This window comes from Cinclus cinclus, chromosome 3 (assembly GCF_963662255.1).
Source record: "Cinclus cinclus chromosome 3, bCinCin1.1, whole genome shotgun sequence".
Lineage (NCBI taxonomy): Eukaryota > Metazoa > Chordata > Aves > Passeriformes > Cinclidae > Cinclus > Cinclus cinclus.
In genome coordinates, this window is record NC_085048.1 from 71,273,766 (window position 1) to 71,417,160 (window position 143,395).

Genomic DNA, 143,395 nt, shown 5'->3' on the forward strand with positions numbered 1-143,395 from the left:
ACCGTGCAGGGAATTAATGGTAAAATACATTATGATAGCGTTCTAACTGTAAAATTGAGTGTTGTTAATGTAAGAAATTCATAATTTCGATAAACTTCAAAAATTCAAACCTTTTAACTTTTAGAGTACAAGAGCCTTATACTTACTTGCTCACTTCTGTCAAGGAATGTTGAGAGATTACAAGTGCATGCCGTGGTTACTGAGCCATTCAGCAGTAGCCAAGGGCTCAGTGAGTATCTCTTGATGCATCTTGCATAACAGTCATTAATAACACAGTAGGAGCCTGAAGCTGCACCAGTCACATGCTCTCAGATCACAAACCCAGCATCACTCCCAGTTCCTTCTCCCCGCTTCACTAGGTAACTAATAACCACAGAAAGAATGTGGCAACATTGCATTTCTTTGCTAGCGACTGATGTTTATTCTGTTTTTTTTCATAGTCTGAAAGCTTCTTCCTTTATAAAAATTTTTTTGTTGGTGATAGTGATACCAAGGGAGAGAAAGAACAAAGTAAGCTTAAATAAGGGTTTAAATTATCTTAATTCACAGCGCTAAGCATTCAATGCTTCAGCATCTGGTAGTTAACATAGTGCTGATACAGAGCAGAATTAAAGCTATTACTCCTGGACAAGTTTCAGTTATGAAACAAATTGGAGATCCCTAGACATGCTAAGTGCAGCCCCCGCAGGCACTGCTGCCTATCTGTGCTCCAAAAAGCCAGGTGGCCCGTGGGGCTGCCCTCCCAACACAGAGGAGGGATGTGAGGCAGAAATGCTTCAGGTGTGGTGACTCTAGAGTACTGTCAGGCATCAAAAATGTGCATGGCTGTGACACTAAATCATGAAGAATGGTTTTCCTTTGCCCAGCTCTTAGGTGCTAATTTGTCTTTTTACAGCTTCAGAATAGTTAAAATTTAGTATAAAATGTGACCAGGATTGGTTGAGAGCTTGTGTGCCCTTGTGTATGGTACACAGGGGCAGTGGAGAAGGGTCTGTTATCTTCAGGATCTTTGTGTGTTGAACTGGAAACATTGCCAGGATGAGTAAGTTACCTCAAATGGCATCTACCTTTACACTTCAATTCCCCACACACACCTGTGTAAGCTGCACAGCAAGAAATAAAACTCAGAGGAGGCTGAGAGGATGTGTAAGGACAGGGTATTAGTTATGCTGTGCTCTGGCTCCTCAGCATTTAAGCTAAATAAGTTTCGTTCTATTATCCATCAGGAGCAGAAGCAAAATAGGGGTGCTGTAACAATTTCAATTTAACTAATTTTACTTTGCAAAGGGAACATGGGCCTGGGGCATGTGCCAGGTGAGTTGCCACAGCTGGAGAGGGTGAGCACAGAAACATGGCCTCTGTGTAGGGTATCTGTGTTCAAACTTCTTTTCTTGGTGGCTGGTTTTTACTGCCTCTCCCGCCAGTATTTTACAGTAGCTTGGACGAAGTGTAGCACAGTGCATGAGAGTAATTGCAGGGACAAATAATCTACATCTTCTGATTTACAATGTGTTAGAGTTTAATCTTTAGTAATGAGAGTAGAGAAGGTTTTATCATTACTTTGATATGCATATATCTGCATAAATGCATGTTTGTAGCACCATGAGCTAATATGAGCACCTTCAGCTAATAGCAGTTCAGTTTGTAGCACTAATCTGTAAATCTCCCACTGCAATCAGTGAGCTACATGGATCTGCACCAGGTGAATATCTGACTTTCTACATAAGTGAAGTGCTCCAAAATTCAGAAAGACATTTAGTGATTTTGTTTGGCAATCTTTTTTAATTACAAGTTGAAACTGTCCTTTATCAAAATTTTAGAACAATTTGAAGAAGGTCCTCTCCTCTCCTCTCCTCTCCTCTCCTCTCCTCTCCTCTCCTCTCCTCTCCTCTCCTCTCCTCTCCTCTCCTCTCCTCTCCTCTCCTCTCCTCTCCTCTCCTCTCCTCTCTGTCTGGGAAAGTCAGACATAAGAATTGAAGAATGAAAAAAACCCAGCCCAAAAAAGGAAAGACAAACAGGTTTTACCAATGTCAAATGAGTCTACGGTCTACAGGAGGAAGTAAGAAAGAAATATTCCTAGCATGAACAGCCACAGACAACCAGTATGACAGGTTGGGACCAGGCAGAGAAATGTAATCACAGAAACCACTTAAACAATCTCACTCTCAGCATGTTTCAGGTCTCTATGCACCCCCTCTACCAGTGTGAGACAGGCAGAGGGATGCAGTTTGCTTCCTTTTGGGTTTAAAGAAACATAGCTTTTATGCAGCACCAGGGCAGTCATGGGTAACTGTTTCATCTCCTTGAAGACTGAATCCTCCTACTTCTAGGCAATATCCTTAAAGTGAATCTTTAAATTACTGCATGCTGTGTGTGAATACTGGGTTTTGTCCTTTAACATGCTGAAAGTCCTGATACATTATTATACGATCTGAAAGTCCTTTTAATTCTTTTTTTTTTTGCAACACCCACTCAAAAACTGTAGCGTGTTTTCTTTTGTGCAGCAGAGAATGTGGCACAAGTCCAGTCAACATCCTTTCAATTCCTTTTTAATGATTTTTTTAAAAGTTATTTTTGATTACTTTAGACATAGGAGGTTGAACACATTTTCCTATATGTGAGTTACAGAGATGTGTAATAAACAATGAGTCATGAATCAAACCCATGTCAGTGGAAAGGTTTTTTATCTTGTCCCTAGCTAACAGACAGGGCTTCTTGGTAACAGCTAAATGCAATGAAAATCACCTCTCCTGAGAGCAATGGTGCTAAAACTAATTGTGTTGTTGAGGATCAGCTACTTTATCAGCCATTTCTATATCAATGTCTAAAGGCAATTAGCTGTGGTTTTATTGTCCATGCCCAGTCCCAACAAGACTGAGTGTATTTAACAAGCAGGCGGGCCAGGTAAGGAGGAGCTGCTGTTTGATTTCCCTTTGCTCCACACTCTGGGAATATGATGCTCTGCGCTACCTCCTCCCCAGGGCACCTGTGGCTGAGGCACAACCTGGTCACCACCTCCTCCCCAGCAAAGGCAAACAAAAATATGCAAACCAGCTTCCTCCTGAATATAGCGCTGCAGGGGGAGCTCCGCAGCAGCTGTGCTGGCTCACTGAGGAGAGTGCCCTGGCTCCAGCAGCGGCCCGCAGCAGGTGCTTCAGCAATAAGTGCAGGAAGATGAACAAAACTATTAGTATTCTGCCCTATTGTCTGAGAAAATGCAGTGATAGGAACACAGAGCAACTAAATTTAATCTAGGCAAATACAGGGATTAAATGACTGACTGTGCTCTTCTATTTCCCCCATCCTCCCCATTAATTTGTTTCATTTGCCACTTAGGCAGAAGGATCTGCTTCATGCCACAGGGTCTGCAATAATGTATCAGGACAGACTGATTAACTACAGGCATATTCCTCCACTAATATATTAGATATTTTCCTCTCCCCTTTTCCATTCAGTTTAATCAATTACATTCAATATACAGTTCATGGCAGAATTCCTGACACATTTATTGGTTTATCACTGCAGTTTTTCTATCCAGCCACGGTACTAGTAATTGAACTAAGCCAGTCTAATGAATGCTTGAGAACTGCTGTAATGCCATCATTCCCTCTGACCACCCAGGGTGGGTAGTGTTTGACTCCTCCTAAAAATTAACAGGAATGAAGCTGTCTTTGCTGTTTGCTTTTTTGAGGAGGAAATTGTCTCGTGGTTGTCAGACACTGTGTGTTCCAGGCATTACATGCAAGTAAATAAATAAATAAATAAAGGTTCACTAGTTCAGTTAAAAGTAAACTGCCAATTTTATTTGTTTCAGCCATTGGAGGAAAGCAAGCAAACAAAAAACCCTGCTGACCGGGGCTGCCGCCTTACGTCAATCTTCTGGATGAGTTTGTGCTATGATATTTTAACAATTGCCTGCAGATGAGTAAAGAATGCCAGCCTTTCATTAGCAGCCAACTAATTATGAAAAAAATGAGGATAGTTGATTCTTTAAATGCTCTACACTGTAATTAATTAGCAAGGATTCCCCATCTTGCTCTTTTTGGTGGCAACACTGCTGCAGGACAATACAACTTGTGTGGCACACAGGGTTTGTTTGTTGCAAGTCTGGTTCAGAGCAATGGTGATATTTTCCTGGCACGTTGTAAGTAATTTATCTGTCTTACTGTTTCAGGACATTGTCAAAGACCCCAAGTTTATCCTTGGAGGAGCCACCAGAACTGACATTTGTCAAGGGGATCTTGGTGAGTTGTTCCCATGGGTGGGTGTGTTCATGTCTACACACCGTGAGGGGCAGCAGCAGTGTTCTCACACAGGAGGGGAGGTTGTCCCTCCTGCACTGGTGGGAGCAGAGGTCCTGCCCAGCCTCACCTGGCCCACAGCTGCCTCTTGGATAGCTCCCTCCCATGCCAGGGACCATCTTGGTGCAGTGGGATTCAGGATCAGGGAAGGATCTTCACTCAAGGGTGCTGTGAGCCCAAGGGAATATTCTGTCTACCAGCACCTCCAGACTGAAGCACAGTCTGCCCTGGCCAGGCAGGGACATCCTCTCTGGGGACACACAGGGTGTCTTTTGGATTTAGGGGGAAGTGGCAGCTAACTGTCATATTATCTCCTCTGGCCCCTTTTTCTCCTTTTTTCCCCTTCTCAATCCACAGGTGACTGCTGGCTACTAGCAGCCATAGCTTCTCTCACACTGAATGAAAGAACACTAGCAAGAGTGGTGCCACTGGATCAAAATTTTGGGCCAGATTATGCTGGAATATTTCACTTCCAGGTAAGGTGAATGTCTGTCACAGAATGAACACATGTCTGTCATTACATTTCATGGTCTATTTTGCAATGAGGTTGCCAGAGGAGACACTGAAAAAAGTAAGATTGCTGACCTTACATAGTTCATGTTTTAACAAACAAACTAGAGGGTTATGTCAGCCTCATACAGGCATAAACACAGCCACTCCTGTTTTGTGAACATATACATGGCATTAGAAATCATTTCACGTTTTCCTGTTCACACACACCTCACTTAGGATATAAGTCCTTAAAAGAGTTGAACTGGGATCTGTAACACATGTGTGTCCTAAAGGAGTCTTGAATTATGTGGTGAACACTTGTATAGCTACATGAGTGATATTTTCCAGACAAGGAGCTACAGTACAGGACTACACATTCAGTCTTGGTGTTTCCTTAAGACAGATCACCCTTCCTAGTGAGCAGTCTCGCATGGCAGAGTGGGAACAGATGATTTACATGTCTTCTAATCAAGCCTATGTTTGTCACTAACTTAAAATTAGAAATGCTGTGACACCAGAATCCTGCTCTCAGGAAATGCTGTGCTGTCAGCAAACTCATGCACCATCCTTTCTAACCAGTTTTGGCAGCACAATGAGTGGCTGGATGTTGTGATTGATGACCGATTACCCACCTTCAAGGGCCGGCTGGTTTTCCTGCACTCAGCTGAACTCAATGAATTTTGGAGTGCCTTACTAGAGAAAGCCTATGCCAAGTAAGTCCCACTGCACATACATACTTTGCTACTTGTGCATACATTATTCACAGTTTGTTCATATGGTATTCACAATTCTAGTGAGCAGCTCCTAGCATTTGCTGCTGCCCTTGGCAGCCTGACAACTGGCACTAAAGAAAGAACACCCTCAGGCTTTAGAGATACGGAGAAAAGGATGAATTAAAAATGCAATTTAAAAGGGAAGCAGAATGACCATGATGCTATTGCTTGGGTACACTCTGGGGTACTAATTTTGACTTCAGTGCTATTGCTGCAATTCCACACATGTGCGAGAAAGTTCTCAGGTATGGATATCTTGAAAGCAATTCTCACAGCCAGCATGTGTTTTCCAGGTTGAATGGCAGCTACGAGTCTCTGAAAGGTGGTAGTACAATAGAGGCCATGGAGGATTTCACCGGGGGTATAGGAGAAATGTACGATGTTAAGGCGGCCCCTGACAATTTCTATGAAATACTAGAAAAAGCCCTGAAAAGATGCTCAATGGTGGGCTGCTCTATTGATGTAAGTAAGAAATGGGGTCTCAAGTTCTCGGTGCCCTCAGCTTTGTGGTTCAATGTTTTCTGGTTTGAGTTTCACTTTTTCTCCTGATGAAGTTTGCTGCCAGCAAAGACGAGTTTAATTTTTATTGAACTAGGCAGCGTGATACTCAGCTGGCTGATGGGACCCTTCACCACCATCACTGTCCATCAAAGCCTTTTTACTAGAAATGAGACCATGTGAACACCTGATCTCAGTCTGAGAGTTAATACTGAGATCCCAGAAATGTAGATGGTGCTGAAAAACACCCATAGGGGCAGAGGAGGAATTCCATCCTGGAATCACCTCATTTTTGCTCTGAGTGAGCAACATGTAAACCCCCCCCATATTTTTTCCCAAACAGGGACCATTGCACCATGGATGAGCAGAAAGACAAGTTCCCTGTTTGTAGTATGGGTTAGCCACTGGTTAGCCTGGTGCTTGGAAGGGACCAGGTGGCACCACTTGTGATCTCACCCTGAAGAGAAAGGTTCATTCACATTTTTTTCTCCTATTGCAGACCAGCAGTGCTGCCGAGTCAGAAGCCCGAACCCCATTTGGCCTTGTGAAAGGCCATGCGTACTCTGTGACTGGCATTGAGCAGGTATGTCCAGCAGCATGGGGCAAGGAGACACTTGGGGAAAGGATAAGGGAGTGTCTCCTCAGCCTCAGGTGAGAGAAGTTATCCTGGGGTAGCTGTCCAAATTCCCTTCCAACTTCCCCTCCCGCGTCTGTGGCGCTCTGCACCTTTTGCCCAGCCTTTAACAGCAGCCTCTGCACGCTGCAGAAACCTTGCTCCCTAGATCCTGGCACTTGATATTTTCTCTATTTCCTTCTTCTCCAGGTGAGCTACAGGGGCCGGCAAGTGCAGCTGATAAGGATAAGGAACCCATGGGGACAGGTGGAGTGGAATGGCCCTTGGAGTGACAAGTGGGTGCACTGTCCCTTACACACCGGCCTCGCAAAGGCCAAATCCCAGCCTCTGCTCCACAGCTGGCTTACTGCAGCCCCAGCTGCTCCAGGGGGAAGTTAAACCAAGAGTTTGCATGTGCCTAACAGTATTACTGCCCTACAGCATCTCCCCCACAGCTTATTCAAAGCAGCACAATGCAGGGATACTGTCCAAGTTGTTTAGTGCCCAGAACCTAACATCAGCAGTAATCATGCATTAATATAAATTACATAAGTTAGTTTTAATACATTCCCAAAGTTAATTTTAGTACATTCCCAATTGTAAAAGTTATACGCTTGGAGTGATATTTTTGGTTAAATATTTACAAGACTGTTGCTGTAGTACTTGCAGCACAATATCCATACTATGTCCTACAACAGATAAGCTGAAAATGATAGTAAATGATAGTGTATTACCCTCTCTAAACAGCTTGCATCTCTCTATGTTTATTCATTGAGGTTTCTGAACACATCAGAAGTAATATCTTAATATATGGCCATTAAATGAGACCCACTCCATGCCAAAATTGTGGAAGGACTCCAAAACACAACAGAATTGGCCGAAAATCAGTCAGGGTTTGCTACTAATGGTAAACAAAGTGCAAACAATACAAAATGGAAAAAATACACAGTAAAAAATTAATACTACATTCCTCTCCAACACACACTTTTCAGTATATTTTTGCCCCTAGGCATTGTTTCATTTTTGTTTCACTTTTTCTACTGAGGCTTTTTTTATTCACACAGATGTAGAGGAGAGGAAGCACAACTTGCCTGGCCCTTTAATATTGCTGAAACATGTAATCATTTGTAGGACTACTTTAAATTTCCCTGTCCTTATCATGGCTCAGAAGTAAATTAAATGTATCCACATCAGCTCAGATCCTTTATCTTGAATAAAAACATGGATAATTGACATGTATAATGTGTTTTTAAATCTGAAAACGATGGAGGGGTTATGATCAGGACAGACATCTGGCAGTTTATGCTGTTCATGAAAAAGGCTGTCTCTGCAAAGCAGAGCTCTGACTGCACTTCAGAGGTTTTCAATACAGGAGCCTGTATTAACATTTTGCAGTGTTTGCTGGAATTAAAAACCACAACACAAGGTGCCTTCTACTCCATAAGTTTATTATGTCAGACTGGAAATAGAGTAGTGCACTTCTAGGTTTCCTGAAAAGCTTTAGCAGGTTTTTGTTTGGTTTTGATGTGCCACAGCTGGAGTTGAAGGAGTGAGTGAAAAGGAGGCAAAGACTTATCCTGGGGCCCTAGTTACTCCCCCAAATCTCTCTGTGTAGGGAAAGGAACCTATTCAGTTCCCACTGACTCAATTTTGAAGAAAACTTCTGGCCCTAAATTAGCAACAAGAGTGAAAAAGATGGTGCCACTGATGGAATACAGATTTAAGAAGAGTGTTTACTTGCCATCATCCTGAGGTTTACCAATAGCCCTATTATCTCTAACCCAAACACCTAAGAGCAGTCTCAATAACTCACATTGAGACCACTCTGGAACAGCTTTGGGATCTTTGGCCTGGTGCTGCTTTTGGCTGCATTAACTGGGTCTCTGTGACCATGACTGCCAGCAGGATCAGAAAACCTCTTAAATGCAACTGTGTTTGTGTAAGCTGCACAAATAAAACACATGTGAGAGAAGAACAGCCTACTGTTATGTCCAGCCTGTCATTCTGAGCCAGGGAAAATTAATTGCCACATACCTGTAATACAGCTTGGTTTTGTTTTTCTGTAGCTCAGCAGAGTGGCAATCTGTCAGTCCATCGGAGCAGAGACGCCTGTCACAGGCAGCACGGGATGATGGAGAGTTCTGGTAAGCCACAGGTTCTTAAAGTGTGTGACTAACCAGAAATCAAGGTGCAAGTGACCAAAATATACAACAAGGAAGAAGCCTTTGAGTGATGAAAATCTCAGTTTCTGCCTAAGAGAGGACAGGTAGAAGGTTTTCTGTGTTTCATGTGTGCCTATATCTGTTTTAATACAAAAGCCCTCAAAAATCAGTTTAGTTAATGGCTTTGGTATTTCAAATACTGTCTATTTCCCATGAATGTAACACCTTTTAAATCCTTCCCATGAACAAAGGCAGGATATACAGAAGACAGCATTGTATGGCAATGTATCAGCTATGAAATGCCTTCAAGATTCATTCTGGGCATGCACTGGAAGAGAATGAGTCTTGAGAAGCAGTACTACTAGTTGCATAAAATAAAAGAGCACTAAGATAAAAAATTGTTGAAAATTTGAAGAAAAGATAAGATGAAAATAAACAAAATGAAACTAAATAAATTAAATTAAATGAGAAGAAAAAAGAAACCAACATGGTGGAAATTGCTTTAGAAGTGTGAAGTGTTCTTCATGCCAAATTCATGATCTCAGACTGAGCAGATGGCTGACTTGCACATGATCCCCCCCTGTATTGATTGTGCTATGACAATGTGTTGGGTCATATTTTTTAGGGCCAGATGCTTAATTCTTCTACACTGAGGTAAATCTAGAGAGTTATACAATGGAGCTATTCCAGATTTTGCCTACAAGTTAAACCAAAGTTCAACTTCAAGTCTGAGAAGTTATTTGAGATAGACAATGCAGCATGTTAAATCACACAAAATGATTTATAATAAATTTAAATAACTGGAGGGAAGTAGGTCCTATAGCTGTTTTGTTACTGTATTTTGACATAAGATATTTTGAGATATTTTGCTATTGATATAGCAGAAACATTAGGGCATTTGCAGTTTCTTCAAAAAGCTTTTGTGTTTGTTTGGGTTTGGTGGGTTGTTGTCTGTTTTTTGACCTGGCCACAGCTGTAGCTTATGTGGTGATTGTAAAGGAGACAAAGAGTTTACAGAACCCAAGTAACTCCAGCAAGTATCTCAATGCAGGGCAGAATTTAAAGCTTGACCATGTGATGGAGGTAAAAATGTTCAAGTGGGCATTAATTGAGCAGTGAAATTAAAGGGAAAAAAATCCCTTTTTAGACTCTTTTGTTCTTTGGACTTGTGAGAACTGAAGAAAATCTTCATGATGACATGCTGAGGACACTTAACCTCATTAACTACCCCAAAGACATTTTGGCTACGTATTAGCAGTTCAGATTGATCTTGTCCAGGTTCTTCTAATAGATGCAAACGGGCATCTTGTGTCTGGCTAAGAAATCATCTTCTCACTCATCCTAGTCCCTTGCCTTCCAAGGTCAGAGGATCAGAGCCTTTTTTTCCCTTCTTAAGTACAAACCCAGAGCGGCTCTAGGGAAATCAGAACAGACATTTTACCTCCTAGAAGTCTAGTCTATAAAGGGCAACCCCTTCCTCTGCTTTGCAGCACATTTCCAGAGAACCTGAAATTGCATAGTATGGCTGGGATACCAAGACATTTAGAGACAGATTTTGCTATGCTGCCCCTTCTTTAATGTCCTGAGCATCAGAATGAGAATTAGCAGTGCCTAGGGCTAGCAATATCTGATAATAGCTGACAAGAAAGGGCAGCAAAGCAAAACCTGCTGTTTCTTTCCACACCAAAGCCAAGAGTAAAAATGGCCCATAGCAAGTGTAAATTAATACCACGGCAGACATCTATTTGTTATGGGGAAGAAAAATGGAGCTGGCTGTGTTGGATGAGGCAGAGTGGGGGCTAGCTGGGTCCTATCTGCCACTGCTACAGATAAACTTGCATCTTGGAGAGCTTTTGCTCTCCTGATACTCCATTTTGTTGTAAGGTATCTGACACAGAGGAAAAATATAGTTATAAAACCTTGTGTTAGGGAGAAGATCCATTTCTATATGTTATTTCTATGGTCCAGGGAGAGAAGGGGCTCTTCCAGATAGCAATTCAGAGCAGATAACATGTCTAGATGCCAAATTGCCCTCACAAAGGTCTAATGCATCAGCTCTTTCACAGAGAGAAGTTCAGTGTACCAAGGCTGCCCTCAGGTTTAGAGTATGTCTGCCTCCCGTCCTTGTGGTGCACACCGTGCAAGCTGCTCTCTCTTAGACAGCTTCTGTGGACAGTTTCCTTTTGCTCAGGGCTGCACCCAATGCCCAGCAGTGCCTAGCTCTTGCTGTCCCTTCTCTTGGCTGTTTGTTCAGTCCTGAACTGACTGCTTGGCCAACGGGACTGTTGATATCTTTTTGCCTTTGTACCCAGTAGATAAAATCTCCTGGCGTATCTGCTTCTCCATGTGCTAAGCAGGCTAGTTTCAACCAGCCCAGCCTAGCAGCTCAAGACTGCCCATATTGTGACATTTGCTCCCTCATTCCCGTTGCCATGTAAATACCTCCACCTTGGATATAAAATACATGCAGCGCAATCTGTGAGGCACAGCAGCAGGCAGCAGTGTCTATGCTACCTTCAAGGGCAGGTTGGAGATATTTCTCACGTACAAACACATTTTATCTCACACATTTGATGTATATTTTTGCTATAACCAAGTCCCAGGCACCCATAAGGGAGGGAAGAGTGAGCAGCTTGAGCCTGGGAACCTTAGCAGAGACCCAAATGTTACTTTAATTGCAGTGCAGAGAGGTGATCATATCATGGCTTGACTAATCTATCACCATGTGTGACTGGTTGTGCTATCATTGTGCCTGTCACTGAACACACAGATGATTTGTGTGAAGGTTTAGCTCCTGCACATGCCAGACAATCCTTTGGTTTTGGTACTTGGCAATACAGATGTAGCCATTAAGGCCAGGATGGTGTTGGTGAAATAACTCAATTGTAGGTTTTGTGCCAGTGTCACTTCTATTTCATCTTAGGTGCAGTTGTAACTGAGTAAAAGAAAGGTATAAGAGATGCCAGAATGAGATGCAGACAAAAAGGATGCTTGTGCTTTACTCCACAGTGAGTGAAAGCTGGATGATCTCCTGGTGTGCACTGGCATATATCCATGGTCACTAAAACTACTCTACCTGAACTGGTGATCTGGCCCTGGGGTTCTGAGGGATAAATACTTCTGGGCATCCTTCACAAAAACAAATGTCTGCCTGTTCCTTATGATGTCTTTTGCTCAGGATGAAGTTTGAGGACTTCAAAGTGCATTTTGACAAAGTTGAGATCTGCAACCTGACTCCAGATGCCCTGGAAGACAGCACTGCTCACAAATGGGAAGTGACCATCCACCAGGGAAGCTGGGTCCGGGGAGCCACTGCAGGAGGATGTAGAAATTTCCTAGGTAAATACGTATCAGTTTGAAAATGGGAAGCAGACACTGATATCTTTACACACCCTCAGCTATAGCTCTTCAGAGAGGAACTCTGTAGCCAGACCTGTGGGTCCCAGACAGTTCAGCTGACAAGAACCAGCTAAAGGGACAAATGAGGAAACTCAAAAAATGAGATTTAAGGGTGCTGTACTTTAAAGATAAGACCTTCCTGTAACTGTCTTTTTGGAATGAAGAAACCAGCAATGAGCAAAGTGATAAATATTCACACATCCCACTTGAGACTCTGTGGTGAAAGAGCTGCCTTTTCTGCTCTCAGGTTCATTGGATATGATTTACCCCTTAATGACATTTGCATGAGCAGGACTAGGTTCAAATAAGACAATTAAACTGCAGCAGCAAGTGTAAAATGAGACAAAAAGCCCAGCTCAGCCTGCGTGTTTATGTGCCTCTGAAGCTGTGTCATGGATCCAAACAGTGTTAGTGTGCACTGGCACCAGCGCTGTGGGATCATTGTAGCTATGTAATTTTAACAAAATTTCATCTGACAACTTCATTTGGAACATGGTAACTTAATAAAGTCACCAGGCCTAAAGTCTTTCCTACATCTAGTTCCATGAAGGACTTTGGGATTTGGCTTGTTTTTTGCAAAGCTTAGTGGAAAGAAGCATAATGATTAATTGAAAAACTAAGTTTGAGTGAAACCTCAGCTTAATTACCTTTTTTTGGTTTGGTGGGGGTATTTTTATAGTAGTAGTGGTGGTTTATTATTCTGAGTCAAGAAATTCTCAGGTGTTCTTTACATTGGCAGAGACTTTCTGGACAAATCCACAAATCAAGCTGCATTTGACAGAGAAGGACAATGGACAAGATGAGTGCACATTCATAGCAGCACTCATGCAAAAGGGTCGCCGCAAACTCAAGAAGCTTGGAGCTGAAATGCTGACCATTGGCTACTCTATTTATGAGGTACTCCTTTGCTCCTACAGCACAGGAGCTGCACTGTTGGTATTTGGAACATTCTCTGGGTTTGTGTCCCTTCCCCATTTTTAGGGCCCTTGCTCTTAAAATAACCTTCTCAGTTACATCAAGCCCCGTGGAGGATGGAGTCCTCTCAGAGGAGGATTTAGGTGTCCCCATGGGGCCATAGGTTCCTAGGAAAAAAACCCTCAGTCCCATGATTCTGTCACCCCCTGCCTGGCTCAGCAAGAGGGAATATTGCTTGTTCTGAGCATCCTGAGCACATCACATCACTCACTGTCCCTGAGTGAGGTTGAGGTTGGTCAACCTGTTGTCACTGCTCAGTAACACCCTATCTGGGATGGTGGTTTTTAATGGCAGTGAATGTCCCAGAGTACTCTGATATTGCCTTCTGGGTGAGAAATGGCAGTGGTAATGGGTCCTTGCCATAAGGTGGGAGCTAAATTGCTGTAAGCACTTGGGAGAAGGAAGGAGAGTCAGGATCCCAGCCTGGGGCGATACCTGTGCCAGGAAGAATTTGGCTCTGTGATTAGGAAAGGTGTGGGTATGGCTTTCAGCACACCCTGGCCAGTGCAGCACTGCCTTTTTTTCCCCTCCTAGAGCCCTGGCAGAGATGGACACTTGGGCAAAGACTTCTTCAGGTTCCACCCCTCCAAGGCCAGGAGCAAAACCTATATCAATTTAAGGGAAGTATCCCACCGATTCAAGCTGCCACCAGGTGATTACATTCTTATTCCGACCACATTTGAGCCACACCAGGAGGCAGATTTCTGCCTGAGGATCTTCTCTGAGAAGAAGGCCATCATTCAGTAAGTCAACAACAGGCTTTGGGCCCTCTAGTGCTTCCCTGCACATGGGGTTTTTGGCTGCTGGGGAGAGTGTGGCTGCCAGGCACCCAGCCCTAAAGCAGAGACCCAGCATGGAAAGTTCTTATCCATCTGTTTTTTTGTTTTGTTTTGTTTTGGGTTTTTTTGGGTTTTTTTTATTTGCCCATTTTTGCTAAACCTGACTTTTTCTGGAGAGGAGTTGAGAAGGTTGGGAAAAAGGGCATGCCATGATGAATCTTCTGGAAGTTTGACAGGGAAGAGTTGCTAGCTGCCTGGCACTGTTTGGGTCTCTGTGAATACAGCAGTGTTTGCTACCTGTTTGTTTCCTCCCAAAGTTTGTCCAAAAGACAACTCTGTGTTTAAAAAAGCATTCTGAGGAAAAAATGAGTTCACAATGAATAATGAATAAAGGATGAGATTAATTCTTTAGCAGATGATATGCACAGCTGTGTCCTCCCTGAGTCCTGCCTAATGTCTGTTTTAAGTGCTTGTACCAAAATTTAAACAGTGCAAAAGTCTGATTGATGAATTTTAGCTAAACCAAACCTGTTAAATAAAAAACCTGTTTTATCATTCACTGGGGAAAGGGTAATAAGCAAACTTCAACCCCAAGTAGTTATTGAATACCTTCAGATACCAAATAAGGTTTTGTTTTCTCCAGGGATCTAGATGAAAATGTTGCCATTGATCTCCCTGAGGTAAGTCTACAGAGTTAAAATAGCAAGTGAATAGCTCAGCAGAAGCCAGCACACATTGCTTTTACTGTCTTCAGCTAAACCATATTCATTTCACAGGAATGTTTCACAATTGCCAGTTTTGTGTATGTCACTGAAATGCTAAGCTCTGCTGAATATGGCAAAAGAGTGACAATAATATGGTAAAATTTGTAACAATTGAAATCATAATCGTTGTGCTTCACATCCCCTTGAAGGCAGTCAGTGCCAGCCAGCACTAGAGGTGAGTGTCAGTCACCACGTGGGCAGTGGGTGAGCCACATAGCGGTTCACATCTTTTAAAATTTTATTTATTGTGAAAAATAAGAAGGAAGAGAATAGATCTAATAGACATACATTAATTTTGCATACAAATATCTTTATTTTACTTCTCAGTATCTGCAGGACTTGAGAGGGAATGCTTACACATGCACGTGCCTACTGAAATGATTGAATTCTTTTTGCTTGTGAATGGCTTGGTCTCCCTGCTGAGCACTAATTGTAGCTGAGTCTGAGTCAGCTCCTGTTTAAGTGTATCCCTACAAAATAAGCCATTAATTGTGATGTGCCTTTCCATAGAAACAAGCTAAGCCAAGATCTAATTTGTCCCTCTTTAGTAATACTCTTCCTTGGGGATCCAGCTAGCAATGACATCTTCATTTTTGGGATCTCAGGGCTATCTTCTGCAGCAAAACAAATCTGTGCTGGGGAATATGCTGAAGTGCAGCCACCTCTGTTTGATGCTCTCAAGAAGGGCCAGAGGTCCCAGGATTATGCTACAGAAGAGAGTTCAAGAGTGCTGTGGTTGTTGGAAGGCCAGGGAAAGAGAATGGTGCAGGGTAGGATGAAAGGGGAGAGAGGTGTTTTCCAGGATGGGCGCTCTTGGTTTTTACCAAGGCAGTGGCACACTATGCACTTGCCCAGGCGAAGGAAATGTGAGCATGAGACTCCCCTCGGGTAGAGAGGTGGCTGGGAGGCCTCAGATCTGGCAGAGTCCAGAAACATGTGTACCCTTATTTTAAGATGTACAGTGGTCCGGGGTGCACAGAGGGGCTGTTTGCAGCAGAAATATAATGTTTTACAATTCTTATAAGGACTTGTGTGGTTGATGTTGCAGCCTCTACACCCAGCCCCAAGCCCACAAGAAACTGAAGAAGAAAAGCAGTTCCGGGCACTGTTTGAGCAGATTTCAGGACAAGTGAGTGCAAAACACTTCGGATCAGAGCAAGCTGTAAAAAGAGGGGAAACACTTCTGCCCTTATCCAGGGCCACATGGAACAAGCCTAACGTATTTTGGGAGTATGCTTAGTTGTAGTGTGTTGTTTGGGCACCAGATGTCACCGTGTCTTATGGCTCCATGGGTAAGGGTGCAGTCCCTGGTGAGCAAGCAGGAGGACCAAAGCTAGAACTCGAGCTCTGAAGGAGCCTACCTGGTTTAATGTTCACTTGGAGTTGAGTTTTCTTTGAATCAACAGCTCCTGCTTGAGATCTCCTTCAGACAGATTACTCACAGCAGCGTAAATTTTTTAACTTTTTATCTTTTTTATCTTAAATTTTTATCTTCTTTCCGGGGTTTGTATGGTTCTCTTTTTTTCTGAGTTGCAGGAAAGTACAGATGAGTGATGTTGGTGTTTTCTGAGGTTTTTGGTATGACTGATTACAGAAACATTCAAGTAACAGATGCTTCATTTTTTTTATTTTTTTCCTGCAGGACATGGAGATATCCGCAGAAGAACTTGAATATGTTCTGAATTCTGTATTAAAAAAAAGTAAGTGCTGACAACTTCTAAGTTAAGGGTTGTATAGAGTGTTGTAAAAGCTGCCATTTCGTTCATTTACATATGGAAAATTAACGGCTGTCTTATGGTTCCCACCTGGTGTCCTTGAGCCAGAGAGGGAAGAGTCAGGAAAACATTTTGTCCATGATCTAACCACAAGCTTGCCCTGCCTCCAGCATGATCCATGTCAGCTCAGTGAGGCCAGATCTCTATTGCACTACCACTCTGCTGTGGGGACAGGCACTAGGCTGGGACTTTTAAGACCTGGATGTAGCTCCTGATCCTGCTACAGGGGAAAACCTGTCATTCCCTGAACCTCATCTCCTGATTTACAAATCAAGGACAGTATTTCCTGTCATGTCCCAGTAAATTAATCTTCTCTCTGGACTGAGACTTCTCTGTAGTGAGAGCTGCCTTCATCTTCCAGTTCACAGGCCCTCCCACAATGAGGACTATGAGTCATCTATCTCTGTTCATGAGTCCTATTTTCTCCTTTCTGATTATCAAAGACAGCTTTGCCCATAATTTCTTTCCTATTGTTGCTCTTTTTCAGCAAAGAACATAAAATTCAAGAACTTAAGTCTCATTTCATGCCGAAATATAATTTCTCTTATGGATGTATCCTTTCAAATATGTGCCTGGCAGGCTAAATGAAGAATTAATATAATTGTCCATTACATTATATGTCAAGGATGTCAGAAATGGATTTGGTAATATCATGGCAGATCACTACCCAAAGGAAACAAGCATACATGGCTGTTTTATCCTGATTTTTATTTTAGAAATTTAGGGTTAGGAGTTTCAGGACAAATTGTGTTTGTAGACTTAGAGGCAGATGTTTTAATGCTGACCACCTTTGGAAGTCAATCTCAAGCTACTTCTGTATGGAACAGTGCATTTTTCAAGGTGTGGTTTATTTGAAAGAGATGTAGAAGACTTAACTCAAGAAAAGTCTGTTGTCTGGGGAGCTAAATCCACCAGACAGAGTAGTACATGCAAATTATGGGTCAGAAATTAAGAATCAGCAGTGGTGAAAGTTGCTAATATCAAAGCTCTTTTTTGACAGCCAGTTTCAAAACCGGAAAATCTGGTCTTTCAGCTAGTTCCTGGGACTCCAGGAAACAGACACGTGGGTGAGAGTTGTCTATCCAAATTTAGGCATTTGTGGTGTAGGTGTCTACATCTAAGCCAGCTTTCTAGACCTCCTTTGTAGACAGCTAAAGGGGTGGTGTAATGAACTGTTCTGGATGTACCTAACTGAGGGGTGCTAAATGACTGCTCAGGCATCAGATGAGGCAAATCACAGCCCTGGTGCTTCCCCACCAGATTTGTCCTTTGCAGAGCTCTGGCTCCTGCTGAGTTTACTAAGCATGGTTTCTCCTCAGGTAAATCTGCTTTTGCAGTATGCTTTCCCAAAAAAACCAATTTTGTTACACATGAGACAAAACTGTCCTACCAAGGCATGTATCTAAAGTTTGGGTTATGTCTTGCTTGTTGAGCTGTCTTTTGCATTTGTTGTGTCAGTCCATGATAGAGGTAACATCCATTCAAACACTTCTAAGGGAGAAACCAAAACAGAAAAAAAAGATTATCCTGTTAAAGCTGGTTCATAATATTGAAATTCAATACAGATTAGTCACCCTACACATGCAGTGAGAAACAGGGGACCAGTCCTAAATTTCCTTGCTTAAAAACCAAGCCTCAGCAGGGAGCTGGTCCATGTTCACCTCTCATCCTTACATGGTATTGGCACAGAGCCAGGGCCTGTGCTTGACCCTGGAGCATGGCAGCAGTTTTAGGTTTACTATTTAGGATACAACTGAATAGTTTCCATCATTTGCAATGCTTCCAAGCAAATCTCTGCATAGTTTTGAATAAATGGGGACACATCTCTTCCTCTGCTTTGAGAGCACAAGGAACGCAGACACAATCATCCCACTCTGGACATGCTATTTGGAGCACAATGGAGGAGCAAAACCATAAAAATGCAAACCCAAGTCAATGCTGGCACAGTCTCCTCTGTGTCACATGCTTCTAAATTCCCTGGCAATGGTCACCACGTTGTGGTAAGGAGCAGGGACAGAGTTCTACATGATCCTGGGAAGGAGAATCTGGCTGGGTAAAAAAAACTTTTTGCAGAAGTGAAAATATCCTTGGGGTCTGTGGGTGCCCTCAATAATGTCACTAGTGCAGGTGTTCAAATAACAGCAGGTGTCAGGTGGACCCTGCTTGGCACATTTTGACCTTTGTGAATGCTTGCTGAGCCAGTGTCCATCTGAGCAAGGGCTTTGTCCTGGCAAGATGGAAAAAGGAAGGGGAATGAGACTATTCCTTATTTAGCATTGCAGAGCAGGTGCCTCATCCTGAAAGTGTTCAAATAACTGATGCTTGGGGGCATCAGTAACTTAGTGAAATAACTCACTTGAGGCAGAGGAAAGACCAGGCAGATTCCATCATTGCCTCCTAGAACTGCTATACAGGCATTTATTTCAGACCATATGGACCAGATTTTGCCAGTCTCACCCCACTACTCACATTAAGTTTTGGTTAAGCCATTGCACTTTCTAGATCTTGGTCTCCAGACAGAAATACTTCAAAGCACATTGGTTGACGAACTCCTTTGGGTACAGTAGCAATTTGTTTTAATCAAGTAATTTAATTCTCTGAAACATTTATATCCCTTTTGCATCCAAAACTTGCCTTAGAATAATCTGCCTTTCTTCCTCATGTAGTGCCTGAATTGCTCAGCTGTGTTTTTATATCATATAATGTTCCTGCAGTATCACAGCCACAGGCATAACTGTAACTGCTGGAGCTCCACCTCTTGAAAAATCCCAATGCCAGTTTCAGCAGCACCATAGGCTTTCTAGTCAACGTTTTCTGCTAAAAGGAGATACTCTGGTAAGTTCAGAATTAATTTGGGCTTTCATATAACAAGTTATTTTCCTTAGTTCACATTACCAGACCAGTGGCAACGGGAAACTGGAATTCAGTGAGTTCAGAGTTTTCTGGGAAAAAATGAAGAAATGGATAGTAAGTGACATTATCCACTGTAATTTTTCCTCCATTTAATTAGCTACTTCCTGAACAGTTTATTAGGTATATGCAGACAAAAATGGAGACAACAGTGTGTTGAAGCCATGAATTTTAACACAAAACAAATGTTTTTAAAGCAGAGGGTTTGTTTTGGATAGTCAAAGACATTCTTAGCTTTCCATGATGATAAACCATAATGGTTTTCTGGAAATAACTGAGATTTTTGTAAACTAATCAACTATGTTTGGGATAAAGAATGCAATGGACACTTATAAGCAAGCCAATCAAAAGGAAACTTAAGGATTTTCCATAACTGCTGTTGTACAGAAGAAGAAAGTGATGATTCATGACTAATAGGAAACAATCATTTCCTAAGTCACTGCATTTTCATTACTGATCTCTCAGAAGTCAACTGTACTGAAGTCTGGGAAAGCTATGATTCTAATTTTGAGCACTTTCCCCTGCCACTGAATATGGGAGTAAGAATAAGTAGGTTTGCAGAATCAATCTCTGAAGGAATATTCAAACAAAACACATTATAATTGTTTCCTTATGGCCTTTAATAGGTTTTTCTGAATTCGTACTTCACCAAAGTATTCAAAATATGCAGCACTTTTTTTCTTGTCTAACCCCTCAGAAAGGACCAGCACTTTTTCTGGGTACTAATGCCACATCTCTTTTAACAAAGGACACACTGTGTTTTAACAAGAGGCTTGAGAAATCCTTGTATCCTGTAGGAAGATTTGCACATATATTTGCTGGAAAATTTTAAGCTGAATGTGACGACAGCTCCAAATAATTCATATTCCAAAGGAGAGTTGCATTTGTTGTCTCAATAAAAGGATGGAATTTAACTCCAGATTGAAAATTGCTTAATATATGGGTCAAAATTCAAACTGTTTGACTAGTTTTCTTGGTTGTACCATGAATGTGTCTATTCAGATCTTTTATACTTAAAAGCAAATGAGTAAATTACAATATTAATATTGTGTTAAACAGTTTGTTTCTAGTGTTCAGAACTATGGAGAAAAACATAAAAGAAGATTAAAAGAATGTGTCAGTTAAGAGTTAAGAGACAGAGAACAATACATCTTTCCAGTTAAAATCACTTTTTAAAAAATCACATTTTCAATAAAGAGCAACTCATAATTTTTTAATGCTTGGATTTGGCAGTACTCGTTTAAGTCACAACAACCTGTTCATATGACAAAGGCAAGTGGGACCAAGATTTGCTCCTCCATTATAAAATCAGACTGGATCTAAACCAAAGTCTTGTCAGCTTTCTGAAATGCTTATACTATGCAGCTGGAGATAAACACCTTGCCTTTCTATGCCATATCTGTGCTCCCTTTCACATGCCAGTGCTGAGCTTTCTGTGTGCTCCTTTCATAACAGAGTATCTTTCTTCAATTTGACTTTGATAAATCTGGCTCCATGTCCTCTTATGAGCTTCGTGGTGCCCTTAAAGCTGCAGGTAAGACAAGCACTGCATTTTATCTGGTAAATCAGTTGGGCATATCAGTGTGGGTGAAGAGGACAATCACACAGGCCAGGTGCTCCTGAACAGGGAGGTCTAAACTCCAGAGAGAACCTAGGCACATTGAGTAGGGTAATTTTGCCCCAGGCCCTCCCAGACCCTGAGGGTAGGCAGTCAGAGCAATCTCTGTATTTTATTGAGCTCTGTTAAACTCAGCAGGGTTTAAACCTGTGCAGGGTTAGATCCTGAAACACACCACTTCAGAGTCCATCTACATCCAAGGGTTGAAGGAATAGTGAGTGAGCTGCTATGAAGAGCAATCATTGCATTAGTATTTCATCACAAATTATTTTTATGAAAGCAGATAATTTCAGAGAAATCCCCCCAAATTCAAGAAGACAGAATGGTCTCTCATGCATCCAGAGTGTGCATGGACCAGAAACTGCACTGCTTGAAAAATCTCTCATTCAGACTTTGCTGTTCATTGCAAACTTAAGGAACTTTGTGGTTAGATCTCTTTCTGGATGGATGTGTGTGCCACGGAGTATCCTCCCATTAAATGGTTTTCAAGTCAGTTAACAGAGATCTGTAGATTCCCCCTGATGTGTGAGGTTGCTCACTTTTTCTTTGTCTGTGTCATTGGGAAGGATACCAGCTCAACAATTACCTGCTGCAACTGATTGTCCTCCGGTATGCTGATGAGCAGTTCCAGATTGATTTTGATGATTTTCTGAACTGCCTAATACGCTTGGAGAATGCGAGTCGTGAGTATCTTCTCCTTCCTCTGGAATTTCATCCCCTTTGAAAAAGAAATTGTTCTGCTTTCAGCTGTTGAGCATGTTGTACACTATCTGAGATCAAGTATGAGGCAAACAGAAAGGAGCTATGTTTAGCATTTGCATTTGGGATGGCTCTTCTCCTGTAAGTGAAAAATGTTCTGCTGCTAATGGAAAATTTCCCATGTGAATAGAGCTTCCTACATAAATTCTGCAGCAATGTTGAAGGTATGTGAAGAATGCTGGTAAAGTCCATGTTGTAGCCCTTCTTGTGGCTCATCCAGGAGCTTAATTTGGAATCACACAAGTTCAAGGTTCAAATATTACTTGTGCCTCATGGAAAAGGAAAATTGGCATGAGCTTGGGCAGGTATCTCTTGTACCTTTTATATAACATGTTCCCTTCTGGATTCAGATGTAGTTCCCTGTACATCAAGGCATCCAAGTTCTCAGTTCACTGCTGGCACAGGGTCACTCTCGTGACAAAGGAGCAGCAGTACAGATAGGTTAGAAGGCTAGATAAATGGCTAGATAAAGTGATCATTAGTATGGCTCCAAATTCAAATAAAACCCAATTCACTCTATGAGAAGAAAAAATCATCTTTCTTCACTGATTTTTTTTTGTTTTGTTCTTTTCTTTACTTTCTCTCTTGACTGTAGCAATAGAACTATTTCTGAGAGATAGAATTTAAATAAGATATATAAAGAAATGCAAATTGCTTGGCTTGGTTTCAGAGTATCCTCCAAATCTGACTGTTTAGCACATTCAGGACACCTCTTCCAGACTAGTCCTGAAGTGAGCCTTGCATAAAGGCCTTAAGTCAGCAAGGACTTTTTCCTCTTGAAAAGACTTCGTTTTTTCAGACAAGCTACCACCACCAAGCAATTCTAAGCAATCTGCCTTTGCACCAGGGCTTCCCTCTCCTTGGCATGGCCACTGCCGCTGTGGGATGGAGAGTTCGTGTATGAATATGAATGAGGTGTATTTATAGCACTGGTGTCCTGCTTTTCATTTCAGGAGTATTCCAAGCACTCAGTGTGAAAAACAAGGAGTTCATTAACCTGAATATAGGCGAGGTATGAGCACAGATTCATAAACACTGACAAAATGATGGGGTTTCTCCAGAGCTTTGTCCTCTTAGAAGAGCTGGAGTATTTCTGCATGACACTTCAAGTGTCCATGAGAGTGCAGGGAGGTATCTGCCATAGGTTTCACTACGGCTGGAATTTTACAGCCCACTGATTCATTAAATCTTTTCCACACTATCTCTTTCCTTCCTTGGCCTGTGGCATATTGACAACTTCCCATGCCCCTTTCTAGTCTCTCTGCTTTTTTTTCCTTCCTTGGGTGCCAGGTTTCAGTGGGGGAAAGAGGAAGGAGCAGATGGGGATGGGGGGTGGTCTTTCACTCCCCCTGAATCCCCCAGGAATTCAGATTAGCCTTGCCTGTGCATGTCTATCATTTGCTTCTCACACTGCTCAGCACAGGTTTTCTTATTTTCTTTTGCTCTCCTTGTCTCCCTGTTGCTGTGAGCTGTCTCTTGTTTCACACTAAGCCAAAGCTTCCTGGGGTGAGGCACAATGAATTTCCAGGGAAATGTGGGAACCCACAGTGGATGGCTGGGGTGCAAATAAAGTAACTGCTGTTTCCAGCATCTAGGGCTTGGAGAGCTTTGCCTTATTCCTTCCCGCTGGCTGAGGTTTCTCCTTAATGATAGGATGTAAAAAAAGCCAAGTGAGCAAAGGTCGTTTTCCCTGCTTGGGGTCAATTCAGAACAAAGCACTGCTTTGGATTTTTTGCTCTCATTTGGGGAAAGACATGGAGAGGGAGAAGATCCTAAAATACTTTATTGTAAAGTTGATCTTTTTCTGATACTAGTTTATCAACCTGGCAATGAACATCTGAAGAAGTCTGATTTGGATGCCAGGAATTTCTTGCGACTTTGCTGCCAAGATTTTTGCCTCAAGAGCTGAGGTCCCCTTCACATGCGAACTTCACCAGGAGATTTCCTGCAGAGATACAAGCATGCTGACCCCTCTTTCTGTTCCCTGGCCCTGTGGATGAGTTCAAGTGTCAGATCGTGTGTGTTTGGTTGAGCCTGATACTGGATTTGGCACTGAGCATTTGGATGGGGCACACCTGCCTCTCAAGCAGGCTGAAACTCTTGTCCCTGAGTGACCACAGATTTTTACGAAATAGGATTGCTTAGTTTCAGTATAGCACAGACTACAGTGATTAAAAGTCTTTATTGCTGCTTGGCTACTGATTACTGTAAGGTACTTTCGAAAATACAAAGTTGCATAAAACTTGTTCAGTTTGGTATTTATTTCCCGGCATAATATGTGGCTACATGACAAGTACTCTGTCACAGCCACATGAATTGCAGTCTGGTGAGCTCTGGACAAAGAAAGACTAGGGACTGTACGGATGAAAATTAATTACTTAATAGCTGTGGTCCCAGGTCCAGGGTTCCATAGAAGGATGCTTAAGCTAAGGTTTGACATTCATCAGAGATACACTTTAGGGAAAAATTATTGCATCTCACCTTTTCTTAGTCCTTCCCCTGCTACCAACAAAGTCCCTCTGCTTCACATTATGCTGTGTAGCCAGAGAATGTCCCACAGGCCCATCTCTGCAGAGTTGCACAGAGTACAAACTCATCATCTTCAGAGAAACACGTGGCCTCTGAGACAGTGAACACTTGCATGGGGCCATTTCCCTCCAGGCAGTCTGAGACTGACCCACACCAACCATGCTACAGAAGAACAACTGTAATTATTTTAGATTAACTAAATGTATCCGTTGGTAAGGTCCTGATCTCTGCAGATGAAGTTTTACATCTGTGACTTATACAGTATTTTTTCTGTGGTGTGGGTAACCAGTGCTGACTTAAAAAATAACAGTAATAACAGATAGGGACTGAAGAGGTCTTCATAGGATTTGTTTCCATGATAATCTTCATAAATTATGTCTATTTTATAATGAATCAACGGTCTGGCTTTGTTTTCTAAGACCTTTCTTGCAGAGTAACAGATGGCTTTAGGCTAGCTTTGCATTCCCTGCTGTCCCAGATCACTGAGACAGACAGGGTTTTGTTTCTCTAGATTCAGACCTAATGAACAATTCAGGAAAGAAAACCAAGCTGCAGTAAACATGAAGCTCAAATAATGAAAGAACATACAGATCATGGTGTTTAAAATACCAACTTTCATTTTTTCTAGCAGTTATAATTTTGTAACTATGCAGAAAATACTCTGGAGTTAGCTGGAAGCTGAGCAAAAGCTGATGGCTGCAGTATTTGATTAACTGAGGTACTTAGCCCCATGAGGTGTATTGATTTTCAGATGTGCTGATTGTATGCCCTTTTACAAAAGCACCAGAGACAGCTGTCTAAATTTGTGAAAGTTTGGATTAAAATCTAGACAGTCCTATGAGCATTTAGCCACACACTTATAACCAAAAAAACCCCAAATCACAGATCCTTAACTGATTCACTGAACAAGCATAGATGTGGATACAAATTTGTTGTAATATGCCATTGTTCACATGCTATACAGAAGAAAAGAGACCTCTCAATATCTGGCATTACCAGTGTAGCTTTCTGTTCCTCTCTACAGAGCTGATGCTGTCTTGAGAAATCAGGATTGCTATACAAAAAAAATTATGAATAAAGGTGGGAGCAATGAGGTACAGGCAAAAATCTCCTCAGCTTTCAAAGCAAAGTCCATGCATTTAAGAAAAAAAAAAAAATCACCCTGGGGGATTTTCTGCCCACTCAGAGCAGTTGCCTGCTGACTGTACCACAAGGAACCTGGGAGATAACATTTGAGTTCTTTAGGAATCAGCCTCTTTTTTGGGCAGCCAGCTGTCTGCAGAGAGCCCAGCCCCAGTCCTGCCTTGGAGCTTACAGAACACCCACAGACACAGCAGAGGGCACATAAGGGAGTTAAGCACAAGAGAACTTGTAGGTACAACCGGGCTGGTCCATGGCCACTCAGACTCTGTTGCAGTGCAGTCCCTGTCTCACCACTTTGGCTGGAAGGATATTTCAGATGCCTGTGCTGAAAGCCTTGCCAATATCAAGGTGAAGAGCAGTAATTGCTCCCCCTTGTCCTATGTCTAGGCCATTTCCTTTCTGCCCTGGAGTAAGAGGCACCTTAAAAAGGGAAGAGTGACTTTTGCAGTGCAAAGATGGACTATTATATAATCCCTAGTGAGGTGGGGTTTTTGTGTGCTTTTACACTGTTTATGTGAGTGACTGAACAGGAGAGTGAGACGTTTGATTTCACAGCCCCACCTGAACACAATTGTCCTTCTCAGCACTGCACCTGCCTGGTGTTAGAGCAGGAGGGCAACTTCGCCTAGAAGCAGGAGTTTGAGCTTGTTGGTCTTCTTTTGATCAAGGACCTTGAAGCTAGCTCTTGCTGCCTTCTCTGACATGAGATGAGATGCAGATATATTTGGCTCAGTACCATTGCAGGAGTTAGAACAAGTCCCTTACAGTGAAAGCTGTAAGTGGTACACTCCCTGATGTGGTGCACACAGACCTTGTTAGCAAGAATGGCTCATGCTGGGAAGCTATGCCTTGTCTGCTAATAGCAACATTAATGGTGAACATGAGAGTCATTTTTCATAATTATATGAGTGGAAAAAAACAAGAATGACTTAGCTGCAGGGTTGCAATCTGAGTGTGCTTTCCCGCTACCTCACAGAATGAAAATCTCACCCTAAACCTGCTGCTAAAGGCTTAGGTTAGATGTTAGCAGGTGCTGGCTGCTGCCCTGGGTCTGTTTTTCTCTTCTCTGCTCCCCTGTGCACTCTCAGCCACCTCAGCACCCCAAGATGTTGGGCAGTGCTTCAAGGCATGGCACATTTCTGAGTTTTAAGGAGCAACATCCATTCAAGGCATAAGCCTTTTGTGAAGGTTTGGTATTTGCCCCAAGCTCCACCACCTCCATCACCCTAACCACCATGATGGTAGATTTGGCAATGGCATTTTCCTGCCTTGCAGTAGGTTTTCTTCCCAGCCTGTTGCTGAGGCCAGGACAGAGATAGATAGTGAAAGCTACCATGAAAAACTGCCTTTAAAAATATAAAAAAATCTGAAAAACTGTGAAATTGTGTTCTGCCTTTTCTCCATACAAACAGAGACAGAAACCATCAGTAAACGTTGTGGGTACAAGGGTGGTCACAAGCATCCCATGCTTCTTCAAAAATCTCCCAAAGAGTGGCTCAGCAACGCTACATCTTTTTTTTTGGTTCGGGTTTGTTTATTTTTTTTTTGTGGGTGTTTTGGCTTGGTTTGTTTGTTTGTGGTTTTTCTTTGTTTTTGTTATAGACCTATTTTAAGCCCCACCAGGTCTTTTGGGAGTCTGCAAACACATGTGTCAGCACAGGTGATGCATGAGGCATTGTGCAGGGAGTGAAAGGGAAAGAAAAAAAGTGAAATCTGGCCATCCCACTGCTGGCAAATCCTCCATATTGTGGTGCTGTGGAATCGGGTAGGAGAAATGCTAGAAGTGATGTGGCAGTTCGCCCCATTTATAACAGTTGTGGTTGCTTCCAATCATCAAAAATTAAATATTCACAGATCGAGATGAGTTATCTAAATAATTTTCATTTGAACTGCATTATCTCTCTGCTAATCCCCCACCTCCCCCCTGAAATATGTGAGCCTTTGTGGTTTTTGACTTGTGGCAGCATATGTTTTGGAAGCACATCAGAGTGCTGAGGGCAGTTTGCAATGTTCCCAGCAAGCCTGGAACTTCAGTGTTTTAAAAATTAATTATAAATACTTGCTGATTGAGGTAAACACACAAGATGTCAGCAATTGCCAGCAACTATCCTTTGCATGTCAGGCACTTATAAGGGCAAGTGTGTTATAAATTGCTCTCCTAAAACCTCTTATTTTCATCCTTTGTCCTTTGCATGACTCTTCAAAGGAAGTGAGTTCCACTGAGCAGGATTTGGCCTCCAGGGCAGCCTGGATACCTCTTTGAGTATTATCCACAGAGGCAGAGGCCTCAAACAGGGCAAAGATAGCAGCAGGCATTAGACACGTGCCTGTTCTTCTGGCCCAAGGAATACATAGCTATAACTCTTAATTGCCATTTTTTCCGCTTTTTTTTTTTTTAAGTTAAAAAGCCCTGACCCAAAGTAAGATGGTGTATTCATCTCCCCAAATATACAGAAATTGTGAATATTTTCCTTTTCAGGTACTTCACTGGACTACATGAAGTGTGCTTTTTCCCCCTGGTCCTTCAGGGAGAAAAAAGCATTTATGATATAAAAAGATCCAGAAAGTGTCCATGTTTCATTTCCCCCCAGGGGCAGATGGAGCTGCCTACATGAGTTACCTGCAGCGCAGTGCTTGCCATGCACGAGGGCCAAATTCCCTCGCACCTTGGGAGAGGCCACCCAGGAAAACAAGGGCAGGCATGGGGGTCCCCTCAGGAGTGCTGTGTGACCACCTTACCTGGCAGACAGCCCCCCAAGGACACAGCTCAGCCACTGCCCTGGTGTGGGGGGCAATGCCAGCATTTTGTGACAATTTTATCCAGTTGCTAAGCAGCTGGGTCCCAGGGACACAAATAGAGCGAAAACAAAATGTCCCGAGGGAAAGCAGCCGCGTTGCTCTGGGAGGGCACTCGAGCTCCAGAGCCAAGGCTGCCTCTGCCCTCCTCGCTCCCATGCCCAAGTTTTTGTGGGGCTGTACCAGGGCCTGAGTGAGGGGGATGGCAAGTGCAAGGCTTTGGGAAAGGGCTCTGGCAGCCAGGGCCCAAGCTGAGCTGGATTCTCCTCCCAGGGGATGGGAGCCCCTGCCAGCCTGCAGAAGCGTGACTGAGGGCACACACCTGGCTCTTCCAGCCCCCGGCTCCAGCTGTGTCTCTGCAGGGCACTGAGCGCTGCTGGGGCCACAGAGAAAATCTGTGTCCAACTCTTCAGCCCAGCACTCAGGGTACCCACTGCCTGGGTGCAGTTTCTGTGCCTCTAGACAGTTAAGTCTTTTATGGCAACCATTCTCCTTGTCTGACTAGCAGCACCAGTAAATCATACTTCTCGATGCTTGCATAATCCCTCCATGCCTGACTTCTCAAAGAACTGCCCCATTTCACTGCAAAGCAGAGCACAGGGAGCTGAGAAGATCCCAACCACCACACTATGGTGTCTCATATCCCAATGATTAGGGGTGAAATAGGAGGTCTGGGTTCAAAACCCTTGGGTAATTCAAATAACATTTACCTCTCTCCAGTCTCCTCTGGTTGTTAGACACATTCTGTATCAGTTTAACACCCAAATTCAAGGCTGTCATTCATTCAGGAAATAATCTGTGGCACCTTATTTCTCCAAGAATTTGTGAAGTCTCCCTCACTGGAGATATTCAAGAACCATGTGGACACAGTCCTGTGCCAGGTGCTCTGGGATGGCCCTGCTTGAGCAGGGAGCTTGGACCAGATGAGCCCCTGCGGTCCCTTCCAGCCTGACCCGTACTCTGATATACCAGCAGGGCATTTTAGGATGCAATACCATGTAACAAACCATTTATTGTACAAAGGAGGGGCAACACAAGTCTTCAGGGATGCAATCACATTGCACTACAGCCCCCTTGGTCATCCAGCAGCAGGCTGCCAGTATGGGCATCTCAGCATCTGCTCCAGCTTGAAAGGAGATTATCTGGTGCCAGAGAAAATGGATTTATCATGACTGATCCCATTCATTTCCTGGAGGACATGCCAAGTGACTGAAATAGAAATGGGGTCAGCAATTAATAGGGTAGCTCTCAGTCACAGTCACCATGTGTTGATACGATGATGGCTGGTTTATCTCTTTACCTGATAAATAGCTTACTGAAAGTTCTATCAGGACATGGGTCAAGGAGAGTGGAGACAAAACTCAAGAAGGCTGTTGTACAGACACTGGCATATTCATAGTTTTCTTCTCCAGCACTGAAACTTGCATAAATATTTCTCCCATTTCAGGGAGGGTTTCTTCATGTCCCTGGGGAAAGGGAGCTGGATGAGTCACAATCATTTGCAGCTTCAGCTTAGTTTTCTGCCCTACCAGGTACAGCTGGAGACTGTCTGACTTTCTTCCTTACAGGCACATCATATATGATGCATTTTCTTGAGCTGGGGTAGGAAAACTTTTGAGCACAAGAAACAGAGATTGAGAAGTGTCTTAATAAATGTGCCATGTCACAATGGCAGCAGGCCAAGTTGTGGGTTATGTTGCTGGAGCCAGGAGCTCTGAGACATCTTTAGCTCTGCCATGACAAAGGCTGTTTCAGTTTCTGATCCTTGCAACAAGTCCAGCTTTCTCTCCAGCAGCTCATGAATAATACCCCTCCAAGAGAACCCACAACACTCTTAGAGAGATGCTATTCCTTCCTGAGGCAGGAAATTTCAAGCTTGTCAAAGCACTTTTCTGAGCCAACAAGAGTTACAGTAGAAAAATTTTGATCAAAAACAGGTGCATGGATGGCTTGGAGGCTGGAAAAGAGTCACTGTGCAGTTTGCACAACCTCTGGGGAAAAGATATGCAACTCAGTGTGAAAAAAGAAAATTAGCTCTGGGCTGTGTGTGGGAAGGTGAATCTGCAAGGAACTGGAGAACAACAGCAGCTCACACTGCAGTCTGCAAATATTTCAGGGCAAGTCTGGCTTAACTGGGTGGCATTTCAGCTTGCCTGGCCCACTAGGGTGCAAATGTGCTGCTCCCTTCTTCCAGGATGATGAAAGAGTGTAGGACTTAAACAGCCATAATTATCATGGGTTTAAATCTTGGGAGCCAGAAGCAAAGTCTCCCATCACCATCCCAGAAGTTCTGAGGAGAAGACATCCATGTGTCAGGGAGCTGAATGTCTCATAGAGCTCACTGATGTCAAGGAATGATGTATGGGGAGAATCCTTCTGAGTGAAAAAGGCTGCCTGTATGCAGCTTTTCAGGACAGAACACTTTTCTCCATTATTTTAGCCTAGAGACCTCGGTAAAACCATTTAGTCTGATTAATCAAACACCTATGGATGGCACTGGAAAGAAACTTTCTCAACTGTGTACAGATTTTGCATTTAAACTGTCCTCATGCTCTTCAAGGCGTATCCTCAAGGACACCCACCTAGCTTCTGCATTTCCTAAAAACAGATGCCTATTTTTGAGTATAAAAATCTCCCATGATGCTGAAGGCCATTTGAACAGCTGCATGCACAGAGCAGCTTTGCTGCTGGGATGCAGACACGCAGCACCCCAGACCCTGATGAGGATGGTGTGAGGGGCTTGGCAGGCAGCAGCTGGAGCCCACTGCTGTGGCCAGGTTCAGGGATGTTCCCACAACACCCAAAGCGCGGCGACAATGCTCCTGCACAAGGTAAATGCAGCCCTGTCCTTATGTCCCTCCATAGACCACAGCAAATTTCTCCATTACCATGCCACACCTGGGACCTAAGATGGCCCAAGGGACTCCAGACATGGTTACTTTGCCCTGCTTGTGGCAGAAAGACACAACCCATGGTTTGGGCTAACTGAAAAGATGCTCTTTGCCTCATGTGGGGTGAAAATCATCCCACTGCTGCTCAGAATTTCAGTCTGGATTAAAAAGGCGCCTTCCTTGCTGGCAGCCTTTGCAGTTGCACTGTCAGTGCCACAGAATTTTGTTTCCTCCAGAAGCCTCTGAGAAAGTGAGAATTGTCAGGATTTTTATTGGAAGTTTCAACTTTTATGATTACTGAGAATGTCTATAAAATGGCATTAGATCAAGTCTTAAAGCTTCAGAAAACTGAATACAAATAAAGATGAATCCAAATTTATTACTTCTGAAGTTCAAGCCCTGTTGATAATTTCAGTGGCCTTAACTTATGGTTTGTATATGTCTTGATGTGTTCTTACTGCTCCTGACATGAAATTACCCTACACTGGCTTTGTTTACAGGCAAGGATTTCCTTCCCTAACAAATGATTGAAAGTGTTCAGTCAATTAACCTCTCCAGGGTCATTAATTTAGTGGTTTCCTGATCATTAAGAACCAGTTCTTGAAAAGCATTAACACCAAACTACCCCAAGAGTGGAAATCTGTGGTTTAGACCTGTGAAGACCTAAAGTCAGCTTTCTTAATGCTGCTGCATTGTTTGACTGAGCAGTATTCCTGTTCTCTCCACAGTCTCTTTGCTCTCAGGCATCTCTCAGATGGGGAAATATGGAAATCTATTGCTCCAGAAGCATATTAATATGTATTTTAAAGTAAGCTTATATAATTCATATAAAATATGCAATATAAATTATTATTTTTATACAAAGATATACATGTGTTTTAGGTACCTGTAGCACAGCTTGTATACAAGGCTTCCATCACAGCTGCCAGCAGTGAGGCAGCTGGTCCCCTGAAGGTACTGAAAGCCAACTTTTGGTTTGCTATGCATGGATTATCCAATTTCACAATTAACTGGGCAAGGGTACCAAAGCCCCTGTGCCCTGCACAGAAAATTGCTCGCAGTCATGGACTCACCTCTGTCCCAAGGGGAAAATTCTGTTTCTCCAGTTACTCATTAATGTGGAAGGCAAAAAATCTCTCTTTTGTTTCTTGGACCTCTGAATGAAAAGACATAGGAATGTTCATGTGCATCCATGTGGGAGCTGGGCTGTGGTGCTGTAAGGAAGAGCCCCCTGTGGCCAGTGCAACAAACCTTGTCATGACAAAGGCCTATCGATCAATCTTGCACCGCTTGTTTTTTTCCTCTGAACAGGAGCCAGATTTCAAAACGCTAAATATTCTCCAAGTGGCAGCACCAAGCAGGTAAGAGAATGCAGAACTCACTGCAAAATGCTTTTTTTCCCCCCCCATTTGGTCCCTTTGTTGTGTAGGTTGCTGAAGCTTCTACAATGTGATTGGTCTCCTTTAAACAAGGAACCAGCTGTCCCTGGTGTCCAACCACAGATCTGAAGGATGTTCTGCGCCCTGCAGGTATTTTCTCTTTATTTCCATGCTTCTAACTTTCACCCTGCATATACATTGTACACATGGATTTCTTCCCAGTTAAGTTTGCATGAGACAAAAAAAAAAAATCATCCCAGGCATTTTTGCCTTTCTTCACATCTCACTTAATTCACAGTCCCTACAAGCCTCAGAAGCCCTGGGCAACTCCTGAAGGCAGACACCTTCAGCTCCAGTCAAAATTATGTTTAACACTCAACACTTAGCCTTTCCCATCTGAAAGGCAGCTTTAGGCTGAGCAGCATTGACTTAGACAATTTATCAAGGTATGTGGCAACTCAAAGGGGCTTTCAGGGCTCTGGAGGCTAAAATTAGTCGTGGTAGTTCCACCCTGGCATTGGCAGCACACGATGCCCTCCTCTGCTCCAGCTGGCCCTGCTGGCTGTCACACTGGGGTGTGATTCTCCACAGTGGGGTGACTGCGAGAGCCCAGCAGTGTCCCCCTGACCCAAGGGGACCTGCTCTGCAGGTCACTGGGAAAGCTGCAAAAAACTGGTCTTCAGTGGGACATCCTCAGTGGAGAAACCTCGTTACTGCCTCTAGGCAAAGGGCAGGATGTTTAGCTGTGTTTGTAAAACAGGTTGAAAATAAACAGAAAGCTATGGATCCACGAGTAGAAAGTGCATCCAGCAACAGCTCCAACGCTGGCCCCAAATGTGCACCGTGGCAGGCGTTGTGGAGGTGCTGCCTCTCTTCCTGTCAGCACAAACACTGGTGAAATGCCAGGTCTGCCTACCCTTGGAGGCACAATAAGCCCCTGTTATCCAAGTGGGAAAACATTTCCATTCCAGGGCAGCAGCTGCCTGCCAGAAACACAGCACACAGAGACGTCAGGGCAAGCACACTTGCTAAGAACTGGGAACCCCCTGAGAAAGAGCCACCACCTGCACAGAGCTGGGATGTTCCAGGTCCTGTCCCACTTTGTGTGAGTGTCCTGAATCATCCATGGGCTATAGAAAGCTCTTTCTCAGGCACATTTGGCAACCTTTTCTGTTTGTTAGTGTATTTTGAATTTAAGTTTCTCCATAAACTCTACTGCTCCAGCAAAGACCTGCCTTTATTGCATACCAGAGGGTGCCACCTCTGTAGGAAACCTCAGTGTGGGAAATTATTTGGGTGGAGTAAATGTCCCCACACTGTGATAGGATCCATGCTGGGACCTGCACAGGAATGCTGCTGTGGGAAGAAATTGTGGCTGACCAGTCCACCACCAGCTGTGCTTCAGCTAGCATCCAGAAAGGCATCTTTGCCACCATCTTAAATGACTTACAAAGGTCTGTTTCTTGTCCTTCCCACCATGAGGCTGCTTCCAAGTGACTTCAGCTGATGCTTTTTGCAGCTTTTCAGGAGTTTAAAATGATGCTTTGAGTTGTGTGCTGGCATTCAGCCAGAGGTGATGCCAGGATCAGAGCTCACTGCTTTCACTGGAAGTCTCTGAACGGGAGTCTCGATGTACTTTGCATCGTCAAGAGAATATCCAAAGGATTTCAGTGCAGGAAAGTTCTTTGGAATAACTTCCAACACTGGAAAAAATGATGTCCTGTAGTAACAAAATTGGCGGATTAATTCATTTGGCTACACCTCATACAGTCAGCTGAGGCAGGGGTGTCCTCTTTGGCTCTTTACAGAGAAGAACTGTGGGCGATGAGTAATGTGGGAAGGGGCGTGCTGCCATCCATCACTGGTCTCACTGAGGCTGAGACAGGCCAGGAGGGACATGAGCACCTCATCCTTACTATGGTTATTAGCAGCTGCTCCAGCCAGGAGGTTTGCATATTATATTTCTATTTTCATTTTCTATTTTGTATGTAAAACTTAGTTCACTTAATTCCCCCATGGCCTTCAAGTCACCAGTCCTCAAAAGATGACAACAGATGTCAGTGTTACTGTCCTTGGGCTTGGATGTGCCTTACACACACACACACGACTGGCAGCCCTGTGGGTCAGCCTGTAAGGGCATCTCCAGGTGAAGCCAGGGATCTGAGGTCACGCCAAGTCTGCAGGCAAAGGCTTCAGTGGAGGTGTCCTGTAGCAATGCCTCCATCTCTGCAGCTTGGCTGTCCATGGCTTCCATCCCAGGGCACCCCTTTGGCAGCAGAACAGGAGGAGGCACTTTGGGGTGGAGGCCCAGCGCTGCTGCCAAAAGGGACAGCAAAGAGCTGGGCTGTGCCACAATCTGCTCTGGAAACAACATGACAGATGGACCTGACTCTGATCTTTGGAGTTTTGCTGAGAGCAGAACCGCTGGCAGATTTTCAGTGTTTCAATTGCTGTTACACAGAGTGAGCATTTCTAAGTCCCAGTCTCTTGAGTTTAAAAATATATGTATATCCTTGTTTATATCCTGTTGACACTTGGTGCCCTTCAGGACTGTGAGTGCCCCTTCCCTACAACCACCACTGGTTTTGAGTCATGCTGTCTCCCACAACAACTGGGCATGGAAAGAGAACATGAGCTGCACAAAAATGGATCAGCTGTTTACGAGAGGTTGTGAACTGACTGCATTTTGTAGGTAGCTGGTTGCAAGTGCTGAGGCTGTTAAACTCAAAAGCTGAAGTTAAACTCATTTTAAACATGGCAAGAGTAACTTGAAACCTATGAATTTTTAAACAGCCAAGCTCTAGATCAATTAAAAATCTTTCAGTGCGCCTCTCCAGTAACAACTTGCTTATATGCTATGTGCTTTCCCTCTCTGTAACTGGATTATAATCACTCTCTTTACAAAGCTATATGTGGTGTGTGCACTTGTATGGCTTGTCTGCTCTTTTTGAGCCAGTCTGACAGCTGGCATTTGGTCCTCTCATCTCAGGAGGGTCACTGCCTCACCAAAGTGGGTTTGGAGTCTCTCAGTCCTGAACAACTGCAAAAGCAGAGAACAGATTGTGCCACATCACTTGTGCACCAGGGGGATGCTGGAGCTGTTGGTACTTTAATTTAAATGGTGAAGAGCCTCAACCCTATCTTGGGACAGTGGGAAGCTCTGAAATGTTGGATTTCCCCTTTTCATGGTGCAGGAACCTGTTTTGTTTCCCCCACCGGTTGCAGTGCCCGAACTTTGTCTCTCCAGGGTGAGTGAGGATATGGGGAGTGTGCTGGTCTGGAAGCTGAGACTATGGAGGTGATGGCAACCACTTCTCACAGCCCTGCTGCAGCCACTGGCAAATGCAACTTCCCTGGAGCCCGTGTGTTTCAGCTGAGTGTAGGTCAGCTTGGGCTGAGCAGAGTCTCCCTGTGATGGACGTACAGGGAGGTTGCTGCAGAAACAGTGCCTGTAGTGTATCCTACAAAAACAGCTTTTTCATTGGAAGTATCATGATTTCTTCTCTAAGTATTTCTACTGCCTTGCCAAAATAAAAGCGTCTAAAATTAACTTCCCCAGATAAAGACATTTTTGTCGTATTTGGTGCATTCCAATCCGAACACTGAAAGCCAGCTGTTTGGGCTGGGTTACAGAGAGCAATCTGTTTGTAACTATACCTATCTAGCATTTCTAGCCCTGGAATTAATAGCTTTTTTTCATCTTTCTACATCCTAGGTTCACTTTTTCCATGCAACAAGGGTGCCAGAAGAAGCATTATAAATGCTATATAATTAAAATCAGAAGTGCCTCACAGTGAACTTAATTGTAAATGCTAACGGCATTTCTAGCAAAAGTAATACCCTGGGGGACTAATTGCAAATTAACTAAGAAGAACTCAGTGATGTTGCTTCTATGGATTGTAACTGAGTCTGTGCAGTTAAAAGGAGTCAGGAGTTGGATATTTTTTCATGTCAGTTGAAATCCTCTGTAACTGGGGTCACTGACTGCTGGGTAAGACCTGTGAGACCAGATTCAGAAGTCACCTCTGATTCTGCTTTTTATTATCATGTAACTTCCCTTACCAAGACATTACCATTACAACCCAGTTTTTCCATGTGCTCTTCTGGCTCTACACTGGTGTGACTTGGCTTCAGGGAGTGGTACTGGAGTGAGAAAAGAGCTGGGTTCCAGTGTGAGGAAAGGGTAGGGGTGAGGCTGGTGACCTGGTGGTTGGGCTGATACCAGCAGAGGGACCGAGGGCTGGTTGTGTACATCTCAGGGCTCTGCACTCTTTAGGATCAAAAAAAAAAAAAAAAAAAAAAAAATTGGTAGAGACAAAAATAACATATTTAAAGAATGCCCACAAAAATCCAACGGTCTCTTAATGGCTGTGGTTTGCAAATACTTCTGCTCCTGATTTTCCAGCCATGCGTGAGAAGTTCACCCAGGGGTTTTTAAACTGAGTGTTTTAGGAGACTTTGCTGTAACTGGTGAAGCCTTCCTGTGGCCTCTCCACCGAGGTACTTGCTGCAGTGTTTTGCAGAGTTTTGGCAGGAAATCAGAAAACTGGAGAGTAAATAACAGCTCAAGACGAAAAGTTTTCTGTGATGAGGGTTACGAGGATGGCACCGATGGGCTGCAGGTGGGCTCTGGTGCCCGGCTTATGAGCTACTGGTGGCCAAATGCCTCAAAGGGCATTTGTGCCTTCCTGGCACAGGACCCTTCGCTAAATTGCTGCTGCAACAATAATCCCTGCTGCTGGGGAGTGAGCCAGGGGGAGAAAGCTTCCTTTAAAAGGGCAAGCCCAGTGCCAGAGCAGGCTGGACTGGAGGCAGACAAGCTTGTGCCCACCTTGCTAACCCCTGGTTCCTGCTTCATCCATCAACAACAACCCACCCCTCGAGCCCTGGAGAGCTCTGGAAGCCCAAAAAGGACAGCTGTCTGCCAGGAGTGACCTAGACCAGTGATGGGGCAGGGAGAGGTCTCCATCACTGGCTGCAGGACTGAGGGACCTGGCTCCATGCTTTGACATGTTACTGCCATGCTGGGAAGCAGGGGAGAGAATGTTATTCCTAGCAGAGAGATGCTGGACACATCAGTGACAAGGAACTGCATGTGGCTGGAGGGGAGAAGCTGGTTCAAAGTCATAAGCAAGCTTTTCTTGTTCCCAGCCAGGGCTGATTTGGAACCAGCTGGTAAAAAGAGCATCCAGGATAAGCATGTTCCTAGTCACCAGTGTTGACCACCTCCTGAAATGTTACTTTTTGAAACCTCAATGATGGCAAGCTTCCTTGGGACTTTTGTGGGATTTCTACAATCAGATGATTTGACGCCAAAATTAGCTGGTTGACTCAAAGCTTGGTGAAGGCTAGTGGTAGAGATATGGTACAACTTGCCCTAAGATTGGGGCATTCAGAATTATTTTATCTGGGATTTTTCCCCCCCTTTCTCAACTCATTTACTGGCTTTTGGAGGAAAAGCAGTTAAGATCTGAATGAAATTTAACATGCTAGGTGTGTCCCAGTGAAAGCAGGTCCCTGACGCCTGTGTTATTAAAATGTCTTGAAACTTTACATTTGCTTACTAATAAGGCACTGCATGGCTCTTAGTGACTGCTAGACCATTCACTTGGTGAGGTGGGAGCCAGAGAGGATGAAACAGAGGACAAGCAAGAAGCAGTATTCCTGCGCTGGCAGGATGGTGGGATGAGAAGTTCTCATATCTGTCAATACTTTTGCAGTGACTTTGACCAGACTCAGTTTCTGGAGCCAGCTCAGTGTGTCTCAGTCTGCAGGCTGTGGATGTGCTGAGAGTTTGGAGGCAGTGGCACAGCCCCAGGCAGCAGCTCCCAGCACCTCAGTCCCTGCAGCCATCACTACCTGCACTGCTGCCAACTTGGTGGGAGCTCAAAGGTGCCCTCCTACGTGCTTTGAATCACTGGCAGCAGCTCTGTTTCTCCAGGATGGAGAAGTTATGAAAAAAAGCTTTAATTACCGGCCACAAACATTTGCAGTATTCTTGCCTTGGAGCAACTGAGCTGCAGCCAAACGGGTGGAACCCAAAAGGATCAGTACAACACTCAGGCCAGAGCAGGGTTTCTTAAACATAAGCTTACAGGCACACACAAGAAGTTTCTTTCTTGGCAGATGTAAGGTCTGAAAAATGCATCAAGGAGAGCAGGATGTTCAGTTAGAACTTTAATAACAAACAGCTGTAATAAAGCCTGGGCTTCTTACAAGTCAAAATAAATTTTGCCACCAAACTAAGTGGAGCCAGTGCTCCATCTCACACATCTTGGAAATGTCAGGGTGCAGAGGACCTATGTAGTGAATTTTCTCCTCCCAGCTGAACTTTGTCTTTTCTTCCATCACCTTTTTCTTCTCCCATCTCTATCAAGATGCCACTGCATCTTTTCATAGCAGCCAGCATTTCACAGCAACAAAAACATTTCTCCTGAGATAACTGGCACCTACTGCAAGTGGGAGATTTTCAAGGACTGCTTCCAACTCTGGTTGCTGGACTTCAGAGAACAAACTCAGGGCATAAATGACCCATTGAACTTCAGAGTCGCTGACACTCAACACTTTTGGTAAGAAGAGAAGCTAGGGCTCAGGTCAGGCCCAGAGGTATAAACCTCTGTTCGGTCACTGAAGTCAAACCACCCAAAAATCACAGAAGACTTTTTCCTTCCCCTATGCTTTGTATTTTCTTTTCCATACCCTTGTTCATTTTGGAGACAAGCATTATAGGAAAACTACAGTAAGCTATTTTCAGGGCAGCTATGGTTTTTTTTATTATTATTTGTTCACATCCCAGTCAAATTCTGACTTGCCAAGGGCATTTAGCCCTGTATCTTGATCATGCATAAGGTCCAAGTTTCATAGCCATGTGCCCCGCCACACTCTGGGTGAAAAACCTTTTCCTAATATCCAACCTAAACCTCCCCTGACAAATCTTCAGGCCATTCCCTCAGGTCCTCTCTCTGGTAACCACATTATGGTTTTGATCTCAGAGTAAGATACAGTAACATACTGATTCAGTGGGTGATGGGCAAACTTGGACAGCAAAGCCCAGGGATCTGTCTGTAAATAATGCCTACAAATTCGGGTTTGTATTCCAGGGACATGACTTGCAAGCTCTTTGGGGGCTGCTGTTGCTGAGTGATAAGCAGGACTCTTCCTGCTGGGTTGCTGCACCAGCACCCACAGCCATGACCTCAAAGGCCGTCCCAACCTCAGCAAACACCACTAAAGTCACCACTAAATCAATCAATCAATCAATCAATCAATCAATCAATCAATCACTATTCTTCAGACACAGCATCTTTTCTACTCTGCCCTTACAAGTCTTCACTCAAACATTAGACCTGCTGGCTCCTCGAGCTGAAACAGTGCCCAGATGCTGTGGATTTGCCTCCAGTAAAGATAACTTTTAAAAGCTGAGAGGGAGCTTAGACAAGATTGAAGCAAGTTATGTGTAGGCCAGATCCTAAATATAGTCAGAAAACCACCCTTACTTGGCTGTGGAGTCTTTCCAAACCAAATTCTTCTTCAAATGCCGTTTTAGCTGTTGGAAATCCAGCTCAAGTATAAACCAAATTGTTTTTCCAAATACATTTCTGGAAGAGGTGGATGACAGCATGCAGAAGAAAAACTATCCTTGTAGCTGCACATTTGATTCTCTTACACTTTGGAAACTTGCTGCATATGACAAAAGGCAAGGCAGTGAGACTACCCAGTGGCCTCAGGTAGCACCTTCCTTTTTGTGAGAGGCTTTTAAAGCCCACACGTGACCCATTCTCTCTCCCATCCTGCTTGGGTGAAACTAAGGAACAGCTGTGTGGTTTTCAATTGACAGCTGGGGCTAAACCACAATAGGCAGTTGTCAAATTACTTCTGCAATAATGATCCAGATACTGCTTTGGATTACCTGGAGATACTGGTGGGAGAGTGTGTGTTAAGGTTAAGTCTATTACAATGAAGTACAAATAGATTTTAGTCTTTCCCAAATCTCATCCTGTGCCCAATTGTCAGATGAAATGATAAAGCAAGGACACTTCCCCAAACAGCTTCCCTTATAGGCTTGAAAAACAGCTGAAGCATGTTGATTTTTTTTTTCCCCATCTGAAAAAATTGGTTTCTAAATTCTGGATCAAATCATATCTTGGCTGTCTCTCAGGCAGATTCAAGATGCCCCAAACAACTCCAATGGTACCAAGGAAAGCAAAATATTAAGGACAACATACAAAGCAGCACAAAAACCTTAACTGTTCTATTTAAAGTGACTTTATTAAAACATTGTTAATATAAAATGTGACCAAATACAATTTCATTTTTGTAAGAATGTTTAGTAAAAACATATTCAAGAAAGAAGGAGCATCAACTCTTGTCAAAGCACAGGAAAAACCTACCAGGATAAGTAAAAAGTTCTGCAGCATGTTCTACCAGCTGGTCCCAATGTGTATTAGGGTCGAGTTAACCGATGGAAGAGACAGGCAGCCCAGGTTCTTCCCTAAGAAGCTTTTAAGGTATTACCAGAGATTTAAAGTAACGCTCCTTGACAGTAGCAGACTTTGTTTTCAGATCTCCCCAAATCTGAATAAGATTAGAATGTGCATCTTCATTTTGGATTTACTACTGTTCAGCAGCTGAATGTACAGAAAATCAGATTCACTGGTAACTGTAAGCCCCAAGATTAACATTTGTTAGCTTTAAAAGGAAGGTGCAAGTCTACATTAATCATACACCTAAAGAATTTGTGTTTAAGTTGTTCTAGCTGTATTAAATTCTGGATGCTTGTAGCAAATGCTACCAAAGAAGAAAACAGTGGTAAAGTCCAGGATGGTAACAAATGTTTTCTGAACTACTGAATGAAGCAATGATAACCACGAACTACAGGAGTTTGCACATCTCAGGAAGAATGTAAAGAAGCTTTCTCAAGCCTATAAATAAGAGTATGCTATGCAATGACTTCTACTCTGTGGCAATCCTACCATTTAGCTTAGGGACCTCTTAAGAAAACACAAGAAAAAGTGGAGGTTTTGGCCTTGGTGTTTGGGGTTTTTTTGGTGGGGTGTCAGAGAAAGAAAATGGGGGGATATGCTTACAGCATTTTCCTTGTCCAACAAGTGAATTTTAATGCTCTATCAGCATACTCTGCTTGTTCAGAGCAAGCAGCACACCAATTAGAGGCAAGGATTCTTCCAGGACATTGCAAACTTTTCCTGTAACAAGCAGAAAAAATCCTGCCGCATCCAATTCTGCACATTGAACTGCCCCTGGCACTGAACCAAATGTCAAGTGCTAATCCATGAGAAGCCTAGCACAACTATGGCTTAGGAGATGGTGACCTTCTTACAGCCTTGGCTGGGACCCATTAGAGCCCTGTGTTTTGCCTTCTACCCCAAACAAATGCTATGGGACTATTGCTGAGGTAAAGGGAAAAGTCAAACCTTTGGCATTGGAGCAGACCAGTCACTGGCTGTGCGTAGGGGAATTAAGGCTTCAAGGTGAGGTAAACACAGTGAGAGTCAGTGTGTAAATCATGCTGCATTTTCAGAGACAACAGATCCAAACAACAGCTACTCTTGTTCTCTACATTTTAAACACCAAAGATCATTCAAAAGCAGAACTGGAGGCAACACTGCCAAGGGCCACCTTGAGATGCCTCTCTGCACCTTAGGAATAAATGTAACCCAGATGTTGAACACTAAAGAGGATGAACCCACAAGGAGGAAGAAGCACCAAAGTTGATGAGTCCTTGAGACGATAAGCTGCTTAAAAAACAAAAAAGCCTCACACTGCTGTGACCTTCCATAAACATAGTGGTTTACTGACACAAAGGTAATCTACACTCCAGAAATTCTCAGCGCTGTAGTTCCAGCACCAGTATTACGAAGAGTTACTGCTCTAGTAAGGAGGCAGTGAAACTGTGTTTCCTGAAGAATTTCTCCAATTCATTAGGTGTGGTCCCATTCCCTTCTACCCACCCCCAAGTCTTCAATTCAAAGACCAGAAACACCATTTCCCCAGGTCATGGTTCTAACACTCTTAGAGTTATTTTAGCAGATTTGTAGGGTACAAACACAGTGCTTTTTTGGATCCAACATTTTGGCAATGCCTTTGCCTTCTTCAGAAGAAAAGTGTCTTCAGTAAGTGGTACAAAAGATACTTTCAAACGAAACTAGATATACAAATCAATGCAATTCTGGATGCTTGCTTTTCATACTGTTTTTTTGCTAGCTATCTGAAGTATGGAATGGTTTTCTTACTTGGAACCACTACATGTGCAACACTATTTCTTACAAGCAATGCTAGCAAGGTTTCCACTGAAGAAAGCATTCTGGTCCTGTAGGTTCAATTTCTAGGATACAGAGACTCTCATCTGCATTTCTTTAACATGTGTACAGTAACTTCTCCCATCCTCTCAATACAGTAGCTACTAAAAATTTTAACAGATATTAAAAAAATATCCAAATGAAACCACACTGCTATCACTGTTTAAAAAAACAAAAATGCATATGGTATTACAAAAGTTTATACAAAGGCAACATTTAAGAGTTTGAAAGTTACTTCTAGAAAAAGACACAAATGCTAGTAAATTAACATACAAGGAGAAAGGAATTCCACTGGTTCCCCAAGATTGGTTTGATCTGTTTTGTAGTATCTTTTACCAGTTGTCTAGAAAATCAAAGCCAGTCTTCAAGATAACATTGCTTGTACTAGTCTGCAAAGTAAAAAAAAAAAAAAAAAGGAAATAAGACATAGTTAATTATATAAAATCAATATTTGACATCTAAAAAATAAAGTTTAAAATGTTTGTCTGACAATATTTCAAGGTCTTCACCATACTCTAGAATACGTAAGTACCTACACCACAGAATGCTAGACATGACATGGAAAAATACAATGCCCAAAAAAGCAATTCCAGATAAAATTATTCTTGTGGTCTGCAGGTAATTTTTTTTTCCTCATAGAGAAAATTCATGAAGATCAATTTTTTAGACTACAGTGGGAATTGCAGAGAATGAAACAAAGAAGGCAAGAATCATTAATCCAACAGATGACTGTCTGTTGCAATTAGAGCCAGTTGTTTCCAGAAAACTTCACAGATTAAACTTTGATGACAAGTTATTTACTAAGCTATCCAGAACATACTCACTGCTGCAGTGTTAGCCATGATATTTAAGGTGATTTTAGTGTTTAGGAAGAGTATTCAAGAGGCACAGCTGAGTCTCTGGATTCTCTTCCTAGAGCATGGCTTCCCAGAACAGGGAAGATAATCCAGAAAAGAGGAAAGGAAGAAAATTCTTATCATACATGAAGTTCTTCTCTGTTCCCATTTTCACATGGAAGGATTGTTTCTCCATGGAGAGAAAAAACAGGCTTCTCAAACTATTTCAGTTATCTTGAAAACATTCACAAAGGAATTGAAACTGTTAATTTGCAAGAAAACATGATAAAGCCTTCAACTAAAATTAAAGGACTACCATGTTCACAAATTGTAGCTAGATAGGTCAGGAAGCATTATCCCTCAGCTTCAGAAAATGAGACTAAATATAGGGCTTCAAATACTGGAGTGCCTTAGGTATTGCTCTCTCCTAAGTGCTGCCACTTACTTCTCTTGCAACCAGTTACCTCACCCTGCATCTTTCTGACTTTACATCATCTTGTTTGGAATTCAAATAATGACAGTTGGGAAAGCAGAGAAAAAGCTGTGTGAAGTGCTGAAGGTGTACAGTGATGTGTCAGGATACTGCCAGAGTGATGCCACAGATTTCAAACAGAACTGCACAGCTCTGCTTGAAGTACCACTCCTCTACTTCACAGTTTTCAAGCTTTTGATCTCTTTCTTTTTTTTCCTTCACTGTATCATATCCTGCTGTTTCTTTTCTTTTCTCACAGATCAGCATCTGCTTTTTAAAATAGCTTCAATTGGCTATTGAGCTGCTTAAGGTTATTTTTTGTTGGGTTGTTTGGGTTTTTTCATTTAAAAAAACACTGAGAAGGCTAATTCTGGAAGCTCATTCTATTTCTATTTTGGACTTTAAGAGAAAACACATTTGAAAGCAGCACAGCTGCCTGGGACAAAGCACTGGGAAGTGGCTGTCAGGCTACTGCTTGGAACAGCTGAGAACTAGTTCACCATTCACCACTATGCTGTGTGTAAAGTAGTAATATCAGTAAAGTATCCAAGACCCTAGTTCACCTACTTTTCAAGTTAAAAAGCTTATTCTTTCCATTAAGCATTTTGTTTTTTCAAATAAAACCCCCAAACCCTACAACCTTTTTTATGTGCTACAACAACAGCTAGGTAGCTTGCTGCCAATTAGCTACTTGGTGCCTTGTCAGCATTTCTGGTGTTAAATTGTGCATTTATCCTATGTGTTAAAAAGCACTTAATTAGACTGTTAAACAACAGGTTAAATAGACTTCTTCACATTTGAAAGACAAAAAGTCATCAAGCTGACCTATGGCTTAGTGCCTTTTGGAGTCCCTAATCTTCCAGAGTGGCCCTGCCAGGTTTTAATGTGCTCTACAGTTTTTAAACACAAGGACAGTGGGTTACAGCAGTACTCACCTGTCCAGGCATTGGTGAGTCTGTAAGTATAGTACCATCAGTATCTTCCTTGTTTGTCCTAGAAGATGCCAGATCCTGTGGTGGATCAGGAAGAAAGAAGTCATCTAGAGAACTAGTAGGGAGTTGAGTAGGTCGAGGCTTCTCCCACTCAAGAGACACAGAGGGTAGGCTGGGGGCAACAGACTTCTCTGGCTTAATTATGCTGGGCTTCTCAGCTTTGGTCACCTCCTTTGGAGCAGACTCTGGTCTGTAAAAAGAGGGAAGGGGCTTCTCTCCTTTCTCCATAGACTTGATCTGGCTGGGAGTCAGGGACTGGAACTCAGACTTGTCTCCTTCAAACTTGGAGCGCTCTGCGTTTATCTTCCAGAAAGATGACTCCTCTTCCTTTCTGGATGCTATCAACCCCTCAGAGCCAGGGGTCTTATTGGCCTGAGAAGATTTAGGGACTTGGACACCAGGTGTTGCTTTAACAGGCTGCCTCTGCTCGTTCTGCAGCTGGGCACCACCTTGCTCTTGTATGGACAGAGATGCAACGCTGAACTCCATCTGACTCTGTTCAGGGACAGAAAAACAGCATTTCAAAGCCCTTCACATGGATACAGTTTTGACTTTCTGACTCTAGTGTGTACAGATAACACCTTAGCCCACCGTGAGACAGCTCTCAGGCAACAGATACCACAACAAAGCTAACTTCATTTCTTCATAAATGTTTATCTTTGTAGTTTCATAAAAAAATAATGATTTTTAAAGTCTGAACTGCAAGCAAACATAAAAGTCCCAGACCTGCAGCAGAGGAGACAGAGAGAGCAATTGTACTGGAGTTACTCAGTGCCATCTAAGGCAGCAGTGCACAGCATGCACAGCACCGAAACATCAGAATAGCAGCACTAAAATATTACAACAGCTGCAGAAGCATTTTTGAAGTCAGAGATGTTTTACATTAAAATTTTAAGAAAAAAAAGCTTCAGAGTGTAGCTCAAAAGGCAATCTTCCATTACAGTCTTTGAAATAGTTGGCTACAGGTCCATCTACTTCCAAGATAAAGGATTAGGTGTAACAGGTATGCACAGGCAAGTAGTTTTATAATTCTAATGCCCCTCTGAAGAAAGAGAAATAACTCCAGAAGGACCAGTTCTTCACCTATTCCAGAGCCCTGGTTTGTTTTCACTTGCAGTACAGAGATAGCTGTACCCATTTCTGAGACGTAACACTGGACCAAGGAAGTAAGTGATCTCAGTTAATGCATGAAAAAAAATCTTACAAGTCACAGAAAAGTGAACAGTAGTTCAAAATGTTCATTTTCCTTACCACCATTTCAGTAAAATGATTCTCAACTAGCTAGACATTCTTCAGGCTAATAAAAGTTAAGCCTTACTACCCCCGATAAACACTCAAGGATACGTGCCAGGAAAGAACAACCTAATACACAGACTTGTGTTTGTAAGAAGGAATAAAAAATGCAAGGAAAAAAAAAAAGCTTTTACTGTTAAAGCTATGCTGTTGTCACCATGACTGGGTATGAAAAATACTCATAGGACTTGTAGCTTTTGTTACAAATGGTTAAAAGTTACTTCGGAAGTTCATTACAAATTTGTGACATTTTTTCACCATACTATTTCATTGCCCAGCCTTTCCTGAATAAAACTGCAATAGGATCTATGGGTTTCAGTCTAAAATGGGTCCTAGTTGCATGTAATTTTCACTGAAGTGTTTGATCTTGAGTTCTACATTATTGTGCATGTTAAGTTCAAAGGGACTCTAGAACTAGCAGGACTCACACGCCTAGTTGTTAATATTCATAAACTTTTCATCAAAGAACAACTGTTAACCCAGCAACTGATTATTTATAAAACAATTTTTTTTAAACAGTCAGCAGCTGACTACACATAATTTGATTCACGGACTTAGATCTGACCTTTCTAAAGAATTAGATGCATCATTTTTTCAAGGCTGTAGGCAAGAAAGCACCAAGTTTCATGTTTTCGTGATGAATACACTGTGCTATCAAAAGATGCAGAATATAAACAAGCTGCAAGTAATTATAGCTCAGCTAGAATAAGGTGAGTGCAAGGATACATGCAAGTCTTGCCAAACAACTCAACATCCCACCCTGCCTGCAAAAAACTTTGAGGAAAAACCTGAGTGCTCTGATTTATGTTTTCTTAAACAAGTCATGACGTAAAATTAAGAGCAGGACATTTATCCGTAAATAACTTTTGCATAAGCAAACCATAGATGTAATGGTGTTGAGGATTATTTACAGTGACTGCCATTCCCTATATTAAAATACAAGGATTTATTTCCCTAAGCTCATTTGGCAGTACTACTGAATAGTGATTTACCACCCTGAAGTTAAGATGCTTTAAGACTTTAGAACTGATAAAATCCCAGCTTAAAAAAAAACCCCACAGCACAATATAAAATAGACCTGCAATTCCCCAGTAGCCAAGAGAAAAAACAAAAGACAGATTCTAAAAATCAAAGACAGGTGAGAAAAAAAAAAAAAGAAGTCTATCTTGGAAGACTTCAGTCATGTAGGAATTAAAATAGTGCTACTTTTTGTCCTGCAGCAGTCTGCTGTCTTCTAAATAGCCTGTCCTGGGGCTCACAGTGGGGATGACAGTAGCTAAAGGCCACCACAGCAGCAGTCACTTCCAGTAGAATGATTCCTTCACCCCTCAGCCCAAGGGAGAGGGAGGATCAGTGCCCGGGGTGCAGAGTGACCATCACAGCCCCCAGGTCCACCAGGACAGAGTTGGAAATAAAATCCAGGAAAAACACCACTGGAAGGGAAGTATGGGTCTGTTAAAACAAAAATTAGAAAAAGTAAACCAACAAGATGGGTCTGCATTTCAACAGCTATACAGCAAAGCCAGCCCTTCTGAGAAGTTCTTAGGCTGTGGAGCTAAAGCCACTGGCTGAGGTGATATTTTATGTTCTTTTTCATGGGACAAAACACCAACTCAGAGATGTGGTTTGGAAATGGCACATTGCTCCTAGCATAGAGAAGAGGGTGGCACTGCAGCAGCACTTCAGGCAGCTGTACCTTTCCAACCTGCTTGTGGATGCATATTCTGGAGAGGATGTCCTCTTTGCCCTTTTGTGCAGAGACCACGAGGTGTACCCATTTCAGAAGACAGGACCACCTGACATTTGAGATTGCATATCTCTCTCACGGTATGCTTTGGAGTTCAAGCAGTCCATAGCCTGATACGAAATAATCCAAAAGAAAATACTTCAGGAGTTTTCATTCTCCCACAAGGAAGGCAAAGAAGACAAGACTACCCCGACAGGTTCTGAAAGCAGTATGTCTCAGCATGATGGAAATACAGCTCTGAGAGGTCACACGGATAATTCTGCTTCTGGCATTTAATTCCAGAAACCAAGAGCTTCTGTGGACCAGTCACAAGATACTCTGTTTTCCCTGAAATATAGAATGCTTCTATTTGACTTCTGAGGTTATTTAACACATCTAAACCCCTAATAAATGTAGCTGACGAAAGAAAATTATTAATAGGCAATATCTTTTCAGTAAAAAAATTGGCAACAAAACACTCTCCCCCGCAAGGAAAAAACAAACCAAACAACAGAGCAGCAGCCTAAGTAGGAAGATAATTTCACAGAAATGGAAAAGGCCCATGTGTGAAACACCCTATGCTGACTTCTAAGTAATGAGTAGTACTGTACACTCTAATGAGTCACTAGACTCTACAAATGTGATTTTAATTAGAGTTCTGCTCTCAGTTTCTTACATCAGATTGCAAATTGGCAATTGGTTGCGTCAGCAGGAGAAGGAAAGAAATGATATTTAAAAGACAGCAACCTCCCCCCCAAAAAGTATCCTTTTCCTTTAGGTTTGCCAGCCATGAGAATATCTTGCTGCACATCTCTCCTGGCCCCAGCCAAACCCCCCGCTGAGAGTAGCAGCTCACCTGTAAAGGTTTGCCTTCCCCAGCCTGGGGCAGAGCTGCTGTGAGCTACACCTGCCCATGCCCCACTCAGAAGCAGAACTGCACTAGTGGCACTCTACCAGCTGCCACCCTGGGAGGCAAACACTGAACAGTGGGTTGTGATTCCATGGTGAAAAGTGACTTGTCTTTCAGGCACAGTTTGGGATTCTAGAGAGAGGGTTTCAGTTCCCCCCTGCTTTCATTGATTTTGTATTACTTTACATGAGCTGCAGTTTCTGTACACATAATTCCTCATCTGATGAAAAAAATAAAAATATTTTACTTTTTCCTACCAACTGTCCAAATGGTATTTCTGGGAATTGTTCAGCCCAGAAAGTCTCAAGAGTTTACAGACAGAGTAGTACAGTCCCAACTGTAATTTCTAGAAATTACTGGAATTCAAATAAAAGCTATTAACAGCAGTAGTATTTTCAAGATATTGCCTGAGCAAGTCTTTCTCAACACATTAAGAGAGAGTGGGGAGAGAGTGCATGTGAAAGCATGCACAAAGAAGTATTTTGAGGTAAAGAAAACCTAGAAGTCTGTGTACCTTTTAGTCTTATCCCTCTGGACCCAAACCACTGCAAGGGTTTAAATAAAGGATGTCCTGTCTTGATCATTTTTCTGTATCAGAAATATAAATAATATTATAAATTGCAGGTTTTAGGAGGTTGCATATCTGTCTTTCCTTAAAAAGGCCATATGAAGGTATTTAGGAATGTTGTTTACTAGATTAAAAAATTTAGACCAAACTTCAGTCTAAAGGCAGCAATAATCCACTAAATTGTAAGACTGGCTGTATATATTCATGAGAAACAATGTATGCTGAAAGAGGGGCACCAGACACTGAAAATGTCATAATTTAATAATACTGTATGAAGTTAGGTCTCGCTTCATAAGTACATATTAAAAACAAGATGACCACAAAGAACCCAGGGACTTTTAAAGTATCTTATTCACTCATCAGGAATGTGTAGTATTTTACTAAGCAGTCACGCAAATACAGCCAAAACAAATTGTTTTCCTTGGCAGGCTGAAAAATTCAAATTGTTGAGACAAAGACTACAGAAACACTGTCAAAAGCAACTCATTTTAAGCACAGCCTGATAAATGCAGAGGTAAGAAAGCCAACTTTAAAAGATTTAGAAGATGACTGCTTTGCTGAATGGACAAAACTAAAATAAATATAGGGCCCAAAGTAGCTACAGTTTTTGCTTTGTTTCCTGTGTACACCGTGGGTGTTTTCAGGATCCTTTCAGAGTCAGAAAGAAATCCTTAGGTCAGCAGAGGCAAATTGCAAGGGCAAAAAATAGAGCAAAGCACTCAAAACCAATCTAAGTAATTTTAGTCCATACAAAAAGACAATGCCAAAGTTATACAGTATGGACTTTTGGAGGAAATTCCATTCTGTACTCTGCTGATATGAACTCAGTCCAGTCTGCCACTGTTACCGGCTCGCTTGAGCAAGCTTGTACTGACAGTGCCTGGTTTTATGCTCAAAAACAACAAAGACTGATGCAGGTATAACTGAATCCTTACGCTTGGCATACAGAATAAAATAAACCTTCAACACAGCTTCTACTACCACGAGTTGGGTTTGGTGGGGCTTTTTTGCTTGAGAACTAGTAGTCAACAGAAGTTTTACAGCACTGTGTTTTAAACATATGTAGTCTAAATCAAAGAAGGAAGGCTAATCTCAAAAAGCTTCGGGATCACTCTCCTTCCAAGGAAGCGCTGCCATTTATGCCAGCTTGGTAAAAATAATCACACCAAATTATAGTTTGTAACAAACAATTATAATATCATGCTGCTAAGGAAGGAAGGAAAAAAAAATCTCTTCTGCCACTGCTCTCCTATTTAAAACAAAACACCCACTAGGGCTTATACAAAGAAGGATACTGAAGACTGCCTCAATTTTACATAAAGAGTTGGTAAAGCACGTTTATTACAAGTGGAACATAGTTGTTTTCTTCCTAAATCATTGCTGGGATTAGATCACTTCTGTAGCAATATAATTAGGGAATTCAGACATGGAGGCAGCAACCAAATTATTGAAGGGATCAAAGCTTGTCACTTCCTCATTTTGCTTTGTTTGTTTGTTTCAAACACACCTCAGAGGCTTCTTTAGATATGCATGTGTCAATTCAAAGCATTTGGAATAAAACTTACTTTTGCTAATGAATTAGAAGTAAATTGCAATTTATTCCCATGCTGCTCAGTGCATTCTGTGCATTAACTGAGGTGGCAAACTGAAATATTTTCTACCCATTACTAAATTAATTAATTTCCCCCTCCCCCCCCCCAAAATGTAAAACCACAAAACCCACGAAGTTCACTTTTACTTCCAAGTTCAGGCATGATTCTTGTTCTTGCTTTCCATTTATATCTTGAGGTCTGTGCTGAATTTCACTGAATTTTCACTTCAAACAAACTAAGAAACCTCAAAGACTAAGCTCAGCCAAAAATGTCATCTTTCATCTCATGTAAACCTGAAGCCATGAATAGAATGCCCTGAATTCATAAACCTGGCTAGAGCTCCAGTTATAAATGTAACCCACATTTCAAGACATGTCCATGAGGGCTCCACCCATGAACCAAATCACTCCCTCCAATTCATTCTTTAGTTTTAAAATCAGCCCATTTGCAGTGCCAAGAGAACTCACCACTTCACAAGCTTTCCTTCTGAGAAGTGTTACCACTCTCTACTAAAAATATTATTTTAAATGCTGTCTAACAGCTAACTCGGCAGTTTACATTGTATTTCTACTTCGTTTGCGTTGTTTGAGGATTTAAAAATTAAAAGGTGAGACAAGAAACACCTAAAATAGTGGAGATATTCATGCAAGTGTTTGCTGTGATATGAACGACTGCAGCCATATCTTACATTTGTGTTTAAAATGAGAATACAGAAAGTTTACTTGTGACACGAGTGAAGTCATCAAGCCCTTCGACAATGTTCTGCACAAAATGACAGCAATTCAGTACACTGTTCTATGGGTAAGTTTGACTGCCATGGAAGTAGGGAATCCATGGCACTAGCTACAGTGAGAAAAATTTGTTCATACCTTATCAACTAGAATCCCCATTGGCATCACTGGTACAGCTGAGAGCCTTCAACCTGGGAGAATACATGCCCTCCCCTTTCTTCTACTACGTTCTCAGTACCCCTCATGTTACTTACAGAAAAATAGTAATTTTGCTGCTTTATTTTTCTGTGTCTCAGTGTTAAAAAAAAAAAGAAATGAGGCCTATTGATTTTACTGATTAACATCTCTACTTTCTTCTGCTCTCCAAAAGCTATGTTCCCTTCCTTGGGTAAGTCAGAGCATATTCCTGCACATTCAGGCAATAACATGCTAAAAACCCAAACCAAACAACAAGCTCTGCATTAAAGGGAGATCAGGGAGAAGAGTACTGTGGAAAGAACAACCTATCCTGGGGAATGGAAAGAGCCTGACAGCCCCCTAATAACAGTAGGAACAGGTCTGGCCCACAGGACATGGAACAATGCATTACAACACACGCCAACCTTCTTGAACAGCTCATTCAGGTTTCCTCACATGGGACCACTTGAGCAAGGCTACTTTTTCCTCAGCTGGTATCTCATTAAAAATTGCCTTCCAGTGTTACCTCATAAAAGTACTGGTTAGGGAAGATCAAAGAGTAAGCACAAAGCAAGATCTCAACTTTCAAAAATGAAGACTCAGCAGTGGAAGGATTTGGTTGAAAGATTGATACAATACGAGACACTGGGGAAAAACCAAAAGGAAGAATCCACAGGAAGCGACCATCCCATACCCCATAAATTCAGACAGAATGGATTCTCTAGACTTTTGCTAAAGGAAAAAGGTCATGCAACTTTTCAGTCTACATCTGTGGCACAGCTTTTATTTCTGGCCAGCAAGGAGGGAAAAGGGAAAGAGGGAAACACAGCTTGATCAGCCACAACAATTACTTCTAAAATAACTTTCTCCTCCCTCACTTCTCTTCAGTGACCACACGAGTGATTCCATATCATTCTGTGCTCCTTGATTCATTTCAGTAAAGGATGAAACTGGTGCATTTATCCACTTGGTCCCTCATTTTGAGACATCAGGAGGACAGTAGAAATACCCTTCATCAGCAAGCAATAAACCACAGACTGGGTTTAAAAACACCTCAGAAGACATATAAACATTGAAAAGAAGACTACCAGTTAATGAGAAAATCCATTCAAGTAGCAGATGCATCTCACCATGGATCACTAGTCAGTTCATTACGTGAAACACTATCTCTAGCAAACTCAAGTATTCAGAACTTACAAAATCTTACCAAGACAGAGCTTAAAAAATACAATTACAGCTGCCACATTCCCAAACCTGAGGTTTTGTGTTTGGACTGGTGTGAGAGAGAGACAACACTGCTGTCTACAACATATTATTTATTTCACCTTACTGTCAATGAGGTCAACACTTTTCTGGCATTTTTTCCTTTCTTGGCAGCTTCACCCAAGTAATTCCACATTAAAAACCTCTCCAGTATTATACTAAAAGCCAGTGGCTGCTTCTTCTGAGGGTCCTGAAATACAGGAGGACTTGCCTGAGCAACCAGGCTTCCACTGAAGGAAATCCTCCACTGGTTCCTGAACTATCACAGCTTTTAACGGAGTTTTAAGGCAAGTGAAGACTGGCATTGGTTTCTCTTAAACTGCAGCACTGCAGGCTGCCAGGACCCAAGAGTCACATCAAGTTATAAGTTAATCATCTTCTGCAGAGCACAGATGGGGTGCAGCCACAGGCAGTGACCTTGAGCAGGGAGGGCTGAGTCTCAGGTCAACTGGATTAATTTAGTATTCACTGGCATTTCCAAATAATTACTCTGCATTAGGCTAAGATTATATTCATAAGGTCGTACATGATTATCTACATAGTTCAAGGGCAAAAAAAAAAAAGAACCAACCAAAAAAAGGAATTGGGAACAGGGCAGTAGCAGCTTTCTCTGGCAGATAAGGGCAGAAAACACAAAGTCTGAAATGTGTAATTAAATTGACATGCCTGCCATACCCATTTGAGAAAGACAATGAGCTGTGGTTTTGCTCCCAAAATTTCTCCAACAAGAACTAAACTTGATTTCCCACCACACATATGGCAAAACTGTGTTTCCTCACACTGCAGGTTCAGAAAGATGGAGAATTCTGGCTCTGTGTCAGCCATATGAGAATCCCGTCATAAATAACGCTTTAACAAAATACCAGAGACAAAGTGAGGTGTAAAAGAAACCCCAAACCAACCCACCACAGAAAAACATGTGTTTTTTTTTTTAAAGAGCCTTTTGGAGAGGAAACAATAGAATGCTTCTATTATGGCCCTAGGTTAACAAGTTTCACTACATTTGTCCTAAGACAACGTTCCAGTTCATAATAAAAAGACGAAGTACTAGGCAGGCTTTCAGAAAGAATCCAGTGAAGTAACAAGACACCTGCATATTTCTCACACCATATTCTAGCTACTTTACTCCTGACTTCAAAAGTGAAATGCAGCTTTGTTCATACAGTATTTGAGACAAGGGTCTTACTAAACATGGAAAGTTGATTAAAAAGTTTGCAACAAAAAATCAAATAATTTGCAATGAATTGATTTTACACCTGCATTCAAAGCCAGAACATTAGCTCATGAAGTACATTGTGTGTTTCACCTGATGTAAATCAAAACATACCAGCCCTGTTTGATTTGCAGCTTGCATAGAATAAAGGTGACATTAATCTATCAAGTATCAAAATGAAGACAATAAATGCAGAAGGAACAGTATAAAATGACAAACATACATTATTAAAAAAAAAAAAAGCTGTTTATTTACCTTCGTTTCCCAGGAGAATGGAGCTGAGTGTTCATCTTGCCAAGTTATGTCCTGAAATAAAATTCAAGAATGACTAAAAATCAGAAGAGCAGCTACATCTTCTCAGAAGCATCACACAGATGACATTATGTTACACTGCTGGAACTGTAACAACCACTGCTACAGAACTGACTAAAAAGTGAAAGCATTACTTAAAGATGGTAGCGATTACATTTGAAGACTGACTGAAAACAAGTCCTCTGAGGAGAAAGTTGTCAATGCTATACCAATTTAATCTACAAAATATATGAATGTTTAACCTGGTCTAAATCTCCTGAAATGGTTTCTCCACAAATAGCTTTAAAATATATTATATCTACAGTTTTCTACTAGGCATTTATTTGGTAATCCCATTTCCTCCCTTTGGCAGACCAAAGAGCACGTGCACAACCAGGCAATCTTGGGGCAGTGAATCAGCTGTGTGGCCACAGGGCCAAGCCACAGCTGGATCCAGCCCCAACAGGACACATCATCTCATTGTGCCACGTCAGTGACAGCCACTCTGAAATAAATATTCAGTGGTGGTGAAGGAGCCACATGGCACCCACAGCACAAAATCTGAAATCCATTCTTCTAAAGAAGCTGCATTTCTGAAATTAATCCCAAACTGAGAAATTTAAACAATCTCTTCATACATGGCACGCCCTCCAGAAATACATGCAGCCCACACTGAAAAAAAGAAAGGGTGGGAAATAATTTGAAAAATGATTGTTGTTCACATTTGTTGAAGAATTACAACATAGTTGCATTTTATTCCTAGTCGTGGATGGGACTTGTTGGTATATTGGATGGTCCCACAGGTAGAGGTAGAGAGCTGCACCCTCCATACTGAGCAGGTCACTGCTTGTGGACACTGCAGCACACCAGGGAAGGAACAGGAGTGAGAACACTGAATGGAAAGGGAAAGGCCAGGAGCAACCACGCAGGATTTTCAGAGAGTAACAGAACTCAACCATGTTTTAACACAACACAGGAACCCCAAATTTCACTGTGGCTGCTTTTTTCTTCTTATTTCTGGTCTCCGCCTTTCTAAGAATACATTTCTCAGACATCTGATAACATTCTCCTGAACTTCCCTCTCTTATTTCACCGTAGGCAGATTTTTATGGCTGAGAGCTATGAGATCATGATTAGAAGTGTCTAAAACCAACTCTTAAACAAAAAAACATGTCATACTCCAACTATTACTCATCTGTGAAATACAGGGTTTCGAGCAGCAAGGTATTTGTGGTATACATGAGGGTGATCCCATCCTCTTAAAAATAACTGGCCTGGTGGAGCTCACCTAAGAGGAAAGGCCCGGGCTCTTCTCAATCCCATATTGTGGCCAAAAGGAAATTTGGTACAGGAAATCTTTGCCAAGAACACAAATGCAATACAGGTTCTCTCAATCCAGGAAATAGATTCTCAGATGTTTTAATATTTAAAGAATAAAAGGGAGCAAAAGTCTTCTTTTTAGTATCTATCAGCATTTGCACTGTGGTGTGCTGCTGTCTGCATGGGACTGCCACACCACTCAGTGTGTGATGCCTCACAGCAGGTGTGTCTAATTATTTCAAACTCCTTCTAGGACAATATCTATTGCCTCTGAAATGGAGTTGGCACTTCATTTCTGAAGCGTGCATGAGAAAGGAATCATGGCCCAGAAGGGAAGAGAGATGGGAGAACCTAACCGCTGGATTGAGTCTCACACACAAGGCAGGACTACAACACTTCTGTCTGCATGGGGTCTGGATAAATCAGGGCTTGACTTCAACCACAGCAGCAAAGGACAGGAGTGAAGTCCAGAGAACACTGTAACGCTGCTACGTGCAGTCACAGCACCTTAAAGCTCCAGATGTGTAGGCATAGCTGCCAGTGGGTTTTATCTAAAGAGTTCAAAGGAAGCTCTGTCTTCTTGCCATTTACAGGACAATCAAACCAGCTGGGGACCAGTTTGAAACTTGGTAGTGAGACAAGCTCATCCTCGCCCTGGATCCAAGACATCCAGTTCTTTATTTTGCTGTATTTGAGGCAAGAGAAGACAGCACCAGGAGGGGACACCTCTTTACCCAATCTCACACCCTCAACTCAGTGATGACATCACTGCTGTGAGCAAGCCCTGACAACAAAAAGCTGACCACAGAGGGATAAAAAAGCAGCATGTGGAAGGCAGAGTGAAGGCATGAGGCTGTCATGCAGCAGGATACATCATTCCCTGCAGGACAGAGCAAGTCAGCCTCCCACTTCACGGAAATTGATGTCTTCTCAACCATCCTTGTTGCCTTTGTTGGCACTGCAACTTGGAACCTCAACCCCCAGCACAGGCAAGCAAAAAGGTCCCAGAATGAATAAATTTTGGTAACAGTTGTCAAAAGTTCTGGTCAGAGATAGAATCCAAGAGTTTCATAGATTATATAAGGTGGCAGTAGTAGACACTTGTTAGGCAGCAGCTTCCTAAAAGAAAAGGATCATACTTTTGTTTTGGTTTTTTTTTTTTAATTTATTTAAAGGGATATCTCATTGTTTCTTGGGCTGCACAGCCCAGCATTCCTCAGAGCCAGTAATTCTGAGGAGCTCTGTCCAAATTCAAAATATCTTCTGTGGGATATAGCACAGAATAAAATAGGGTAAGACATGGTTGGAGGACACAAACCTTCAAGCAATTGAAGTCTGTGTTTATTTGAAGTGTACTTGGGGCTAGGATGAAGGACACCGTTGACAAGTTCTGCCTGTTTTCAGGGAAGGGAAGGGAAGGAAGTTTGTGGCCTCCACTCCATGTATCCTCACACAGAAAACATGCAGAGCACCAAGTAAAAATATAGAACACTGTTCAACTGTGTTTTCTATCTAAACTGCTTGATTCATGTTTATCACCAAAAATATATGAGAAGTAACTTTGGTTTTTTTGTTTGTTTTGGTTTTTTTGGTTGTTTTTGGTTGTTTTTTTGGTTTGTTGGGTTTTTTTTTTTGTAGAATAAAGTTCTTACATGCTTGAAGAAACTGGGAGCAAAAGTACCAATAATTTCAATAATAACAACAAGAGTGAATTATGACTGGAAATTCTAGAGAAAAAGGCTTCAGGGCTATTTATCATCAACATACATTAGAAAAAAATCCATATCTGGTCAGCTTTTGTTTTCAGCACACAACAATGCCTTCTTCCAGAAAGAAGGCAAATAAATAAACTTTTGTTCACCAGGGTTAAAAAAAAAAAAGAATCTGTTTATAAGAAATGGGTCCCCATGCAACATATTTCAAAGCTGAAAAGATGAGTGAGAAAGAGAGGGAAAAATCTGGTCATACACTTGAATTCAACAAACAGCTGCAAAATATATAAAAAAGAATCACAAATTGCATTTGCTATATGTAGGCAACTTGCTGCAAAACAACATCTGAATTTTAAAATGGAAGACACTGGTAGAAGCATGCCTGTGTATCTGGCATGAGCATTGTTCAGCACGGCTGACAATAGCTGGGCAAGACACAAACCCACCAATAAATGCTTCTCAGAAGTGTTATATTAGAACAGGACTTGCAGGTTATTGAGGTTTTACTGCACTCAAAAACTGCCTTTCATTTTTGGGTGTTTAAAAAGCACAAATCTCTAACAGGCCAAGCTTAAAAGTTTTTGCTATATTGATTATTTGTTGCTTTAAAGCAATTTTAAGTAGGGAGGAAAAGGATCCTTTGCTTGGTGCCAGAGTTCTTAAGGCTAAGCAAAACAAATAGCATCTCTGCCTGAAGGTAGCTAAGTCAAGCTTCCCTCTTAAAACACAATTACTGAAGCTAACCAAACTCTCTTACCTGTCTTTCCTCCACATAGCATGTTTGCCACTTCCTAAAGCAAATGGAATTTTTTCCAATGAAAAGTTTAGTTATTTCATGTCCAACTCTTTTACTGCTCAAATACTGAATAGCCTTCAAAGGGAAAAAAAAAAATAACTAAAAAACAAAGGAAAAATCAGACCTTGACTCCATGCATATGTCACATGCTTATGGATAAAGAGGGATGGTATTAAGACAACAGTCAGAACTTGCTGGAAAGTGAGTATCTAAACTATCTTTCACTGTACCAGAGAGAAAACTGACACCAAATCAGCTGCATTATCAAAGGTTGGCCACCACAGCAGACAAAGGATGATAACCTCTCACATACTGCTGGTTTTCCACCTATTCCCCTCATGGTTTATGGCATATTCCAAAAATAATCCATCTGTATTACATTCATGCTCAATCTCAGATTATATTTCCAGATTTCTCTCTGCTTGGTAAACTTTCATTCTACTGCAATGGGCAATAGAATGAAGACGTTAAAAATGGAGAGATGCCAGCAATTGGAGGCTGGTTGGGAAGAGGAAGCTCTGTTGCAGCATCCAAAAGCCCTAGGTCAGGAAGCCTGGGCTGTCTAGACACAAAAAATTATGGTGAAGCAACAAAGAGTGTCCTGTGCTGGGCTCATGTGCAATGATAGCGAGTTGATCTTCAGCCAACAGGACAAAACTTATTTTATTGGGGTGTGAAATGATCCTGTTAGCCTAATCCCCCTTTGAAACAGCGTTCACAGTGAGTGAAGGGCTTCTGCTACCAACTCCATGACTGGTGATGCTGCAATGAGGATAAGATGGAAGAGAAGGAGCAGTGACTCTAGGCATTTGCTAAGAGTCACACATGGTGCTGCAGTGCTGTAGCATTATAAAATGACTAGATCATGGCTACAGGATGCCATGGTCCTGTTACTGCACGTCTATTTTCTGTAACACCCTTCCCACACAGACAACGTACTCAAAGGTGTTTTTAAAATGGAAGAGATGTTTATAGTCTGAGAACTTACAGTCCTGGGCTATGAGTTCAGGAGATAAATTTGGTGTTAGAAGAGATATACAGGAAATGGTGGGGGCGAGAAAGAGAGAAGCATCTGTCCAGAGATACAAGACCACTACATGCATCCTCTGGACCATCTTATCATAATGGTCGTATGTGTGAAAATGGGACTGTAACAGTGAGAGGCTTGGACCAGCAAATCAGTATCCTCACTATTCATCCTTGGTTTGCTTTCTACCAAGTCCTCCAAAGAACATGAGGTGAAAGAGATCAAATATCCATGCTTAAGCAAGCCCAGGGATATCACTACAGATTTCAACATCAGTTAACAGGGAAGATGAGCTGTGGCTGGAAACATGAAACTTTTGGAGCAGGTATATCAGCAAGAACATCATCAGATCAAAACACTCTCACTGAAAGCACTGCAACATCCACAAGTGATTCTGAGGCATGTGGGCTACTCTCCGTTTCCTTGCCTTAGGACACCACACACCAATAGCCAGGGACAGCAGCCAGGACCAGTCTGATGGTCACGGGTGAGGGCTGGGTGACCACGGTGCGTGCAGCAGCAGAGGGTCACAGAGGCAGCAGGGGCACAGCTCCCTGAGCTGTCTGACCAGAACACAGAGGTAACAGAGCTCCGCAGGCCAAGTGCTTGCAAGCCCGGGAAGCTGAACCAAACTGGCAAGAGACCGGCAGCAGTGGCTGTGCTACAGCAAGACAAGGAGGAACAATTTGTCAGCCAGGGCAAACATCCAACAATCAGGTTGGATGCCAGCAAGGAAGCCAGGGGAGAGGAAGCTATCAGATGAAGAGCCAGGAAAGGCTCCAAGGCTCAATATTACAGTTGGAAGAACTAAAATGGAAATGGTGAATGCCAAAATGAATGGAATCTCTTTTCTTCAGAGAATCAATTTACATTAACTTGGGCTTAGAAGTCAAACAGGGAGTCAGTTGAGGCAGATGCTTCCAAAATTAAACACTTTGTATCAAGTATTTGGAGGAACTATGCCTTCTTTGGTTAATGGCTACAGAAACACTAACATTATGCATATTGTAACTGTATTTGGGGAGAAGAAGGGAAAGAAAACAATTTGCCCAACTTCAGATGGACTCTCTAGATGCTTTAGGAGATTATTATTTCCATACAGCGCTGCACAGCAGCTTACAACATGCTTGCTTTTCCTTCCAGATGCACGTAATTCAAAGCAGAAAGCACAGCAGAGCTCTCCAAGGCTGGGAAAACTGAATGTATTTATTTTCCATACTCTTTAAATTCTTTCACAACTAACTTAAGATTTCAGTTTCTTTTCAAAGGTTGTTTGCACAACCAAATTTGCTGCCTTATGTCCTTCTACACCTCTTTTTGGCCACTACTATCAAATATTTATCCAGAATTTTGTGTATCACAAACTAGACAAAACTGAGCTACATCCTATGCTCTCTAGCTTTAGATAGGATGTGTGTGCAGCAGAGCATCACACCTCCCTGACAGGGAGAACACAAGCAGTGGTGTCCTGGCACAAAGCCGGTCTGGAACCATGATGCCCAGTATCAGTGTGCCCCACATGCTTCTTAGAAATGCAAAGGATGTTGGAGAGGAGCCTCAAAGTAGCACTACTCTCTTTAAATTGGATTGATGATTACAAATGCAGAAGCAGATTATTTCGTTTTTCTGGTAGAAGCCACACAATTTAATTAACAATAGGTCACTTCACGTTGGTATACGGACATAGGGAAAGAAACCAGCTCTGTAATCATACAAGAATAAAAGAACAGAATAAGAATGTAAAAGAATAGAAAACAAAGGGAATCAATACACTGAATAAGAGACACAGTGTCTGAAGACTACTGTCAGGTCTCGTCAAGAATTGTTAGATCTTCCTCTTCAAGGGCTCACACTCAGTAACACGACCCACTGCTCTAGACCAGGTAGTCTTTTACTGTGGATTTCCAGAAGGACTGCCACGCTTCACCATTGGATAGATGGGTCTCAGAAGGTTCAAAATCCATACTTTTTGCCATCTGTCTTTCCACACCCTTGTTTTTACTGGCATGTGACATGGAACATGCTGCATTTTTTTAAGGTGTCAAACATGCCAAGAGCTGGAATGTTTTCAGTGTTGTATTTTTAACCGTGTCTAAAACTAGAAACGAAAAGGAAGAGATTTAATTCAGTGTAAACATTCCCTACAGCCCATTTTCAGCAAGGGACTATGTCCAGCGCCAGCCACGGTCATGCCCCGCCGTCGGGAGGTGGGGGGGGGGGGGGGGGGGGACTGAGACCGACCGTCCTCTTCTCCAAGTCTCCCTTCTGCAAAATCCACTTGAGCGCTATCGCTGCCGGCGCCTTCCCTGCTTTTACGGTGCGACCCGGCGCCTCTCGCGCGGTGAACATCCCGCCCTGCCGCACAGCCGGGGAGCGGGGAGAGGAATCGAGCTCATCACCGGGACAACTCTGCCGCCGAACGCCCCCCGCCCCGGGCAGCCCAGAGCCGGCGGCACCGCAGCCCGGGGGAGGTCGCCGCCCCGCCCCTCCCGTGCGGCGGTGCCGGGCGTGGGGAGCGCCCCTGCCCCCGCGCCCCGCAGCTCCCGGTACCTCGTCTCCGAAGCGCACCACCTTCTGCCCGGTGTTGAGGCGCAGGCTGGGGTAGGAGGCGGGCGGCGCGGGCGGGCGGGTGGTGCCGCGGTGAGCGGCGTAGCGGGCCTGGACGTGCGGCTCCACCAGGCACTTGTCGATGATCTCGTCCTGCTGGCGGGGCGGCAGCCGCTCCCACTCGGGCCCGTAGCGCTCGCGGATCCGCTCCTTCTCCGCCATGATCTTGCGCGCCATGGGGCTCAGCGAGGAGAAGTAGCTGAACCGCTTGCGCTCCCGCTCGTCCAGGGGCCGGTTCCCGTTCATCACCGCCGTGCGGGAGGCGGCGATCGCCGCCGCCATGGAGGCCATGGCCACCCCGCCGCCGCCTCCGCCAGCCCCGCACTCGCACGGCGGGATTGGGGATGGGAACGGGAAGAGAACCGCCTCCTCCGCTCCCCTCCCGCAGACGCCGCCTCCCTCGCTCCCTATAAAACCGGGCGGCCGCCGCCCCGCGCTGCCCGCCCCCCGGCAGCCCCTGCCCGCCTCCCCCCCGGCCTTTCTGCCGCCGCCTCGGGCCGGACACAGGCAGGGAAGCGGGGACGCCGTCTCCCGGGCTTGCTTCGGCCTCGGTTCCGTCGACAGCGTGGGGCCGAGCAGGCCACTCGGCCCTCAAGTGCTCCTGCCTGTAGCGCTCGTCTCCCACAGCCCTTCCCCTTCTTTCCACAGCAGGTAAACTGTAGTATTCCCACGCTGCCACGGCCAGGAGCGCCAGGACAGGACTTGACTCAGCTGGCAAAGGAGCACCGTGCCCAAGAACCTGCCTTTCCTCACTCCTAAATAAAAGGCGTACGTGTTTCTTAACACGATAGAAGGACCAGCAGCTGCTGTCAGAAGAGACAGGATGCCTGGCACAAGCGCTTTTGTCCAACTCCAGCAGTTAGGGAGATGGTCCGAGGCCTCTGTATTAATTGATAGTAAAGATGCAGCCTAAGCGCAACAAGTCTATGCAGTAGGCATAAGTTACATTGGTAAAATAGATTCCTAAAGGCTGAAATAATTAGGTTTTCTGGTCTCTTCCTTTGCTGTACAAATGCTCATTTCCTGTAACAAGTCCTTATTTTAGCAAAGGATTCACAGAGGTCCCTCACACAAGCTCCCAAAAGGTGGCCAGTGTCCCGGGGTGGGCAGGGGAAGCATAATTTCTTTCCAAAAAAAAAACCAACCAAACAAACAAAAAAAAAACCAAAAACCAAAAAAAAACAAAAAAAACCCCAAAAAAACAAACCCTACCAAAAAACCCAAGCTTACCTAAGACAGGCAAGTATGTCAGAAGATTTATATGAGACTAAATCTCTTCTGACTTTTGGCCTAGGTAGAGGCAGGGGAATTTTTAATATCTTCAAAACATATTACAAAGTAGCACAAATATTGAGGTTCAGATTAATGGTTTTTCATTGCTTAGCTATTTTTTCCTCATTCTGCTTTCTTTAGTGTCATTCTTAATAGATAAATTACTGGGGATGCAATACAATAATGTTCCCATTTAAGAGTTCAAATGGTATTGCTAGACCAGCTGTCTAAGATGACAAAGAAGAGGATGGAAAATGATAATTAGATTTCTCCACATACTTGGTTCTTAATTACAGTTCCCCAAGTCATCACATACCAGCCCAGTTATATAACCCTGTTTTGTTTGTTAAACTTGTTTGAGAGCACTTGACTTGAGCTCACTTACTTTCTTAGTCATCTGCATCACGCCCAGAGAAAGAAGCCTTGGAAGCACATTTGCAGGCACGCATACACTCATAGGAGGTGTAAGACACGTTGCACCGAACCCTCCCGTGATCTCCCATTAATCTCTTTTGTCCGCCACCAGGGGGTGGGGATAAAGTCAGTCACAAGAGGAAGAAACGAGGACAAGGAAACCCACACAACTGTACATGGTTTGTTTGCCCAGGCAGTTTTTTCCCTCCCCACCACCCCTTCTCCACTCCCTCTGGTCTAATCCCGAAAACAAAACCCCTCCTTTTCTATAGTACCCAAGAACTTGACTGTCTGGTCAAGTGCCAATATAATTCCCCTTTCTCAAGAAATAATAAAAAGACATAACAAAACTTACAGGCTCAGAAGATCACATTAGAACACAATTAAGTTATAAAGTTAGGCATATTTTCCAGGCTGCTAATTTTCCAGGCTAATAACGATTCATTTCCTCCTTAATAAAATGTAGTAGAGGTTTCTTAAATTCCTAGACTTTTAAACAGAAGAAGCAAACAGTGCTTATTTCTAGTGGGATAGAAGAAGGTATTCAAGAATAGAATGTTGGGAATACCTGTGTCACAAATGGACAGCATCCCAATTCTTTCAATGAAAACTTACAAGCCTCCTTTATCCTTACTTGCAAAGTGAACCTACTTTTGCCCTTTACAGAAATTCTGATCAAGAAAGTTTAGAATTCATGTTCATTAGTTCTAAGCAGACAGGTGGTCAAATTTGCCTTTATTATGGTTTGGTTAAGGAAACCTGCTTTTCCAGAATGCTGCCAAGTCTGTCCAACAGAAACAAGTCAACAAACACTAGCTAGTGCTCCCAATACACTTCAATCCTGTCAATCTATTAATAACTTTTGCCAACCACCACCATCGATGGGTACTCGAAAAGGGAGATTTTTGTGTTTCTGACATTTACTCACCAAGAGCCTAACTCCAAATAAGTAATTGGTTTGGTTTTGTTTCCAAATGATGTTTCCTTGAAACCCATTCTTTTAAGTTGACATCTGTTCCTCCACTGGACTGCACTACATGAAATGCCTGTGTATTCTCCAGTTACTCACACATGGTAGAGCTCTAAGTTTTGTGTGCAGAAGTCAGAGGCTTTGAAAAAAACCAATGAAAAGTAATAGAGCATTATTTCCAGTGAAGATTACTTTCCTTTTTTTTTTTTTAATAGATTTTCACCTGCAGTGTGTTCAGTTTGTTAACTATGAAGTTTCTTGCTACTCTTCAGTTTGGCCCCTGAATAACTATTTCTCTTAGAGTGTGTCTTAATATGAAAAAGCAGTTGTTCCACTTTTTTTTCCTTCTTAATATTATTGGTCACAGAAAGATTTCTTTTACTGGTGACAAAGAGTCAAGAAAGTTTGTTCTATTAAAAAAAAACAAAAATCAAATTATTTTGACCATAATTTGCTGTTCAAAATAATTAACAAAGCAGTACCTCTTGGCCTTTTATTTGTATAAATTATACAACAACTATAGTTTTTTTTAGACAATGAGATGAGTCTGTATTTAGTACTTCAATCATCGTTCTCAGGGTTGGAAAAGTCTCTGATACTGATGGTAGGCTCTTGTAAGAGGGTGAAATACTGAAAGAGAAAAAAAAAAAACAAGAAGTTATTTTTTGATGAGTTTTATTATTTACCTCCAAGTTAACACATTAACTTAGACTTCTCCTCATCCTCTCCTCCAACAAATTTGCAACCTGTGCCAAGAATCAACCCTGTGCAACTCAGCTTGGGGCAGAGTGGCTGAAAGCTGCTGGGCAGAGGAGGACCTGCAGGTGCCAGTTGACTGCAGCTGTAAACAAGGCAGCAGTGTGGCCAAGAAGGTCAGTGGCATCCTGGCCTCTGTCAGCAACAGTGTGGCCAGCAGAACCAGGGCAGTGATTGTTCCCCTGTGCTTGGCACTGATGTGGCCATACATCAAGTCCTGTGTCTAGTTTTAGACACCTCTCTGCAAAAAGGACACTGAGGTGCTGGAGTGAGTCCAGAGAAGGGCAATGGAGCTGGTGAAGGGTTTGGAGCACAAGTCTTAGGAGAAGCAGCTGAGGGAGCTAGGGTTGTTCAGCCTGGAGAAATGGAGGCTCAGGGGGGACTTTATTGCTCTCTACAACCACCTGAAAGGAGGGTATAGCCAGCTGGGGGTGGTCTCTCCTCCTAGGTTAACAAGGGACAAGACCAGAGGAAATTGTCTCAAGTTGTGCCAGGGAATGTTTAGATTAGATATTAGGAAATATTTCTTCATGGGAAGGGTGAAGACACTAGAATAAGTTGCCCAGGGAAATGGTACAATCACCATCCCTGGAAGTCATCAAAAGTGTGTGGATGCAGCACTTGGGGACATGGTTTAGTGGTGAACATAGTGGTGTTGGAATAGCAGCTGGACTCACTATCTTAATGGTTTTTCTCAACCTTAAGGATTCAATGATTCTCAGAATCTTGCTCACAAACAGCTCTTGCTTTTCATGACCACTCCATCACCATACAGAATGAAAACAATGTCTACACAGAAGAGATTTCAAAAGCAGCAGAAGAAAAAATGTATTGCTTTAAGTCTTCCAGCCTTATTTACCATATCCACTATTTTTTGTCTACCACAGACAAATTGGCCACTCAGGCTAATTGCCTTCATATTATTACATCAAATCCTTTGGGCTGCAGTGCTTCCGATTTTTTTTTTTTTTCCTCAGCAAAGTCAACTTTAGCATTTTCTCCACTGTGGCTCATTTCCTCACCTAGTATACATATCTATTTTGACCCAGCGATTCTCTAAGTTCTACTATACAACAAATCGGTATTTATTAAACTGTTTGGCAAGGTTATTTTTAACACAAAGGATTTCCCTGATCTGGTTTGACATGGTTTCACATAAGTTTCAACAGTACAGCTGAGGGAGTCAGAAACACATGGGTAGCACTGAAATGTCTTAAGATGACTTGACTGTCAAGAAGGAAGTTTCTCTTTGGCAAAGATATGTTAAAAAAACAAACCCACAAAACCAAAACCAGCATGAACAGAGAATTAATAAAGAAGAGTATCTAATTGAGAGAATTACAGAAAAAAATTGTGGGATAAATATAAAAATAAATATTTCATATTTCCACAACAAGCACAAGTCTAAATATTTGTGCAGACTACTTCTAATAAAAACCACAACTTGCTACACCTCTAGTTTAGAAATGTCACTCCTTAATGAACACTAAATTTGACTAATTTACAAGTAGATTTTTAGCCTAAGTTTAACAAAGATGTCCTTGAATCTTATTCACCTTCTTCATTTAGGAAGGGATTTTATACTCTAATGAAATTCACCAGGCTCAGAACCCCGATAATAAAGTTAAACAACACTAAACAGTATGAGATGTTTGGCACTAAGAGCAGCTACAGAGTTTCACAGTCTCTAGGAAGTTGGACCAGACCTCAGGAGATATGGAATCTAAGATCCCGCCCAAAGCAAGGTCAACTGAGAAGTCAAATCAGGGTGTCAAGGCCTTTGTCCTGCCAAGTCTTGAAATCTCCAGTGGTGGAAACGGCATAGCCTCTTTGGGCAGCCTTCTGATAAAAAGATTATGCCAAGTCTAAACATTGTTTCAACTCATGCACATGGCTTTTTGCCTTCCCACCAAACGCTCACAGGTCCTGCAGAGCTGCTCTTAGATCAAAGCCTTATTTTCTCCATGCTGAACAAGCCCAGCTCTCTCCTGTTAAGACATGTGCTCCAGACCACTGGCCTAGTGGTGGCTCTCTACTGAATTTGTTTATTATAGTCTTTACTGCAGCTGAATGCAGTATTTTCAGTGTGGTCCAAAGTGCTGAGTACCCCCTAAATCCGGTTATCCAAACATCATCTTAATCCATCTAGTTGTCCTTTGTCCAGACCATAATATGCTATCTTGATATGAGAGTACTGTGGCACCCTTGCTGAAGTAAAAATAAACAACCATGATTGCTCTCATCATCCCCAAGAGTTGTTTTTTTACCACAGAGAACCATCATTGGATCACAGAATGTTTGGTAAGATTAGATTAAATCACGCTTAGATTGTTTTCTGTGACTTTTTCCTTCATATCAACTGAAACGCTTTCCTAGATGACTTCATGACTTTCCCAGGGATCAGAAGGAAGCTGACCAGCCTACAGTTTCTCTGGGTTTCCTTTTGGCCTTCCTGAAGAGGAATTCAAGATTTCATTTCCTGCAGTAACCAAGAATGTCCCCTAATGTGCACCATGTTTCCAAGATTACAGATGGCCCTGAAAGGACCTTGGCCAATTCTCTCAGAACCCTTCAAGTGTCTTGACCCTGACCTGAAGCATACTAGAATTAGTGTTGTGCCTGGCCTGGCCTGATTTTTAGATTTTGTATGGGGAATAACAACTAGGGGACCAAACAAATGCACCAGATTAATAATATTAATTAATTTTCAATGTATGCAGTATTAAATTCTAAATTAATATGAAAATCAAAAATTTGAAGCATTGCACAAAAGTCATGCACCTATACTAAGTAATGTAATTCTCCATACTCAAAATGTCCACCTGCTTTGAAAACACTTATTCTCAGATCAAAACAGAACTAAAGGACAAGCAAATTACTTTGGATATATAGTTTGAAGAGACCCATAGGAATTTTTAAAAAAGGGTCAAAATTTCCCCTTGCTTTGTTCACTCATTGCCAGATCTACTAATGATAAGCCATAATATAAAAAGACAAATTTGACACACTGCATAAAAAGAAGAAAATATTAACCCAAATAATTTCCTCAGAGGATAATACTCACATAACAATGTCTAGACTACTAACTACTCTGTTAGACTAGGAATAACGCTACTGTGTGTGTAAATGCAAATCTTGTCTCATCAATTCCTAAACAGTGCTAAAAATGTACTGAATTCTTTACTAAACTTGTAATTTCTAAGTAACATTTCTCAGTATAGGTTTGAATTTTACATATAGTCTTTCCTATTTTATTTACCCATTCCCCATCCAAACAAAAGGATTTACCTTTTTAGATTCATCCAGCTCCTTGCTATTTTGCTAAAAGCTTCAGACCCTGGTGCTGTCATGGCTTCAAAATCAACCAACTGAAAATGCAAGAAAACAAAAGAGATATTAAGAAATTACAGAATTTTTAAGTTCTCTAACTTCAGGAAGGGTTTTGAGGGCTTTTGCTACCCATGTTCTTGTTAAGAAAGGAGTAAGCTCACAAACCAGTCTGTGCCCTGACTACTTTGTCCCTCACCATTCGTTTGAAGTCAGCATTCAAGCCAGGCACTAAAATTCTCCGGGAGGTTTGTGCATCTCAACACAACCAGTACTGGAAGCCACACTGGCCATGGTTACTGAATGACCTGCCAGACAACAACAGGACTCTTGGCTACTGTGCACCTTTGACTTCAGAACAGCCTGAAAATGCATGTTGTCCTAAGTCTGGGACCAGCTTAGCCTTTCTAACAACTCTGGCAATAAACAAACGCCAGTTTCATTCAACAGTTTCTTCCACATTGTGACAGCTTTTCTGAAAAATAGATTTATTTGTATTCAGGCACTCTGTTTCAAGAAAAGCCCTCCCATGTAAAGATGTCCCCAGTGTTCCTGTAAGTCAGAAATCCTGCTTAGTAGCAAATCCTGATACTCTGCTTGCCTGCATAAAATCAGTCAGCAAAATAGTACTCTATCAAGTCCTAAGAAAATACTTAAGAAACCCCATGGAAGTGTTTTACCTCAGCCTGAACTCTCACAGAATGGGGAAGACACCAGCTTAATGGTGTACTGAAGAGAAGCTTTCTTGCTGCTAAGCAAATGCTGTATGCTCTTAAAAGCTACCAGAGTTCATTGCACTCAAAGGAGTACATCGTTTTCGGGGCTTTCTAGAACAAAAGAGAAAAATCACCCTTTCTTCAGTTATTTATGCAGGGTATTTTCTTCAACAACTTGGATTCTCACTGGAATTTTACTGATTATTTTGACAATGTATTAAAGAGACAGAGGTATTCTCAATCCTTTCATGCTGAAAAGGTAATACAGCTAACAAGCCAATTCTTAAAGAAAATGAAATCCTTTATTGAGCAAGGTGGTATAATACTCAAATGCAGTCACTTAAAAACTAGGACTTAGTTTAACTTCGGCAGAATACAGAGGGGAAGGAGAAATCAAGAGAAGTTGCAAATGCGTTTCTACTTCCTGAGCCCTAAAAGCTCTACAATACACTGAGAGTGCAGACAGAAAATATCGTTTGTGGGCTGGAAGAGTCACTAATTCTCCCCCAGTATTCTCAGAACCCTTCTCAAAACAAGCTGAAAAGAGCAGCTCAGCACACTGGAAATGCCTCAGTAACAGATCTGTAATTCTTGTGGGACCAAACTGCTACAATTTAACTGATCCAAATTATTGCACATACCATCTCCAAACTCACCGCTGTCAGAATATCAATGGAATTTTCAACACTTTCTCAGGCTGCAAGACATCATAGCATGCAGCTGACCCATCTCCAGAAAATAAGCATGCAACTTCTGTTCATTCCTACAGCTCTTTTTCATTTACAAGTATTACTTCTACCATCAAGACTGAGCTAATGTACTTTGATATTTTGATACTTGCCTTTCCTTTAGGGATTTTTCCTGATACTTCTTTTCCACTTGCCATTAGGGCTCCCATGATCACTGAATAAGCTATCACACTAAAAGAATACAATTAAAAGCAACAAATGGAATAAGAGTCTTTCCATAATGCTATTTTAAATGACAAAATAAATGGAACATAGTATTGTTTCATAGAAAGCTAGTAAAGATTACGGTGCTATTTATTTTAGAAGTAAAAAAAAAGCAAGCACAAAACACTTAAAAAGTGAAATCACTGTAACTATCCAACATCACCAGAATGAAGTTATGAATCTATAGATTTTTTACTGCTATTTCTACATTAGTCAGAGTGATACTTTCAGACTTTGGAGTTCTTAAGATTCCACGGGGCTGAAAATAAAGCAGACTCCTGTTCCCAAGAAGATCAACTGTAGCCCAGAAGAGTTTATGAATTCTACCGCAATAGAGCTAGAGGTACTGTAAAGCTGTTCAATTATTTAATTTTTTTTTGAACTGTGAATCTTAGACAGAATCTCTCTTAATTTTTACATTCTATAAGATAAATGCAAAATCTGATTATAACATCCCAAAATCTCAGGGTTTTTTTTGTACTGAACTATATCTAAGAGTAGGATCAAAGATATTAAGTGCTTAAGTGCTTTGTGGAACAGAGATTCAGAATAGTCTTAGATGTAAGCAGGTTTGTATTAAGCTAGAATTCCAGCTGAAGAGTTTTGTGACAAATGGAACTTTTATCCTACAGTTTCATTTGGTGACCCTATCAGTTGCAACAATTTACTAAAATAGCATTTGAGTGTATTTCATTAAAATAAGTTATGCCAAAGTATATTTCATCTTAAATACACGTTTCAGAAAAACTTCCTAAATGAAATTACAGAGGTGTAACACAATATAGATTAGAAAATCAAGCCTTACAATTTAAAAATGACACTTCTCAATGCATGAGCTGATGTCTATAAATACAGACTACTCATCATTTTAAATATACATGCAGCTGTGAATAGTTACCATTAGCAATTACAAACTAGCTTTTAAAACAGTACCAAGTCAGTTCCCATTGTCACAGCAGCACAAAAGGAGAGGCTGTGCAGGGCACACAGCTCTATTAAAAATAATATTAAAAAATACATTAAGATACTGAAAGACATGGACATTGTACAGCAGGCATTCAAAGTAACAGACATAATGAACACCAGCACTAACCTAGATCCTCTTGAAAGTGGCATTAAATTATAGAAGTAATAAACTAATGACAGGATCAAGTTGCAAACAGCATCTACTTCCTAATAGAAAAAAAAAGCATGAATTAAAGATAATTTAATAACCAGGTAATACCTTATAAAGGTACACATTGCAAAGTCTTACATTACCACAATTATCTTTTAAAAACCATTTCAAATGTGAAAATTCAAACTGTGAAGATGAAATCTGATAACATGTTTAAACAAACTACTTTGTTGTATCTTTAACATTTAGGTGAAACACAGTTCATCTACACACCTATTAAAAGGATGAAAAGGAAAAAGCACAAACTCAAATGTAGTCAGATTGTCCTAGCACATCAAATCAATACAAACACAGTTCTGATGCTTCTCACAAATTCATGTTACTCATCCTATATGTAACCACCATGAGCCAAATCCTAAGCTGTTCTTATAGGGGTGATGACAAAGGTGAACACAGACCCATGAGAAAAATTAAAAAAGCCAGAGCACACTGCGATACTGAGATCTTGCCTGGACACTCTCTAGTACTGCAGGCAAAGCACAGCAAATTTTAAAGTAACAGACCGAATTATTGCAACTCCTTATGGTATTTGTCATATTTTGGTTTAAGTAACTTTATTACCTAAGAACTCTTGTCAAAAAGTATTAGAACAGGAACTATTAAACAGAAAGTATAAAAACATAAAAGGCTTTTTCAAGGAATTAATAACTCCTTGAACAGCCTTACCCCCAGCTCTGCAGACAGAATTAGAATTTTTCCTTTAGCTGTTAGATCCTTATATAGTGCATCTATTTCTGCATGATACAGCTGTGTTCTCTCTTCTGTCGTCTGAGTTTCTACTGAAAATAGTATGTTCCCCACTCTGTTAAGCAGATGAAAAAGAAAAGGAGGTAAGACATTTTTTGAACAGAACTTGATGCATATCCAGGGTGAATTACAAATCTACTACAGTTACACATCACCTTTTTCCTATCATCTTCCTTAAGCAGGAGATTATGTGCATTACTTCCCATTTAATTAAAAAACCCAAAAAATCACAGAATTAGAAATGCTACACCACATTCTAAGTATGAAAGAATATATAAAGACTGCCACCTAATCAGAGACTAAGTATTTCCACTGAAGAATACTTGACAAGCATTAGTGTTTCACTTAAATTGTGGGGAAAAAATAAGAAATATGAAATTTTAAGATATCTTCACAGACTTAGAATTTTTTTATAGAATGTAGACTGTAGTTTTCCTCATTTCTAAACTACCAAAACAGGATTGTTTTGGTGTAAAGCAGTTACAAACTACAGATCTAAACAGACTGAATGATACTAAACAAAGTTTGTCCAGAACAAAGTTAGGCTATTTACTGACACCAAAATATTTTTCCTCAAAATAGTGAGGCCATATATTTAATGCCCTTTCACCATATATAAGCCCGGGATTTAGAATGCAAAATAGAAATCAAGAGATACAATAACATTTTAGCAGGGAAGTTTGTATTCCATGCCACTACTGAAAGCATACTAATTCTGGGAAAAATCCCAACGCATACAATTTTAATTCAAAAAAGTTTTTATTTAATAGTATGACAGCAGTTCTGAGCTTCAGACTTGCTCATTTTTCAGAAAGACAAGGAATCAGAATCCATAAAGTGAGACACTTACTATCTCACCCACAGAGTGATCCAAAGCTTCCTGAATGTATTCTCATACCTTCAGGTACTATTTAAATTTTCACTTGCAGATAAAAAGTCTGCAAATGTCTAAAACATAAAAAAGGCCAAAATCTCAAATAGAAGAGAGTGTCTTTAATTCTTAGATCACAGAAATTTCCATTCCATTCAGGACTTCTCATTCAACACAAAAGACAAGGTCTCATAAGAAGAAATGTATTTCAATATGTTTAAAGACTGAGGTATTTGATATTTTCCCCTTTAGGAATTTTATAGTATATGCTGAAAAACAAGGTCTCTTTTCACTTTTGTGCTATGTGTTAGAGAATCAACTCAGTTCCATCAGTGTTATCCATATTCCCTTTTTGTCATAAACATGATAAGAATCAAGTCCTCAAATTAATAAAATTTAGTTATTTACAAAAATGCCTCTAGTGAAAAGCAAAACCCACTTTATATGACCAGAAATGGCATTTCAGACAATTAATTACTAATAGTTCATCATTGCTTATGTACCCTAAGCCCTGAAAATAGCAAACATACTTATCTCCTGTTATTGTAATTGTGAATCCATCATATTCTTTGCCTTGATCCTTCAGGCTGGGGACTTTTGTGTTCACAGTGAACCCATCTCTGGTTTTACTGTTAAACTGCTTTCAAAAGAAAAAAAAATAGTAATATTAGAGGTAGCAGAGACAGAGACTGCCTACCTATTGCTTTGAAGCACATAAAATACATGGAGTAGAAATGGACAAACTTAGAGTGGACAAACTTAGGGAACAGAACAAAATTACTGTCAGTGACATTTTTTCATTCATCCTTTACTTCCTTCTGAATACAAACCATAAATACTGAATAAGGCACAGTGGCATTCAGCTTTATAACTAAATAGTGAATAAAATGCACTGTTTGTGAAATGCAACTGCACAATGCAGTTCAAGTTGTACAGATTCCTCCCCAAGTTGCAAGTTGATGGTAACCTTTTGGTGCAACGATGTAAATGGAAAAGCAGGAATTTGAGATCCCATTTTATGTTTACACTAAGAAGTGGCTGCATTAGTCCAAGTGTGAATTCCAGAATACAATTCAAAGCAATAGTTTCTTAACTGTGATCAACTGATGTTTATCCTCATCAGAAGGAAAGTATCTCGAGGCTTAAAAATTTTACAAAGCTACATTATCTAAGAGTAACATTGTAGCCAGAGAGTTGTATAAACCAGACAGAACTGCATTTAAGTAAAGCCAAAAGCCCAGCTTTCCACATACATTTGCCAGCTACCCAAATAACCAAATTTCATCACTATTAGAAAGACATTCATTTTATACAGGCACTAATAAAGACTAGTATGCACTAGTGTTTATTCACTCAGTTATTTATATTAACCCAAAACCTGTGATCCAGGGTGTTTTGTTTCAAGAGAATCTGCATTTATTTTAAAGGAACAAAAAGCCTCTAATAAGACAGCATTCCACTTTGATACAGTTTGGAATGGGATGCAGGAGACTCAAACCAGACCAAAATGTACAGGTATGGAAACTGGGGAGAATATTTGCTGCCAGTTGAGACATTTACTTTGAAATAATAATGTACAGTCCACTATGTTTATATATTTTCATCATTTTCTTGGAGTAACCTGTATTTTTAAAATCCCCTGGTAGCACTTTTTTTCTGGCCAACAGTTCAAAAGTAACCACATTAGATGCCCTATAGGATTCTACTTGCACATTTGTGTGTCAGTAGGGAACACTCAGCTGTCCATCCACCCCAACATCTACTACCTCTTCAGCAAAAGCTTTTGTTAAGGTTCAGTTCATATCCACTTGGCCTCATCTTTCAAAGCCAAGAACAAGATAGCAATATAAAAATTAAGACTCTTCAAAGAAGAAATATTCACAACACATTTTAAAACCCATAGAAAAATGTAGCACTTAAGCCACGTAGCTCCTGCAAAGAGAACTGTAATGCACGAGTGAGCACTGCTACCAAGAACACATCCAAACCCAGTCTGCCAGGACTAGCAGCAAAGTAGCTTCAGAGATCTCTGCTCTATGGCAACACAGCTGCTTTGCTTAGATATGAAATTCCAGTGTCGACACACAAGATAAGAAAGTAAAGAATTTGTCTCTATTTAGCATAACTGTTTCTTCCCAAATGTAATACTGCTCTCATTAAAATTCTGTACAACCCTTTAAAAAGACATACTCTGTAACTTTGTTTCCCCAACCCCAAATACTTACACACAGCACACCCTAGATTAATTTGGAGCAATGGGGGGCAACGGGAACACCTTTTACTTAAACCCCGAGATCAAGCCTTACTACTCAAGTTGAGATAAGAGTAAAAACCATTTTGCAGAGGATATATCCAAAACCCTTCTACAAAGACCACCACCAGCAGGAAGAAAACCTGCAAGTTTCCCACTCCTTTTTTGCCAAGTCTTCCCAAGTTCAAAAATGTTACCCAGGATTTCATTTTACCTATCAGTCACAATGGGCAACTATTCCCCCACTTCCACCCTGCCAACCCCACCACATACTGAGCTGCACCAATGAACCTAAAAGCAATAGAGCTTCCATATTCCTAAACTTTCAGGCACATCAATTTTTCTCCTTCCTATTGTACAGACACAGAGTGAGCAGATCTGCAAGTGGCAGATCTGACCACAAACCCTCTTGGTTGAGAAGGCTGGCTTCAAAGAATTACATTTAGTATTTTGGTGTCCCATAATTTTGTTAGCAGTTCACAGTTAGACCAAGGATTTAAAACACACATCACCCATTTGCATATATCAAAGGGAAGGTCCAACCCTATATATGCAGATTTGGAGTAACCTGTGCTAGTATTTCCAGTTACTCATTTTAACTTTATATACAATGGTTTCATTTGGAGAAACTGAGTATCTCCCAGAACACATTTTATGATTTTTGCCATGTATTAAAGTTTTTCTGTAATTTACCTTCATTATGGGAAGAAGATCTTCTACTTTATGTACCTTTTCCAAAGCTTCTCGGACCTCTAGCAGTCCTTTTGGATTATTAGCACTGGAAAAAAATTAAATACTAAATACAACAGTTGAACACACGTAGCATTTCTGGAAATTCACATACCTTTAAGCTAATCAGCCACAGTGAATTAAGTTATTGAAAATTAATTATTTTCTCAAAATTAGTTCCTTTATACTTGTCCACATGGTCTCCTATATTTCAAAAAGTAATTTTTCTCCTATATCAGCTCAGCTTATTTTTTTCAGCTTCAAATTTCAATTTCAGTATTCAGATTTATCTTATTCTAATCAACTACTCTGTCTTACTCTTGCTGTTGGCCATTCTAAAGCATCAGTGTTTGCATGAGTGTTTGTATGCAGAGGTAAGGAAAGATGGAAGTAGAAGAGAGTTTACATTAATTCTTTGTGAAATATACACATCTGTGTAGCCTCAAAGGCAAGTAAATACTTCAGATGCAGGCACAGCTGGATCATGAAGAAACCTGTTGAATTACTGCTCTAATAATTATTAATTATACTATATCAGATTTTAAGAACAGAATTATTTTAGAAATCACACCATAAATTGGTCTGTTTTAAGGTCAAATGCTACCGGGCTTACTCTGAACCAACTTCCTAGCAACAGAGGACACACTGTCAGTTATTACAGAACTTGCATATTTTCAGCAACTATTATACATTTCTAAAACAGGAACATTTTCAATTGCTATAAGGATTTTCTATACTTTCATTTTTTGATATTTAAGTAGTGTAATGAGATTGAAAAACAGAAATCAGTATTTAATAACAGTTAGCAAGCCAAAGGAAAATTAGAGGAGTTAAAACTAAAAGCATTTTTTAGTTTATGTTATCAGAATACTGAGCCACAGTATTCAGTACAGATGCCAACTTATCAATTTTAGTATTACTTTTAGTCACATTATTTCACTCAAGAGTCTACAACTCTCTCCAGTTCCAGGACAGCATCTACTAACCCACCTATGTAACAAATATTAAAGATTATCTGCTCATTTAAAATACCTGTTTCAATGAAAATTACCTTCCATATTTTCTTTTCTCTTTTTTTCCTCACTTCTTAATAAATTTTTCTCAATATTGTCAGAGTAACTGTACTTGATTCTACCAGAAGGAAACCCAACATCTTTAATAAATCATATGCTTAGAAAGAATAGAAATCCAATCATGACAGAACCATGGCTACAAATTCAAAACAGTTATTAGTTTATAGGTACACTGTAATTCACAGGGAGTATTTTTCCTACTAGTTTAAGTTTCTTTATGTAGCAATGAATACTATTTCCCATTTCCAATGTGAATTAAAACAATTATATATACTAAGGAAACCAGAACTTACTAAACTAAGAAAAAAAATCTTTGAGTCTTTGTGAAATGAATATTATGCAAAATTCAGACCACTATTACCAGGGGAACAAAGCAGGGGGAAAAAAAATGTAATGTACCCATGATAAACAAGGATCCTGTCTTTGATAAAATGAAGAATTTTCTCAAAGTATTCCAGGTACCGCATGTTAATGACCTGTCCCCTACAAAGAAAAGAAATAGTTTTTTGAAGTCTTGTTGTTCAACCCAACATTCCAGGACACAAATACTACTCATTAATGTTTGACACAATTTTATTCATGATTGCTCTGTAAATTAAAGGACCAAACCATGTAGGGTTTATCTACGTGGTGAATTGCCAATCTCCCATTTTAAATACAGATTACATAGTAAACTTGCTCAAACTCACAGATGACTAGAATTGTTGTTCTCTGATAAAACTACATTCCATGCATATTTCCCCATTTTTAGTGCACCTGATTCTGGTAAATCTTATTTATATGATAATTATCAATTCATACAAAATATAATCATCCCTAGACTCATAACACAACTAGAAAAAATTCTGAATTTGCACATCTAGGGAACCAACACTCTCCAGTTTACACATTTGGCAACATATATGTTGATCTTCTCTGACCACAGACAACACATATCTGGTCCATATATATTTTTCTTTATTCACCTATGTTCCTCTATATTGAAGTAATTTTGCTTTTAATCCCAACAGTTACAAGTAATAATTGAAAAAAAAAACATTAAAAAGGTGTTACTTCTTCCCTTGCACTACTAAGAAAAAAAATCAATATTAAAATGTGGTAGAAACCTGTTAGGACTATAACCACTCTGAGAAGAAAAATTACATACCATTACTGCATTTGTAGGAGTCCTTCCTCTTCTCCCAGTCTACAAAACAAGATTTTATGAAGCAAACATTATCGCTCTCTGAGGAAGCAAAACCACTGTCAACCACAGGAAGCTGTGTACACCTAGCTTTTTCTTTCCACTTTAAGGGATTTTTGGCAGCTCAAGTCCCTGTCTAATGTCTCACTTGACAGTCTCTCACCTTAGGAGGCCTGGTTTCAGAAAACCAGCACAATCGGCCCTCAAAAACTGAACAGAATTAGAACACATACACATATCCACACATAGGAAAGGGAGGCAGGGAAAGCAGAAGGATGAAGACAAATATAATGTACATAATTTGCCCTTGTTGTACGTCCCATCATTTTCCATCTGTATTAAAAATATCTGTACAACAGGCAGTAGCGTGTCAGTATAAGGAAGTGGATTCTTCATGAGTGTCGTCTTGGAAAATACATCCAAAGCAAACCTATCATTCTATAAGGCCATCTAGAAGCTGTCGTACCAAGAAAGACTTTTGATGGGTCATCAAAAGTGATTCGTGTTTATTCCCACTCTTTCTTTCTGTTTAGTAAACACTATCACCAAGAATTCAAAAGTTGCAGTGTTTTATGGTGTCTTTGTTTTGGTAAAAACATTAAGCATATCAATGTTTAGCTGATAACAAATCCTTACTTTGTCTATGAAAACAATTAAAGCTTTTGAAAACATTTTTTCTACTTTAAATCAAACTTACTAGCTTTGATCATTTAAGCCAGAAAGGAGATAAGCCAAATTCACCCCAACAAAGAGACAGCTGACACACCTGCACCTTCAGAACATTAAGATCTGAAAGCCCATCAAAAGTTGTGAAGTGCAAGATGCTTCTTGTATATCTTTCAAAAAAGGTCCCCAAATTGACACAAACAAAAAGGTCTTTGTTTTCTAACACACTCCAAGCATTTTGCCATTCTGGAAAAGAAAATAAAAATTCATTTCAGCAGACACTGAATGCTAATGCTCCATGACAAGACTCATTTGACAGGAATTGCTGAACAATACTGGACTTCCAATGGAAAGAATTTGACTAAAGAAAAAGGTTGTGCTAACAGACAAGTAATCCAAGTATTTCTGCCCACAGAAATTCCTGGAGTACAATTCAGATGAAATAAAACCAAGAGACAGCTTGAGCTCAGCATGACTAGATCTTTTGCAAATGCTAAAAGGGGACACCCAACTGCTGTTACTACACTTCTTGTTTGACTGAACAGCTTTTATCTTAATCTATATAATAACCATGAAAACTGCTATTTGTCAGCCTAAATCTACTGTTCCTCCTGGCTGTCAGGTAGCCATGGTATTACAGAAAAAATTCAGCTTTAGTCATATGGGTATAAGAATAACTTTCAAACCCTAACCTAATTATAAAACAAAGTATATCTTCCTGAAGGACAGTCAAAAGACCATAAAGTCATCTCAGTTATCAAGAAAAGGGTATTAGCTCTGTGCCCTATTAGTCTCTTCAATCGGCCGCCATTTTACAAGCTGAGTAATGTAAAAAATCTGCATAATTCTTTAAGAAGAAACTGTCATTTAGAAATCACAGTGAACTAGAACATGCTTCAAAACTAAAATAAATTTTAAAAAATAACCATTACCACTTAATCTGTTCATATATTTTATCCCTCATGTCATGTGAAATTATCAGGATGGAACCAAAAGCAGAAACAAATCACAACAGAAAACTGATCAAAGAAAGTGGCTATTACTTAAGGCTGGAAAATGACCAAACCAGAAGAAGTTTCTAGACCCAAAAAGAATGCAATCACCATCCAGTACTAAAGCATGACCAACTCCGAAGGCAGTGGTATTTAGGCTGCTTCAAATCTATTGTTTCTTCAAAAAAGGTGCCAAACCAATATTTGTCAGAGAACCACTACTTAGCTATCAAATAAGCACAACCAAAATGCTGATGAGATCCCCAAATGCCAAGGCTGAGCCAAACCAAAAGCGTTAGAATTAGGTTCACTGTGGGCCTACAATTCTGAATGGTCCTGAAGCTTATTTCAGACTTCTACAAAATGACCAAAACAGCTGTAACAGTAGATCATCAGTTTTGCCAGCATTCTCTGATGAAAGGAAAACAAGTAAAGTACCTTAGCCATGGCAAAACAAGAGTTCCTGACGCAGATTATGTACAAGGACATATTTCTGCAGATTAAATATTCAGTATTAGTTTCAGGATATTATTTAAGCGTTGTCACATGAATGCCTTTCTGCCAACACAGATCACCTAGAAGTTAAGGTTTTCACTCTCCCATTTAGAAATAAAACCATGAGGAAACAGGTGAAGTATGGGATGCATATCTGTCTCCAACTACAGATGGCTGTGGTTCCTGTTGCATTCTACATACAATAAGAGAGAAATGCAGCAACAGTAAAGATGGAAACAGGTAACACTTGGCTTGAGTGAAGAGAGAAACCCGAGCACAAGACTGTTCAAAAAGCAGCACATCTTGCAAAGTAAATGATCTGCACTGGAGTTTAATGCTGCATTAGACATTCCATAAAGTAAAGGAGAGGCTGCTAGGGTCCATTCCACAGACTGGAAGGAAGGGTGAGGACAAATCCTCATTAGCCTCTGTGCATGAACATCAGAACATCACTATTTTTCTCTGCCTGCAATAGTTCTTGAGAAGGCTTTGTTTCCCTTATTCTCCTTTTTCAGTACAGCTCTCAAAGAATAAAGATATAGACATACATAAAAGCATAATGACAGATCAAGGATTCAGCATTTTCCATGGGGGGTAGAGTAAGATGAAACCTAGCTTCATATTTACTTACACAAACACACTCTGCTCCTGTGATTGACAGTGATGTTGCCACATCGAGTCTATCACACTTGTACCACTTCAAGGGAGGTAGCACAGTCGTGACTACAAATACAGAGTTTTGCAGCATGGGAGAAGATGGAACGTACAACAGCGGTTGAATCTTTTAAATTATACCTTTATTTGCAAGTGCAACTATTACCTTCCACAGGTTACTTATTTTGTCATTTTTGCTTTACTCTGGCCTGCCTGGAAAACCACTATGAGAACTATGTTTTTCCTCTTCACTGTAAATTGGTCTTAAAGCTAATAGAACAGCGCTGTTTCAATACTGATGCCACTGCCTTCAAGAGGCAGCATTTGCAAAAATTGCAACCACAATGAACTTAATAAAACTTTTTCATTTAAAGTTATTTGGGAAACAAAAGCAGCATGTGAAAATGTGCATATTCTGGATCCTAGCAGTTAGATACTGCTATAACTCAGTTGTACAATTGAGATTCAGGAAGAAGAAGGAATGTCATAAGGAAAAATTGTGCACAAATCCCAAATGTTCCATCAGAAAACATAAAATAAATATAAAACAATAAGCACATACACATTGAATGCTGTAAAATGCTGTTTCACAAAGAGCTGGTAATTTCTGGTACAATCCCTCAGTATGTATGGGAATGCTGTTTGGTAAAACTCTCATACCTGATTAAGTTAATGTGATTATTGAAACCTCTGCTAAGGCTCCGGGCAGGCATTTGGTCCAGCCAAAGCACAGGCTGGTCAGGGTCAGCTATCCTACAAAGATGAAGGACATCAACATTTTAATCCATATAATATTTCTAACAGAGCTTTACTCACAGACAGAACAATTTTAGGCAAAATCTAAAATTTAGAGATTACGGAAAAGAACTTTTCCTAAAACAGGGGTTTTTTTCTTATAAAAGCCATACAACTCAAACATTTGATGTTTCTGGAGTTGAAACTGATAGTTTTTATTTGCCTTAGCTGTAGTGAATCCTATGGTCTCTCACAGCTTTGCTTCACCTGGAAAACGCTATTCCAATTTTTTCCCTCATTTATAGAAGAAAAAAAATTGAGTATTTTCAGATATGCACTTCTTGCACCTACACCATCCTTTTCTTTTATCAGAACCTTTCTAGTTACAGAATGGCAGCAAGTATTCATTTTCTTGTCCATGACTGCAACCCTTTGGTCAGCTGGAGCACCCATCATTATGGCAACCAATCCAGGCTTGTCCTCTGTCCTCTGTGACCATTACCTTCGCCACTTCACAGCAATATCAAACATATCTCTCCATTGCATCAGTCTGGTTTTCCCATTCATCCGAACTTTGGAGTTTGCCCAAGTCCGCTGCACAGCTTGCATTACTTCTAGAGTGGCCAGTCCCATTGCTGAGGTGAGGCAGGAGGACAAGAGGTACCAACATCAGAAACAGAAGACCAATTAGAGCCAAATACTCAGTTTTGCACAGACAGGAAAACTGAAGCAGGAAAGCAATGTATTTACAGGAAAAGAACGGACAATGTCAAAAAGTCTGGGAGATCCTGATTGCCAGTGCCCAGCTAGGTCAAGAAAATGCTGAATAATGATTATTTTAAACTTTCTATCTGATTTGAAAGAAACAGAGCATAAAACTAATTTGCAGACAGAAAAGAGATGACCACACTGACTCCCCCACCCCCACCCCCCCTCAAATTTACAGAGCAATTTCAGTATACCTCTGTGTATCCTTTTATTTGGAAGAAATCCTGGTGTCTCATACTGCATCATGGAACCCAGATGATCAGCTACACATATGAGTTCTTGCACATCAGGCTTATAGCTTTCAAAATTCTGAAATAACACATCTCTTACAGAGGAGAAAAACATGCATCAGACATAGCTTGGCTATAAAAGTCCTGAAAGTATTTGGCAAACAAATCTGTGTTTTCACATCAATACCACTTATGTGAGAAACACTTAAACACAAGATAAAGAACCCTCATTCCTCCTCCCAGCCCTTATACAGGATGAACATATACAGGATGTTGCAGTTACACCAAATATGTCAAATTAATTCAGTCTTACTGAATTCTATGGCAGGCACCCCACCCCCCCCCCCCACCATTTAACATAGGCTTTAAAAAAACAAAAATTCTCACTTTATATGTGGCTGTAACCCTGGCTGTTCTTCATAATTTTCTATAAGAAAAGGAAGATTTTTGGCCCAGTGATCCTTGAAATTTCCAGGAAGATCTATATCAGTATTATACTCTGTAAGAGGGGTATCCAAATGTGCATGCAAATATCTAGAATACTCTGGAGGAAAGAAATAAAAGTAAATACTGTTTGCATAATCAGTTTACTTATGCCATTACAGAAACACAATAACCAGGTTATATGCTTGTCAGTTAAACAACATGACTTTAATAAGTCGTTATTTTTAGACAATATAATTTTTCTATTAGTCAATTTCCAAGACAGAAATAAGTCTTTTTCAACTATGAATCACAAGAGTCTACGTTTATATAGACATGAATGTTCCATTCTTGAGCTAGCTGTTACCTGTATGAACAATAAGAATCAGTGTACCTTCTTCTTGACAGACATACTCAACAGTGCTCATGAGAATGTACACTGATTTCTCTAAATTGACCAACTACAAGCAAGCTTGCACTTTTAAGGTCCTTGAAGCATTTAAGAAAATTTTTAAAAATCCCCAAAAAACAATTCCAACTTACCTCGGAGGTATTTAACTTTCAGATATTCTGGACTGGCCTTCTGTCCTGGTAGAGGATCATTTAACATAACTTTGGTCTGAGCTTTTATGCCTTCATAAAACTGTCCCATTGCAACATGGCTGAGACCCTTCATGTACTGGCACACTTCATTGTATGGTTCTAGCTGTAGACATCTCTAGGAGATTAAAGGAACAAAGCACCCATAAATCAACAGACAGAAAGAATATCTTCAAATAATCCAATCTGTCTGGTCAGAAGATATGTGAAAAGATTTACTGAATATTAAGATCTACTTCCATCATAATTTTCTTTCAAATGCTGCTGAGCAAATGTAAGAAAAAAATATTTTCAGCTTTATCAAAGGGGAAAAAAACCTGAAAACCCAAATCTTGCCAATGCAAATATGCTTTGCACACTTTGCTCTAACAATATTAGCTCAATGTTAGCTGGGGAAATTAGGCAAAATATACTCCTGGCAATATAACAAATAATTTTGGTTAGTTATATAGATACCTATATTTTCAGTCATTTCTACTTCATGCATTAGTACACTTCAATGTTAGTCAGCTATTTACTGTATGCTAAACACAAAGCAAATTCCTGTTTATGATTCAGAAATGAATGCTCCAATTCCTCCAGCTATTACATGCCTTTAGAAGAACATTTCCATCTCAGAAGTTGAAGTAGCTTTTCAATTACACCAGTATCTACAAATTGGGTTATAGAAGGTGAATACGTAATAATGCACGTAAAGTGATCTCTTTGGGATAAGCACAAACTTAAGCACTTGGAAAGGGATCTTATTTCATTCCTTGTTTTAAGAATATGGGCAGAAAAATAACATCTGTCTTTTTAGTTCTGTCTACAAAAGAAGGCAATTATTTAATGCCAGCAGAGATAGGCAAGATTTTGGCAACATGAAAGGCTTTGCAAGCACAGTGAATCACAACATACGCTAAATTTTTCAGAAGAAAACGCTCTAGAAAAATTAGATAAACATTGTAACTTATTTTCAGCTGAAAATTACAGACCAGTACATTTTACCTTTCATCTGATATGAAAAACTTTAGGTTTCAAGCCAAAGTATCAGCAAGAACACAATCCTCAGTTTAAAAAGAAAAATAAAACACTTAATCCAGAGCTTGGTTTTACAAACACATAAAACAATTAAAGAAACCACCTGAGTTTTAGGAAAATTACATTTTTAATTACAAACTTTTAAGTTTTAGCTTTTAAGACAGACTTCAGAAAAAAAATACTTCTAGTTCAAATGTACACACACTCAGAATGAAAAACTTTGAAATTTCTCAAATTTATTGCAACTGTTGAATACAAGACCCTCTTAAAAAACTAAATTTTGTGTTTACTTAGGGCCAGCTTACCTTAAAATTCTTTAGTGCTTCATCTAAGCTACCATGATGATAAAGCATCATTCCTTTGAGCTGTAATGTCTGAACATGATTTTGATTCAGCAGTAAAGCCTTCTGGAAGCTCTCTGTAGCAGCATCAAAGTTGCCAAGCTCTCTAGGTGATTCCAGAACATGGAAAGTGAAAAATACAGAAGGCAACAGTGACAAAAAAATTACTTGTTAAAGGTGATTTTAAGGTGTCCAAAGGGGATATCACTGAAGAGAAACACAGTACTAGTGGAAAATGTCTACAGCAAAAGCAGCAGTTTTGCAACTATTCTTCTGTGGTAATAACAGAACAGCTGCAGAGTTTGTTACTCCCAGAAATATGTACTCTGAAATGCAACCCCACAAGACCACAAATCTTCACAATCCTCAGCAGACATTAAAACTGTAAAAACACATACATAAGGTATCTCTTTAGAAACTAAAGTAAATAAAACTTACATACAAAGCATTGTTGGAAAAATTATCCTTGAGAGGTCTCTAACTTTCAAGAGTGAAAGACATGCTTTTAAAAATCTACCAACTACTTAAATGCTGAGTAAGAAGAAAGCATATGGTGTTTGAAAACTGAAACTAACTAAAAATTTACTGACTGGAATTACTCCATGTGCAGGACAGCTGTCCATGTAAGCAGACAGTAGAAATAGTCACAGAGAAATTGTCATGAGAAAATTAAAATAAAAATAGTATACAATTAAATTTATCAGTACACTGATTTCTTTAAGATTATTAGACAAAATTAATTCAAACAAGAGAAACTCTAGAAAAACAAGATTTACTAGGTTGAAATACATTTGCCAAAAATAATTTTTGGAACATGTATTTAAAGCTAGTAAATCAGGATAGTGATTAACCACAGCTCTCTAGTTTCAAATAAATGTATGAACACCAAAGCCACTACATTTGAAGCAGGATTTAATCAGCTATAGCTCATGTTGTATTAAATCTTTCCAAAATTTAAAAATCATTTAGCATACCTAGAACACATCTTAATGAAAACTGACATTTAATTATCCTTTGAGTCTAGGAGACTCAAAGAGATACCAGAGACTAAATTAAAAATACAAAGCAAACATAGAAATTATTCATACTAAACATATTTTGACAGAGCCAAACCAGCTGCTGGAGCTACCAAATATCACATTTGGCTCCGCACAGTTTTGTAACAAATGTGTAAAATGTAGAGTGCATTTTAAAGAACAAAACTAAATCAACAAATGACTTTAAAACTACTTTTGAGTATGAGTACCTGTAGGCTTGTCCCAGACTTTTATACGCGTCTATGAAGTCTGCTTTCTGCTTCAAAGCTTCTTTGAAGGATTCAATGGCTTCCTACAGAAAGGGACCAACAGAAAAATTTGTAGCTTATTGCATTCATTAAATGTCAGCATCCTCAGTAGCTCCTAGTTATGGAATTTACAGTTATCTATCAAAAGCTCTGGAAGGAACAAACAAGGCATGAATTTATTACAAAATCTATAGAGTAAAAATTTTAACATAATAAATGAAATACCAAAACATTCTTTACAGTACTGACAGGTTTAGCTGTAATTCTTTTGGCTAATACACAGTGGGAATGAACAATTATTTTAGTATTTTAATAGAGTTCAGAGATTAACTCCCTACAGGGTTTGCTTTCAAATCTTAATCTGTTCCTTAAGGCAAAGCAGTGTCTCCTTACAGTCTTCCTTCTTCATTCATAATACACCTCTCAAATTTTGAAGGCCAAAAGACTCCTTCAAATCTGCACTCTGCCTTTAATTGTCTTATTGCATTCTTTGTATTTCCTCAGCTGGAAACATTCTCTTGAGGGATTACAGAGTAAGTGATCACCTTCACACAACAGCATGTACTGTTGCTATTACTGCTATTACTGTTGTGAGGAATACAATGTAATAAAAACAAAAGCTAACAAAATAAGCATGTGGTTAAAGAAATAATTCCTCTTTAAAGAATCTGATAAAGAACTCAGCTCTTCAAACCAGAGTGGCTACACAAACTGGAATATTCAATAGTGAGACTTAGAATTAAGGATGGCATAATCAACTAATTTGTATTACTAAGGAATGCCTGAAAAGTATCTTGAAGTCTTTAGGGCAAAAAATTAGATGCTGTAAGGAAAGAATTACTGGTATCTTTAGTGGATTTAGAAATTCTTATTTAGAAAAACTATCAAATATATTCTGAGCACTATAATGCACACAAAAATACCCATTGAACAAAAATGTAGGACAGTCACCCACAACTACAGACAGGCTCACATCCTGTAAGTTTTAAAACCAAGACTATTATTCCCAAAAGCAAATTAATCTCTTTTCACTCAAAAATGAACACGTCCACCCTCAACCCAAATCTTCAGTTTTCAGCAAGCCTTATAAAACCTAAGAGATGGCATGTATAGCTTTCCTTTAAAAGGCAGCCTGAATCTGATTGGAAGCTAAGGTGTACCTGGGGATAAAAAAACCACTCAGTGACTATCTCTCTGAACATGAATATCAGAGAGGGAAGATGCTTCCTTTAAGAAAAGAAACTGGGGGGAAGGAGGTGGTAGTGCAGAAGTGTGTGGACCCGTGTATCAGAAAAAAGAAAACTTAGCTTCTATTCTGCAAACTGAGACAGCATTTATTTCTGTCAGCTGCATTTTCACATCACTTTTTGGGGTCTCTGTTGCCTACAGCAAAAATCAGAAATCCAGACTATTATTTGCAAGCATCTCTTCTTACTGCAAAAAGATACAGACAACAAAAGTGCAATGACGGTCTGATGTCCTCCCAGCATACAGCGAAACTGTGGAAAAAGATACCTGCCTGGGTACTTGAAAAGTGAGGAAGTGGACTTAAAAAAAAAGAAAAAGAACAAAAAAAAGGAAAAAAATAAATAAAAATTAAAAAAAAGTAGTGATTGCCTATGAAAGACAGTGAGCTGAAACTCAGGAGTCCTGGGCTGCCTCCAGACTCTGCATACAGCCCTTAATGAACCCCAGGCTGTTATCAGAGGTTAAAAAATGAGACAGCTTCCACTGTTGGAATTCAGGAATCACACCACTGCATCTTCATTTTTCAAACTGAGGATTTCAGACAACTTGTCTAACTACTCTCCCCTCTGAAAAATGGCAACAGTACCTCTAATTACTTCACAAACAAGAAACAGGCAATACTACTACACCTAAAACAGACAAATTTTAAGTCAAAAATGGTGAAAACTTAAAAAATACATGGGAAGAACTTACTTCCCTGCTGATTTTAGAAACTGAAGGAGCAATTATGTTCCCTCAAGTTAGATATCAGCCTTCCAGGTTGATAACTGAAATAAAACTGAAATAAATACACATAAATGAAAGGCGTTATGCAATGCAAATACCAGCACTTTCCTTGATTACTCCCTCGCTCATTTGACAAAGAGTTTAAAATTATTTTCCTCTTCATCCCTCTCCCCAAAACCTAGGAAATCTCTCATTTTGAAATTTTTGAACATAATCATACAAATACTAGCAGAGGTGCTAAATAAAAATATCTTTCAAAACACTCCTTAAACATGTCTGTTATCACTGCTCTACTGAGATTCAATAAGATCTGCAGTATTCACATACCATATCATAGATTTTTTTTTATTTTGCTTTCACTCTTTTACCTTAAAAATCTTTCTTATGTGAGAGAAAATACATATATCAACACCAATGATATTTCTAATATTTTATGGAAATAACTTCACATAAATGGTATTGTATCTGAGAACTATTGTTTAATATAGCTTTACCTTCAAAAGTCCTCTGTGAAAGAAGGTTAAGCCTTTATAAAGCATAGCTATAGGCTGATTTTTGTTCAGTTCCAGTGAGCGCTGAAAATCTTCATGGGCTGTTGCATAATCCTATTATAAAGAAGATTTCAGATGACACAGAAAACAGCATACAAATAAAGAGGTATATGTATGTTTCTTTTCATAAAAGTAAACCACTGAATTTTATTTAATATATGAAATCAGTCTCAGGGCTAGGCACCAATGACTATCAACTACCCATCAGAACACCAAAGAAGGCACAACAGACTTCCAGCTTTTACAGGAAGTGCTGTATAAAACATAGTAAAATAAATGAAAAAAATAGCTGGAAGCAAACACTGAAATCAGAAGAACCAAGCAGGAAATCAGCAATCTAGTATTCACACAATCTTTGACAATAAAGCTAATTATTCTACATTAAAGCTTCAAAAGCAACATACACAGATCACATAGCAAAATGAGATGTTAGCATTTTTGCAGGAATTTTTTGTTTATTGTGAGGAGTGTTTTTTCTTAAGTATATAGAGGACTTACTGCCTTGGCCATAACTATTTTCCTTTTTAGACTGGTGTTTATCAGTACTAATTAAATGCAGCCACAGGTTATAAATCAAGACAATGACTTTATCCACATCCTAGTCCTCAAAACACAAAAAATCTGAGGTGTGCATGCAAGGTACTTGTCCTCTGATTCTCTGCATTAAATAGATTTGCAAATGAAATACTTAGAGAACACTTCTGAACTGTCAGAAAGCCAACTACAGGAGAATCAGGGCTGTTGTTATTATATTGATTTGGGCTTTTTAACTAAATAGGAAAGAAGTTCTAGAACAAAAGTAACAACTAGCACAGAAGTCAACAAAATAATGAAGAACATCCCCACAACCAATGCCAAAGAGAATCCCCAAAATCCACTAACCTCAGATATGAAGTAAAGAGTACCTCTGTGCCTGTAGAGCCTTGCTGATGGTTGTAACTGAATAGCTCTGGTGAGATCTGATAATGCTTCACTGATTCGTCCTAGTGGGGACAATATCTAAAGTAGAAAACCAAAACACAGTTTAGAGCAGACTGAATAGATTTGTTTTAGAAATATGAAGATCATTCTTTTCTGTGTTCAGATGTAACAGAGTAATTGTAGTTTTTAGAAGAGGCTGGAAGGTTCCACTATAAATTTCAGTAATTGTGGCTTTTAAACCTCTACGAAAGAGTAAACATGAACGAATTTTTCCCAAAACTATTCATGTTCATGAACATCACCACATTCGCAGAAGCCCAGTATTCCAAATTAGAAACAAGTTGGTCAAAGTAAAATATTTAATTTCAAGCTATTTCAACATATTCAAATAAAAATGTAATTAAAGTATTCTCATAAGCCTTATTTGGTTAAAACATTCCACCAATGGAAAATGGTCCATTTCCAATTATTTGAATGCCTTTCATATTTTTAGATCAAGGTTCACAAATGTACTAAGCGATCACTGAAAATATTAAAACTGTGAATGTTATGACAGTTTATGATACAGTATGCTGACTTTGATATTTATACTTCTAGTTTGTCTACAAAGCTGCTTCTTGACACCCATTTTCTGTAATATAGTTAGCAAAACAAAACTTGATTTGCAAAAAAAAAAAAAAATATATATGTGCGTTGGAATGATTTTTAAATTACATGCACAAATATAAACCCAAAACATTTCATTTTTTAAAAATTTAGTATTTTCACAACTAGTATCCACGGTAGATTTACTAAAGTGACAGAAGGTGCAAACAGTAAGGTTCAAACAATATTTTGATTCATTTTATAAAAAAATACCCTAACACGAATGATCTTGCTATATAGTATGCCAAAAACTGAATACTAAAACATAATATATGCCATTCCATTGGCTAGGGTAACTCTATATGGTCTATGTCTTATTTTAAAACTAAATATTCCACAAAATACACTAAGAGGAAATGTGCATATTTTAAAAGAAAGGAGCAATGTTCCCAGAACACCAAGCCTTAGCCATTAAGTCAGTTAAGATATAATTGGAAACACTGCATAATTGCAACTTCTCCAAAACTCTGAAAAGACACAAAAAATGCTCACTTCTGCTCGCTGTTCAAATACTTCAGGATGATCCGGTTCTAGGCTAATCACCCTACTGAGCTCAAACAGAGCAAGTTCAGCGTTTTTCATATCCTGAAAAGGAGAAAAATAGACAAGATGAAGAACTGTGCATACTTAGACTAATGTACTCTCAAGATGAAGGATAAGTAGATTGGCTAAGTGTCTGAAAGTGTAACAGTTTATACTAAAAGCCCTTCACACCTTTGCTAAAAACATCAAGATGCATTATTCTGCAAATAGCTGGGAAAAAACCACCTGTCTGCTACAAACAACAAAATTAAACTTTGTTTGTACACATCATCTTGTGTTGCACCTCTAATAATTTATTAATATAACTCTGTGAGCAAATATTAGATTTATAGCTCCAGAGGCACCTTGCTTGGTGGCAAAGCTGATTTAAGATCCCACATGAACTCCAGCACACAGGCACAGTCACACCCACCAGTGGTGTCATCAGCACTGTCTGCAACTTAAGCCAAGTAATATTGATAAATGGGGTGATGCCAATAGCATCCTGCATATCTAAAATTTTAAATTGTCCTCAATGAAGTAGTTACTTAATTAATAGGATGGAAATAGTTGCTCAATTAGAAAAAAAATTGAATTATATAGCAAGTTCTGTATTACATTTCATTTATCTTTTTCTTCTATCTCAAAGCAAAGGTATGTTGTGCTTAATATCATCTTTGTGTCTTGAAGGTGTCACTCAAAAACTTTTATAAAGTGAAGCTCTATCAACACCTAGCTAAACTGAGAAAACAAACTCATGCTGATGTTAAAAACAAGCAAATATGAGGGACTTGAAGCTCTTGTCAGCACCCTTAGATAATTAAACATTCTATACAAAGAAAATTTTCAAGGAGTTATTCAATTATTCATTCTTCTAGAACTCAAGCAACCATTCAGTCATGATTCAACTAGCCACAAAGTCCTACAAGGACCATAATCTACTCATAAGTTTCTTTCTGCTCAAGAAATTATTTGAGCAGTAAGTATTGCACCAAGTAATTTCACTTTGATTTTTTTTTAACAAATTCAAGGTGGTATACTTATCAAGAGGCATAAGCAATCAAATCAATGTGAAACCTACTGTACTGGAAGAGCTGACAATGGTCCCAAGCTGCAATAAAAGACTTTTCCATTTCCAAATACAGCTTAGATGTGGAGATGAATCCAGTGGGACTTCAGACACCCGTCTCGCAGAGGCAGGACACTGCCTGTTATCTTAACAAGCAACTCAAGAAGCTGTGGCTCACAGCTCTATTATCTACCACTCACGACAGTGCCTTTTCTTCTTTGGCACACTTATGCAGCTTTACTTCCACAGTCTCATAAAGCAAATGTACCCATGGCTAGAGCAGTATGATCTGCTAGATCCCTCTGTGTCACACAGTGCACCAACCAAGGGACATACTCCTCATGGAAGAAGGACAAAACAAAGACTTTGGGTTGTACTGAACACATTCTAACCAGTCATTTCTGTTACAGACTTTCTTATAGTTCAGACTCAAATAATTCAGTGGGGTATAAATTTTAAAAAATTATCTACTTACATGTAGTCCTTTCTTTCCATATGCTATCCCTCGTCCATAAATTGCACTAACCAGCTCTGGTTCTTCCTGTTAAATAAAATATTAATTTGTAGTATTTAATACATTAAATATGTATTTAATTTTAGATGATCTAAAGTAGTAAGCAACGAATAATCACAGCTGCCAAGCAAATTTATTGTATCACCATCCATACTTTCATATGCTCACAATTTCCAATGCAATTTAATGGAATTGTTCTGGAGTATTTGTCTGGTAAAAGAGCCAAATAGAGTGCAGTTATAATGACAGTGACCACCTACCAGAAGCTATTACACAGTGTACATTAGACTAGATTAGAATACACAGCATTCATTAGAATACTCTGTTACTCAAGTTTCAACCTTACTGGTAATTATGTAACTCTGTCTCATGTCACCGAACTGATAAGAAAATTTGGCCACTCAAAGCTTATTTTGCATGTAATTTAAATTTGAGATATAAAATTTGGGAGCAAGATATTGTGTGACATCCTTATGACATTTATATTCAGACAGCAACTAAAACCAGAAGTATTCTACCAAAATAGTTCTGCAACATTCAAACCAACTCCTTGAGTTAGATTTAATTTTGTGACTTTCCTACTTGGGCACTTGGGGAGGATGCACCCCACGTAGTAAAAATCTACTTCTTGTTTGATGTAATTTACTCCAACCACAGTTTCCCATACAAATTTCAATAACTACACAGCAAAACCTTTGTCAACACAACAATGTATATGCAGTCGCTTCCATGAAAACCAGTCAGGAATCACATCATCTTCACACCTGCATGAAACACAGCTTTGCTGCAAATGTTTTTAGCACAGGCCTGGTCTTATTTAATTGGGACATCTGCCAAGAAACAAACTGTTTCCCAAGAAACAAACTCTGCCCTGGACAAAACACATGGCATATCAATGCCGGCAGTTTGCCAGACTTCAGCTGTTTCCAAATTTACACTTCCAAATTTACAACAATAGGTAACTTCCTACTTTCAATACCATGGCTAAGCAAGGCTGTTTCACCTAGTTAAATGTTTTAATGCTCACCTATATGTATTTAAAATTGCCTTGTGGAAAACAGTGAACAATCATCTCTACAGCCTTTCAGGCATACCACAAACATGGTATTAAAGCATACTTTAAACTGAGATGTGGGCATTGCAGAAGTACTCTATTACATAAACACTTCTCCCAGTGTCTTTCTACAGTTGGTGTATCTTGCTTATCTTCACTTGTATTAAATTTCCTTCTGAATAAAGACAGGAAACAATACGTAAATCCAGTGGTTTTGAAAGCAGGATTTCTCATTAGGTTAAAAAAATTCCTCACATTAAAACAAAGACAGATAGCACTAAACATCTACATGAATAAAATAAAATAAAATAAAATAAAATAAAATAAAACCACACAAAGCCCCCAAATTCTTGTCCTCAGATAAATTCCCTGGAATAATTCCATTAAATTGCCACACTTCCACTCAATTTAAGAATAAGCCACAAGACACTTAAGAAAAAATACATGCTATTATTTGCAGTATTGCTTTCAGGTTGCATTTATGTACTTCAGTTTAAATGAAAAAGTATGTCCATGCTTTTGGATGTTTCACGGTTTTAGCCATAAAAATGCAGTATTTTGAAATCATCTTTAGTTGAAGCTTATCAATTGTTGGGGTGGTTTTGTTTTAAATGTGACTACCTCCTACTTAACTGCAGAAGATTCTGAATTCTTTACTTTGGTCAGGAAAAACACACACAATATAAGTATTAGTTATGTTTAATTTATATATTAAACTAATCAGATTCTTACCACTGAAAAAGGATAAAGCCAGCATACAAAATAATTTATAATTGTGAAAGCATGTGTTACTTCCCACTAGCAATAAATTATCTCTGTCAGGGCTTTTTTTTCTCACATTACTGGCAACATGCTGTCACCCAAAAAAGTCTACTTTAAAATATCTTGGCCTACACAACAAGCAGACTATTTAAGGAATTTCAGTTCTGTAGAGGTCTGGTTACTGAAAACATGATTTTTTGGTCAAAGTGCCATAAAAACTTTATGCCTACAGATGAGAAAAATACTCACCAAATAACCAAGATATTGATCACCCAGTTCTAAGAGTATGCTTATGTTTGGATGGAAAAGAAAATGAACAAACAGTAGAATAATTACTCTCATTTAAAAATCCTTAATTTAATATTTGTTTTATTAAAAGCCATATGTGACAATGGATATTTTAATTAAGTTATTTTTTGGGGTCCAAACAGAAAACTTACCTGCAGCGTTGTTGAAAAATGTCGTATAGCTTCATCATACAAGCCATTGCCAATCAACACGTAAGCAATTGCTAACAAAACATTTAAAATATAAATAAAACAGGAAAAAATCCAACTTTTTAAAATATTAAGCAATACCAAAGTGTAAAATGTTTAAGTTCCTACACTGCAGTGAAGATAAAAATAGTCAGAGGATTCCTGAATGGCCACCAAAATGACATGACTTCCCTCAGTCATTACCTAGCATTCATTAATTACTTAATTCATACTGCGCTCTTCAGAGCTGTTTTAGGGTTTTATGATTAGTTTGTGGGTTTTTTCTCTCCTCTTTACAAGTCGTTCAGGAAAGGGCCCACGTTTGCTTCTAAAATACTTCAGATCAGGAAAGGTACTATGATCCCAATACAATAGCCCTGGATGCTTTCTCAAATAAAAGTGCCACCTGGCTATCACTAATTTTTTTTTGACAATTTGATTAGGGAACTTCTACTCGTTTGTACACATATTGATAAACTTTATTTGTTCACAATAAGGTTTTCCTTCATTGGAATTACCTAGAAATATCCCAACTAAACTGATTCCATTATTTATAAAATTGAAACTGAAAAACAACTGAGTCTTTACCTATAATTATGAAAAGCTTTTAAGTTCTTGCTCATTCCCCCATTTTCAAGTAGAAGCCAAGTGTTTCAAAAAGAAACAGACCAGTAGAAATATGTTCTGGTAATTTCCATAAGATATAAAAATACAGTCAAATCACAAGACTGCAAAGCTGTAGTTGTGCTTGCATGACTGAAGATCAGTTCTGACAGCTGAATATCCCAAGATTGTTTCATTTTGCATGTTTTAATCGCTCACAATTCTTAACTCTGAACTAAGCTCTGTCTACACTGCCAAACAAACCCAGTATCTTGAAGACCACAGCTATGAAATTTAGAGAGAACTTTTCCCCGGGCAGTTTATTCAAACAGCTGGCAGTGGAACTACGAGCAGGATTTCACCTTTGCCCACTTAAATGAATTTAGCAGTCATCCAAACAGAATGGAAGAGGCACCTCTTATCTTAATTATTTATTCAAATATGAAAAGAGACAAGTAAGTCAGTTAAAGCAAAGGCATTTTTAACAGGACACAGACATTTATCTTTCAGGCAGGCAGAGCCACATTGTTTTGGCAGGGTTGCTAAGCACAGTTCATTAAAAAAAGGAAAACAAATGCGAAATACATTTAATCCAGACCTTGTGTCATACTCAGCGCACTTCTATTATGAAGAAGGAAATATTTTGTGCAATATAAGGCTTTCTCCTCAATACATAAAAAGCTTCACTTGGCACAAATACACAGTATTGCCAAAAAAGGGAAAAAATAGGCAGGGTGAAGGACAGGATGAAGAGCTCTTGAATTTTCCTCATTTCATTCTTTTTCAAGACTGTACAGTTACTAGTATCATCTTTACAGTTCCAATCCCAGAACACAGAAAAGCTGGGATGCAAACTAAAGTCAACTCAACCATTCCAGTGTTAAGAAAAAATGTGGAGGATGCAAAATAATCAAGACTTACATTGTCACTCAGTTGTCTTGCTGATAAGGACTGTATTTAGTTTATACAAGACATTTGGCAAAATGCCAAACTGAACTGTGAACTGATGGTAAAACTATGGCAAGCACCTGACATCTAGTAGCTGATACAGTATCAGCTTCTTCTTAAACAGTATCTTTTTGATTTTTTTTAATCTTGACAATTACAAAAATACAAGTACTTCATTATGAAAAAATCTAATGGTTTACAATGGCCCATTAGCCAAAGTATTTCAGTCCCAACATTCCTGCAGAAGGCCCCATACATTCTGAGCTACTTTTCCTCAGAACAGTTAAAAGTAACACACACAAATAAGGACCAAACCAGGCTCCTCACACCACGACATCTTTGGACTAAAGTGGGTAGACAGGTGCCAGCCTACATGCCAAACACAAGGACAGAGACCTTCCAGCACAGTCTTCCAAGTCTACAGAACAGATTCTAGAAGTATCAGATGTTTTCATCTGAACAGAAATTTACTATTCTTTGCAGGTTTCTATGAACATAGCTAGGTAGTCTAGGAATATGAAAAGTTATTATTAAGCTGCCGAATTTTCCTGGATAAATCCATGAAGGGAGAAACTATGTAAAAAAAAACCCCTCCTTTATTGGTTTAAGTTTATTAGAGTGGACTAAAATCTCCTTTTGCTCTTATATAAAAGATGCTCTGCTGCCTTCCTTGACACACATCCTCAACAATCTCTTCGCTGCCTCATAATATTGCTGTATTTGAAGAAGCAGTGCAACTCAATTTTTGAGAAAAGTATTTCCTGTTCATTTATTGAAAGGCTCCCCTTTTTTTGTGCTGAGTGTGCTTCAAGAAAACTTCAAGTAGCAGCCTAGAACATAATTCAGAAAGTCTTCCTGCTGCATTTACGTTTTGATGGGAGGACAGATCCAACATCTATGCTTCACAGAAAGCATACTGCATTGGTAAAATTTTCTGGATGATTGAACAGTTTTAGTCATCAATAATAACAGAAAAATGGAAACAGGAAGTAGCTGAGCCTATTAAAAAGGACTTAATCAGAATTCTTTTTCAACATCTGCTTAAGCAGACATGGTAAAGAATTCTAATGAAGAAAGCAGGAGAGATTTTTAGCAACAGAGATAAATATTTGCTGTATATGACCAGAGAAAACTTGCTGCATTTGCAGACCTATTAAGATCATTTTGAAGTTAATGCATCACTTCAATCATCAATTTTCAAAACATTTTGTGCTAACACAATTAGCACATAATATACCTGCACACACCTTATATAAAACAACTTACCCAATTCTTCATTTGTGTTGTCATTATCAGTAGCAAATGGAAATCGTTTTTGCTCTGCAAGCAACTTCGCTTGACTCTGTAAAACATCAGATTTTTAAGTGTTCTGCAAACAACAAGACAGAATTTAACAGAAAATTCATGTCTTCAATCTTTAAGAGAATGCTTTAAAACAAAAAGTTAAAACTATGGTGATTTCACTAAGGTAACTGAAATCAAATTCATTCCTAGTCTTCCACAGGGAGAAAAGCTTCTCTTCAGTCAGATGCTGCTGTCTTCTGCACTAACACATGGGTAACCTTAAGGGTAACATAAGGAAGAACATTGTCAGCATTCTACCAGGGACTGATGTTTCTGTATTTTATTTACTTAAGGTGAAGTTTTTGGCCTTTTTAGGACACCTTGCTTCATATGAAAGTTTACACTGTTTACTCTATAATTATTCCTTTGTCTCCTGCAAAGGAAGAGCACTGCAGAAGAGTAAAACACTGAAAATAAACACTGAAAAGAATGTCACTCCATCATTGTAGAAAAGTTTAACTTCATGATGCCATACTAAAGAGCTTGTCCTTTAAACAGTGTAATTATATCAGTTCTACCCTTTGTCCAAATTGTAGCCTTATCTAGGATGTCTGTGCATCTAAAAACAGTGCACCCTAAACAGTGCACCTATAGAGACCAATACTGTCAAAGATAAGCCCCTCAGAAATACAGAAATACTCAGCTCTGTTTATTTCCACAAGTACTTTTCATAGACAAGTGTAAGCCTAGCAGAGTAGTTCATGTTAGAAAAATACAAAATGTTCATTTAAATTAATAGGTCTTTCAAACCAGTGGGGAAAATAACATCTCTCTATTCAGTTCTTTCAATTCAACTAAACAGCTCATTTCCACTACTGTTCTCCTTTAAGGTTGTTTTGCCTGTCCAGTCAAAAGTAGTCACCTTACTTGTGTCCATGACACAGACATTTCGTTTATCTACCAAGTGCAAGAGTTAAATGGTCAATTCCCATTGCACAATTTTTGCCCTGATTGTCTAATGATGAAGAGAACCTTTGGTATGCTCTAAGAACTTGAGTATTTTGGAAAGCATGAATGATTAACAAATGGATTTTACAAGCTTTTTTTTTTTACTGCAATTAAAGGGGATGTATGAGCTCTACATTACAGTGTAACACTGAAAAAAATTGTTACTCCACCTATATCTGCACCTCTACAGTAATGGAGTGTGGCAGTTATTTCCCTTATAGAGAAAAGCCATTAAAAACACAGTACAAAAATGACCAGGGTTCAACAGATATAACAATAAGAAAACTAAATCTACATTGCAACCCAAATGCATCTATAAACACAACATTTTTATATCACCAATGGCCCTCGTGTAATATTCAGAAAATTACCTTTAACACTTAACTCTGCAAAACACTATTCTTTCATAATTATCTTATTAGGAGAAACACCACAATATTCTTACTGAAAGACAACCTCTTCCTTGGTGGATTTACAAGAGCAGATCTACACACCTTTGTCTGCAGACAAAGATAAGACATAGCAAGATTCTACACTGGTATGGGAAAATAAGCCACAAGCAGAAGAATCTCACAATATATTAGAATAATTTCTTATGGACTACTGAGCTGCATGTGACAGCAAGAGAAGAACCACTACCTCATCTGTTTTGTCATTACAGGGTAACAGAACCGTTGAGGTGGCAGAGAAAGTGGTTTCACACTTCCTCAACAAACTCTGAATTCAGGTACAGGTTAAATATTCTGCAACTCCGCACACAAAAAAATACCAGTCACTGTCTTCAAGAAACAGGAGAATTTTTCATCATAGCACCATATCCCAACAGGTTTAATTATTGCTCTCTTTAAAACAACCATTTTGGTTTTTTTTAACAGGTAAATTTCTTCCCAACGAGTATACATTACACTCTGGTAGAAAGAATTGCTGGTACTGTTGGACTAGACTAGCAAGATCTTCTGACCAATATATGATGAAGTCTAAGGAGAATATTCAAGTTTAATAACTGGCTTAGTGGATTTGCACTATCGTAGTTTTAATTCCAAGTGCCACCTTTGGAGAAATTGCTTCCAGTTACAATATTGCTTACACACTCCTTCATAGTCAATAATTTCTAAAAATTTGCCAAGGGTACTTTGTAAATTCACATGGAAATAATTTGAAGATTTTCAACACCTATACTCTAATGGATTGAAGATGTAACATCAAACCTGTATTCTCAAAAGGTTAAGAGTAGCGTTGTAAGAAAACCCAATTTCCAAAATAATCCTCTTGAGGTCCCTCTACCAAAAAACCTCTTCTTTTGTTAGAATATTCTTCACATGCCAGGTCAGTATCACATTTAGTGAAATATGGTCTGAAGCCTGTAACTCTCATCTTTGCATAATGGTACTTGTGTAGAGATTAGAAGTCATTACTATTACTTTTACACATGTTTTGTGGTAAACCTCAGGAAGTTACTGCACCTCCCCCCTTTTCAGGCACAGTGCCTACAAAGTAATACTTTCATGAGCAACTTGAGTTTATTATTATCATATTATTATTAAGTCTTTGGGGCAGCTATGCCTACTGATTATTAATAGATTCTATTTGCATTTATTTCCCTGAACTTCATTCTAACTGGTTATGCAGCTGAAGTGATGTGTGAGTTCAACAATCTAGTAACATGATCTTGTACATTATATTTATGATAACACACCAGAATTTTTTCTGTATTCAGGGAAAGCACAGATTCACAAGACGATGATCCTCCTATGTCACAATCTGATTCATGGAAATGCAAAAATGATGAATCTGGGAGAAAAGAGAGAAAATACCTTTAGGAACTCATAGAGTTACATATATGTTCTATTATCACATATCACATTTCCTCATGTTTGGCTGAACAGATTCCCCACTGGGCATCCCACAGGGCAGAACTTTCATAAAGTGCTTTCTGCCCATAGCACGACACCTGCACAGCCAGGGAAGCATTAGCTGACGTGACAGCTTTTATAGAATTAGTTTTATCCCTACTTATGCTTTTGTTAAAAATAGATTAATAAAAAGAGGTGCTAAAAATGGGGCAGAGGTAAAAAAGGAGGAAGCTGGAAGCAAATAACAACAGCTTAGAGTAGGCAAGTCCCCTTTCAGCATTATGATTCTATTCTCTCACCCAAAAAATAACAGACAATTTTATCATTCTAATCCCAGAGAGGAAAATAAATGGAATGAACCATAAAGAGGTAGGAAAAAAACCTCAGAAAACAGAGGTATAAAGACTGCAAAAGGCAGCCAGAATAATGAACTGTAATTGACTGAACCTATTCAAAGGCAAGGTACTAAGGATGTCATTACAAAAAAGTGTAAGACCGATTCATTTTTTTAAAAAAGCCAAGCACAGCTTTTGGCATAGCAGAGAAAATGTTTAAGATATCAAACAAATGAAGAAACAACAATAATAATCAACAACACCCCCTCAGACTGATAGATTACAAAAGCCACTACTTCCCCATCATGATGCTTTTAATTGCTATTCCTATAGAATTGTTAACTTTCGAATCTTTGGATCCTAAAGCTTCTATCATCTTTATATATTTCAAGAGTAAACAAGAAAAAGTAAACATTCAGTATTATCTCCTTGAATCCACGGCAAAAATACCAAATTTTATCGTCTCCCTTGATGTTTGTAAATCTAAGCTTGATGATAAATTTGGAAGGCTGGGGGCAGGGTGTGCTCTTATGACTTAAGGATTGCAGTTAGTTAATTCCCTATCTGTCACAAGCACAGAGCTAAAACAAGAAAGAAAGTCTTCTTGTAAAGAGAAGTCAAAGCGGCATCTAAAATCATTCCCTGTAAATAGGAACTTGGACCTGTGTTGAGCCATAAATGATAACCAGTGGGAGATTTTATAACAAAAGCAAGAGTGATAAAAAGCACAAGGTCAAAGTTTAAAGTCAGTCCTGTGAGAACAGTGGCAAACCACTGATAGTTTCCAAAAAGAGCGCTACCAGCACAAGGTTTCATTACTGCCCTTTGTTCTTCACATTTGCCAAGCAACCACACCCTGTGCCATGCCAGTGTTATTATTAACACATTAGTTTTCCTGTTGGTGCTTGCAATTCAGTAACTTAAGAGTTTTGGCTGCGGACTCACCAAGTAACTTTCACTTCAGACATCAAAACAAAGATGTGCAGGCATGGTCTACCTCTGGAATAATTTTCTTCACAAGAGCAAGGACTTAATGAAGGAATTTTTTACAAGGTGGTAGGGAGTAAGACGGCCAAGCCACAAGCTTGATACAAGCTACAGTAGGGAAAGGCCCCCTCAAGTCATGCAGATCTTGGGCCAACAAACTGCTTTACTCATCGGGAAAATTGACCTTTGTCTGGAAGTCAGACACAGTCAAAACTGAAACACATTAAAAACTTCATGAAAAGCTATAAAAATCAGAGAAAGTACTTTGGACTTTGTAGGCTACAGGGAAAACTACTTGAGACCGAAAAAAATCTCAGCTCCTGTGCAAGTTGTACTGAAACAAAGACCAAGAGCTTAAGGAAATTTTTCAATTGGCAATTCATTTAGTTCCAACACTTAAAGAGCAAGAAGTGAATTGGTATACAGCTATTTAAAGGAAAGTATGTTGTTCTGTAACAAAGGGCTATCTTATAATCAGTGCATGCAAAGCACCTGAGAAACCTGATGATTCAAGTAGAATACTTTGTACCAATCCCAGTTACATCGGCTTCTTTAAATAACATCCACCGTTAAACAAAAATCTAATCTTCGAAATCCAGCTCTGAAGGAGTACCTTGAGTCAATCATTAGTGTCAGGTCTAGTAACAGATGTAATCAAGTGCTTTGCCGTTTATTAACTTGTAGGGTATACAGATTTTTATCTCAACACTGGGTGAAAGTCTTCTTGTTTTATGTTTATGCCTGAATAATTTGTAGCAACGGATACCTGAGATAACTTCCACGATCTGATTTCATGTTTACATACTATGGCGCTCAGCCACTGTAGACACACACAGACAAAGGTGATAAAAACTAACCAAAGAACTTTACAATGTGAAGACGAAAGGACATAGAAGAGGGAGGGGAGAAAGCAAAAACACAGGTGCAGGAAACTCTTAAGAAGTTATTTCACCAAAGACTATTATTCAAGTGGATTATACTAGTTTTATATTAGTTGTTAGGGACCACTGGAATTGCTGATATGAGCACAGGCTTTATGAAATACCGGGCAGAAAAAAAATCACAAAACTATGCTGACAGCTAAGAACTCATGACACATCACTGGTTATTCTCTTACACATAATTTAGTATCACATTCCAAGCAATTGATAAACCTTTTTCTTCATCTGTACTACGCGCACATTGTGATTCAGACTGACATTTTTGTATGGCCCATTCACAACATGCTCAAGATCAACAATGGTAACACATTAAGCCACATGGTCAAGATACAAAAGATTTTCAAGCACATAAAAACAGTTTTAACTATGCCTGCATTACAAGATATCACTAAACCTGAAAAATAGCAGAAGGATCTGCTACCCAAACCTGGCACTCATAAAGAGAAGCATCCAGTTCACCAGTAAAATACATATATAACAGTAGCTGAAGTTAAATCAAGCCACATCTCACTCACTGAAACACGGAACCGATATAGTTGGAAGAGACCTATGGAGATCATCCAGTCCAGCCCTCCTGCAGGGTCACCTCGAGCAGGCGACACAGGAACACATGCAGGTGGGTTTTGAATGTCAAATCCACAAGCTCCCTGGGCAGCCTGTTCCAAGTGCTCTGACATCCTAATACAAAGTGGCTCCTCCTCAAGTTGAAGTGGAACCTGTCTTATCTTAGCTTCTGTCCATTGCTCCTCATCCTGTCTCTGGGCATCACTAAAATATCTGGCACCACCCTCTTGACGCCTGCCTTTAAAGATATTTATATACCTCAATGAGATTCCCTCTCAGTCTTCTTTTCTCTTGACTAAACATGCCCAGCACCCACAGTCTCTCTTCGAGAGAGATGTTCCAGACCCCTGGATCCTCTCCAGCAGCTCCTTATCTTGCACTGAGAAACTCTATGAGCACGGAGTGTTGGCATACCCCCATACTACTGAGTGCAGACAGAGCCCAGCTGCTGGGCCCGGGAGATGAGCGGGGCAGCAGGGATCCTCCCGTGTGGTACCTAAGGTTTGCCCGTCCCAGGGGTGAGAGGTTTTCCTCAGCTCGCTACCACAGGCTCTGCGGCCCCGCGCCACAAAACGGCACGGCGGGCTCGGAGCTGCAGCTCGCCCGCGACATTGCTCGCTATGAGCCAGCCGAGCGCCGGCACCCCGCACCGCCCCGGGCCGCCCCCACCACCGCCGCCGCTCCCGCGGCCTCGGCACCGCCGCCCCGGGACTGCAGGCTGTCACCGCGGCGACGCCCCCGACTCACCGCACTCGGCCGAGTACTGTTCCGCCCACTCCCCCGCCGGGCCGTGGCGCTGCCGGTGCCGCTCCTGCTGGAGCAGGGACAGCGCCGGATAGCGTTCGGTGAGAGCGAGCGCGGCCCGGGCCAGCAGGGCCAGCACGGCCAGCGACACCCACGGAGCCCGCGCCAACCCGCCGGCAGGTGCCATCTTCACAGCGCGCATGCGCGCCGCCTCGGCCGGGAACACGGGGTGTCCCCGCCGCCCCACCCATAGGGCTGCCGCCGCACAGCCTGCTGGGACGCGGAGTTCCCCACCTGCGCACTCGGGCGTAGAGCAACAGCAGGAAAACCACAGCTCCCAGGAAGCAGCGCGGCGCCGTCTCGCTCGGCTGCGCTCCCGAACGCGGAAACGAGGAGGCGGTGTGGAAGCGCTGACAGGGCTGGGCGTGCTCTGCCGCGCCATGGCGGCGCTCGGCGCCTACCGCTGCATCGAGTGCAACGGGGAGGCGACAGAGCTGTACCGGGACTACCAGCGCGGGGTGCTCCGTATCTCCATATGCGTGAGTTGGGGCGGCGGGCAGTGCGTGGGAGAGGCGCGTCGCGTTGGGCCCGGTGGAACGCGGGTACCTGAGGCCCTTGGAGCTCGGGCTCGGGCCACGCCCGTGGGTTGTGGCCGCTTTCCCTGAATCCAGGTGTCTTGTGAGGAAAGGCTGAGAGAGTTGGGCCTGTTCAGCCTCGAGAAGAGATGACTGAGAGGGGACTCATCAATGTGTATCAGTATCTAAAGGGAGGGTGTCATGAGGATGGAGCCAGGTACTTCTCGGTGGTGCCAAGCAATAAGACAGTAGGCAGATACTGATACACAGGAAATCCCACCTGGATATGAGGAAGAACTTCTTCACTGTGCAGGTGACCGAGCACTGGAGCTGATTGTCCTGAGAGGGTGTGGAGTCTCCCTCACTGGAGATGTTCAAGAACCATGTGGACACAATCCTGTGCCAGGTGCTCTGGGATGGCCCTGCTTGAGCAGGGAGCTTGGACCAGATGAGCCCCTGCCTTCCCTTCCAACCTGACCTGTTCTGTGATTCTGTAGGTTTTCTGTCTGCTCTGCTTCCCAATGTAATTTCCTCCCATTCCTCGAGTGCGCCTGTGTGGTAGAGCTGTCCTGGCTGGCCCGCATGTTTCTGTACCGGGCACTGCAGTGCATCTGCTGTGGCGCTAGCCTGCCTCTGGCTGAAGGGCAGATCTGAGCGTGGCTCCATGGTTGGACACAGCTTCCACTGGACCTAAATATCAGGGTCTGAGTGGTGATTATTTAAAGGAATGTGGGCATCCTGGTCGATGTCAATGAACATGAACCAGCAGTGCCCTGGCAGCCAGGAGGGACAAGCCTTTCCTGATGGCATCAGGCACAGCATCACAGCCGGGCAAGGGAGGGGATTGTCCTGCTCTGCTCTGAGCTGGGGCAGCCTCACCTCCAGTGCTGGGGGCAGTTTTGGGCACCGTAATGTAAGAAACATGTAAAGCTATTGGAGAGCATCTAAAGGAAGATTACAAAGCTGATGAAAGATATAGAGGGGAATCCGTATGAGGAGCAGCTGAGGTCACTTGGCGTAGCCAGCCTGGAGAGGAGGAGGCTGAGGGGAGACCTCATTGAAGACTTCAACTCCCTCTTGCTTATTAATCTGGTGATGATAAGCAGATCTAAGGCAGCATGGGAACCAGTAGATGGCATTCATTCCCCTTAGCATTTAACCATTTGAGGACCAAAGATCCTGGTCTGTTGGAGCTGTGTTACACCACATAGAATCAAAGACCTAAGTCCCAGTTGCTATATTCATCACAAATGCTAAACTCATATAAAAAGAGTAAAGAACTGACTGAAAGAAAGAGCAAATAATTGCACATTCCTAGCAATTTGGAATTCTGTCCATTTTTCTCCAGATCTGTGCCATTTATCACTGACTTGTACCAGTCTGTTTCTTCTGCCTGTGTTGTGGGTTGTCGTGGTTCAGTTTCAGTTCTAGTTACTCTTATGTGGCACATGTCATAACATCTCAAAACTTTCACTCAATTTCTGGCCACCCAGGCACTGCTGAGAACAGGACATATGTTAGGTCATGGTATATAAAGTGGAGATGAGAATGTTGAAAGATTGCCAAGGTCAAAAAGATTCTTTCAGTTGAAGTGATGTGACTTCAGGTTTATCTGCATATAGCAGTAAAACCCTACTGTTATTTCCAGCTACTAGAGCAATGCTTGGTTTACTTTTTAATCTGCAAGGATAATTTTGTCACTGTACCAACTCTCTGCAGGCATTCTCTTCCATGCAGGCAAGGCTATGCTCTGACCAGAGACCTGGAAAATTGTTCATCATCATGCTGCTGACAACAAAAAATAGTCAAGTACTGGATGTCATTTGATACCCTTCACAGACTTTAATGAGTAGCGATATGAGTGTTTCAATGTTATGAATCCTCTCGATGATCAAACCTGAAAATAATATTAGAAATCTTCACTTAAAAATGTATGAAGATCCCACTTATCAGTGTGAAACATCGTTTATATCAATTATGTATAAAACTTAAGAGTGTAGGCCTCTGAAAACTTTTAAAAAGTTGAAGGTATTTAAGAAAAATTGAAGGTCTGAGGTGAGATTAGAAGGTGTGATCACTCAGCCTGAGAACATTTTTCATCTGTCTTCATGGAGTGAGAGCATTGAGTACTGCTACTCCACAGTAGCATTGAGAGAGAAATGAAAAATTGATAGAAAGATTGTATATTGATACTCAAAGTGAGGCCAATGGGCATCATCTAGAGAATTTTTTTTGTTGAAAAGAACATGTGTTTTGTTCCCATTTTCAAGTAGTACCTGGAAATACTGACACCTTAAGGAAAAAAAACAGACAATGACCCAACATTGTTCCACATGGTGAGTAAAATAGAGGGCCCTGGAAAATTGGGAACAAGAACATTGTCAAGATCATCACTGTTTCATACTGACCTACAGACTTTCCCCAATACTATTTTAAAGTTATCCATGATATATTAATAAGTCTGCATCTAATAGGTCGTTAGAATTCTCAGGATAACCCTGCCATTCAACACTTTTTGGAAAATTATCTCAAGGTTGAAGAAGCTAAGTTCTCCCAACAGCAACTTCTATCTAGCCCTATATTTATTTTAGGATGTGTTTAACATGATCTGGGTGTGATTATGAGGTAGAAGATTTAAATTTGAATGCCTAAGCAAAATACCATGATTTTGTATTCTGTTATTAATTTGTTGAAGAGCAGAATGAATTTTTTTCCAGAGGCAAATATGAAAAGCTTCCATTAAGGAACATGTGTTTCCAGTCCGCAATATTAAGAGCACAGTTTTGGAAATTCAGCCTAATGTTGCTTTAGTTTAGTTCCTGCAGCATTTGTTACTGCTCTTAATATAATTAAAGTTTCTTTGAACTCCATATTGTAATTTTAATGTGGGCAAGCATTAAAGACCTCACAAGTGTTATTATCCACTCTGGGAATAAATTTGCAATGGATGCTGAAGGAACTAAAGAAACTTTCTTCTATAAAACATAGAAGTCCTCACAGTACACTTGGATTGATTGGAAAGGTCATGTCTTTTCTTAAATAACTTAATAACTCTGCAAGGTGGCTAACTGCCACAGATTCCTCAAGTTCTGTAACTTCTTTTAAAATCTGTTTTGTTTAATTAAGACCATTTTCAGCTGAAGCCTAGCCCAGACCTCTGGCATTGCACATTCCTTCTTGCTGGAGATTCACATTTAGTGGATGAACCATTTTCTCATCCTGCATATACTTTGCTGTGGAAGTAGCATTCCAAGAGACAGATGGACCTCTTCAATATGCTTTTTGTTCAGTGGGATAACTAAGGACAGGGGAAGGTGTGGAATGTGTGGGCATGTCAGGTTTGCCTCTGATGGAGGTGACATTCAGCACTCTGCATCTCATGGGTCTGGGTTTAGTCCTAATCTGTGAATGTACTGATGTGATGCCTGTTCTGAGCAAGAAGTGATGGTGAAAGCCTAGGTGGCTCCTTCTAGAGAAGGTTTTTAGTAATTTGTTTGAGACCCTTGAAATTTAATTGGTCTGTAAATAATACAGCGAGTCTTCACTGTGTGTATTACAATCCAACCATTAAGAAAAGTCAGAAAAAAGACACTGTTGCTACAGTAATAATGCTGGGGCAGAGTGTGGGGACACATTTGGCTTACCTGAAATAAATTCTGTGAAGTGCAATGAATACAGAAAGAAATAAGCAAGTTTCACTTATTCAGAAATAGAAGGAAAAGCATGCAAACATTTTTAAAATTTGGTTTTCAATTTCATATATGTTGTTATGTTTAAAAATAAAATGTTAAAAATGTTCCAGACCATAACAAAGGAAAATAAATTACTAATTGCAATATATAGAACGCAGTCAAGATCCCCCTGGTGTTTTGTAATAAGAAAGCCAAATTGCCTGAGCACTGTGCACTTCATTTAGCTTTTCTGCAATTAAAAAATAATTTAAAAGCTCTTTTATTGCAGCAAGGCAGAGAGACCAAGTGCTTTGAATGCAAAGCATTTATGTGGTAGGGTAAAGAATCTGACAAGAGTACAAAGATCATCCTGGAAAATAACATGTGCTAATTTTATGTAGCTCTATTTACAGACCAACTCACTACTGGAAAATGTATTATACAGGAAAAAAATATAAAACAATATTTTGTATTTGTTTTCTGAAATGGAATGCATCTGAAACTGGGCTGTTTTGTTATTCAGTCTACTATAACACTTGGCTGCATCCCTAATAAAGAATCTGTTCCTGAAAGCAGCACAGCTGATATGTTTTATTATTTAAGGGTGCAATTGGGATTAAGGGCACTGTCACAAGAGTCTTTAATTTGCCTATGAACCAATGCAGATGGACCCATGTTCATGTGGAAGCTATGCAAATGTTGTTAGAATTTGCTGTATATGTAGTCCAGCAAAAAATTGTGGCTTAATTTTGCCCAACTCCAAATCCTGGAGAAAGGAATGCTACAATGAGAGTGTTCTGTTGACATGTCTAATGCCCAGAGATTTGCAAACGTATTCCTGATGTGGTTTTAGATGGTAGTTTTAGATCAGGATACAGCTTTGTTCTTCAGTGTGTATTTTTACTTTCTGTCAGGTCCTATGGCTTCCTCTTCAAGAATTCTTTTACTTTCTACAAACCCCATCCCAAAATATTTTTTATTTTAAAATAAGTAATGTTTTAATATTAGAGAGATGACTCCAAAAAGTAATGTTCATATAATTAGAAACTTTATCCTTCAGAGGCAGGTGTTTTCTCAAATATTTGCATACTGGATTGTATTTGGCACATATTTGTGAATGCTGTTTGCAAGGTGAGTATCTCTGATGAACAAAGTAAGAATTATGTCTTTTGAGTAGTGATTTATAAAAGGCTGATAAACATGCAGTTTGAATTAACATATCAGTACTTTTTTTGGCCACATCTAATACAACTGAGATGTTAAAATGTACGTTACTTTCCTTAAATGTTTTGGATTGCTTTGATCAGAAACAATCTCATATACAACACTACGAAGAAGATGATTGTACTAGCTTTTGAAGATTTCTTTTTTTCTTTAATTTTCCTTTACTAATTGGTTTTAATTTTTTTAAGATAATTAAGCAGACTTTAAGTTATGAAAATGGAAGATGTTTTGTAAAACAACAGACAAGCAATCAAATCTTCCTAAATATTTGATAAATCAAACAGTTCCTAAAATAATATCCATTTAAATTTGTTAGAATATTCATATACTTTTAACATCCCTTTTTATGGGAGCACAGTATCTGTTGGACTTTTTTATGTCAGTATCATACACTCGTAGGGTTCCTTAAATTTACCAAATCAGAGAAAGATGTGTAAATAAAATTCATGGTATGAAGCTTGACTTTTTTCTTCTGCAGCCTAATCTGAAAGTACCTTTTAATCAAAATAGTGTCTTATTTTTTCAAGAAAAAATACCAGTTAATTGTTTCTGATGCCAATTACATTTTTAAGGCAGAAGCTGAAAAATGGGTAAAAGTGTAGAGAAATCCAGTTAGTTCTTTTTACTGCTTTTGTCATAACTGAGGCACTTCTTTTTGAAAGTCCAAAGAACATGGAAAAGCTCAGATATGTCAAAGACATGCCTTCTTCACTCGTGCTGCCCAGACCACCTGACTACAGCTGTGCAGAACAGCACTGGGGAACTAGGTGTGAGCACCAGGATTGTAGTTCACGCTAAACTGCCTGACTAAAATCCTTAAAGTAAGTGTGCAAGCAGTTCTCCATAGCTGAGCTGCTTATGCCAACCTCCTCTCAAATTGTTAGTGGTTATCAGTGTCCATAAAGTTACATCCCTTTAACTAGCTGAAACTATCTAGTGAAACTTATGTGTACTTAAACTGCATCAATCCTTGCTTGCACTGATTTTGCTGAAGTCAGGCTTTACTCAGAGGTTTCCTTCCCAAGCATTTAAGGTTGGTGTTAGATGTTTTCATTGTATAGCTGGAAAAAATAATGAAAAAGCCAGGTGTGGAAAAGTTCTTCCTAGAGGACATATTAGTTCTGTAGTATATTAATGGTATAGCAGCCATCATCCAATTAGTCTGTAGCAGTGCACACTCAAGTCTTTTGCAGCAAAGGTGGTTCATAGGTCTCACAAATCTCTGGATGTACTCTGGCTAGGTCACTGGCTGCGTAAGCACAGAGGACTTTTCCTTCTTGCAGCAGAGACTCAGATAGACATAAAGGACCTTAGTAATATAAAATATATTAAGAATAGGGCTCTAGGTCTAAAAGACAGAAATACTTAATTTAGCATAATTTTCACAGCTGCAGAGAAGGTTTGGTATTTGGCTGCCAGAAGCTGTGGGGCAGAAGAAACCACTGTTTGTATATTAATTTGTAGCAGTTTCCATCTATATCTGCAGTAAATGTCTGTATTGTTGGTTTTGCCTGGATGGTTGATGTGATAAATTTTCATTGTCTAAAATTCATGTCAGCTGTCAGTGAAAATTTTTCAATACCTCTTAACTGCAAATTTTTTGATCAGTGTTTGATTGGGATTCTCTCATTGAAAATACCATTCTTTCATCAGAAACTTTTTGGTCCTAGTCAAAAAATGTTCTGTTGCAGGAAAATTTGAGAGCATAAAAAAACTGGGTGTATGGAGGATACCTTTCATCTAACCTTTATGACACCCACTGTGTTGAGTAATCTTATTTTGTATGGATTGGTCCAGTGCTTGTGTGAATAAACCTATTTTTAAAATTGCACTTCTGTGCCATTGTACGATGCTACGTCAACCCAGAGATTTGACATATGCAAATTACACCTATAAGAATATCTGTTCATGATTTCCCAGTAGAAAGAAATGAAGCAAGATACTGCCTCTAATTAAAGTAGCAATTTCTTTTTCACTCTATTAAATCTTATAACTGTGATCCTGTGTTAATTATATTCTTTTTCCATCTCATTTGCTTTATTTTTAGACTTATCAAATTCTTGATTAATTGAGGGAGTTTTTTAATTCATTACCTACAACTTGTGTACTGTCATACATAGTGTTGTCTTACTGAAATGAGGGGTTTTTTTAAGCTGGACCAAGAAACACTGATTAGGGGTTGCAGCATTCCCTAGATGTGCTATTCAGTTAATGCATTTGTTCAGATATTTTTCTTGCCATTGATGCTGGACTTTTGAGTCAATTTGCTGGTGAAATTCTGCATTCTCAGATTCTACAAAAATAATTCTGATACATAGCAAGGCAGTGTTAACTTGCATTGGTCAGTGGGTGGTGAGAAATTGTGTAGTGCAGCTCTTGTTTCTCTTGGGCATTATATGTCTCTTATTGTTTTCCATTTCATTACTATTATTACTCTATTTTACATTATTTAAATTATGAAACTGTTTTTTCGCTGCCCATGGGTTTTACCTGCTTCTGAGTCTCCTCATCATCCTATTGCAGGGTGAGTGAGCACCAGTGTGGTACTTAGTTGGTCTTTGTATGACAGAAAAATGAATATCTATAAAATTGAAAAACTTTTATGTTCTGTCCTGGGAGTTTGTCTGTAGGTGTGTGTTGTCTGATGCTGCATTTTTGACTGTTCTAGCATTTCAGAAAGTGATGAGCCAACATTTTTCTTCTGGAAGTGTGCCACCACGCACTCATTAAAATGGAAATAGAGATAATTTCTATGATTATTGTGTTCTCAGCATGGCAGCTAACATGAAGGCCTGGGGGACCAAGATTAGCTGAGGATGTCTTGGAGGAAACAAGTAGACAGACTGGAGGATTAGAAGCAGGAGAAAGCTGGCCTGCAGGAGAGCACCCTTCTGCAAGTGACTTGTTTGAGCTGAAATGGTGGCTGCTGCTCCTTTGCTGCTCCTCTGCTGCTCCTTAGCTCTCAGCTAGATGTTACTTACCCCCTTAAGATGAGCCTTTTGTAAAATTATTTAACCTTCCTGCTCATAGTGTAACAGCCTTTTATTAGCCCTAACTCAAATTAAAAAGTGATTAGCCAGCAGATAAATTAATAAAGCTGGAGGGGATTGATGGCAAGCAGTTCCCAGTGGTCTGGGTGAAGTAACCTCTCTAGCAGACACAGCAGGAACCAGCAGATGGGTTGGAGACGTGATGGTCTAGTGTCCTACCACTGTTTAGTGGCAACTGACTTTTTGGCTGTAGATCTGTGTGAAAACTACATTATCAGTATTCTGAATGTATTGGTGTTTGCTCAATGATGGAAAACTGGTTGAAACATCCAGACAATTTAACAGTATGGAAGAGCAAGGCAAGAGCAAAAAACATTTACTGTCTCCTTGAAAGGAAGAAAAAGGTAGGATAGGAGGGTAAAGCATCACTGAAAATAAGGAAGTGATAGAAGAAATTAATTTTATTTCTAAAAAATACCCAAAATAACACAAAGTGCCCAGTAGATGAGCCGTGATCAATTAACCTTTAGCATGATACTGGTGCATTTCTTGAGTCTTGAGAAAGTAGTTTGGTTTTTTGCATCTGTGGAGCACAAAATGATAACTAAATCCATTCCTGCATAGTTCATTATTGATCTTAATCTGTACCCTGTAAAAATCAATAATAAATCTTTCTATTTTACAAGGGAAGTCAGTGTGTCAACTGTCATGTCAAGGGAAGCAATTTTTCTGGATGGATTAAAACTGTATTGAAAATGAAGATGACATTAGGGGAAGACTAATAATAATTTAATTGCTAGTTTGTATTTATCCAGTTGTACTAAGATCAGAGGAAAATGTTATAACCTCTTCCTTTCCTTTTTTTCCCCCCTATTTTTTCTAATTTTGTGATTTTCAGAAATCCTGCCAGAAACCTGTGGATAAATACATTGAGTATGATCCTGTTATCATCTTGATTAATGCTGTTTTATGCAAAGCACAAGCATACAGGCACATTCTTTTCAATACAAAGATAAATGTGAGTTTCTATGTCTCTACCTTGTGACTTTTTTTTGGTTAAAATATATTTAGGCTTGGTAAGTTGATTGTAATAGTTGTAAAACTTTAAAGACTGTTGGTCTCCTGCTCTTTCACAGATTTCAGCAAGCTGAACCAGTTATATCGTGAATAGAACACATGGAATCTCAAATTCCCACTATTACTAAGACAGCTTCTGTTTTCACAGAAGGGATGCTGCAGTACCAGCAAATACAAAGTCATCTTACATTTTAAAGAGAAGGAACTGCAAAGAATTGTTCATGCAGTTTCCTACACGCTCTAACCTGCCTATCATGTTAATTGATGCTAAAAGGATGATGTTCTAAATTCCACTGTAAGAGAAAGATCTAATTGCAAATTAATTTCCAAATTAAATTTCTGTTGGAAACAATTATATTTGAAATGAACAGTAGGAGTATAGCATACTAAATTAACAATACTGTGCCAGTTAAACCTACTGTACTAATTTGTCACAAGTTTCTCCCTGTGTAATTAACCATGCCCTCAAAAGCCAGAGCAAAAGATGGTGGCTTTCACTTGAAGTGTGATTGATGCAGAATTGCATAGTTGGGCTGGCCAGGCTGGAGTGTAGAGGTGTAGCTTTTTAGTATTGCATACTTTTACTGTAAGGCTTGACTTCCCAGGAGAGGGAAGCTAATCTAAAGCAAAATCTCCTGTCTAAGTATGTGCTGTGTTCATGTTGGTACCTCTTAGCCAGTCCAGTTTAAGCAGTGTAGATAAATACACTTGCTTCATCTTTGAGGCATAAATCTATCTAAATATTTTTAATTAATTCGGTGCTTCTGGAGACTGGTAATGATGTTTTCTGTGAGGCTTCTGGAAGAACTGTCTGTGGAAAGTTCATCTATTCAAATAAATCGAGTTGAATTTTAAATTGGCAAAGCCTGTGAATGTATGTGCAGTTGGCATAACTTGCTTCCAATGGAAAAAGTAGAATCCATGCACAGAAATTGTTATGGCTTGTTTAAATCTGTATAAAACCAGAAATCGCCTCATATATGCACTGGCTTGTAGACTGTATAATGTGGAAACATTCTAACTGTTGGCCCTCACAATATAATTTTTGATGTCACTTCAGAAGATATTTTAAATAGTTTTGTTTGGTTATATTTCTCCCTTTATTTTGGTGCCTCACCCTTATATGAACTAAGAAATATTTTTGTATAACTACACTACCAGTTTCTTCTAATGGAGATTGTCCCAGGGGAAAAGAGAAACAAATGTAGTTAAACCAGTTTTCTGAATGGAGTAGTTGCCCTTAAACTGAAATTTTAGATAGTATAATTCTACTAGCTATGGCACAATTTTGGTTTTTCTTCCCTAGCCAAACAGCCTTCCCAATTTTAAAATAGTATGGATCAGGCCTTTACCACAGTCATATACCTTCTTCTGTATAGAACTCTTCATGAAGTTTTGTACGTGTTGTAGTTTGACTATAATGTTAACAGATGTTAAAAGGACAATGTGCTAAACTAGTGGCTCAACAGAAGTAATTTTGCTTATATTCTAAAGAGAAATAATACGCTTACAGAGTTTGTGTAGAGGTGTTGAAATGTATTTTAAATACTGAATTCATACTAATGCTTAATTTATGCTGATTTAATACTACTCCTTTTACTATTCTTTCCTTTACCAGATTCATGGGAAGCTCTGTGTATTTTGTTTGCTCTGTGAAGCTTATCTCAGGTGGTTGCAACTACAGGATTCAAGCCAAAATACAGATCCTGATGACTTAATCAGATATGCCAAAGAATGGGATTTTTATAGAATGTTTGGCATAGCTTCTTTAGGTAAGATTGGTGATAGGTATTACAGACTCTTTAAGCACTGAAGAACTTCAAGCCCATGCTGTAAAAATTGTTACAGAATGGATGTGATGTCCAACCCTGTATGGTTGCACAATTACACACATCTCTCTAATTTGCCTGCATTTAATGCAAATGCCTGTTTTGATCCTGATTACAGTTCAGACTGATGCGATCAGCACTGGATATGAAGAGACTGAAAACTGGCAATATTCAGAAATCTTTGCTTGATGATATCTGTTGGCATAGTTTGAAGATCAGTGTCAGATCTAAAGAGATCAGAGATAAGAGCTCAGCCTTATTTCTTGTTTCCTGTTGATTTCAAGGTTTATTTTTCATTAAGGTGATACAACCTTACTAAAGTAAACAATTGGGAAAAGCTGTATCTGTTTGGGGTTGTTATTCAAACAAATACACTAAAATGCAGACCAGTGTCATCAACAATGAAGATGCTCTAAGACTACACTTGAAGGCAGGGGAGAGGTTTTGGGCTTTTTGTTTGTTTGTTTTTTTGTGCTGTGCTGGTTAAAACATTTTTCCTCATATTTTCCATAGATGATAGTGCTTAAATCAAACTTGCACACTAAAACTAGTATTTTTCTTACATATTCAGAGCTTAATTTAAATCCTTTATTGTCTAATGTTGTTTTAAGTAGGTTTTTATAATATGTCAGTAAAAATATTGAACTGATTTTTCAGTAGTGACTTACCTATTACAGTTATTGTGGGAGTTTCTTTGACATGTGCATTAATGCCAGCATGTCACAAGAGTGGTTTCAAAAAAAGTCTGGTAGCTCAATGGTATTTCCAACTTGGTGTTCTTTCTCATGCTGGATGAAAAGGGTTCATTGCTGGTGACCTTTGGCAAAGAAGACAAGGATTGATTTTGTTTTACAGCCTAACAGTTGGAAAAAGCCCTCTCTTCTTGCTAAAAAGTAAAAGTGAAGAGATTCTTATGCTTAAATTCCTGTGCTCTATGAAGTCAGAAATCACAAATATGATAATCCTACAGATAGAATCCTGTGATATAATTATTCTGAGTGTGATGGGACTGAATTGGTTTAAGGAATATATGGCTATTAAAATTAACACAGGAGATAGAGAACATCTGTATTTGCCCATGACTTTTGAAAAGTGACTCAGTTGCATTTGGGACATGTAATTTTACTGAAATTTATTCAGAACTGGACTTGATTTTTGGCATTTTGTTCTCTCTTTCCAATGCCTCTTATTTCCTTTTAGAACAAACTTCATTTTTCATTGGTATTTTTATTACCTTGTGGTGGATGACACCTGAGATGCTGAAAACAAAGTCTGACTTCATTTTACTTCTCAAAGCACTGCTGTTGTCCACCTACGGAAAGCTTCTGCTAATTCCAGCTGTTATTTGGGAGCACGACTACACACCTTTGTGCCTTGCATTTATAAAAGTGTTTGTCTTGATATCAAACTCTCAGGCAATTAGAGGTACATTTTTGCATTTTTATTACTGCATTATGTATATAGAATATGTGTGAGAGACTGCTGATGTTCCAGAAGTCATTGTTGGCTTTTTACTCTATATCAAATACATGACTGAAGTAGCTCTAGTTCTTTAAACCTTAATGGAAAGTGATTGAAACAAAAAAAAAAAAATTAAAAGGAAGAAAAAAAGAGTACCTCTTATCTCACCATCATTTCTTTGTATATATGGTATTATATCCACCAGATCCATCTGTTACAATTTGAGGCAACTCACGGATCATTGAAACATAAAATAGAATTCTTTTGAGTTTCTGAAAAATTTAAATTTCATATTAATTTTATTCTTTGGAATGCAGACTTTTAACAAATTTGTGTGATTTTTTAATACACACAAATTAATATAAATTCTCACATGATCTCTATGATCTTAAATATTACATGATAAATTTGTTGTTTTCTTTTGCAGTTACATTGAACTTGAACCGAATACTCCCTTGGTTTGCCATCTTCTTTGGATTAATTTTGGAAAATGGTGTGGTCTGCTTGTTCCAGAAAATAGGATGGGATGTTTGAAATGTCAGCCCAGTGAAGAAATACCAACAACAGGATGATAATTTTCTAAGAATGATCTCTGCCAGCAGGCTCCAAAAACACTGCTTTCACAGGGATAAAAAAGGTGATTGATAACAATAAAACTATTGTTATTGGCTATTTACTGTGCTGAGTCATGAAACTTCAGCCTTAGGTTGTTTATTTTCCCATTAAAAATATGTACATCTCACTATCCTAACAGTTTTATAAATCTGGCTGCATAGCTGTGGCTGTAAGAAGAAAGGTACACTAAATAACCCAGCCCTGCTACCAATCAGTGCATCTTGGCAGAGAGGAGGATAAATTGTTCCCTTAAGAGGAAGGGAGTCAGTGGAAAAATGTAAAAGCCAAAATTTATATTTCTGCAGAACCAGATTTTCAAAGAGAAAAGTGAACATTTGCAAATACTTTATTAGAGAAAAGGCAAGTATTCCAGACTGAAACTGTATTGGGAAAACCAAACTGCATTCTCTGGAATGTTTGTGTAACACTCCAAAATAATAAAATATCTAGTTCTAGAGTAATCTCTAGGAATGATAGATTCAAAATGGCTTGAAATTTTGTGTGATCTCATAAATGGTTTATTCTGAAAGCTGAAGAGAGAGAGTGTGACAGGAGTGATCCCCAACATGCAGGGTTGTTTGGGACACTGTTTTTTCTGCATTTAAGTCCCATCTTCCACACCCAGTCCTCATCTGGCTGTACATTTAGTGGAAGGAAAAACTGAAACATGACACCATTCAGCAATAGAGTAGTACTTTAAAAATAAACAAACAAACAAAAATGCTTAAGCCTAAATTAATGAAGAAACATTTATAGAAGTTCTGCACCTTCTTCCACAGCAGGCAAAAGAGAGCTAAGTGGCCCATAAAGGAACTGACAGAACCAGTTTCCACAGGACAGACAAACCCACTTTTGTGCAAACCAGTTTCTGTTCATTCCATCCAATATTTAACTCTCCTGCTTGAGTTCTGGAAGGCTGTGCTATCCATAGGGATTACTTCCATTCTTTGTTTTCCTCAGATGCTGTCTCATGTCTTGTGTTTCCCAAAATGAATCAAAAAACATTTTGCGACATCAAGTTGCAAATTAACATTCAAGTTAATCCCCAACAGGTTTGGAGTAAGTCTTGTTTGATGTCTTCTGTGGTCATAATCATGTTTGTCTGATGGAACTGCCCAAGCTATTGCAAGTTACTTGATCAGAAAAGCAAATGGTTGCTGATTATTTTATTAAATCAAAGGCTGACAGCACTTTTGTTGTTTGTGTTATGCTTTGCAACTTCCTGAGCACATCAGAGAAAGCAAAAAACCCCAAACTGCAACATTTTATAGTATGTGAGACTCTTGATTTAATTGGTAATGAATTAATTGCCCCAAGTTGAGTCTGTTTTGTCCATGACAGTAAATGGTGACTGAACTCCCCATCCGTAATCTCGACTCATGAGCCTTTCCTTTTATTTTCTCTCCAGTGCCTAGCTGGGCAGTGACAGAACAGCTTTGGTGAGCATCTGACATCCAAACTGGGCCAATCCACCACAACTCTGGATGTCTCTTGAGAAAAATGTGCATGATTTCTAATGTAAATTTTGATTTTTTTAACAATGTAACAGCAGTGCTTTGGTTTATTCTTCTTAGGTTACAGATTTTTTTTTTTTTCATATTCATCATATGTGTCATCTGTATGTGTCATGGTTATCTATACCCCCTGAAAAAGGGGATTTTTTGGTTTTTTTCCAGATATTTGGTCTGGCACCGGTTTCAGTCTGTAGGCTGAGTGGAGGCCATTTAAGTGTAACTAATGCAGGTTATTGTATGTAAACATGATGTCAACAGCAATATTGTAAATACAAGGTATATAAATTTTATTTGAGGATAGTCTTCTTAATTTAAACTTTATTTTTAATTTTTACAAACTTATTTGAGATATTTTCTGGGGGTTCTTTTGGAACACCTAGGGTGGACATGAACACATTCCAAAAGAAGCAGTGTTTATCTATTGTGACACATACACTGATAATGTATCAGTTATGCACTCCATAATGCTGCCAGGGGCCACCACTGCCCTTACACAACTTTGAAGCAAGAGAAGACAATTAAAAGCTACAGAGCTGTGGAACAAAAGCAGGTGTGGTAGTTTCTCAGTCTTCAGAGGCATCATTAGTAACGTAGGGCGTTTCAGCATTGTTTGGTGTTAGAGTTACTCATTTACCAAAGCTAACATGACAAAAACTCTAATATTTTATAAATCTAGGGGGAGCTTAAGGACACCCACTGGGGAGGGAGGGCCAGATGAGTTCATTGTTTATGCTTTTAAAAACATATGGTGCTTCAGAGAGAACCAAGATTATTTTAAGGTTCTGCCTGTTTCAAACCATCATTTCTCTTGCTTTTACTTTTTGTCTTTTGAACGCATCTTTTTTCCATAAACGTTTTGTAACAAAACATAAACGTTTTGTAACAAAACAGTTACCTGTGCTGGAAGATGGACAGCAGATAGCCCTTTATGTGCATCATCATTTGTTTCATTAACTTATAGGGGAGAACTTATTTGAGTTAAAAATACAGCAAGCTGGAGGTGAACTTACAGAAACTTTTTTGATTTTTCTTGGAATGAGAAGGGGTATTGTGGCCTGTGGAGCAAATTCAGAACTCCATTGCATGAAATGCACAGAAGAACCAGGGGTGTCATTGAGACTTGGATTGAGCAATGGCTCAGTGATTGCGCAGTGGGAGCTGGGAAATTCTGTGGGTCCATAGGCCATGTAGCAAGTATTTAGAAATTAGTGTATGCAAAACTGGAGAATTATAGTGAAAGCTAAGGAGGGTTAAAAGAGAAGGTAGGAGTCTAGCAGACCTCTACAAAATTAAGATGGCAATAAAAACTAAGGAGATACCATCTCAAGAAAAGTGCATAAGAAAATATGCAGTATAGATGTTTATGAATGTATCATTAAGCAAATATAAAAACATCCTACTCCCAAGTTTACAAATGACGAACGTGAAAGTAGTATTTATTGCAGACATTTTTGTGACAACACAGCAAAAGATGCCTTCCAAGCAGTAAAGTCCATGAGTTTCCCTAGAAAAAATACCAGTAACCTCATTACCTCAATGGTTTGCACTACAGCCTTGAAAATACACTTTTATAAGGCAGAATTACAAATATTACAGTGATAGAATTAGTCACTGAATAGGAAGAGCTGTGCAACAGCAGAGCTTCTCCCTTCATTCTGCATTAGTGTGTGCTGCATTAGGCTTTGCTGCTGCTTTAGGCTTTGCTGGTGCAAGGGCTACTCCCCTTGTGACCTTCTGCACATTCAGACAAGAGAGCCCTTTCTTCCACACAAGTCCTGTCTCAGAGGCATACAAGCTGCCATTTGTTACCCCAGTCTTCACCGAAATGAAAGTAAAGCAGGACATCTGTACTGGAAAACCATTAGCTGATTTCTCATAAAACAAGCAGGCCCTTGTTTCTCAGGGGTTTGCCTGCTTCTGCATTCCTTGAGCCCTCTCCAGCCGGGTGGTGTTAAGCACTGCAGTGCCATCTGGAGTTGGTAAGGAAACCACTGTTGATAAGGAAACCTCTGTTGAGTTAAAACCTGGAAGGAACACACAGATATTCTTACATACGTGTTCTCTGATTATTTTTTATTTTTTAAAATCACAAATCCAAGCTTTTAAAAATGAATGTCCATCTTCAGTTTGGAGAAATGTAAGAATGAAATTAGTGATGAAAAACAGGTCACAAAGTATTTGTTTTGGTGACTTGGTATCAAGGTCAATTCAAGATACAACCACAAAAGCTCTAAAATACAAATTATTCCAGGACTACATCTCCTAAAAACCTAAACAGTCCCACAAGCTGGGGATTATTCCGAGTCTTGTTGAGCTCTGCAAAAATTCATGTGGCAAGAGAGAGAATGAATGCATTCCTCAACTGCTAAAAAACAATAGGATTTTTGTTTATTAATTAATTTGAAACTCAGGTTTCTGCAGTTAAAATTTGCAGGAGGCTGTATATAACAAGATTCCCATTTTCTCTCCTGCCTCTTAGCTGTTCTGGCCTTCTTAGTCTTTCCAGTAATGCTTGCTGTATTACTGAGGTGGCAAGAAAGACGATATGAACATAAGGAACTTCATAAAATCTTTTTTTCCTAAACATGATCTGCTGTCCCAAATTTATAAAGCTTTTTTTGAGCTCTGTGTAGACAAATGACAGGTATACAAAGCAACTAGGGACTACTGCTAATGATGTTTTAATTGCTATTCATTAGAATAATAGTGTTTGTTTGGGTTTTTTCCCCCTGGGTAAAAATGTTGTTTAAATTCCTTTACATAGAAGCATAAGAGTATGAATTTAAGAGTTTTTACATGTGCTGGCTGCTGCTGAAATAAATCCAGATGATCCTCTTGATTTCTTACAATCCCCAACTGTAGTTTTTAGGCAAAGGAACTGTTTTGCTGCACAGAAGTGCATGCCATAGCTTTCTGAGCACAGGACTGGGGACCTGAATTAAGACCTGAATCCTAATCCTGGCTCTAAGACCGACCAGTGCTGTGACCTTGAGCAAGTCATATATGTGGTTCCATAAAATGATTGTATCTCTACCATCACAGGATATGGGGGAGGATTAATTTGTTCTTGTCTGCTTAGAAAGATGAAAAGCATTAAGTCCCTTCAGCTGCAGGTTGTTAGGAGTCAGTCAACACTGTGAATGTCAGATATGAAACAGACATGCCAGGAGCCAGAGAATGTTAATATTAAAGGTGACATGTTTAAAGTCTTTGGTGTAGGAAGGGGAGCTTTAATTCTGACCCTCGCTGGCATGCAGTGCTAGATTGTGCACATCTCAAGACTTTTAGGGGGTATATACAGCAAATCACTAATCCCTTATTGTGATTTTGAAGTTATTGCAGCTGTTGAGTGCCAAAATAAATCTGAAATTACTAAAAAACTTGGAGCAAAGGGAACTGGCACATTAGCTGATCTTACTTTCAGCTCTCTAAAAGAAAAAATAAGGTACTTTATTTGACAGTTTGAGACTTTGAGGTAGAAAGCATGGGTACATTTTGCAGAAAAATATTCCTTTAAAAAAATACTATGAACCTCAGCAAAAACAATTCAATAACATCTCACAGACTTAAACAAAACAAAACCTGAACAACACAGAAGCACTTCTACTCATCTTGCACTCCTTCCTCAGATCTGCTTATTCACTCTGTAAACATCTGTGGGTGTTACCTTTACAGTGATTCCCTGCCAGGCAAGCTGCAGCCCATCTGATGCTCTCATACGTGCATCATTCCTTAACTTTGATCCTTTCTTTGGTCTCTCACTTCACTTCCAGAATGAAGCTTTGGTTCTAGCCATCAAAGCTACATAGGTATCATGCCTTGGCTACAGTAGAGATAGTCTCTCTTTCTCTCAGTAGGGCTACAGCGTTCTTTTGATCACTGAAAATCAAAAGCCAACAGAAGCATAGTAATAACTAGGAAGAAAACATTTCCCATTGAAAACATCCACTGGATAATAACACGCCACAAACCAGCACAAGAAAAAATGTCTTGGATTTTGGGATAGGGACCAAGAGTGAATTTATCACATTGAGCATACACCTTACAAATTTATCCAAAGCAGGAATGTTTCACTCTAAGGACATTTATCCTACTTGGTAGTGTGAAGATGGCAGATGGATTGCACAGCAAGGAAAGCACAATCCATCTCTTACTCATTTTGTCGTGGGAGAGAGCAAAACTAAACACTGATGATTCATTAATTTTTTCAGGAATGGTGGACATTTTTCTTTAGAGAAGCAAATTAACTTTGCTGTGGACGAACACAAGGGCAGGTACTCATTTCTATACACAACCACATGACAAGACATAGTTTGTACTAAAACTCTCATTTTGCACTTCAAGTGGATTTTTTCCTAAAATAGTTTTCTGCTCAAGTGAATTGTGCAATTTATGTGAAGGATGTGTGTGTGTGCAGATGGAAGGAGAGAGGTCAATCTTGTTCCTAGCACGTGTGCATTTTTTGCCTTATTTATGTATGAAATGATGCAGCTTCTGTCTGTTTAAAGGTCCTGCACTGAAGGAAAAGGCCACCAGCAAGAAAGGCATATTCCTCCCACAATAGTTGGAGGATTGTGCAACAGAACAGATCGTATCAGTTTAAAAAAAAAAAGTCCTGTCCCTGATAAATCACTATCAGAAGCAGGCAGAGATCAGGTCTCCCTTCTCTCCTTGTTACTCAGCTACTTTTATATAACAAAATGCCAGCATCGTGATCTTAATCTAATTCAGCTGCACAAGCACTTTGAAAGTTCAGAGAGGTGTTTTTAATCCTCTCCAACACAAGCTAATAGAGGATGGCAAAACAGGAAGCCCTCGTGCACAGATCCTTCCTCACTATAATGGCAGGGTGGAAGGCGCCATCTGTCATTTCATGCTATTATATTGGAAAGTGCTGTCTCCTCTAAACTCCTTGCAGCAGCTGCTGCTGAAGGCTCAGCTCTTTGTCCTGAGCAGGCAGCTGCCTCTACCTCCCCCTTGGGAAGTTTTGTTTTCACAGAATCAGACAGGGCTAGAAGTGATCTCAGAGGTCATCTGGTCCTTCCGCCAGCCGCCAGGATGGATAGGCACTCCTGACAGATGTTCTCCCTGTCAGGCAGAGATTCTGGCTCTCAGATACAAAACCTAAGTTGCCCTTCCTGAATTAGGAGACCTATCAGCTCCTACTGCGTGCAGTGACAGTTTGATGCCCAGCTGTTTTTCAATTATGACCATTTATTCAAGCAATATGATTTTCTGAAAATACAAGATTTTACTTGAGGAACCCGTTGTGAAGATGGTGGCTTGGTCTCTTAGAAAGCTTCTGTCCTTCAATTTTATTCTCCAGGTTGCATGTTTCCTATTGTGCTACCCCCTGCTTGGTGACAGGGGGTGACACAAACCAGTGACACAAAAGTCCATCAAATTCCTTGGCTGTAGGACCACAAAGCATTAAAGATTTAATTTCAAATGAACAAGGCAGCCTGCACCTTTTTGGATCTGCTGCAGACTTTCTGTAAGGACATGGGCACTGGTTAACACACCATTAAGCTGAAACAAAAATATAATCAGTGCCTACAAATGAAAGTAATTCAGAGAATGAGAGAATGGGCATGGTGCATTGAGATCTCTGTTCCTGGAGAACAAATGTATTGTACAAACTCCCTCCTAATTCGCAAAAGAAGTTGTAGTGCAAATTTTCATTAGTGGGCACTTTTTAGCAGATGCTTATACAAATAAATGTCTTCGGTAATAATGAGATATGCTTGGCTTCTCTAACACTGATTGATGTATTCTGCCTGTACACACCTGCATTGGAAAGCACAGAAAAGAGTATTATTCTCTATGAGAAGAAGGAACATTGAAAGCCTCAAACAGTCCTGCATTTGCAACAGAAACAGAAAGGACTTTTTGAATGACTGGCTAGGGAAAAGTGAAAAAAAGTCCTATTGTGTAACCACACAAAGCACTGGAGACAAGACAAACCTATTTACATATGAGAACTCAGACCTCAAGCAAATCCTATAAGAAAGGACAGGATAAAAGATATGCAAAAATCAGAATTCCTTCACTCCCCACAGAGATTACTGCAAATTTCTACTTCTCTCATTTATCCTTAGGGGTTAATCCTGTATGTAAGCAACTGTGCAGTGATGGTCTCCAAAAATACACTAGAACTCTCTCTGTTCATAAATGTCTTTCCTCTTCTAAAAATACATACAGATTATACATTGAGTGGGTGCTATATATTCCATTCTCTCTACAGGTTATGTCTATGATGCAAGATATTTAAGGAAATGCTTATCCAGTTTGAGCATCATGACTAAGTATCAGTTAGAAAGAGCAAGGCTATTTTAAAGATGTAAGTCAAGATTGTGTATGATTTATCTAATACTAACAGAAGAAAAAGGAATAGCAAGACCCTTGGAAAGAATATAGACATGCTGTGTTCATACAGGACAATAACCAAATGGTAACAGAGCTTTGATATTCTAATGCTAGGAGAAATTAATTTTCTCTCTAGTTTGATATACTATTTTTTAGCTGATTCTGATAAAATATCCTTCCCCTATACCAAATATTTTAATATTTCAGTCATTTACCTTTAGTGCAACATAACATATAAGAAGAAATTTTATTCCACAATACAAACAGCTTTTGATGTTGTTTAGGAGTAATGGAACAGGTGAAAATGTGGTCCTGTTTAAGCTCATACTTTACCTGTTCAAAACTTCTCTTGTTAGCTCACCTCTGCATGCAATGTTTGAATTTTCCAATATCCATTAAGCCCTTTCAGTATAAATAATTAGTGCTTTGTTAAAGTCAAGATTCAGGTACCAAAGATACTGTAAAGGGTTGAGAGGAAAAAAAAAAATGTACTGTCCCTGTCATCCAGGTGCTTTCATAACTGAAGTAACGACCTTAATACACTGCCTGCTTGTAAATGATTTAAAAGGTTCTGCTGTTTGACAAGTCAGAAGAGTTTAGGCAAGAACTGGTAGGGCTCAGACAGGCAACTTTATTGTTTGTGACAGCGCCTGGTATCCTGAGCCAAAAGGAGCTCACAAACTCTTGCTCATGTGTCTAGCCAGATAATCACAGGGATGTTTCTGACCTGTGGAAGAAATGCTTGTGATTTCTGAAAGTGAGTAGTTAGCACTGCAAGGAGGACTGAACTGCTAACATGAATTTAAAGCAGTGGTTTGACATAGAACTGAACTCTCTATGTGCTAACCATTCCAAACAGTCTGCTTCAGCCACTATATTCTAACAATCCACTATTTGCATGGGATTTCTCATCTCATTAAACTGAGGAATTCTGAAAGATTACATTATCTTGAAGACATTATCTTTAAAAAGTCTTGACACAAGTGCCTGTAGAATCTGTGGCAGAAGTTCAGAGAAGAGCCAAAATAGTTGAAGTCTGTGTATTTCAGTAGCAGATGGCTTTGTCTTTTTAACTTGCATACCAGCCTTATCTGAAAAATGTAAATTCTACTGCTAAAAGCACATTCCTCTGAAATCAGATGTCAGCTTCATTACTTCGGGGCTGGTTGTTTCCACATTCATTTAATTAAGTTTTGTGAACAGAACAGAATAGATGAAAGAGAGGGGGCCAAAAAACTAAGGCAAAGATAATTTTGCAGTGAATATTCTTCCCCCTCCAAACTTCCTCTGTCATTTAAAACCAAATAGCCAAACTCACTGCTCAGTGAGTCATCTCAGTAAGAACCCATGCTAATCCTCTTCATTCCTTACAAGATGCAATTGCCCCACAAGCTGCAGGTACCAGTCCAGCACACATCCAGCCTCACCAAAGCTTTAATTCCTAGAGTACATCTGGGTTCTGTGGGGCCACCTTGGCTCTTCCAGACCACCTCAGCTCAGGAGAAGGTGCACATCCCTGTGCACAGATTCCCCCAGGCTCTTTCAGCCATGGCAGAATCTAGCCCTCACAGCAGACCCTGGGTATTCGTAAAGCTACCTACGGAGTCAGAGTTGCCAGGATCATAGAATAAGCAGCTAAGAGGCTTTTCCACATAGGGAGCTTGGAAACGCACAGAAAACGTTAAAATCAATAGAAGATGACTTTGCAAATAAGGGAAATATTTTAACTACTTTACTAAGATAACATACAAGTTATTTTCTTAGGTCATGCAGCGTTGTCCAGAGTTAAATGTAGTAACTTCAAATAAACCAAAGACAGTGAATGTATTTCTGTGGAGTTGTTTACTGAGAAAAATGTATGCAGTATATGAAAAGGAATATGAACCTCAAACTGCTGTGGTAATGTATTCTGTACAGGCAGGCATCACAAAAACAGAATAAATTCTTTTAAAGTAGCTGATGGTCACAGAGCTGTACATTGTAGAGAAAAGACCTGTTGTTAGGGTTCCCTTTGGCATGTACCTGATTAATTCTTCCATTTCACATTCCTCCCCAGCAGCCAGCTGAACAGCAGAGTGGGGGAATTAGTTTCCTTTTCCCTCAGAGCAGTCTAATTCCTCCAGGAAAATGGATGGCTTTAGCTAGGCAGCTAAATAAAGGCAAAGAAAACATGTTCATTCCAGTTAAGCAAAAGTACCTGTGACAAACAACTGTTACATTAAAAATACATGACAAGTAGTGTAACCAGTCTCTAAAACGAGTCAAAAAAGGACATGAAAACCCCCCCCAGGTGTCAGTAGCAGTACTAATCAAACATGGGATTTTAAAGAACTCTTGTCCCAGGACCTACCTCAGCATCTTCCAAACTGTGCCAAGCTCCCACCTCCAGGAATTGTAACATTGCTCCCCACTGCTCCACCCCTCCATCATTCCAGTAAATCTTGAAGGCAGAACCTGGGGGTTTTCCAGGGCCCCTTGATGCATCTGCAGTTTTCATCCTCACTCTCTAGAAGATGTGCTGAGACTCACCTCCTTCCCACGTGCCCCACTGGCACCCCACACCGCAGTGCCTTGGCTACTGCAGAGCTGCCAGCAGCTATGTGATCACCCAGCTTTTGCCTTCTGCCAGCTGCGTGGCCAAACAGAAGCTGAAAGGGGAGTTATACCTGTGGTCCTGTCCAAGGAAGCAGCAGTTAAGTTTCTCTTCTCCTCCAGCTTCAAATTCTTACAAGGTTTCTAAGAACAGAGCAACTTTCCAACTTCTGTCCTATTAGATCTAGTTTATAGCAAGCAGACTGACAGAAAATGCCTGGACAGATTTACTGCATATGCTCTGCTTCCTTAGGATGAAGGCTAAATGTGACACAAAACCGTAGGCTTGTAAATAAGTACTAAGTGGATCAATTATAAACACTATGGGGCCTTTGCTACTATCTTCATTGCATTTAAAATTTTACAAACTGTCTTATTTGCAAGAAATTGTAAACATAATTTAAAATAAACTTATTTTAGAAACCACAAAATGTTTTGGTTACCTATGATTAGGAACTAAATTAATTACAAGTACTATAATAATTTTTGCCTAACTCTTCTCCTAATCTTCCAATTTCACAACTACACCAAACATTGTACCTAAAGTCTCAACTTTAGCAAGCTTCTAAACTATGCATAAACTGAGTGTAATTTTGCCCCTTTTACCTTTATTGGAAAATTCTTCCTTTGAAGCAACGTTCATACTTTTTACAAGTTATTCTAGTGATTGCCTACTGCATTTCAGTGCATTAAAGCAGTACCTTTTAGTAATACATTTATAGTGTGTATTTGAATATCTCCTGTATCTTAGTATGCAGCTGTTCCACAGTCTTGGAAATAACAAACAGCAATTCTGATTTTAGAAGATCCCTGCTTTGAAGTCAATCCACACTGAAGTCAATAGCACTAACAGTGACTTCACCAAGAGCTGGAGCTGAAGCTTAACCTAAGTGCTCATCTGTTATATTAGCCATGGTATCAGCCACCCGTTATATTTTGGCACCCACTTTCTCCAAAGCAGAACACTCCTTCCAGACGCTTCTCTTTTTGTAGACTAAGGAAATATCCAGGGAACTAAACTGTAATGTAATTATGACAGTATGACTCTGCAGTTGTCATAGCAATGGAATGAGGGTGATACACTGCTGAAGTAAAAATAAAGCTTCAAGTACAGCAAGTGGAGAACTAACAATTATTTCTAACTGCATTACCACATTTATAGGCCCTTTGGAGAAAGGCCAGTGAAGTCGCCCAGGATAGATTGCCTTCTGACTGCTGTACTCAGAGTTTTCCACCTCCGGGCAGCGGGAGCCTGACTGTTCTTGTTTCTTTGTAAACCTGTCTTTTCCTGGGCCTGCTCATTATTGCATGTGCTATGTGGGACTGGAAAAGTTCAACAGTGTTCACTGGGTAGAGAAGTTTCCAAAAGTTTCTTTCATTATATCCTGAAAAGGTACCCTTAAAAACTTGGGAGTTAAGAGGAATTTGGGTTATGAAGTCAAAATGGGAAAGCTCTGTTGGGATGTGGTTTGGACCATGGGTAGGAAACTTTTGTAGTGACATGACTCCATTCTGTCATGTGCACATCAAACTCAGACTTGAAGCTGCCCATAGCAGCTACTCAGTATTTAAGCTACACTTTCCTATCAAGCACCTCCCTTTCAGAGCAATTTCCCTGCTTTGTGCTGTTATAATGTGGTAAGGAGATACAGTTCACAACTGCAACACCAGGCATAGAAATCAGCCTCTGGAACAACTGCTTAATAACTTACGTTAAGTGACTTAATAACAAATTTCTTTTTAAAACCTTCATCTGGCTAGCCAGCCCTTACAGCATTTGAGTATTCCTTAGGAATACAGATTATAACTTCTCTCCCCCGCAAGATGGTGTTATTAAAAGGGACAGGGTACTGAAAACTTAGCAAGTCCTTATAATAATCCATCCTGTTTTTCAGTCCAAATTTTGTGGAATGATGCTTTAGGACTTTTATTCTTCCCCTGGTACAGGGAATACAAGCAAAATGTTCCATGTTGCCCAAATCATAAGCATGATTAGAAATTTAATAAAACATTTTGCTTTTTAATTTATGTAAGAGAAAGTACTGTGAATTTTGACCAAGTCCATTCTCACCACTGAGAATAGCACTGTTAAGGAATGGCACTGTCTAAAGATCAGAATCACTAGTTTTAGTTGTAAAAACAGGATTTTCTTCTGAATTCAAAACCAAAATCCAGTTAAGACAGAGAGGCAGGAAATTCTATTCCAAATAGAGATAGGTGGAACCTTTTCCAATGTAATTTAAAAATTTCTTTCTTCAGTCCAGGGTAATGACTAGCCCTAGTTTTCTTACAGAAGGGTTGGGAAGGGGGGTAGGGTTTGTATTCACTGAAAAGATAAATTAAAATACACACAACATTAAAAAGTTATGCTAAACATCATGCTTTTTATTTTTGGGGAAAGAGCAAGAAAATAGCAGTACTTCAACAGACTATAAAAAGCCCCATGTAAATACTAAAAGCACAGCAAATAATACTGAAAGCTTATACATTCTTAAGTCAAAGCATAAAGTTGCATGTAAATATGTGTGTCTATATATATTTATACATGTATACACACATAGGCACACAACTTTTAAGTACAGATGTAGCTACCTGAATTATCTGTGTTTTCCTTATCATTCAGTTTAATTTTGGGTGAGTGAAGCAATTAGACCAGAATTAACATTTTAAAAGAAAAATTCAACCACTGCCACAAACTAGATTAAGAACTTAAACACACACAATTACAGCACAGTCTTTACTCTCACGGCCTTTGAATTCCACTAAAATAAGCCAGTTTTAGAGGGAATGCACCCTGGAAGTCTCTTGACTTTTATCACTGAAACATCCTAGCCTTTGCTAAAAACTAACAGAGGAGCTACCCCAGAATGTGATCTCCAATTCTTGCAAACAACACGCATGCCAGACATGAACCATGCAAAACCCTTTGAGGTTTAAGCCCTTAATTATTACCTTGTGTCAAGATTCAGGCACTGTGCTTTACAGCAATCTTCAGAATTAAATTCAAGAAATGAAAATTGCATTATGAGTTGATTTTACTTAAAATAGAGAAGGGTGAAAACTCAGATAGTTGGCAACTCTCAGCTGATTAAGCATTTCACACTATGAATTAATAAAAACTTAACCAAGTGCTTTACTAAGTTCTGAAAACAAAAATAAGTTATATTTCAAAGAACAAGTTAGTATAAAAAGTTTTAACATATGCAAAGTATGTGCTCAAAATATTCATTTTGCATTTTTAAAAAGAGCTGTCATCTACCTTACAGCAACAAAGTTCACCCAGTATAAAATATTGCAATTTGTCCCATTGTGTCATATGAGAGGTTTCCTTATTTCTTCATATGATCAAGAACACTTGCACAAGAGTTCATGTTATTCCAAGCCACATAGTGGCAGACAGACTATGTTTGAAAATGTGCTTTTACTATGCAGTGCAGTAAAAGCTAAGCAAACCATTTCAGAGCAGCGTTTAGCAGGTCAAAGAGCTACGTAGATGCAAGAAATCCAGAGAAGAGTATAAAAGTTAATGCCAAGTGGCAGTACCAAGAAAGTGAATTAGATCAACAGAACAAAAAGCCCTGCTGATAGCATTCACTATCACATGTACAGCTTGTAAGCTAGGAATAAATTAGCTTAAGGAGAAAAAAAAATTAACTGTGTAAACAATTCACCCAGTACAAAACTGGATGCAGCCGGTAAGAGCAGAACTAGCTTAGTAGTGTTGAGGATGTGCATGCATCCAGATGCCTGTTCAAAATGCATTTATCAATGCCACTGACCCCTCCAAAAAATCACCTAGAGCTATGTACACCACAGCGGATGCTTCCCTCCCCCCTTATGAAGTTATTGCAACTCGGGAAGTCGCTGCTGTCTTCTACGATTAAAATTCCAGTTATAAGCTACCAATGTTTGTAAGATGAAAACACCCACCTTCCAAATTAAATTGAAAACTCTTGTCAAGCGTGTCTGAGGACTCTTCAAAAGTTAAAGTACAGCACTTTGCTCAAGTGGTATTTGCATGAGTAACTTGTACTGACAGCCTGTTAAAATAAGAGAATTTAACACAACTCAGGGTAGCTGGGTGTTCCTCCTCAGAAAGAGGGATCCATATAAATTCCAGTCGTTCTTGCTGAGGTGTGTTACAGGGAGAGAAGGACAAAAGAACCTCAGTTCAATCAGCCTCGAGGGGAATCTTCCTGCTTCTAGAAGTATTCCTCCTCTTCATCGAAAAATCCATTTTCCAGGGCGTACGAGCAGTCTGCGCTAGAGTCAGCTTGGCAGGCACCTTTGTATTCTTGAATGGATTCATACAGGGAGTAGAGCTGACACAGCAATGACATATCCAGCTGCCGAAGGCCAACCTGAAGGGGGAACAATTCAAACAATCATTATTACAATTGTCTTCCTATGGCAGTATAACGCTATATATCTTTTGTTGCTAAGCAGGAGGTTCAAGCTTCTTTCCACCTTGAACAGCTATGAAATATGGAAGCAAAATTCATTTTCTAAGGTGACAGATGCCCCACAGGACAAACTGGACAAAAGAACAAGGAACAATGTGATGCAACAGCACAGAACAAATGCAAAGTGTTCTTCAAAATGTTGTATTATGACAGTGTGCTTAACTTCCAATAATCACTGCTATCAGAACCATGGCAGATAAATTCATAAAGTGTATATTCCCCATTATGCAAGGGAGATATTTTTCCAGAAACACGGTGTGTCTTTCACACATCTTTCTCTCACACCATCACAGGTGCTCTGTTTTTGTTTGAAACGGCCTGGAGTAAGTCTTAATTGGGATTCTGACTGGTTTTCCCACTTCCCAGCTAAATATTTCTACTCTAATTTTCTTTTCTACATTGATGTACATAGGCTTCTGACAAAGCCAGGTATTTCTAGCACAATACAGCACACTACTTTCAGGCAGCAAAACTAAAGCAGAAGTGACACAAGGACAATGTCCTATTTTGCAAATCTTCAGAGTATTTTCACATGCCACTCAAGCATAGGTTTGATTATAATTAAGAATCTAATATTTTGGTCCTTAAGCTTCTCAAATATTAGTTCCAGAGCGAATTAAAGATCTGAAGAACCATTTTAAAAAACCACAAAAACTGCATCTTTATGTCAGGTACAAACCCAGTATGTTGCACTGCAAAGTGAAATAAACCTACTCATTTAACTCAATTTAGTCTCCCCCTTTGGCAACAAAATGGAGAGTTCCCTTGACACTGTCACCTATCCAAATCAGATCAAATTGAAACTAGGTTTTGTCTTGCAGCAAATTTAAACTGCTACGCAACTAGAGATTTTAGAGAAACAGCCATTTCAGCCTTATTTTTCAAGGAAGTGTTCAGCCGACAGACTGTTCCTAGTGAACCTCAGTTTCATCACATAAAACGTTTTTGCCACAACTCACAATAGGAGGAAATAAATAAATAAAGTTAGCAGCCTTTATTGCAACCCAAACACCAGGCTACATTTTACTCAGAATGAAAACTCCTACCTCTCCTTATGCTTCTGAATCCTCAGGACAATACACTCAGCACACAAGAAAACCACAAGAAGCTAGCTAGCATGAAGACCTTACTTTGACATTGCTGAACTATCCTACAAGCAGCTCTTTCTGAATGTGAGAAGAAAAAAAAATCTTCATACACCACAATGCCACTGAGAACAACAGGATATGCCATCTTTTGAGAACAACACAAATTACTTGGTGACATCATGAAGCCAAAACACCAAGTCCTGCACAGGCAAAATGTGAAGACTTTAGGACAAGAGATGGAACACTGTGCTAGCTGCCAGGATATTACAGATAAGTCTTTCTACCACCTCAGATCTACGCTACTTTTCTCACCCATTTTCCTTTATAACCTAAACAAACTGTTCACCTCTAGTAAGAAAGGATGCTGTGAAGTTGGACTTAACACTAGGACATACAAACATGAGATCCACCTGGCAGACCTGCATGAGACCTAAATGTTTGAGGGACAAGACTGCAGTTCAGAACTGTTCAAAAAGCAATCAGGAGTGAGCTGAGCCACAAAAGTCAACCTGGAGACAGGCAACTGTTGTCTCCCGAGTAAAGTGGGAGCATTTTCACCAGCTGCTCTCCTGTTTCAGCTCCATAAAGGATTCCAGCATTTCCTGTGATGTTCAATCCTGCTGACTGCCAAGCACAAACTTCAAGGGAAAAACTGCTCCGCAGAATTAACATAACAGGTCTTTAAACCAAATGGTTGTTTAATATCTTAATTTTCTGCTGCTGTCACTAATATCAAACAGGAAGTCAGAGAAATGCAGCCTCTTCAAAAGTTTCAAGTATGATCCCTGAGATAAGAAAAGCCTGAAGAAACGTCCAACCCTGATAGCATTAGCACACTTTGTAATGCCAGCCAAATGTGCTTGACAACCTATAGCGTACAATTCCATGTGATAACTCTGTTCCTCATGATCACAGCTCTGAAATGACCTCTTCTTTCCTCCCTCCCTCTCCAAAGCATCCAAGTTCATCACTTTCTCAGCTATAAAAACTTACATACACAGTACCTTGCTTGATCATGCACAGAAAGATGCTCTGTGATTGCTCATTTCTTCCTTACTCACTATGGAAAACTTAAAGCAAACCCATTACTCAATAACAATATCTTTGCCACCAAGAAAGTGTTCAATATCAGCAATAAACTGATTTTATCTTCTTGATGAAAGGCAGCCTATTAGTACACAAGAATCTATATAATTTGTACAGGCCACAATAAAGTACATCTGGAACCAAGGAGCCTGTTGCCTGAAAGTCTTTGATGTGTTTAGAAGTATCTTTTTCTTCAGAAGTATTTTATCAAAGTATCATCAAGGATAACAGAGTATTAAAGAAAAGTTTAAAGGGGAAGTCTGGTTATCAAATGATTTTGAGAAGTATCTCATTTGATTTCCCATTCGGGAAAAAAATAGATTAGACTTGCCTAATGAGTTGTCTTTGCTTTTTTGGAAAGGCTTAAGACGACTAAAGACCATATGTCCTTGTTTCCTTTTACAGCATTGCAGAAGAAAGCCCTGGCAGTTGACAAACACCCATCCTGAGATTTAATGCAAACTGGCAATTCTAATACACAGTTTTAAGGATTATCTCTAACTGTTGAAACAGTGGTGGCAGACTAAGATTTCAGCACACCACACTGTCCTAAATCCATAGAAGGACCTTTCAAAAGAGCTTCTTGTCCTCAAGCACCTTTTTAGCCTGAGAAAAACAGTCTTGAACTGGGTGGAATTTCAGCAGTATCATATTTTACATGCTTCACTAAGTTATTAGAGTTGGAAGACACCTCTGGAGATCATCCAGTCCAACACTCCTGCTAAAGCAGGGTCACCTCGAGCAGGTGACACATGAACACGTCTGGGTGGGTTTTGAGTGTCTCCAAACAAGGAGACTCCACGAGCTCCTTGGGCAGCCTGTTCCAGTTCTCTGCCACCCTCAATGCAAAGAAGTTCTTCCTCATGTTGAGGTGGAACTCCTTCTGTTCCAGTTTATGGCCACTGCTCTTCATGCTGTTGCTGGGCACCACCCTCTTGAGACTCACCTTACAGATATTTATATATATTATTGAGATTGCCTCTCAGTCTTCTTTTCTCTAGACTAAACAGGCCTATCTCCTGCAGTCTCTCTCTTCATAAGAAAGATGCTCCAGACCCCTAATTAATTATCTTTGTGGCCCTCCGCTGGACCTCTCCAGCAGCTCCTCGTCTTTGTTGTACTGATTCTACAGAATCGTCAGCGCACGAGGCTTAGGCTATTATTAGTCATTACAGCTGCAGCTTGCACCAGCCAAGCACCAACACCCAATTAGTGTTTAATCAAAAGGTGCGCCAGGTCGCCCGGAAGAATTTCGCTATAATAATGCCGCGCTACAGGATCAAAACAGAGTCCTGGAGAAAACCACGCCGAACCACTACCACCCGGGCTGCACGGTATATTTGAGCGCCGGCCTTTCAGCGTGGGTGCCGGGTCCCGGTGGGTGCCGCAGGGCGCGGTGAGCGGCTCCCCGTCCGCACCGGGAGCGGCCCCGGCGCCACCGGCCCCGGCCCTCCCGCGCCGCCGGCACCGGCACCCGGGCCGGGTAACGGGGGCTGCACCCGGGGCCGGGGCGCCGCTCTGGCCCCGGGAGGTGGCGGCGCCCCCGCCGCCGGTCGCCACGTCCGCCGCCCCCGCCCGCCCCTCTCACCATCTCCTTGCGGAGCAGGGCCAGCGCCGCGTCCAGGTTGGGAGGCTTGGGCGGGCGCGGCGAGCCCCGGCCGCCGCCGCTCAGCTCGTCTTGGATGCGGGACTTCTGGGCGTAGAGCCGCTCCAGGTCCCGCCAGCGCCCGCCCTGGCCGCCGCCGCCGCCCGAGGACGAGGAGTTCAGCAGCCCGCTCAGGCTCTTGGGCAGCGGCGGCAGCCCCGCGCCACCGCCGGGCCCCAGCAGCCCCGGCCCGCTCATGCTGCAGCCGCGGCCACCGAAGGAAGGAGCCGCCTCGGCCCCGCCGCGGGAGGCGCCGCCCGGAGCCCGCCCCGCCTCCGGGCCGGGCGGGGGCGGGGAGGGAAGGGAAGGGAGGACCGGGAAGGGAGGTAGCGGGGAGGGGGTGGTGGAGGGGCCGCAGGTGCCCCGGGTCAGGGTCAGGGTCAGGGTCACGGCCGGGGCCGGGGCCGGGGCCGGGGCCGGGGCCGCGGCCGCGCTCGGCCGCCGCACCTCGGCCTCTTTGTCTGGTCCGAAGGAGCAGATGCCCCGCAGGAGCAGCCCCGCGGCAGCGCTCGGTCCCCCGGCAGCGGGAGGGCCCTGCGGCAGCGGGGCTGAGCCTCCGGGCTCGGCCCAGGGGCTGGGGGAGGGATGAAGCGCAGTGAAAGCAGGCACGAAAGCGGATCAACTGCTGCGGGGCGGAGGGTGACCGGGTCTTGTGTGGCCATGGTGTTAATGGCAGTCGCCTGACAACGCGACGCTGCTCTCGTTTACCAGCAAGATGTTTCTTTCTGCCCCGGTTTGGGCTGGGATAGATGTCTGCTCAGTAGCCTGTACAGTGCTGTGTTTTTAATTCAGAATGTTGATAATATGCTATAATAATGCTTTGAATTTTGCTAAGTCGTGCTTATCCTAGGGGCTCTTTTTTTTTTTTTTTCTCGTGGGTGTCTGTCTCACGCTCTGCTGGGGAAAAGGTACACATAAAAGAAACCGGGAGGGACATTGCGGTGACAGGTGACACAAACTGGCCAAAGGGATATTCACCTTTTTTATTTGTACTTCGTTTTCAATTATTAAACTGTTCTTACCTCAACCTGCGTGTTTTGCTTTTGATTCTCCTTCTCATTCCATCGGGGGGAGGTGGTTGAGCGAGCAGCTGTGGTACTTAATTTCCGGCTGGGCTTAATCCACGACACTTTCACATCCCCACAGCCAAGTTTTGTACCAGAAGTGTTTTATCTCCTAGCACTGCAACTACACAAACCTAGGTCTTTCTGCTTTGTGAGTCAAATTTCTCAGTCTGGGAGTTAGCTTGCTGTCTGTCTTCCAGCGTTAATTCATAGGCAGGATTATTGCTCTGCTTTACAGAAATACCCAGATGCTTTCCTGAGACGACTGGAGAGGGAATCATGCTCCAGGCATGGGGATTCCCAAAACTGCCAGTGCGGCCACAACTCTGGTGCCACAGCAATATAACCTCAATGTGCCAATTCTGATTTTGTGTCTTTTATGTTTCCCCCCTTTCTCTTTGACATGTTTGCATCTCTGGAGTTTCTCAAAAAAAAAAAGAAAAAAAAAGTAATTTTTTGATTATTTAAAATCCAAAGGAAAGCCGGGTATAAAACTGGAGTTCTGGGAATATGCTGCCATTGCAAAGACAGATTGTTTAGAGGTGAATTCCTATTCCCATGACCCTGCTTTGTTTGTGGAGTTTTCTCTTCAAGAAATAACCAGATATGGTGATTTTAACTTAAGCCTCTACATGCTTTCAGTTTTGTTCCCAGACTCGCATGGCTTTTTCATGGTTTAAATGTCATCAGACTCTGTGATAATTGTTTTCAAACTACTTACAGTTGAGGAAGCTTTTGCAAATCTTTGTTCATGTTTACATGCCACTTTAGGGATTGATTTTTCAGATAACCTGATGTGCTTTTTAATGTTTTTTGCCCTGCAATGAAGATTTTTTTTCCCCTGTTACGTGTGATGATACTTCTAGTCAAATTGATTGTGGAAAATAAAATTGTGCTCATAGCTTTTATGAAGTTAAAAGCATTTTAAACCATCATTATTGTAGATTAGCAGTGTCCACCCAGGGTGCCTGACTGTACTATCTTTCTGCTTATTAGCAAATACATTTACTTGTTCTCCATTCAACACTCCCCTTTTTTTTCTCCCAGATGACAGCTGTTTGAAAAAAGCTTGTATTATTTTATCTAGATTACCTTGTTTTATTTTTTTTTTAGTTTACTGATCTCGTTAAATTCTGAGTGCATTTTCTTCACACTTATGTCCTTTAGGCAGCTTGTTACCATGTTTACCATTGAGATCTTTACCGTGTTTATCACCAGAGATTTTTATGCTGTCTTACTGCTCAGTTTTGTAGTCTGAAAAAGGAAAAGCACCCACTTTTTTGGGTTTTCAGTGACCCTTCTTTCAACTGGCAATCTTATCTAGCCTTCATTCATACTAAATTCATAGTTATCCTTTAAAATCTAAACCTACTACTTTATTTATTCTGACCTAGTTATAACAGTGTGATAATGGAAGCTATAGTCTTTTACAGTTATGTCTTTTAGTTATGAAGCAAGCTTTTGTTAGCTGTATAGACCTCTTGGTCCTTGTTGGATTCCCAGAACTGAACTACAGAAACATGTTATCTGTCAAAACTGATCTTTGCTAAGGATGTTACCTCAAAAAACCCGACATTAAAAATGCATGTTGCTATGTCATAAAAAATTAGGAAGTTCCAGAAGAGTGGTGTTCCATAACATCTCCTTATGGAAATGCATAACAGTGTGGGTTTAATTCACATGTTCATGTGATGGTTTTCCATTCCTAATTCACTAGGAGGATACACAATGCCCATGTATCATTTGTGCATCATTTACTAACATTCCTCTCTCCAAATGTGGTGATCTATATGCATTATAGTGTACCTTGAACTGATACATTAAGACTGTTCCCTACAGCCTTTTCTCTGATGATTTCCCCTCTAATAACTGAGTTATCCACAGATGTTAATGGAATTCCTCATTATGACAGCACTGTGTTAGAAGGTAGTATTGTTATCCACGTTGGAATGAGGACACTAATTTTAAATGCCTGGTTTGTGATACCTAGGAATGATTTTTCCAACCAACAGAACTGACAAAAGGGTATGTGCCTCTGCTCCAAACTACTCAGCACAGAGTAGCTTTAAGCTACCTTCATTAGAAATTTGGAGTAATACTCCAGAGTTTGCATCAATGTGCCACGTGTCACATTTGTCAGTTGTGCATCAGGGATATCTTAAAATTTGCTAAACAAGAAGCACCAGAGCTCATGTGTCATCTTTTTTTGTATTGGGAAGATGTCTCCCATTGGGTTAACTTGTAGTCAGAATTACTTGTCAAGGGCCAGTCAGGATCCAGATATCACAAACTGGGCATAAGCAAGACAAATTAATAATTAGTTACACATGCTTTACTCTTCTATTTGCAGAATAGAAGTAGTTAAAGTGCCTGCACACACTCTGTTTCTCATGAGGCCTATGGCTTTTATCACTGATGTGGAGGAACAGATCAGACTGTTCTGTGGTGCTTTGGGAATAATGCGAATCCCAGCTGCTTGGCAGAAGAGAATTTAGGATTTGCTGGGTGTAATTGGAACCTGATATATGACGCCATATAATGGTATATCCAAACAGAAATTAGATTTTCAGCTAAAGATCATTCAATTCTTAGGCATGATTTTTTATCTGTTTTAAATAAAAATTGTCGGGTCCTAATTTTGACACTTTTTTCCCAGGTATATTTTTATATCTCTGCCTAAAAGGTGAAAACCCAAGTATATTCTAACACATATCACAGGGGCTTCCAACTAGGCCCCTAGCAAAGTGGTATCCTCAGATCTAGATCAGAGATCCTCCTATTTTAGCTCCCTGAGCAAACAGGAGCAATAGAGAGCTCTTATATTTTTTATAGGTCTACTACCTCATAGATACCCAAGAAGGATACTTCAGCCTTTGCAGCGTGCACAACAAAGTGCTAAAAACACAAATATGGAGTTCTGGGGATCCAGGCTCCAGTTTAAAGTTCTTGATGAAATGTATTATTGTGACTGTAAACCCTGGTACACACCACTTGCTCTTTTGGCCTGCTGCTGTTGCCCTTGTTGGTTTTTCACCAGATCCTTGTCCTGGCACAAACCCTGTTCCTTTAAAGCAATGTCCCTTAGCTGTGGTCTCCAATGCCATCATTCCTATCCCTGCCTTTTCTTGCTTCAGCTGCCACACATGGATGTTCAATCTGTGTCTCTGGAGAGGGATCCTGGACCAAGAAATCTCTGGCCCTTTATACCCTCAAAGTCTGTGCACCAGGTCTTCACCTGCCCTGTTCTTCTGGGTCCTTTGGCAATTTATGGGGTTCACCAACACCTCATTGAAGTAATTCTCCATGCCCACGTGGGCAGCTCTTATTTTACAGGTTGGACCAGCCTTGGGGCCCTCCAGGGTCTCAGCCTTATATGAAGATAACCAGTCTTTGTTTATCCTCTACTTAGCCATTCATGTTAACAGAGTTCATTTAGATTCACCTATGCTAATTTTTGAGCAGGACCCATTCATGATAAGCTGTAAGCAAGTTACAGTTTAACTTATGCCTACACAATTAATTTCTAATATTCCATACTTTAGCACTCTTGCTGCTGCCTTCCTCAGCTTCTCTGCCATATCTGACACTACCCTTTAGCCTGCTGCAGTGAAGTCAGACTGCTAATTCTTCCTCTTCCATTAAGAAACCCCCCCAAAAAAGCAAATTTTGTCAACAGGAGAGAGAATGTGCTTAGGGCATGGGGGGTAGGTGTGAGAGAAAGGTGGTTAGCAAAGGGCAAAGCAAGGACAATAGATTCAGCAGGAATCAGAGGTTACAGGGAGTGATCTGTAGAGATCTAACAGTTAATAACTGTTTCATCACTGATGGCAACTCCCAGCTGGCAATAATGCACATGTAGGGTTTTGTTTTTCTTGTGAGGTTTGGATTTTAGTTGTTGGGCTGTTGGTTTAGTTTGGTTTTGTTTTTTTAAGTGGCAGCAACTCAAAGCAGAGATGTCTTTCTTCTCTCCTTTTCACAATGAGTTTGGTATGGATTTTTGAACTAATTTATGACCACCAGCTAAAAGAGTGGGAAGCAGTATGGAAATTTGAGAGCATGTGCATGTGGCAAATAGGCAGAGTACATTTCTGCAGTGATGAGTGGTCAAATTCTTTCTTGCTGTATTTTTTTTATACTACATTCAGTTCAAGTGCTGCTGTTTTTTGTTGTGAAGGGGAGAAAAAGACTTAAAGTGTGTATTTGCATATCAAAATCATGCTAAGGAGAAATAAGGACTGGATCTGAAAGTCGGGTTGTTGGGACCTCCAGCTGAGGTATCCAACTGTTAGTTTTCCTGATGATGCCAAAATATGATTTGTTCACATCTCTGTTTAACCTTAGATCAAACTATAAATCTTCTCCACAGTACATCACTCAGTACACTGCAACCCTGGTTTTAAAATCTCCTTATTCTGTGCTTTCACTTTACTAAAACAGATGTAGTGGTACCAGGCTTTTATTTCCCTACCTCTCCAGCCTCATAGATTCTTCCCTATTATGTAAACTCTAGAAAAAAAAAAGAGTTGTAATTTAGACCACACCAAATTCATAATCCTATAATGTATCCTTGTTTTCAGGATTTCTGTTGTAATTGAGAAAGCAAGCCGTTTTAGTATTTCTTATCAGATGGTAAAAGTAAATGCCCAAAAATGAAAGGAGAAACAATGGTAGGCTATAGGAATTTATAATTTCAGTATTATATGAAAATTCATAGCCATTAAAGAATCCAGCAGAGTTTGTGAGGTAGCTGTGTAATAAATTAGCTCATGCTCAAAGCTCTTAGTGGCTCTGAACATCTTCCCTACATCTCCTTTTGCTGTGTCAAAAAAAAACCCAAAAAACAAACACACACAAAAACAAAAAGGCACTTCAAAGTGCTTTGGGATATTTTTCTCCTCTTTCCCATGAGTTCAGTATAGTTCTGATAAGCATTTGCCTCTTCCAAAAGATGGTTTGAGGGGGCATTTACTACCAGTCTCTGTGGTTATTCAGTTTGTTAGACACACTACAACTCACTTCTTACTCTCAACAGTCCAACTTGACTTACAGTAACAGTTTTCCAGAATCTGATTACTGAAAGCAGATCACCAAGGGATCAGAGCTACAGGCTTTAAGGGTATTTGTCTTATTATCCCAGTGACACTGAGCAGACCCTTTCCTGTAGTGAGATCTGCATTGGGGTCAGATCTGGAGGATGCTTTCTAAGCTGGGCTGAGGTCATCTGAGGTAAAAATGATGGGAGTTCTAAATCTGCAGGCAAAACAGCACAGCGGGAAGCAAGCTGCTGAGCAGGAACGGCTGCGGATGCACAGAAGTGGGAAGGACTTGTGCTTG

At 40.2% G+C, this 143,395-nt stretch overlaps 5 protein-coding genes across 9 annotated transcripts in view; 2 read left to right on the forward strand and 3 right to left on the reverse strand.

Moving 5' to 3' along the window:
• Positions 1–23,659, forward strand: part of CAPN9 (calpain 9) — a 24,193-nt gene extending 534 nt beyond the window's left edge. The window contains exons 2-20 of one of the 3 annotated variants that reach the window (XM_062489143.1): positions 4,175–4,244; positions 4,659–4,777; positions 5,373–5,506; positions 5,860–6,028; positions 6,564–6,647; positions 6,888–6,973; positions 8,744–8,821; positions 12,018–12,178; positions 12,978–13,135; positions 13,748–13,956; positions 14,636–14,672; positions 15,805–15,885; positions 16,399–16,456; positions 17,019–17,083; positions 19,430–19,498; positions 20,897–20,975; positions 21,626–21,742; positions 22,772–22,830; positions 23,633–23,659. In XM_062489143.1, coding sequence (XP_062345127.1) covers positions 4,175–4,244; positions 4,659–4,777; positions 5,373–5,506; positions 5,860–6,028; positions 6,564–6,647; positions 6,888–6,973; positions 8,744–8,821; positions 12,018–12,178; positions 12,978–13,135; positions 13,748–13,956; positions 14,636–14,672; positions 15,805–15,885; positions 16,399–16,456; positions 17,019–17,083; positions 19,430–19,498; positions 20,897–20,975; positions 21,626–21,742; positions 22,772–22,830; positions 23,633–23,659 — 1,860 coding nt within the window. The remainder of the gene's footprint in view (positions 1–4,174; positions 4,245–4,658; positions 4,778–5,372; positions 5,507–5,859; positions 6,029–6,563; positions 6,648–6,887; positions 6,974–8,743; positions 8,822–12,017; positions 12,179–12,977; positions 13,136–13,747; positions 13,957–14,635; positions 14,673–15,804; positions 15,886–16,398; positions 16,457–17,018; positions 17,084–19,429; positions 19,499–20,896; positions 20,976–21,625; positions 21,743–22,771; positions 22,831–23,632) is intronic. The other 2 variants (XM_062489144.1, XM_062489145.1) reach the window with 2 other exon arrangements.
• Positions 23,660–40,815: 17,156 nt separating this feature from the next.
• C3H1orf198 (chromosome 3 C1orf198 homolog) lies at positions 40,816–64,073 on the reverse strand. The gene is made up of 4 exons (XM_062490188.1): positions 62,342–64,073; positions 54,901–54,951; positions 45,116–45,667; positions 40,816–43,261 (listed from the first exon to the last, which is right to left on the reverse strand). The coding sequence occupies exons 1-4, from the start codon at positions 62,687–62,689 to the stop codon at positions 43,205–43,207; spliced, it is 1,008 nt and encodes a 335-aa protein (XP_062346172.1). The 5' UTR covers positions 62,690–64,073; the 3' UTR covers positions 40,816–43,204.
• Positions 64,074–65,533: 1,460 nt separating this feature from the next.
• On the reverse strand, positions 65,534–105,003 carry TTC13 (tetratricopeptide repeat domain 13). The gene is made up of 23 exons (XM_062490189.1): positions 104,805–105,003; positions 101,074–101,168; positions 98,352–98,427; positions 95,499–95,569; positions 93,204–93,269; positions 91,630–91,722; positions 90,454–90,570; positions 89,515–89,625; positions 87,008–87,090; positions 85,726–85,867; positions 84,344–84,518; positions 83,765–83,921; positions 83,342–83,472; positions 82,882–83,014; positions 82,305–82,397; positions 78,054–78,137; positions 76,546–76,630; positions 74,132–74,241; positions 72,650–72,785; positions 71,900–71,979; positions 70,695–70,773; positions 69,099–69,178; positions 65,534–65,684 (listed from the first exon to the last, which is right to left on the reverse strand). The coding sequence occupies exons 1-23, from the start codon at positions 105,001–105,003 to the stop codon at positions 65,561–65,563; spliced, it is 2,520 nt and encodes an 839-aa protein (XP_062346173.1). The 3' UTR covers positions 65,534–65,560.
• On the forward strand, positions 105,002–120,227 carry ARV1 (ARV1 homolog, fatty acid homeostasis modulator). 3 transcript variants are annotated; one of them, XR_009933065.1, is made up of 6 exons: positions 105,002–105,340; positions 114,160–114,279; positions 115,957–116,110; positions 117,368–117,592; positions 118,056–118,265; positions 119,652–120,227. XR_009933065.1 is itself a non-coding variant. In XM_062490190.1 (5 exons), exons 1-5 carry the CDS (start codon positions 105,002–105,004, stop codon positions 118,160–118,162), a joined length of 945 nt encoding a protein of 314 aa, XP_062346174.1. In that variant the 3' UTR covers positions 118,163–118,300. The 3 variants fall into 3 exon arrangements, 1 of the variants encoding a protein (XP_062346174.1); XR_009933066.1 differs by lacking the exon at positions 119,652–120,227 and adding an exon at positions 119,204–119,421; XM_062490190.1 differs by lacking the exon at positions 119,652–120,227 and having other exon boundaries at positions 118,056–118,300.
• Positions 120,228–132,917: 12,690 nt separating this feature from the next.
• Positions 132,918–137,195, reverse strand: FAM89A (family with sequence similarity 89 member A). The gene is made up of 2 exons (XM_062489147.1): positions 136,941–137,195; positions 132,918–133,076 (listed from the first exon to the last, which is right to left on the reverse strand). The coding sequence occupies exons 1-2, from the start codon at positions 137,193–137,195 to the stop codon at positions 132,918–132,920; spliced, it is 414 nt and encodes a 137-aa protein (XP_062345131.1).
• Between the last annotated feature and the right edge of the window lie 6,200 nt (positions 137,196–143,395).

Coding starts and splice junctions, on each gene's coding strand:
- ARV1 (XM_062490190.1), top strand. CDS start 105,002: ATGCGCGCCGCCTCGGCCGGGAACACGGGGTGTCCCCGCCGCCCCACC. Junction 114,280..115,956: donor TTTTCAATACAAAGATAAAT/GTGAGTTTCTAT, acceptor TTCCTTTACCAG/ATTCATGGGAAGCTCTGTGT. Junction 116,111..117,367: donor GTTTGGCATAGCTTCTTTAG/GTAAGATTGGTG, acceptor ATTTCCTTTTAG/AACAAACTTCATTTTTCATT.
- TTC13 (XM_062490189.1), bottom strand. CDS start 105,003: ATGCGCGCTGTGAAGATGGCACCTGCCGGCGGGTTGGCGCGGGCTCCG. Junction 69,179..70,694: donor GAAAAATCCCTAAAGGAAAG/GCAAGTATCAAA, acceptor TTGCATTTTCAG/TTGGTTGATTTTGAAGCCAT. Junction 65,685..69,098: donor AGCTGGATGAATCTAAAAAG/GTAAATCCTTTT, acceptor TTTCTCTTTCAG/TATTTCACCCTCTTACAAGA.
- FAM89A (XM_062489147.1), bottom strand. CDS start 137,195: ATGAGCGGGCCGGGGCTGCTGGGGCCCGGCGGTGGCGCGGGGCTGCCG. Junction 133,077..136,940: donor CCCTGCTCCGCAAGGAGATG/GTGAGAGGGGCG, acceptor TTCCCCCTTCAG/GTTGGCCTTCGGCAGCTGGA.
- C3H1orf198 (XM_062490188.1), bottom strand. CDS start 62,689: ATGGCCTCCATGGCGGCGGCGATCGCCGCCTCCCGCACGGCGGTGATG. Junction 45,668..54,900: donor CATTCTCCTGGGAAACGAAG/GTAAATAAACAG, acceptor GTCCCTGAACAG/AGTCAGATGGAGTTCAGCGT. Junction 43,262..45,115: donor ACTCACCAATGCCTGGACAG/GTGAGTACTGCT, acceptor TTTACTTTGCAG/ACTAGTACAAGCAATGTTAT.